The sequence below is a fragment of the Mus caroli genome, unplaced genomic scaffold, assembly GCF_978045245.1.
Source record: "Mus caroli unplaced genomic scaffold, Mus_caroli_1 scaffold_1, whole genome shotgun sequence".
NCBI lineage: Eukaryota > Metazoa > Chordata > Mammalia > Rodentia > Muridae > Mus > Mus caroli.
The window spans coordinates 170,482,281-170,622,252 of record NW_028227256.1 but is presented as its reverse complement, the minus strand read 5'-3'; the positions used below and the strand labels follow the sequence as shown (position 1 = coordinate 170,622,252).

Genomic DNA, 139,972 nt, shown 5'->3' with positions numbered 1-139,972 from the left:
AGGCACAGACAGGGAGACAGACCAAGACAGAGAGAGAGAGAGAGAGACAAAGACAGACAGAGACAGAAAGAGAGAGAGAGAGGCTGAGTGAGAGAGATTGGATAACACACCATTATTGTTTTATATATGGCTACATGGCCATACAGTTTAGATGCAAGACAAAATGGAACCAAGAGGGTTGTGTGCCTTGGGATTCTTGGGATTCCTTTCAATTCCAGGCTGGTTTAGCTTTGCCTAAGAAACAAGGTCTACATGTTTATTTAAATGAGCAGCTCTGTGCCCTTTGTGGCCTCAGTCTCCTCTGCACTATGGGAAGCAACAGCAGCTTGCAGGACCTTGGGCCCTCAGCATGTCTGCCCCTGCCTCTCGCTGCACACAGGGCTTCAGCAGAGAGTCAGTGAAGGAACTCCATCACTTCAGAAAACGGTCCTGGTCTACTTAGTTTCTGGAATCTTTTCCACACATGGAGCAGCACATCAGTAGTGATGGTCACTTTTGTCATCAGGACCAGATTGCTGCCACCCAGTTTGTGAGCTCTGGCCTCATGACATCATGCATATGGATGCTCTATAAAAGTTTATTTGATGCCTTGGTCTGCAGGAGATGAGAACCCTGTAAGTGTTTGGTGAAGGATGAATGTATAAATGAGCCTCCAGTTCCTCTCTCTACCTCAATAAATCTCCATGGTGGCTTTGTTTGCTACACTATACAGCCTTCCTTCACATCTCTAGAAAGGTATCTCATTGCCTCAAAAGCAGAGAGGCCCTAAGATGAACATCCCACCAGCCCAGGCTCCCGCATCTACCATTCCCACCCACCCACCCAACCCCCGTCCCCTGCATGTTCTTCCTTCTCTCCCACTCTGAACACCATAGCCCCCAGGCTCACTGAAGACATTGTCCCTTCTACCTCTTTATAAACTAAAGTCAGGGTGAAGCAGGACAGGCAGAACGTGATTGAGTTGGAAGAGACCCTCTATGCCAGCACCATCTCAGGAGCTACCAGTAAGGAATATCCAATGCACCCATTCGCAAATGGTGACAGTGGATATTTCTAGGAAGTGGCTGAAGCAGTGCTCGCTCTCCCAAGTTCTTCTGCCTCAGGCCCAGTCTTCCCGAACATTCCACAGCTGCCCAAGAAGGCTGAGTAGGGAGGGGCCACTGGAGCCCAGCAGCAAGGCGTCCATCGGCCCGCTGACAGATCTCACGGGTATGTCATTACAACGTATTGAAAAGGAACATTTCAAACCTGGCTAAGTGATCTACTAGCAATCGGCAGAGCAGCAACCCACCTGCTGCTTAGCAAAGGTGCCTGGGGAGCTGAACAGAGCTGGGGCTGTGCAGGCAGGCAGGGCCAGAGGAAGCCGGTACCAGGCAGAGGAAGCCCATCAGACATTTCAGAGGTATAGGCCTGCTAGGACTGAAACTGCTGGAGCTTTAACTCAGGTGACAGCGTTTGCCTCGCATTTGGAAAACCTATAGTTCCATCCCCTCGTGCCCCAGGAACTGGAAACGGTGGGGCATGCCTGTAATCTCAGCAGTTAGGAGGTAGAGACAAAAGGGTTAGAAATTCAAGGTCGGCCGGGCCTGGTGGCGCACACCTTTAATCCCAGCACTGGGGAGGCAGAGGCAGGCGGATTTCTGAGTTCGAGGCCAGCCTGGTCTACAAAGTGAGTTCCAGGACAGCCAGGGCTATACAGAGAAACCCTGTCTCGAAAAACCAAAAAAAAAAGAAGAAGAAGAAGAAGAAGAAGCTCAAGGTCATCTATAATCAGTGAGTCCAAGGCCAGTCTGTAACATACAAGACCCCTTAAACATAATTAATAAATAAATAAATAAATAAATAAATAAATAAATAAATAAAGATCTCCTTCTGGTTAACTGATTTTATTTTTTTTATTCTTATTTATTTATTTATTTATTTGTCTTTTAGAAATCTGTCTAGTAGGAAGAATTCCAATCTACTTTGGTCTGGTCAGGACCTCAGTCCCCAACGGTCTCCTTCAAGTTTGAATGAGCAGTAGTGTTCTGACAGTCTTCTTCAGACCCTGCTGTACATTTCCCCTCTGAACTACACTTAGAGGCTCCCCATTCATTCCCCAGTAAAACGCTGGTCCTTTCCCTTCTCTCTTGGTTCCTCAGGAGCAGCATGAATGCTTTCTCTTCCTCCACAGTCACTCTGACTTAGCCCCTTTCCCAGTCTGCCTTTCCCAGCTCACAACTTCACCCTGGAGGAGAAGTGTGGCCCCATGCTGCCCTTACAGACAGAGCATCTCTAACACAACCTGGCTCGCCCCTCACCCATTTCCACTCAGCCCAAAGGTCTGCACCAAGTGCTCTGGGTTGATGGCTCTGTTGAGGCCAGAGGCTTGGGCACCTATTCGCCCTTCCTTGTAGCCAGTAGTAGAAGTGGGCTAACACAGATAAAGCTACATCTCCAGTCTCAGTATGCATAGACTCCTCCTGACTCCAGCTTCCCAGAAAGCCCTGGGGAGACAGGAGTAGCAACCCTAGCAGCCAGCTGCTCCCTTAATTAAGGAATGCAGGGAGTGGCCCCTTTGAACTCACCTGCTAATTTACTCTAGCACATTCCCCCCTGTGGCTGGGTAATTAATGTGGTGTGAACCAGTGATTAGCAGTTCTAGAGAGAACCTGCCTGCCTCAAGACTTAACCCTTCCCAGCACCTGGGATGAAGCACCTCCTTCACTCTGCCTCCCTCCAGCTGTCATGCAGCAGGAGGGAAATTTTCCCCTTTGGGGAGGTAGAATATTTTCCAAGCCTCTCGCAATCTCCCCCCTTCTCCTTGTTAGCTTCACGTGGGTGGGGGGAAGGGGGCACTGTTAGAGGACCAGTGGGATCAACTGTGTCCTCCAAAGGAATTGAAGATCTGGCCCAGTTTGTCACACTCTTACATTTCACAAGCTCACCCACCAGAAACACCCCATGGCAGCCAGACAGATGCTTCCAGGGCATCACCTCTCAGAAGGTCTGCCTTTGGCAGCACACAGGATGTAACAGTGAAAGAGACCTGCTCTGGACCATCCTGGACCATCTGGATGAGACAGAGAGCAAGGTCCCCGCTCAACATCAAACATGCTTCTGTCATCTCCTCTGCAGCCTTCCTTTTCCTGTCTCTGGCCTCTCCTATCTCTCGCAGACATAGTTAACATTTAAGCCTCACTGTGGACCAGATTCATGGTGTTCACTGTCAGCATGAAGAGGGAGACTCAGTTATTGATCCCATCCCTCAGGTAAGCACCCAGAAGCCAGAAGCTACTGTTCTCATGGCTTCACCGCCAAATTCGGATCCAAGACTTACTCTAGAGATTGCATTCAAAACCACTCCCCCACCTGTTTTGTATTCTAAAGCTCAAACACCCACCCTTCAGCTAAGGTCTCCCCAGCCTTCCACCTAGGCTAGGACAAGCCTTTACCCTCTGGCTCCCAGCATCCTGTGCACACTTCTGCCATTGTTCTTGCTATATTGATTGTTTAATTATTGGGTTACACATCTCATCTCCTCCTCTAAACTTCAGAACTCCTTAAGGGCAAGGGATAAGCCTTTCATCTCTGTGTCCCCAGCACCTGGCACCTAAATAGATGCTCAATAAAAGCTTGATGAATAGATGACAGAACTGACAAGAGAGCCATAGATGTGTCCCCTCCCTTGGCTTTTCTATCCTATAGCCAGAAGCTCCCAAGGTGTGCTGGGACTTCTCCTCAGCAGATTTTTTTTTACTCTTGTCTAGGCATTTCCCTCCTAGCTCAGACCTTTCTATTTCTCTGCCTCTAAGCCCCCTGCCTCCAAGCTGTGCTGCTTCTGGTATTCCTGCAGGCTAACAGCGGCTGCTCACCTGAAACTGTTCTTAATAGAACTGAGATTCCTGGGCCCATCGCTACCCAGGAACCCAGCAAACCCTAGGAACTCAAGTATTTAACAAGGAGAGCCACTGTTCTCAAGAATAGCTCACCCCAGCGTCTGGAGTGCATAATCAGGCTCCAATCTCCCCTCCTGCTTCAAAAGGTGGTTCCCTGACTGTCCCTCTTTGTTCCTGGAGCCCATTAGGTAACTTCCCACCGCTGGCTCTTCACATGCTCTACTCTCTCTCCTTGTGTTCAAGGCCCACCAGAACCTCTGGTCTCCTTTTCCTCTTACTATCTAAATCATGCTCAACAATCCCCGAGCAGATCCACAGACACCTTCTCTGGTGCCTCGTGCACCTTAATTGTCTGCTGCAATGCCAACTGCAGAGAGAGAGAGAAAAAGAGAGAGAGATGCCAATGTGCCAGCAGCCTTCACTTTCCCTGGCATGTCTGTTTCCACAGGCAGGGACTCTCTCCCTAACTCTTCCTGCTCATCAGCTCCCATCCTATATGTCTAATTCCTGATCCGGTGTTACCATGGTGCCCATTTGACTCACAAACTAGATACTCTACAGGACAACACACAATCATCCAAACTCAGGACATTTAGGCATCTTTCTCAAGGGCAGCATCTTAAAATGGGACTTATCTGCTGGGGATAGGGGTACAAGTTGGTAGAACATTCCAGAAGCCTCTCTATTACTGAGGGAAGAGGGGAAAAAAAGAAGTTATAAATAAAAGCACAGAATAAGAGTGAGGAGGGGACAGCCCATGTTCTCTGCCCCTCTATGACCCCTGGGGCCCCAGGAGGGTGCCTACCATTAACCTGTCTTTTAATTCTTCTTCCACAAATACTTCCAATGGGGTGACAAGAAGATCAGCTCTGAGAATGGTCCTCAGCCTTACATAAAAGCAAAAGGGCTAGCCACGTCTGGTAGTTGTCCAATCACTTAACGACTATTTATTAAACAGTAAGTGTGTCCAGCACAGAAACAAATACGAATGTTGCTATTAAACAGCCTAGAGAAACTGTGTGGCTATGACCAGCAACATTCAGAGGAAGAGTAAGAATACATGGGTACAAAGTGTTTCTCACTCTGCTTGTAGGCAAGGAGCCTTGAATGACAGCCTGGTGGGCAAGGTATGCCTGCTAGGAAAGCCAATCCAATGTGTGCAGATGTCAAATGGGGTGGTTCTAAAAAGAGGTAGTCTGGCTGGGATGGCCAAAGAGGAGAGTGGATGTGGGCAGCCAGTCTGTAGAGGCTGAAAAGCCTCCCATGCTAAGCTCAGTATTTTGTCTTTATCCAGAGGGCAGCAGGAGAGTTTCAAAAACTTTTAAGCAGAGGGGAAGTGCATAGATGAAAATTGCAACTCAGAAGGCTCTCTGTGACAATGATGGTGATTAGGCCCATCCATGGGCAGGGCTGGATGCAGAAAGGCCTGGTGACCATGTGTAAGAAGCGCATGGGCCATGTGGGTGTACTTGTCACCATGCTCTGACTGCCATGTGCACAGAAAGGAGGCTGACTTACAAGAACCGGCTCCTGAGAGCCAAGTGAGGCCCAGCTGGGCCTGCAGCCAACTTCCACTTTACCCGGGATGCTTTCGCTTTCAAGACATCTTGTTTTGAGTCAAGATTCCTCCTTCTGAACATGGGGCTTTCCAGCAGGACCACAGCTCCTTCCGTGCACTCATCTGGCCTAGGATGGATATCCTGGTTTGCTGAGGGAGTCTTCCAAGGGAGGACGGCGGCCATGTGGTCCCTCTGGAGTCTTCTTCTGTTTGAAGGTAAGTGGGGCAGATGGACAACCTGTCCTCAGGGAGCTGAAAGCCCCTCCCCAGCTGCCTTCATCCGACTGCTAGGCAGCTTGCCTCTCAAAACCAAGTGAGAATCAAGGAGAGAAGGAGAAGTGAGGCGTGGAGCAAGCTCAAGCGGTGTCTTAGACAAAAGAGGGTAGCGGCACCAGTGGCATCTGTATCCAGGAGACACCACCCGTTCCAGGACCCAGAGCAGCTTGAAATGATGGCAGTTTTGAGAGAAAGTTGGGTGCTAGGGTGATGGGGATCTGGCACTACTGACACATGGGGATTCTCCAGTCCAGGAAAAAGAGAGGAGGGTAAAGCAGAGGAGGGTTCCCTAAGGAGTGTTTCGGCAGCTTATAGGGATGCTGAGGTCACTCTCTGTATCCTGTACAAGAAGAGATGGACATTGAATGAAGAAATGAGGTGACAGCAAGTTAAATGTGGTCCCTGTGGGCATGAGGATGGCTGCTAGCAAGCTGGTGTTGGAGTCTCCAAACACGAGCTGACTCCCTCCATCACTCTGATGGCTGAGTTTCCCTCTTTGATCCACAAATAGCCAACATGACACGGAGTTCATGGATCCCCATACTCAGAGCCAGGATATGGCAGACCCTCAGTCTTAAGGGACATCCAGTGTTGACACTGAATCTGTGTCCTTCAGAATAAAGAAGGCTAGGCCCAGAGAGGTTAAAGATATAGATGAGGACTAGAGTTGTGATCAGCAGAGTGGCCATCTAGAGCAGATCTCTTGATCCCAGCTTCTGGCACTTGGATACATTATGGATCAGCCCTTACGGTGCCCTGCATCCTGAAGCCTCCTTCTGTACCAGGCTCCGGGTCAGTCCTCAGCAAATTCAGTGCAGTGTACTGAGCTCCTGCAGTCTAATATTAAACTGAGGGGAAGGGGAGAACAGCACACATAAAGATAAAGACGCTTGCCCTTGGCCTGAAAGAGTTCATGTCTGAGGGACATCCTGATTCAGAAGCAGGCACTACTAATAGTACAGGGTGCTGATCTCTGCTCACTGTAGGAAAACAGAAAGAATGTAACCTTGCAGTGAGCTAGGGGAGAGGTTAGAGGTGAGGATGATGCTTCCAGAATAAGCACACACGAATAAGGCAGAAAAGGAGTCAAGAGGGCGGCTCAAACTGGATTGTCTTCCTCATAGTTCAAGCTCAAAACAGTCCTTTTTAACGTCAGCGCCTTGCTATCTCACCTCCTGTCTGTCTCTTTCCCTGTTTTAGATCACAAATAATGATAGGCAATGGGTCCCAAAACCAGGGTGCACCCTTTGAGTCCTCCCCCTTCACTCTCAAACCAAATCTAATACTAGAGTTTGCTAACTAGATACAGTATTACTCTTTCTGTCTCCCCATCCCTGGTGGTTCTATTCCTTTAAGTTTCCACCTTTATCTTGCATTGAAAAAAAAAAAAAAAACAGCCTCAGCCTTTCTGCCACCTCCAGTGCGGTGTCCGTCCGTGCCTCCTGCCTTGACCATCTTAGTCGTGCATTTCATCATGCCACTTCCTCACTCAAAACCTACCTGCGACAGCACACACGCTCGCGCATGCGCACACCATCGTTCGAAGGATTAAAAAGCTCAGAAACTAGGGCTCCTTCATGGTACAGTGAGGTCCCAGGAACTTTTGGTGTCCTTCCCTCCTTACTTCTCCTTGGCAGAACCACTTTCATTTCCTCATGCTCCCCCCTCTAAGCCTCCACCCCTCCACCACCACCCCCCCCCCCCCGTGCTGTCCCCTCTGCCTGTAGTGCTTCTCCATCCCCATCCCAGTAGCCACTGTTTGTCTAGTCAATTCCTACTCCTACTTTAGGATGCTTCTTCTCTGAGGCAGCTCCAGGCTGGGTGAGGACCCCTATTAACCTACTGTTGAGACACTTTTTCTCACCAGGATACTTAATTTTTTTTAGAGGCTGGCTTGAGGTCTGGTTTCTCCATGAACAGAGACCAGATTCTCTTCCTGTTTTGTTCCTCCATCCATGGGATACTCTACTACACCCTCAGTGCAACTGCTGTGTGGTGGAGGGTCCTATTTCAATTCTGAGCCACTCAGCCGTTTGGTTTGCCGGGAGTGGGGCAAGACGCCTACATAAGCAAACTGACCAGGGTTTTTGTTCTCACAGCTCTCCTTCCCATTTTGGTTGTCAGTGTACAAGTGCTAAGCAAGGTAGGGGACTCGAAGTTGCTGGTGGCTGAGTGTCCTCCGGGCTTCCAAGTGCGTGAGGCTATCTGGCGATCTCTGTGGCCATCAGAGGAGCTCCTGGCCACATTTTTCCGAGGTTCTTTGGAGACTCTGTACCACTCTCGTTTCCTGGGCCGAGTCCAGCTATATGACAACCTCAGCCTGGAGCTTGGACCTCTGAAACCTGGAGACAGCGGCAATTTCTCTGTGCTGATGGTGGATACAGGGGGTCAAACCTGGACGCAGACCCTGCATCTCAAGGTGTACGGTAAGTGTGCCCAATACTGGTTCCCTGACTCCTCCTGCAAACCTACCGAGCAAGCATCTGGAGCCATGGGAGCTGGGGAGGACAAGGTTCCAGAAAGACCTGGCCTTTGACCATGTTGCTAAGTCAGGGAACAGCTGCTCCCCAGAAGTCACATCTAAAAAAAGCTCCCCACACACTTCCCAGGTGAGCACCTCTCAAAGCAGCTGGCTTCATCAACGCACTGCACCAACCTCACCTGAATCCATCCATTCTCTCATTGGCTCAGCAGGCTGGGAAATGATGCTTAGCCTCCGACCTTCACCTTCCCCCCTCCCCCAGTTGTACAGTGAGCCTTATAATAAGTACCATGCACAGTACCCATAAGGATAAAGCACGGTGGACTATAGAACAGAGTATGGCCTGTCTATTCATTATAAGGTATCATCTTAGCTTGTAAGTGATACTGTTTTGTATTTGCCGCTAAAAAGGAAAAGAATGTGGCAGGTGACATAGTTTTTATTTACAAGTTAAACTCAACTTAAACTATAATTAATTAGGGAATTTTGTAAACTATAATTAATTAGGGAATTTTGTTTTGTTTTGTCTTGATTTCTGTTGTTCTAAAGTTAGTGCTAAAGATTCAAGCCAGGGCCTTGTACACTTAGAAAAATTCTACCCGGGATCTAGAATTCCGACATCTAGAATTCCGAATTTATTTTTCTTAAAAGATCTTTTAGCTGGTATGGTTGACACATGCCTGTAATTCTAGCACTTGGGAGTCTGAGGCAGGAAGATTGCTTCGGGTTCAAAGCCAACCTGAGCTACATTACTTGAGAACTAATAATAGTCACTGTTTTTATTTCTTAGGGTCCGTGGGGTGGGCTGTGCTCCACTAAACCGGCATCCCTTGTGCAGCTGCGTGTAGCTCTGCAGCGGAAGTGGATGAACTGAATAAGGATGGGATGCAGGGTCTCTCCTCCCACTCCTCCTCTCCCTCCCCTTCCTCCTCCCCCTTCTCTCTCCTCTCCCTCCTCTTCTTCCTCCCCCTCCCCTTCCTCTTCCCCCTCTTCTTCCCCCTCCTCTTCTTCCTACCACTCCTTTCCCCTCCTCCCCTCCTTTCCTCCCTTCCCCCTCCTCCACCCCTCCCCCTCCCTCCCACACATTTCCCCTTCCCCTCCTCTCCCTCCCCGTCCTTCTTCATTCATTTCTACTGTCCCAGGCCTTTTAACTCCCATTTATCTCACCTGCCTAATGGCTTGAAACACAAATGTGTGTGGCCCCACACCAGTATTTCAGTAAAAACTCAGACATGTGAAAGGTTACAGAGAGTCCAAATTACAGAACAAAAAGTGGGAATAGCACCTGGAATGGGGAAGCGGGGGTGGGGAGGGGAGCGCTATAAGCAAACTGGGAAGGAGTCTCAAAGCCCCAGAAATGGCTATCATACCTGCCCTTGGGTGAGCCGTTCAGGGTGCTGATACAGTCAGAGGTTGAGCTTCGGGACACATGAAGGCCTGAAGCAAATTGTGCGTCTTAGCAGTCAGAATGCTGGCTCTCAGCACTGTTTAGCCCCCTATCCCAGCCTGGAGCTGCCCCCTATCCCAGTGCCTTTGCACAGTGAGTAACCTCCACAGCCGCGCAGGCCCTGGGGCCTCTCCCCACTCCAGTCTCAGCTGCCGCACATGTGAAACAAGGACATTGAATGTGGTGATGCAGGCAGCATCCACACCACTAAGCCCTAAACTGCCTTGTTCTCAGGATCTGAATTACAGATTTTAAGGAAATTGCTGTTTTATTGCTTCCAAATACATAGCGTGATTAGAACTAATTGCAGGAAGCTGCCAAGCAGCCGTCCTTAGGAGCTCAGCTTTGACAATAGATAAGAATGATTTGAATTAGCGGATCGGTTACCAGAAATGTCGATGGGTGTTTCCACCGCGCCTGATCGTGTTTGGAGGCAGCTTGTCCTCTTAAGTGGTGTAAATATCCCCCCTGTAATCTCTGTTTATACTATTAGTATGCCCAGCAAATCATTTCTTTTTTTTTCATATCACAAATCCCACCAGATTGAGCTGGCGTTAATGAGGTTTTACTCAGCTTGACTTTGGAATGCTGTCAGAGACTCGGCCCTCCTGTTGTCACTATAATGCTCTCCCACTGGCCTCATTGCTAGAGACCCAGGGATTTGCTCATCAATCTATATAGGAGTGAGGATGCCAGGACACTAATTTGTTCAGCAGCGCAGGTATCAAGCACCGATTTGCCAGCATTAGAGAGCCGAGGTATGGCAATAACAAGACAGAGCCCCTCCCCCGAGGCTCCTCATGCACAGCATCTTATGCCCTGATGATTAGGTTCTGTTTTTTATTCATCATCATGTCTGTGTCTGTCTCCTTCACCAAACTGTAAGCTCCCAAAGTGCAGGAATGTGTGCTCTTACCTGAACTAATAAATACTTGTCATCCCTTGTTGAGTGACTGGCACACTGTGAAGGAAGCGCTACCAAAAAAAAAAAAGACAGGAACAGGTCGCCTAGAGAGTTCTGAGTCACACCTGAACTGTCAGGGTAGGTGTCACAGTCAAGGCATAAGACAGTGTGTCCAAGGGGGAGGTGTCTTTTTTATTTATTTATTTATTTATTTATCCACTTTACATCCCGATCTCAGCCTCTCCTCTCCTCCCAGTCCACCACACACACAGCCCTTCCCCATGTCCCCTCCCCTTCTCCTCTGAGAAGGGGGAGCCCCAGCTCCCCTGCTGGGTACCAATCTACTCTGCCACATCAAGTTACTGCAGGACTGGACACAAGCTCTCCCACTGAGGCCAGACGAGGCGGCCCAGTTAAAGGAACAGGATCCACAGGCAGGCAACAGAGTCAAGTACAGTAGGGGCAGGGGTTCTTAAAGGATGCAAAGTTGTCCAGGTGGGCAAGAAGGGAAAGGATAATGCAAGTTGGGGTGGCACACCCCTGCAATAAGTAGAAGCAGGAGGATTCTGAGTGTGAGGACAACCCAGAATACAGATTGAGACCTTTTCTCCAAAAGATGATGCACAGAGCACTTCTGTGCACAGATGAGTCACACAGAGGCATGGAAGGCACGACACAGCACCTCAGGTTTAGGAGAACTGGAAACCAATGGACTAGGCAAGGAAGACCAGCAGAGGGTGTAACTGGGGAGGTTGACTCAGATCACTTCATAAAAGGCTCTGGGTACCAAGCTAAAGAATCAGCAGAATGGAGATGAATGAGATTAAAGAACAAGAGAACCATGCACAGAACAGACTGAGCTGTGAACTCGCCCCAGCAGCCTCGTAACCTACCCCTGTCTGCTGCTCCCCTACAGATGCAGTACCCAAGCCCAAGGTTCAAGTGTTCACTGCTGCAGCAGAGGAGACTCAACCCCTCAATACCTGTCAGGTCTTCCTGTCCTGCTGGGCCCCCAACATCAGTGACATAACCTACAGCTGGCGACGGGAGGGGACAGTGGACTTCAATGGTGAAGTGCGCAGCCATTTCTCAAATGGACAGGTGTTAAGTGTCTCACTGGGACTGGGGGACAAGGATGTGGCCTTTACCTGCATTGCCTCCAACCCTGTCAGCTGGGATATGACCACAGTCACCCCCTGGGAGAGCTGCCATCACGAGGCAGGTATGCCAGTGACCAGTAGGCAGTGTTTGAGGGATCATGGCGCATCAGGCCTGTCTCTGACTCTACCTTCCATGTTGCAGCCTCCGGGAAGGCCTCCTACAAGGACGTGCTACTGGTAGTAGTGCCAATTACACTGTTCCTGATCCTGGCTGGTCTCTTTGGGGCATGGCACCATGGCCTCTGCTCAGGTGGGAGTCTTATAAACTGGGAAAGGGGTTGGGAATGCTGGGAAGGAGCTGGGACTGCTCCCACCAAGATTCACAGGCTTGCCCCTTTGCGTCACCTGTCATACACCTCAGCCCTCTCCTACCAGACTGAACAACTTTAATCTTCCTCTACAATTCTTCAGATGACCTGCTCCCTCATATACTTTCCCCTCAAGCCTGTGCACATTATATTCTCTCTACCTAGAACACACTTTACGTGATTTTACCTCTCCATTCCACCCTCTCTTGCTGAGTTTTCAAGGTGAGTGTGTTCCAGAAAGTCTTCCCTAACTCCCCCGCTACTTCCCTACCTTTAGTCTGAGTAATAGCCTTCCTTTAATCACCTTGGATCACTCCATTCCAAGGACTAGTTACCTGTTCGCTCCTGCTGACTTCTAAGCCTTCCAAAGGCAAAGGGTGGTTCCCTATGGGACACACCCAACCGGTCATTGAGCATCAATGACTCCTGGAACAGCAACAGTCTTAGTGAACAGTTACTGAGGAAAGGTATAGATAAATCCTAATCACTTCTTGCCAACTACTTTTGAGAAAGGAACTCTCAGGAGAAGCCCTACCCAAACCCACCCCTGACCAATGGCTGATAGCACCTATTTCCACAAATGAGTGGTGTGGAAAATCTTGTTAGACTAGGCTCTACACACAGATTAGACCCACATCTGCCCAGATGCCACAAACCTTGTCCCTGAAGGAGCATCTCAGATGACATAGGCTCCGTGGTTGTTTTCATGCTGAGCTTGCTGGTTTCACTGTTATTCACTGGAAGACCAGGGTCTTGTTCTGTGATTAGGCACTGGGGCCAGGAATGACAGGTACTTGTATATTCTTCTCAAGGGACAGGAAAAGTGGGCTGGGGTGGACAGCTGAGAGTGTACCCCAGTTAGGGGTCCTATCTGCTAGGAAGAGGCTTTCCTAGACCTTTAGATCCCCAAAATTTGTGGTAAGAAAGTAGAGGCCTAGAAAGAACAGCTTTTAAACCCCATTTTATTGATATATAAATCATCCTTTGTACAATTCACCTAGTTAAGGCATGCAATTTAATGGCTTTAAGTTAATCCGGAGCTTAACCGCCAACCCACAACCAACTTTAGAAAATTTCTATTGCTTTTCCCACCAAAAGAATACCATAACCACTCAGTCAACATTCCTCCACCTCGGTGCTTCCCCCAGCCCTAGGCAGCCACATATCTACCTTCATTATCTATTCTGGACACTTCACATGAATGGAATCCCACTCTGACGTTCTCTGTGATGGGCTCCTTTTACTTACCCTTACATTTTAAAGGCCCATAAAAGAATGGCTGTGGCCACCTGGGATGATGTAAAACCTCTACACAGAGTGTCCAGAGGCTTGCTCTAGCTCTGCCACATGACTGTCCTTTAACAAGGCACATCATGGCGCTAACTCATGGCATGGATGCAGATGCCGTGCACTCACTAAGAAGAAGGTCCTGTTCTTAACAAACATCTCCTCTTCCATAGTTTTAGGACATAAGAAGGGGTGATTGGGCTCAGGACATTCAGTGTTCAGAGGCCTCAGGCTGGGCGCCAAGTGTGGCAAGACTCTAAACACTGCAGGGCTAACTCTCTGATCTCCTCATCAGGGAAGAGGAAGGATGCTTGCACTGACAGAGTGCTTCCAGAGACAGAGAATGCCCTCGTATAGAGGATGTCATGAGGGACAACATAAACTGGTGCTTGGACCATGATGAGATGCCCTGCTCAGCCACATGATGCTCCACACCTGGACACCTCCGGGATCCTCATAACTGCCACAAGTCAGCCTGCCTCTAGCGGACAGCCAAGAAAACCACCATCCTGGAACGTCACCCTGGCCCAAACTTCCTCCTTCCTCCATCCTGTTCACACATGCCAGATCTTCTCTGGGCAAGGTGAACTAGTAGGATGCTTCCTTCAGAACACAGGAGTTTCTCTAAGATCCACAGAGACATTGATTATCCAAGGCATCCATTCTTCTATCACTGTACATAAGGTCTTGCCCAACAGCCACCAAGGGACTGCCTCCAGGCCAGGACCTTGGCTCAAAGAGAGATGAGATGTTTGAACTAACATGGAAATTGAGCTAACCATTGCCAACTCCAACCCCAGCCCCTGGGGTCTAAGTTCCATGTGTTCAAGATGTTATTATAAAAAAGGCAAAGAACAGGGAAAGATGGAGGACAGGGCTTTCTCTTTCTGGTCTGAAGGACTTTAAGATCATCTGAGTTCAAGGGCTGTCAAAGGTAAATTGAGATTACAGATGATGAGGGGTTGGTAGCTAATGTGCCATGTTGGGATCGAAGCCATTTTTCTGGTAGCACTATATTAATAGACATCTTTGTTGCCATTAATTCTTGTGTCTCCTGCATATCTGGGGTGGTGTTTCAAGCTTTCTCCATACATTCAACATAGTTGTCAGGAAAAAAAAAAAAAAGAGTTTGACCCAGCCAGCAGGAAATTCTTCCACAACTTCAAGAGAAACAGCTAAGTTCAGGGTAAGTCTGTCTTCCTAAAACTGGGAGAATGAAGAGCCATAAAAAGCTACACAAAGGACTAGAGAGATGGCTTAGCAGTTCAGAGCACTGACAGCTCTTCCAGAGGTCCTGAGTTCAACTCCCAGCAACCACATGGTGGCTCACAACCATCTGTAATGGAATCCAATGCCCTCTGCTGATGTGACTGAGGAAAGCTACAGTGTACTCACATACATAAAATAAATAAACCTTTAAAAAAAAGCTACACAGGAGGAAAACTATAGAGGGGAAGAATGCTGAGATATTTTAGAATCTGCTATATTTATTCAGATGCAAGTGGAGATAATCCACCCACATCCAAGGGGAGAAACAAAGTCCCTACCACTCAATTGTAGTATCATCAAAGGTCATTTTGACATATACCATAGAGGATATAGATATGGCCACTTTGGAAGATGTGTCCTGTACTGAATGGTTCTGTCCTGAAAGCATCTAGGCTGTTTACTGCTACATGGGAAAAAAAAAAAAAAAAAAAAAAAAAAAAAAAAAACCTTAATGAGTTGAACTTTTCCTCAGGGAGTAGTAGGTTCATGCTTATTCCCATCCAAATGTAATGGGTTTTATCCTGGGTCCCCATCCAGACCTTTATAATAGAAAGGAGGCATTGAAGAAGCAGGGGTAGTTTTGAATATGTTTCATTGATGGCTTAGTCTCTCCACCCAGGAAGTCAACCCTGCCCTGGTACTTTTCCTCTTCTCCCCAATGCCAAGACAGGTAGTCACTTCACCTGGGACAAATGAAATCCACTGGCTTGTATGTTCACATTACACACCTTCTCTCTACTTACCCAGGATTCTCCTTGCTGGCTTTTCTCAGAGGTCCCTGGCTTTTCATAATTCTTACTCTATCCCATGCTCACTTTTCTTCTATCCCCTTTCCAACATCCTCCTGTGACATGCACATGCCCAGTCCACCCAGCCATTTGTGCTGCCCTTCCCTGCCACCTATAGGCATTTTCTCACCAAATCATGGAAAACCACCATCCTGTGAAAAGGATGGAGTGGTGAGCCATGGTCGTTCTGGGGTGATAAAATGCTTGCTATCATCCACTTCCCCTCCCTCTATCCCCACAGCCTCACCTTGGATCAGAGCACACTACTCCTCTTCATGAGGTGACTCTTGAAGACGGTGGTATTGCAGTGGATTTTACCAGAGCCTCCTGGAACAGGTCCCATGCTATTCAAACAAACACCCCAATGACTCACTTGTCAACTAGCAGACTTATTACCCTTCCTCTGAAAAACACAAAGTACATCTGGGAGACCAGTCTTATTCTAAGAGGCATTGGGAAAGATGCTTTAAAAGTTACACCATCCCAAGTATGAACTGCGGGTGCAGCATCTGCTGGGAACTCCTTAAGGCACTGAGGAGTCAGTTTTGGATGAAGCAAAGCCTTTGCCTACACGGAGTCCATGCTCAATGGCATATAAATAAGCTGATAAGTCCAAGCTAGATGCTGACAGGTTCGGTTTCAAAGATCAGGCAGGCTACCTTTGTGGTACCAGCTTAGAAACCCAGCTACTTGGGAGGCTGAGGTGGGAGGATGGTAATTCAAGGCCTTCTTGGACTACAGAAGTTCAAGGCTAGCCTGGCTGTCTTAGTCAGAAACTTGTCTCAAAAAAGGGGGTTAGGGGAAGAGAGGTGCTGGGGGAAATGGCTCAGTGGTAGTGTTTCCTGGCTCTGGGTTCAGTCTCTGGGGGAAAAAAAAGGAAGGAAGGAAGGAAGGAAGGAAGGAAGGAAGGAAGGAAGGAAGGAAGGAAGGAAGGAAGGAAGGAAGGAAAGAAGGAAAGAAGGAAAGAAGGAAAGAAGGAAAGAAGGAAAGAAGGAAAGAAGGAAAGAAGGAAGGAAAGAAGGAAAGAAGGAAAGAAGGAAAGAAGGAAAGAAGGAAAAAGAAAAGAATGGAAGGAGAGAAGGGATGGAGGAAGGGAGAAGGAAGAAGGAGTGAGTAAAAGGCTAGGGACTGGTGTGTTGGGGAGTACTCATTTGTTGGGGAGGACTCATGCACTGGCACAGAGTGCTCCGCCAGCACAGAGCCAAGCTTGCAGAGCCCTTAAGTGGGAGCACACAGCCAATAGAGACCACATGGCTGTATGCAAACAGGGGAGGATCCAATGGTCTACAGAAGAAGAGCCTCCTCTCCTTGGACTTTGGGTGGCAGAGGGGGCTCTGGCAAGTCAAGGAGTCAGTCTCTCTGGGGGATTTTTCAGTATGCACATGAGCAGGTCGAAGCCTTTCCAGACTGTTCTTTGTTCTCTCTCTTCAGTAATAGCATTTTCCTTTCTAGAAAGGATGAATGCAAGATGGGCTAGGACCAAGAGGTCACGTGACAGAAGGTTAGAATACAGCTGAGCGTTGTGGCTTACGCCTATAATCGTAGCGCTCAAGAGGCTGAAGCAGGAGAACTGCAGTGACTTTAAGACCAGCCTAGGTTACCTAGAGAGTACCAAGCCAACCTGGGCTACAGAGTGTGACCCTGTGGGAATCTGTTTAAAGAGAGCTTCATTTCCTTTATGTATATAAATACTCAGTGCTTTGAAGGGAGCTGGGGCAATTATCAGCGACATCTCCAGCAAGCCTTTCTTCCATATTTATAACATAGTGCCTGCTTGGAACAGGCCCCTCTTGGTTACTTACTGATCTCTCAGGGAGACAACCGTCCCTTTCCAGACTTGACCCTCTGGCTCTCTGTTTCTGTTCTGCATGCAGCCTGATAGAGGAGCCTACAACATTTCAGAATATAACCTCCCCAGGTCTGTGAAAGTTTCAGTGTCTGTCTCTCCTTTGGGCTATGTGTTGGTGATAGTCAATCACCAGGAGTGGCATGCTGAGCATATGAGTGGGTAGTGGGGATATTCTACTGCATGGCTATCTCCCGTTCTAGAATCTATACCTTTAAGGAGACACAATAAATTTCGCGCACCTAGAAGAGAATGGCCAGAATGGTGAGAACCCTTATGACACGAGAAATGACTAAAGAAAACTGGTGGTGTTTTATCTGAAATTTAAAAACAAACAAACAAACAACCACCTCAGATAGACACAGCTATACAAATATTTGAAGGGCTGGAACAGAAGCCCAGAGTGTGTAACCAGGGCTAATGGAGCATGTTACCAAGACACGGATTTTGACCTGTGTGAATAACACGATATCATAGCTGGGAGGCAGCTTGTGGTTCCTCTGTTCAGCTTGTTAAGTAAAAAGCTGAAGCCAAAGAGACATAATTAGTCAATGTGAAGTCCGTATTAGTCTAAATTGATTGTCTAAATCAATTCAGCCCCTCACACTGCACTACATCACCAGGAAAGAACTTTGTAACTGATGACGAAACAGTTATGAAACGAGCTGTCTCAGCAGATGTGAGTAAGGAGAAATTGTCACAGAGCAAGACCAAGCAAGAGTAGAGATTGATCATATTAGGAAGCTGCTGCTCCCAGGAATGACAAATGCATTAGATATATGTATGTGTGTGGTATCTACATATGTGTATGTATATACATAGATAGAGAGAGAGATACATACATACAAACATACATACATACATACATAGACTTCCAGAGCCATGTCAGGCCCAATTAATAGACGCTAACACACTATTCCCACTAATCTAGATGCAATGTTGACATTACCCTTAACAATCACTCCAATCAGTTTTCTGGATGGAAACTATTTGCTATTCTCGCCCCAAACAATCTATAGCATCCTTCCTACAGTGAGAATTCAGGCGAGAATGGATGAGTAAGCAGTGAGATGGAAGGGACAGCAGAAGGGTGGGAGGGGCCAGTGGAAGGGTGGAAGGGGCCAGTGGAAGGGTTCCCCTATGGAGTCGGAAAGCAGCCATGCTTTGTGGAGGAAGATTTATGAGCTTTCCTTCTTCTGCCATTTCTCTCAGCACGTTGCTTGGGGGAAATATCAGCACTGTGGAGGAGAAAGCAATGGAAGTAGTTACACCATTACCAAGAAACACAAACCAGCAATCACACAAACAAGTGAATAATACACACGGTGACTGAAACTGTCGTGTTTCTTAGAATGTCTAAGAATAAAAGAGAAACGCTGGCATTAGTCAAGCTTCTTCTGCTCTATGCAAAAGCAACAACGGCAAAAACATAAAAACAAACCTCTTTGGCAAATATAGAATATATCAAAAATATAGCAAATACAGATTTGATCTTAAAGTTGTGGTTTGCTCAGACATCCCCCCCCCATAAAAAATGTTGACTACACTTGGAATCTCCATGGAATTATTCTGTTATGCGTTCTCTTCCCCAGTTGCTCACTAAAAATTCAAAATCAGCGGTGTTACATCAACTTAGCTGTCACCAAGGACTTTCCTTCTGGGACATCGGAAGAGTGGTTTGTGACATCTTGTCAGAAGTAATAGTTGGTTTAACAAATAAGGGGTTTTTTTTTTTAAGCTTGAACAGGAATCTTTATAACAGGAAATGCATCAGTCTGCTCTTTCAGGAAGCTTTCCTGAACATCTGCTGCACAGCTGTACAGCAAAGACCCATCAGTTACTAAAGCATGTCACAACCCTACCCTCAAAGGGCTTCTGATCTCCTTGTCAACAGCAGTAGCAGTAGGGGATGGAACAGACAGTAAGGCAGAGGTTTTGCCTGGGAATCACTAGCAGGAATGGAAGACTGGATAGTATGGTGATTTCTTGGGCAGGTCTTCCCAAAGCAAGAGGTTCTGTTCAACTGTGTAATATGGAGAAATCACAGGCTGATGGGTGACCTTTGGCTTCCCCTCCAAAAGGCAGAGAGTGGTGCTGGGACCAGAGCCACACTCCCTGGGTGAGGGGGTGATCATATGACCTGGGACTCTTGGACTGGGACGCTTGTCTGTCACACTCTATCTTGTCTTCAAGCCCACCACATAGCTGTTGCACTCCCTTGTTGGGGCTACTCAGGGATCATCATGATCAGGTAAAGTCAATGAAATTCTGCCTAACTGGAGGGAAAGTAAGGAAGACTGCACACACCTGCTGCTCGATGCCTGCACAGGCTGATCTATTCACCATACTGCCAGTAACTGCAGGAGCTAATCACATGAGGTACTTACCACTGTCCTGCCTGTCAAACCCAGGAACACGCCAATCCCCCAATCCTCCCACCCATGATCCACTGATCATCTGGCCCACTCCCTCCCTACACAGAAATAGTGTGGGATCCTCCTGCCTCTTACTGACAGCAGTAACCTTACAGCCTAATAACAGAAACTTCCTAACAGTCCCACCTTCCAATGCATACACACAAAACACACACACACATACAACACACACAAATCACACATACAACATAAACACATCACACACACAAGCACACACACACATATAGACACACACACATAAAACACACATGCAACACAAACATGAAACACATAACACACATACAAATACACACAGAAATGTACACAACATAACACACACACACACCATAGCCTTGGCTTCTTCCTGAGCCTTGAGAACACATCCCACATCTCAGCAACATCTCAGCATGAGAAGGTAAGAGAGAAGGTGGACTGGCCACAGACCTAGCTACTACAGAGGCAAAGATAAGAGACAGGGGCTCACCGATTATTACCTAGGCAGTCAAGAGAAGACCGAGAAAGGCATCATCAGTGTGGGTTAAAATGGTGGCTCGCGTCCACTCGGGGCTTGGGCCATTGGGCGGGGCGGGACACGGGAGTTTTGACTGCGCATATCCCACAGCAACTGGCTGTGAGAAGCCGCGGGACCCCGGTGGGTAGGGAAGCACAGTCTGAGCTCCCCGGGGACTGGCAGAGTCGCCTCGGGGATCCAGGCCTGCATGGAGGCCAAGGACATCAGCTTCTCAGACTCTTGCGCTTCTCAGACTCTTGCACATCCCAGATGCTGCTGGATGCCTGGAAGAGCTGAGAACAGACTGGGAAAGGGGGAAGGAGAGCTCCTGCTGGGTCTCTTAGGGAGGAGAGAGTCCTTGGCTTGCTTATCAGGCTGCTTGGCTTGGTAGAGTTCATGGCTGGGAGCACAGAGAAGCCTTCTGTGAGAGATTAGTGGTCCATTGTTCCCCACAGCAGACCCCTATGAAAAGAGACAGTCCATAGTTTTAAGGCATTTATTGTCATGGGGGAAGTTGATGAGTATAACCGTACCCCACTTTCTCAGGGCGGGCCTGAGGCTAAATACCTTCTGCTGGGAAGAGTGTCTGGGAAGGGGAGTTTAATTGGCTAAGCCCTTCAGATCTGTAGGTGCCTCGTTAAAATGGAGATCTGTCTTGAGGCTACGATCTGTGGTCGTCCTCTACCTATGGAGGGGCTTGGGGTGCTGCCCTTCCGTGGCTGATGGCCACAGACCTATGGAGTGAAGAGCTGTGGCCTCGCGTCAGGAACCTGGTGTCTAGGAGTGTGTCAACACACCTACCGTTTCTTGCAGGCTATAGTCACCTGCTGGGTCACAGGGGTTTTAAACCTAGCTCAACCAGAAACCAGGTTGCCTCTCACAGTCCCACATATCAGTGCACACATCTGCCAGAGAATTCTATATACCAAAAGCCAGAGTTAACACCCAGAGCTTCAGACAAGTCCAGGTAGCAGCTAATTCAGACTTTCAAACCCTGGAGACTGTGTCATAAAAGGACAGTGGATTGAAATGTCTGTTAACTCATTCCCTATCAGTTATCTCTAGGCATGTCCAGAAATAATGTCACTCTCATGTCTTCAAGATGGCTACCACTCTGGCCTGTGCTACTGATGGCCTTCCCTGACTCACCTCCATCAGTGAACAGACAAAGAGACAAAGGGACACTATAGGAAATCCGTTCTCCCTCTGGATCATCATACTCTTTGAATCCAAGATCCAGGAAGGCCCTGCCCAATACAAATTCTGAGACTTCGTTTCTGGGTAAATGGTGGGTAGAGCCACCCATATATGTGTCCCTAAGTTTGAAGTTAGCTTGAGGGTAGCAGAGAACATAGTTCCACGTATGTGTGTACAAGAAACCCCACAATAGAGGATGTAGTTACAGGTAAGAAAATGAAGGGTCCAGTCCCAAGCCCAGAACATAAAGCAAAAGGTTGTTTTTTTTTTCTCTCTCTCTCTTGACTACCATGGTTTAATATGAAACACCAAAATTGCTCAGTCCAAATGTGCCCACCCCTGTCATTTTGAAAGAAAACACATAACAGTTTCAAGTAACAAAAATTTTTAATTAAGAATTTTACACATTCACATAACATGTTTTTATTAAACTCACCCACGTTCCCTACCCTTCAAACTCTCCCACATCCTTCCTGCCAGTTTCCTCCACATTTCATGTTCTGCTCTTGTTTAAAACCCACCAGGTCCACTCAGTGCTGCTCTTGGGGGTTGAGGGGTTAGAGAACCACCTATTGGAGCGTAACTACTCTCTTGGAGGCCACATTCCTGCAGGAACCTGATTCTCCTTCCCAGCCATCAACTGTCAATAGCTTCTCAGCCAGGAACAGGACTTTACCAGCTTTCCTTGATCTGTGCAAGTCCTGGGCATGCAGACACAGCCACTGTGAGCTCATGTGCAATGGTGCTGTCTTGTCCACTATTTGCTGCAGACACCCACTACCTCTGGCTCTTACGATCTCTCTGCTCCCCCTCCATGATGATTTATAGCTACAAAAATTGAGAGTAGGCTTAAATACAGGGATTCCTCCCTTGGCCTTTCTTCCTGCCATAATTCTTAGTCACCCTCCTTAACTAAAGGCAAGCCTGCCGCTTTGTCTAGAGCCCCCAAAGATACACAACAGAAGGATATGAATTTGAAGTTGGCACAACATCTGCAGCCAACTGTGCTGTCTATCTGCAATGTTCGTTCTCCCGGCATGCCTTTAAGGAGTGCCTACTACAAGCAAGAAACACTGGGAAGGCAGCTGCCAAGGAGACAAACCTGCCTCTGCCCCTCGATGCTCAGGAAGAAGTCTGCAAGGCAGAGACAGACACGAATAAGCACAAATGGGTAATTAAAGAGGTACTAAGCTTCCTCAGAAGAGAACAACTGAGAACAGCGAATAAGAAAGAAAGAAAAAAACGAGGGAGCAAAATATAGCTGGCAGGAAGGCAATGTGTAAAATGTCTCTCTGAGGAGGGGGTGTCTGAGCCACAACCAGCAGAAAGAGAAGAATTTGTGAAGCAGAGTCGGTAGGGCCTGCAAACTCAGAAATCAGCAAGTATGGAAAGCTTTCTGGGAAGAGTTTGATGTATGGGAATGTCTAAACTTTAGACTGTAAAGGAAGATCCCTGTGGCCAGTGGGTAATGAGCAAGAGTGGCCTCAGAAGGAGCCAGTTCCAGGAGCCAGGTCAGGCAGGGTCTGGTAAGACACAGGAAGATTCCAACTTTAATTGTAAACATAGAAGGAGGGTGGTGATGAAGAGCTTTAAGGAAGGAAATGACATGATCTGACTCATATTTTTAAAAGACCTGTGTGGAGAATGGAGAGAAGGGAGAGAATGAAGCCCTGAAGAGGAGGTGATCACAGCAACCCTGGGAAAAGTGACGTCAGCCGAGAGTAGAGTCAGAGTGGTGGCGGGAAAAGCGAGGACGTCCAACAACCACCCAGGACCTAAAATAGATAGGGCATTGTGTCCTTGGTTGAAGGGAGGTCAAGGACACCACAGGGGTATCTGCCCTGAGCAGGCATGAGAGGCAGATGGAGGCGTCATTCGTCAAAACTGGTAATACTAAGAGCTGAGCTCACTGTAGGATATAAAGTCAAGAATTCACTCATCCGTAATCATCAGGGGACAGGATCTAACAAAAACAAATATGAGGAAGGATGAAAATATATTGGATTGGATCATATGAAGATTACCACAGATATAAGAAGTACAGATGATTTCATAGAATTCGACCTAGTAATTTAAACGTAAGTCAGCCTAAAGAAGAAAAAATCCCTCCTCTGCTCTGATCCTCCACCCAGCTAGGATCATAAGGATGTGCCTCTAATCGAGTACTCTTTTACATTGCAGATCTGCCCGGTTCCCTAGATGTGAACTTGAGAACTGAGGTTTATAAGATAACAAGAGCATCTCCCAACGAGCTTTAGGCCCAAACTCATCCAGATCCACAGGATTGTTTCTCCGGGGCCAGGTTTTGCCTTTGCATTTTCAGAACAACCAAGAACACTCAGGACCTGAAGTCTTAATCACGGGCGGTACTGGAGCTGCCTCAGGAACTACGAGGGAGGAACCTCAACCTCCTGTGACTCCAAACTACCCACAGAGACTCCTGTAGCATCTGGGGTCCTACATGGGACGTCTGGATGGGATTCCTGAAAGAACCCTCTCCAAGCAATGTCAGGGACACCGTCAGACAAAATCAGACACAGAAAAGGATGCTTCACATACTGCAAAGCTCCTGTTTGGTTACATGCTATGATTGGCCCTCAAAGGTATCACACAGGCCAGGGCACACGCACTACAGCATCCTTTCATGGGAAGGATATCAGGAACTGCTGCCTCCCTCAGGTCAGAAAACTGGGAACAGAGGGTTCAAGATGCCCTTGCAGGACATTTGGGAGCTCACTGCTGACTAGTGCCTGGTGCGTGCCTGCTGATGGCTGACAGCTGGCCAGCAGCTGGCTGTGTACAGCAAGGTTAAACTAGTCAGGTCACTAAGTGCTCTGTCACACTGGGCTGGAGATGTCCCAGACACTTCCAAAGGCTAACAGGCTGTTTAGGGAAGGAAGGGCAGCTATTCAAGAATATCCCCAAGTCTGGATACTATGGTCTATTATGTCCTATTCCTTGCCCCTGTAGCCACTCAGTCATCACTGTCCCTCCCAGTGGACATCTTATCCCCTCACCATATACTACTTCCTGTTGGAGGGACACAGAGACATCCCATTACCAAGTTATCCCCTTACCTCAGAGTGCCAGCACAGCCTAGTACTATTATCAGAGCTAGGTCTCATTCCTGGAACCTGAGTGAGCTGGGTTCTAAACACTAAAGATTTCCTTAGACTGCCCAGTTGAGAAAATCTAGAGAAAATGCAGAGGAAGCCAGAATCCCTGCACCCTGAAGGGATGAGGCTTCCATGGACAATTTACAGTAAAAGGAGTGAAGTCTAGCTTGGAGGATGAATCCCCTAATGGAGTACACAGCAGCTGACACAGACAAATCTTCCTGAGTCCTAGACCTAAGGGCCTTAAGATGACACTAACAGCCATCAGCTGCCCTACGCACACCCTCCGTTCCAAGCAAGGCTCTTATCTGTCTGGAAATCCTGACACACTCACACACTCTATCCCTTAATCCAGGCACTCCTCCCTAACTCCCAACCCAGCATGAAATCCGATCCATCTTGCCTTCCAAGCAAGTGATTCAACCCCGGGCACTCCTACTTGCAGAAGCCTTTCCTCAAGTGATCTCACAGCATCAACTGTCCCAGCTCACACGAAGCTGAATCAACAGCTATAGGCATCATTGAATAATTTTTCCAAATGAGCTTAATAGTCTCCCTCAGGAGGCCGGCTGCTCCTGGAAGCATCAGTCGTCATATCCCACTCCTGTCACATACACTAAGCACTTGGCCCAAAGCATACGTGATCATTAAGAGGTTAATGTAGGGAGCTAGGATCAGATGAACCAGACATGGCGATTGTCACATATTCTCTCTCCAACGGAATGACCCAAGAGTCTCAAGTTAGAAGATTCTACCACTCTGTCTCCTCTTCCAGACAGCACAGTCAGTGGTCTGGGCTCAGAAAACCTTCCAAGTGTACTCAGGAAGTCCTTCCTGTATTCTGGAGAAGCCTGTTTCTTCCTTAACTTCTCACCTCCCCAGGGAATAAGACCAAGGGTCAACTCCTTTTGGTGCAAGCAATCTGAACCATTATCTCTTTCCTTTCCTGGAAATGATATTTATTGAGCATTCTCTATATGCCTGAATACATTCACTTATTTATTTATTATTGTGTGTATATGTGGTTGTGTGCATAATGGGGCTGTACATGTGCCATGGCACATGCATAAAGGTTAGAGGACAACTTTATGGAGTCGGTTCTCTCTCTCCTTCCATCTTTACCTGGGTTACAAGGATTGAACTCAGGTCACCAGGCTTCTGCAGTAAGCGCCTTTACTGGCTGAGCCCAACCCTGGCTGGTTTGGGAGTTTAAGTACATTAGTGAATGAAGTAGATAAGACTCCCTGTCTTGCACTTCCTCCCTGTAGAGCTGATAGAGAGACAATGAGGGGTGAATCAATTAGCAACAATCACCAGTGATTGAAACACTCTGTGACTGCATGCCCCAAAGACTGCCCAGGGTTTGCAAATTAAGACAGAGGTGAACATCAGGGATGATAAACACAGGCAGAAGGCATAGCCTTTTACCAAGGCACCCATGATGGATCTCACTGGAAAGGACACTGTTGAGAGAATTTGAAGATGAGAGGTTGCACTGGGCAATATGAAAGAGCCAAGGGATCACCAGGGAGAAAATCCTAAGGTGATTAAAGATGGCTGGGAGCGGAGAGAGCTAGGGAGTGGGGCTGGAGAGTTGGTCAAGTCAGGGACAGTAGAGCAAAAGTCTGGAACCAGCTAAGATCTTTGACCCTGGAAAGCCGTTTTGAACGCTTGAGCGGAAGAATGACCAGCTATCAGTCTGGCTCCTCTGTAAATACCAAGCTGTGGTCAACAGGAAGGAAGCTGGGTGCTCACCCAGAGTCCCACTAAAAATGTAAGCCAGGTGAGAGATGACAGTGCTCAAGGACCACAAAGCAGTAGGAAAAAATGAGTTACTTCAAGACTCACTCTGAAGGCAAAACCAGGATTTCCTGGCCCAGGGGGAGGTAGATGGTGGCAACAGAAAAGAAAGAAATCAACAGACAGAGTTGCCATCTGCTGGAGGGAACGGTGGCAGGATAGATTTAGGGATGACCATAGGCCCATCTTTGGGACACGCTAATACTGAACGAACTGTCTTAAAGAAGCAGAGAACGAGTGTGGAGTTTAGGAGAGAAGTCTGACCTGGTCGAATGAACCTGTGTGTTGTTGGTACACAGATCTTAGGTGACTAAGTGAAAGATACAAACAGAAAAACTACTGATGTCTTTACCTCCCTTTTCAGATTGTATGCTCCATTCCTGGAAAGACTTCATGATTACTTAAAAGAGGGAATCAGATTTCCCCACAAGCACCAACGTTATAATAGCAGGTTAGACTCGGGACAAGGATCGGTTGCTCAATTTTTTATAGCAGTAATCATAGACATGCTGTTTCGTCAAGTCCTTCACACGCTGTAAATGAGACGCCTTCATGGTACATGAGAATGAGCTTTGACGTCACGGATTCAAGGGCACTGTGACCTAGGTGCTAGACACGACCCCGAACCCTTGCCTTGGAACCCTGGGGCGCTGGCAACAGATTCCCCACTCATACCCTAGTCTGTCTGTTCCCTTCTCTCAGGGAGGGTTAGTTCCACAGGGACCTTGTCTACCCCACCTCTCTGAAACACTCTAGACTATTGTCATTATCAAATCAGGAGAGGAGTAGCTCACACAAACTAGCCATCACTAATTTTTACCCATTAGCTGAGCTCTCAAGGGAATTAATGTTGAGAAAGATGAGACCAGGCCACCACCCTCAGGGGAAGCCTAGGTTGGTGGAGCTGCAGCGTAGAAGGACACTCCCCAAACAGAAAAGGATAATTGAGTAAATCTTCTCCTGGTCTAGCAGCAGGAGAGAGGCTGGGATGAGGGGGCAGGGCTAGTCCAGTTTGCCTCCTGGGAAGGCCAGCTGAGAAAAGGGCCCAAGGGAGACCTGGATGTTTTACAAGCAAGGAAAACTGCCCTGGCCAACGGCCTGGGCAAGTTAGGGACTGGGGCTAGGGGAGGCACAGGAGTCTTTTTGAACATTAGGGTCTAAGACAGCAGGCATCTTGGTAGGAGAAAGGCAGAGACAACCCAGAGAACACTGAGGAGACTGAGCAGAGAAAAAGCAGAGGGAGTGGCCGAGTGGGGACCAGAGAAGCCCAGTTGTTGAACTGGGCTGATTTTCTAGAAGAAAATAAAAAAGCAGCAACAGCTGCTGGTTGCATCCACCCTGTGAGTGTGAAGAAGTTGCAGGAAGAATGGGCCACCCCGGGGAGGCTGTCATGCTCAGAGCTACAGTGGGCACCCCAGAGGGCAGCAGCCAAGTTACATGCCAGGAAGACACGCCCTGGTCCCAAGAGGCACCAGAGTATTCTAGAAGCTGGTCCAGGCCCCTGCCGAGCTTGTGTTTCAGGTGCTTCCTGTAATTATTAGTATCGCTGTTAGTAATAAGGCTTGCTGTCAACATTAGTGCCTGCTCGAGGAAGCAGACCTCATGAACAAGGCCTGGTCCTTCTACTTTGCAACTGGCTGTTTCCAGAATTCCTTGTCCCTTCTCTCCAGGGAGTAAACTGTCTCTAAATTCAATCTCAAAGCAGCCCCTTTGATGCAGCCTTCCCATTAGCTCAGCCTCCATCCTGATCCCTGTATGGTTAGATCCAGCCTTCCAGGCCTGCCCTTATATAGAAGATGAAATTACACATTAGATACAGAGGGGCCAACCGCTTGCTGAGTCCCTACTATGGAGCAGTGTGTGAAGCATACACATTACATCAGATAACCTTCTTCTTGTTCATTTCACAAGGGAAGAACCTGACAATTGGTAACCTACTCAGTAGCTGTGGATCTAGTTCTGTCTGGCTCTAACCTCAGAGGCTCCTTTTGCATATGCCAACATAGAATCCTCACAAACCTTTATTCCAACTGTTCTGTTTCTCTTCTTTTCCTCCTACTCTCCCCTTCCACGCCCACACAGGACCCACTACCAGCATATTCAGCCTTTATGAAAATAAATTCAGCTATTTATGAAATTATTATTTCATATGGAAAACCAGAGAGAGAAAGAACCAGATTTCCCAGGCTCCTACCAAATCAGGGGGCCAAGCCAGGAAGAAGGTTCTAGAAAGCTTAGGAAACAGATCTAAAGTCTTCGTCAGCCATTTGTCTACCTCCAGACAAGACAAAACCTAATCCCATAGCAGTTAGATAGTTTATACCTCTGAAACTTCCCAAACTTCATTTTCCCCAGTAAGTAGGGGGAAAGAGAGAGAGAGACAGAGACAGAGAGATAGACACAGACACAGAGACACAGAGATAGAGACAAACAGAGAGAGATGGAGAGATGTCTAGACCTAGATTTGAGAAAAAGAAATGCAATGGTCAGCCTGCATCGTCACAGTTATTCTTGGAGGAATACACAGGCTATTCATGGGATTCCACCCACCCATGGGCTTGAGAATTGACTCTATGCCCCTCTAAGAGCTGGGAGGGATATCCGAGGGGATGGGTAATGAAGACTCAGAAGTATTCTGCAGAGATGCCTCATCATCAGATGCACTGGAAGGCAAAATTCATGAGAATCTTGTGGATGCCAAATTAAGTTTATTTTTAAAAAAAAGATTTATTTATTATTATTTCTAAGTGTATTGTAGCTATCTTCAGACACACCAGAAGGTGGCATTGGATCTCATTACAGATGGTTGTGAGCCACCATGTGGTTGCTGGGATTTGAACTCACGACCTTCAGAAGAGCAGTCAGTGCTCTTAACCTCTGAGCCATTTCTCCAGCCCCAAATTGAGTTTCTAATGGCTATCACGAGAGTGATGTGTGTTATCAAAGAGATGTTAGTTATCCACATAATTCTTTGGCGACCCAAAGAGCTAGAATTCAGTCCTGGCAAAGTTGGAAAACGGTGCAAAAGACAGAACCAGAACAAGGAATGGAAATAGGTGACTTGGTGCTATTTGTGTCTCTAGACAGACGGATAAATCAGAAGTGTCTTAAGGTTTCCTCTCAGAGGGGGTGTCTGTGCCTAGCCAGTCATTTGCCTAGTACTGCTGTTTGGACTAGGGACCACCATGGCCCCAAGTGTTACGAGCTTGATTCTAGTTTCTGCTATTTGGGGATGGTGGGACCTTTAGAAGGTAAGGCCAGTGGAAGGAAGTTAAGACAATGGGGCATGCCCCGTTTCTCCTCTTGCTTTTTCCTCTTTGCTTTCCAACTCTAAGGAACGAGTATCTTCCTCTAGTGTGATTTCACAAGCTTGTGCTGTCACAAGCATGTGCTGTCTCATCAAAGCAAGGAAGCCAAGCAGCCATGACCTGAAATCTTCAAAACTGTGAGTCAAAAGTCAGCTTTTCCTCTTTCAAAGCTCATTATCTCAGGAACTTTGTCATTGTGAATCAAAGCTGACTAATATAAATTTTGCAAGCCAGCTATCCAACAAGGCCATCCATTGAAAGTAAATCCTAGAAATGTACAAGTAAATGAATTGTATCAAAATAGCGTTACTAAGCACCTAACCTCCACCACTTTGGGGCTATTTTACTATCCATCTTTTTTATTATTTCTTTTTTTTTCCCTACTGCATCTGAATTGTGGGTACAACAGTGTACCAGCTCAAACATTTCTCCCAACCCTAGGCCACTAACACCATGTTGGCAGCTTAGGTATTGAACTGTGGGAATATTTCTATCACAGAAGATAAATACTACAAATCAAAGCGTATGTGACGCCAGCCCAGTCCAGCCCACTCCCAAATCCATTGTTCAACGTATATTACACTATGTGCCTTTTCCCCATACCTCTACCCAAACAGGTTACACACAGAAGAAATGAGGGGGAAAGATCCAGGTGTTCTTGAAAGCAAATCAATGTCTTTGAACAGTAAGTTTCTTTTCCTATACACTTAGAAACTTCCTCACTTCCCAGCTTCGCCCTAACAGGAGTTGTTGCCAGAATCTCACTGAAACCTCTCTTGCTACTTCTTAAATGGGTTTTGCTTGCCAGAGCCTCACAATTTTCCACAGCTCAAGTGAAAGCTAAGTCTCTGTCGGCATGGTTCCCCCACTCCCAGGATGGGGGGATAGGATGTCGCTCACCACAACCTGTAAGTCACTTGGCTGCCTCAGCCCCTCACCACCTTGCAGGAGGCTGGGCTGGCAGTTCCTCAGAGTGTAAACACCTCATCCTCATTTCAGCTTTATCAGTCACCTGCCTTAGGGCAAAAGTGTGCCGGGCACAGGGCCCTGCTGAAGAGCTAACTCTATCTATGAATAAGTCATCTGAAATGCACTCATAAACATGGCCAGGTGATTGACAGCTTCTCTGCTCCTCCCTACTTAACTCTCTTCGCCCTGCATCCTATACAGCCAGTGCCCAGGCCCCAACTTTTAGGTAAGTGGTCTTTGATTCCCTTTGCCCCCACATTCAGTCTCTCTCATCTATCCTGCCAAGCACTGTCAGGACAAAATAGACAACACTGCCAACCACTCCTTGACGAGCCCTGATCCCATCTTAGAAGTTTCCAGGTTATTTTATACCAGGCAGGATACTCTGAGCCTTATGCACACCTACTGTATGTTGTCCTGGGACGGGAGAAGGACGATTAGGGTGAGCAGTTCCTTTTGAGGAGAAGAGAAACAAAGTCTAGGCTCTCAACAAGCAGGTAGCTGGGCCAAACTAAGTGGCCTTGAAGTACTGTGAACTTCTGAAGGTCCCTTAGCCTACTAACCAGACTGGTGTCCTTTGTGAAATGCAACTGTGTGGTCCACCAGAGGCCACTGAGTTGAAATTGGATGCTCTGGGCTCCCCACAAGTAGATCTTGGACCAAGGAATAAAAACTGTGCATGGTCAATAGAAGAAAATACTCTATGAGATCTTTGTAGGTTTTCTTTGTTTTTCTCTTTCTCTACTTTGTGTGTTCTTCTGTCTCCTAATGCTATCTTCTCTGGTTCAGCTCAGCTTCCCCTGGCTCAACGGTCTCCTGTTTTCACTCTGCCTGATCTCTTCTCTGCACCAGTTGCCTTCTCCTCTCTCGCCTTCTCAGTCTTTCTTCTGCACCAACCGTCTTCTCTGACCTGGCTCTCTGACCCTACTCTTCTGCCACCTTGACCCGCCTCCCATCCAACTCATCTTGACAACCAAAGGCTCACGCTTCAGGAGGCAGTGAGCTGCCTGCAGCTCAAGGTACTCTGGCCAGAAGAAGGGCTTGGGATAGCCCTCATCAGGAACGATATAGAGAAAATTCAGCTATCAGAGGAAAGCCTGATGTCCTGGAGTCAACTGTCCTAAAAGTCAACCAAATCTTAAATTATTGCCCTTTTTCCCCTGTCTCGGTTGAGATATAATAATCTCCCTAAAACCCCATTTCTTCTGTATAATGGAAATGGTGCACAGCCTCACAGAACTAAAGAGGTAAGTAAATTCAACTATTTGAAAGCACCTGGCACTTTGTGGGTGTCTAATAAACTTAATCTTCCCATCAAAGAGGGCTGAACTAGATATCCTTGGGTCTTCCTACTCCAGTGTCTGAATGAGTTTAGATCCCTTCCCTGGCTGCTGGAAAGGGAGGCATATACCTGAGAGAGATAAAGAAGTTCAGATTAGGTAGATAGATGGAGAGGAGAGAATGTTGAGACGGCCAGGGAACGTGTGCAGGTCACCTCTAACACCTGACCACTCCCATTTGTTCCCTCTAATGGAATAAAAAGGGAAAGATGGGTTTGGAATTTTAAAGTCCGTTCTGAAGGACCTCAGTTTCCCCATTCATACTGTGAATTGACAGGACTAGATGCCCCTCCCCCACCCCTCCCAGCTGTGGCTTTCCCTATATGAAGGGGAAGCAGAAAATTCGAATAGGAGGTAAGGAAGCACAGATCATCCTGTCAAGGTTCCCCACTCCACACCCAGCCCTACTCGGAACACGGGACAGCCACCTCGAAGTCAGTCTTTAAGTTTCTTTATTGTGCTAACACTGTTGCCTTGGAGCTCAGATCTCACACACAGAGCAATTCAGCCCTGACATCCACCTACCCAGGGCTAGGGGGCCCTCGCCTTGGCTGGGGACATCTGGGTTGTACCTCTGCGGTTCTGGGATACCGACAGCTCTCCTCTCCCTTCCTCTCCCTGGAGCCCAGGGGTGAGGAAGAGCTCTGAACTGTCTTCTTCTGTCTCCCCCACGCCTCTCCTCCCACTACAGGGGAGGAGGGTCTGCCCGGCTTGGCTTCTCAGAGGGAAATTTCCTTACCACCGCTAGGTGGCCAATGAGAGAGCCAGGTCTGCTAGCCCGAACCTGTCCCCAGCTGCGGGCGGAGAGCCCCCGAACCACCTCCCAGCCGGGGCGCAGCCCGGTGCTGTGCGCTCACACTAAGAGGCCGTCCTTGCACGAGCGCTGCTCGACCTGGGCACAGTCGGCGCAGTCGGCCGGCTCCGCGCTCTTGACCTTGATGTAGACGGGGGAGGGACCCGCTTCGCAGGAGGCGGTGCGGGGCACTAGGGCCACGTCCTCGGGGCCGCCGCAGGGCGGAGGCGCGTACTTGCGGCGCAGGGAGCGGCTGACGTTCTGCGTCGGGTACCCCAGGAGGTGGGTGACGCGGCTGCCGCGCCCGCTGGCCTTACACCCGGGCGCCTCGGCGTCCACTCTGGAAAACAACAGGCGGGCGCGTGAGCTGGCTCCTCCACGGCGCGGCGTTGGCACGGCCTGGGCAGAGCTGGGGGCTCTTGGACACTTCTCATCTCCCGCGCCCCCCTCCTCCTGCCCCATCACCTCTCGCTCTCTGGACCTCAACTTACTCTCCCTTATTCACATCCCAGGGCCAGCGACCCTGCAGCGCCCCCATGGCACCATCCCCATCCTTCACACCCTGTTTGTCCTCAAGTGTCCCAGCTCAAGGCGGGCAGCTCCAGTCAGGTTGCCCTTTGTCCCTTTCTAGTGTTTGGCTAGAAGGGAGCCTTAGTGATCCGGGAACTGTGTCCCTCCTTTCCTTGACTAACTCTCACCTGAACTCCGGCAAGCTCTCCTCGCCTCAAGTCCCTCGCTCTCCTTTTCCTCTGTCCCCAAGGCATTGCAATCATTAGCACTGCTATTCTTGTTCTATTTTTATTTCTAGATTGCTTCTAATGTAAGTTATTAGCACTATTGGTGTTAACGCTTCTTAAATAGGCATGTTGAGGTTCTGGCCGGCGCAGTACAAGGGAAAGGTGACAACACACGGTCCCTGCCCTCCAGGAGCTTACAGTCTAGGCCAGACAGACTGGGGGATGCATAGACGACAGGAAGGAAAGGGGAAAGCAAGGAGCAGAGGTGAAGACTGGAGCGGGAAGGGCAAAGAGAGAAAAGCCATGCGGCGAGTGGGCAGGTCGACATGCTGAAGTCCCAGCACTCCATGGCGATGGCGGGCAGGTTTGGAATGGGGTTCCCAGCCGGCCGATGGCAGGCAGGGGTGAAGAGGACAGGGCGCCGGTCCCCCGCCGTGCAGCAGCATGCAGCATGCATCAGGTTTTACCTGATCTCACTAGCCAAGTCGCCGCAGGCCCCTCCGCCGACCCCGCCGCCGACCCCGTAGCCGAAGGCACCTCGGGCACCACCGGCCCCGCCGCCTCCGCAGCAGCAGCAGATGAGCCCCCAGATGCCTACTGCCAGGCAGGCCAGCATGAGCAAAGAGCCCAGCACTGCTCCAACGATCATGCCTACTCGCTGGGAGTCTGTGGAGAGAGAGAAGTGGAGGGAGTCAGGCTTCTGACAGCCTGGCACATGCCAGGACAGATATCTGTGGGATAGAACCCAGGCCCTGGGAGGCTCTGTGAGGAAGCTGGGGGTTCTGGGGAGGGGGGAGAAAAGATTAAATGAATCTGTAGGTGGCTTCCAGCTGCTCTAAAAGGGGGGGGGGAGGGCTTGCCTGACAGCAGTGGAGAGGCAACCAGCTGAAGCTCCAAAATAGAGTTTAGGTATCTGCAATCCAATCCCGGACCCCCCCCCGCCCCACCCCACCCATCCCCAAGCCAGGGAATTCTTAGGGCTGCTGTACCTACCTGAGACTTTCACCTCTACCACACAGACGCTGTAGCCCACATGGTTGGCCACTGTGCACTGATACAGCCCATCGTCGTCAGCGTTGATGCCCTTCAACAGCAGGTCTCCGTTGCTCAGGCCTGAGATGGGAAGAGCATCAGAGGGGTACTGAGACAGAGAAAAGTGATCTCTGAGAACTCCTACCCTGCCTAGCCCCTGTGGGGTGGAGGCGCCATCCTAAAAAAACAAGGAATGTGTATACAAGCACACTCTAAAGCTGACCCATACTCCCCTTGCTGAAACAGAAAAAAAAAAAAAAAAGGAAAAGACCCCTCTCTCAGAAAGAAGACACCATTAATTCCCTGTGACCTCAGAGAAATACATTCTGACTCAGCACCGGTTTGAAAAGTGAAGACAGGGTTAGACCAGAGGAGCTCTGGGGTACCCTCTAGCTTTGTTATTCTTTGATTGTGGTGATTTATTCCAATTCTCTAAGCACTAGGAGCCTCAGACTCCTTATCCTCTCTAATCTTCTCATGCCAGTGATGGCAGTCACCAGTAAGTATTCCCTTTTTCATCTGCCACGGAGGTGTTAAGCTACTTGCCTGAGATTTATTACCAATCAGCATCCTAGCCAGGACTCAAGGCCAGCTCTTCCTTGGACCTTATTCTCCCCAAATGAGCCACACTGCTTTTGACTGACATTCCATTCGCACCTTCTCTCCTTCCCTCAACAGCAGCTGCCTGGATGTGCCCAAATGAGCAGCCTCTCACCGGGGTGCCAGGTCTAACTTGGTACCACTTGGAAGTCCCAATCCGTGACTTTTTTTTCACTCTCCCTCAGCTGGGCCCTCTCACCTTGGTTGATGGTGCTGTGGAATGACTCTTGGTAAGAAAGCTCAGAGTGGAAGCTGTGCTGTGAGTGGTAGGACCCAGCTCGGTAGGGGTGACTGTGCCCACTGATCTTGGCCCACTTGTAGGAGAGGGGCTGAGAGCCTCCGTTGGCAAAGCACTTCAGCACCACATCGTTGCCCTTTGACATGTGGCCTTCCGTCCAACACATGGGCACCGCAGGACGTGCTGTAACAAGGCAGGCAATTATAAGCCCGGGCACAGCCAAAAGCCTGAGCCAGGCTCACAGCAGCCAATCTGCACTTGACTCTGAAGCCTAGAAAAAGGGGAGCCCAGAAGCATCTGGTCATACCTTGGACAGTGACAATGACCTTCCTGGTGGCCATGGTGGTCTTCTTCACTCGGCACTCATAGGTTGCTGTGTCAGATACCTGCAGGTTCATGAGGTTGATGGAGGCGTCGTACTGGCTGGGGTCTGAGGCTGCAAAGCGGACCCTCTGCTGCAGATGGGGGAGGTTGCCATGACCTATCCTCTTGTCTTGATAAGTAAGAAACTGTGAAGCAAAGAGGAAAACAGAGCTGTTGAGACAATCTGAGCCAGCAATTCACTGACCTTCTCTAAGACTCAGTTTTCTCAACTGAAAATGGGCATATGACAGTGTCAGGCACTCTGACCTCTTACGGAATGAGTGAGAGCAGATGGGATTAGATATTCTAGAGAAATGTAAGGTCAGACTGGGAACTTCTAAGGCAGGGCCCACATTCAATCTCCTACCCCCACCTTGATATGGGGTAGAAGGAGGTAAAGAGACTGGCTGGCTTGACTTCCAGTTGGGTGGCTCTTATCCCTGTTGCCTCATTTTCCCTGAGAGATCTTGGAGAAAGTTCAAGGCCTTGGTTTGCCTTCCTTCTCCCTCAGGATGTTGGCTTCCCATCAAGTTGACATCATAGAGTACAGAGAACCCTCAGCCAAGCACTTACAACATTCTCCCTGTGTGAGGGCTCTGAGTTGACTTGCATCCACTCAATGTCCAGACTGTTGGAACCAAAATCCTCAGGATCCAGGAGGTAGGGACAGCCTAGCCTCACATTGTCACCTTCTGCCAGGTACATGACCTCCTGGCCATCCCCGTTGATCCTTACAGCAGACAACAGTGCTGGTAAAGGGTAAAGCAGGTGGAAAGAGAAAACAGAAACAGTGCTTAGTAGTCAGTCTCCACCTGCCAGCTGGCACTCAGTGGGGCTTCCACAGGAATGAGGGTGTGTGTGTGTGTGTCTGTGTGTGTCTGTGTGGGTGTATGTCTGTGTGTCTGTGTGTGTACTGGCATAAGCAATACTTATGTTGTTTATTTGTTTATCCATATGGCAGTCTCTGGGCTTCCTTGTGAACTTGTGTATATATTTTAGACTTGTGTAGATGAGCACTTGAGTGGTATGGTTTACATATACAGAGCTCTTGTGTTGAACTTGTATATTTGCATGTATGAATATACATATATGCATATATATGTGTGTGTATATATGTGTGTGCGTATATATATATATATATATATATATATATATAGAGAGAGAGAGAGAGAGAGAGAGAGAGAGAGACTCAAATGTGCATTATATGTCTATGAGTCTTTGTAGCTGAAAGATGTTCATGTGCATGACCAACCATGTAGGATATCTACCTTCATATTTACATGACAGTGTGTGTGTGTGTGTGTGTGTGTGTGTGTGTGTGTGTGTGTGTAGGTGTGTATGTGTGTGAAACACCCAGAGTCGTTAGATGTTTTATTGGAAGAAACAGGCTATTTAAAAGCCACCTGCATGGGTTGGGTTTAGGCCCTATGTGGGTCAAGTGAAGTGCTCTAGCCAGAAGCAGGAGAGTAGATACAGTGACTCCCGTCTCTTTCCATCCCGAAAAGCAAGAGTATAGCTGTGCATGCTGGGGTGGTGGTGGTGGTGTGTGGACTGTGTGTCCTCCTCCTTGTGCCATTGTGTAGTTCCAGTATAGCTGCTCCCACTTGCTTGCTCCCATTGGGGCCCCTCCTGCCACTGAGTCAGAGCAGGAGCCCAAGGTTTGGAGCCAGGATCAGGAAACTTAGGACTGAACTTCTCTCCCTCCCTCCCCTAGAGCCTCAGGCAAGCTCTGGGCCCAACCGGTTAGACCTAGAGAAGGATAAGGGGGGGAGTGAACCCAGGGCTCCACCCTAGACATTCAGCTCTTTTCTTACCTCCAGTCTCTGAAGCACTCCTTCTACAAAGACCTCACCAAGCTTGTCTATGGATGGCCTTTTTTAGTAAACATCTCTCTGGGGATCCCAGGCCCAAGTCTCAGGGAATCTCTCCCCCCCGCCCTCTCTCTCTCTCTCTCTCTCTCTCTCACACACACACACACACACACACACACACACAGGTATACACCGACCGTCCTGGGCAAAACAAATAGACACAGGCATGTTCTTTCAAGCCCTCAAAATGTGAATATATGCCCATGCAATCTCCTCCTTCTTCTTGCACACAAAAACTATTGGATCTATACACAGACACATATTTACAGACAAAGAGAGTCCACATTAGTCTAGGACACACCCACTGCATGCTCTGGTGGCTTCCTGCGCGTCCATTCAAGACCAGACACATCTGCAGAAGCCCTGAGTTCCAGGTGTAGCCTGCCACTGGAGAAGCTAGCAAAGGCCTTACATGTCCCCCAATATCTTAAACGGCACTGGACCTGCCCCTCTAAGCCAAAGCTAACCCCCCCGTACATTCTACAACCTGAAAAGATTCCAACTTGACCTCGAACAGGCAGCCTAGCTTCTGGAACTCTAACGGGACCTGGAGATGCCTCCTTCAGCCTTAGGCCAAGAGAATACCAGCTCATTCCTAAGATAAGGATCCTGATGCCATCTGCCAGATCCCGGGGCGTTGAGAAGCAAGCCAGGGATGAGCCAGAGTTCTGCTGAGAGCAGAGACTCCACCCTGGGGATGAACCACTGGAAACAGCTGACAGCAGGGAGGATTCCCTTGCCCTGCATCATGGAGGTCAACCAGGCAGAGAGTAAGTATTCAAAGAAAGGGGTTCGGGGTAGAGGGTACGAACTGCAACAGAATGCCTGTACCCTGCACTAGGCTGTATTGCTTCAATTGTCTCAGGCCAAAGAGCCTCACCCCAATTCCTCAGTCACCTTAGATGTTTCCTCAGCTCCTCCCAAGGGTTCCAGCAGTTTTGTACCTCCTCCCACCCCTTTGGCATATCACTCTGGTTGATCTTGCTGTGACACTGGGGAAGGATTTCCAGGGAATGTAAGAGAAAAGGGAGGCTTGTGTAGAGAGAAGAATCGGGGTGAAAGCCGGTGTAGTGAAGAGTGCTGGGTAAGAGGACTTGAGGGGAGAGGAACAGGGGGAAGGCCATCCAAGGAACTAGTGATTGTCCCTTAGGAAATCTCCAGGGCGGGCTGACCACCCTCTGTGCAGAAAGTCACCTCAGCAGGTGTCTGATCTCAGCTAAGAAACCTATTCTGAATTCAAACTGAAAGGAGAAAAGAGAAGACAAGAGCAGCTCAGAGAAAGTTTTGGCACCTGCCTCCACACAGCAAGAATCTGGCCCACATGCCCTCACACATGGAGATGCCTTGGCTCTCCTGGCACAGCCAGGGCTCCTAACGTGGGCACTGCCTGGGGGGCTTTCAGCAGACAAAAAGAGCAGTAGTCACATTGCCAGAAATTCACTCATCACACATATGTGCACACACACACACACACACTCATACATGCATATTGCCACACAGAGAAACAAGATGAAACAGTCCCCCCTTCCCTCTCACCTTCTCCATACCCGTCATCCTACATCTAGATGCCCACCCCAGGAGGGGCTCCATGCTACTTTCTGTAATACTCAATAGAATGTCCCTTGCCGGAACTTGCCCAGTCCCGGGCAGGCCGCCATAGGATCCAAAGCTGAGCCCCGCCTTCCACAAGTGCCCCCAGAGAGGCAAAGGGGCTCTGGGAGCCTACCATCCATCCTTGTCCACATCCTCTCAGCCTCATCCCGGAGGAGGCATCTTGTAGCACGTGGGGCCCAGAACACAGGTCCCAGGCCTGGGTTCTTACTAGCTAGGATAGAGGCCACCCAGAATGTAGAACCCTTTCAAGGCAGACTGCTTTCCTGCCCAATGCTCTAGCTTGGGAGGGCCGGCCCTTCCACTGGGAAAGGCACACAGACTGTCTAAAGGAAACAGATCATTGGCAGGCTCCTCCTCAGCCCCCACCCAGAGCTGATGCTCACCTGACTCCTACCCCACCTGCAATTCCCTCAACTAACTCCATATCTCCAAGCAAGCCCAGGTCTCCAGCTCCCAGCGTGGGAACAGCACAAAGGGCAGCTTGCACACAATATATGAGTTACACAGGCTGCCAATGACCATTCCAAAGCTTCTGCACACAGACACTGCCCCAAGCCTTAAGGTACGGGCTCTCCTGGGGAGAAGCCCCCTCGGCAGTGTCGAAATCAGCATCAGCAAAGTGAAGGTAGATGGTCCCTACCAGTGCCTCTCAATCATCCGTGAGGCTCCTCCGTGAGCCCACGAGCATCCCTGACCTTTGGCATCATGCTGGGTATCCCTGCCCCTGCCCAGCCCCATACCTGGGCTCAGGCACACAAGTAGAAGATGGAGTGCTCCTCGAACTCCCATGTCTCTAGGCTTGGTCTTTCCTCTGCCTGAGCTGGGCTCCAGTGGGCTGGTGGTGGTGGGTGGAAGGGGCAGGTGGAGGGAGGGGGAGCGGAGGGCCCAGACACTGCCCGGGGTGGCAGGAAGGTGCAATGAGTGCCAGGCTGAGGAGCAGCCGGAGTTATTTCTATAGGAGGGAGGGGGCCTGGTCCCCGCCTTGGGGAGGAGCCCAAGTAGCCCTAATTAGCAGGGTGACAGGATGGCCTACCCAGGCATTACCCAGCTCTCACCCAAGCTCTTCCCTGTCCCAAGAGTAGTGCAGGGGGACCAGCGGGACTTGTAATTAGGCACCTGTTAAACCTCCACTTCCTCCTGGCCAAGTCCTCGGGGTGACAACAGTCGCCCCATTTTCCAGCGTCCACGGAGCTCCTCTCGCCACTCATTCGCTGCCTCCTTCCCTGGGGGGAAGTGGGAAAGAGGAAGGAGAAGCCAGATTTCCAGAGGAAGGATGGCCAGCATTTGAAGAGTTAACATAACCAAAGATATCCCCCAGTCTCATGCACCCTTCCATTGCAGAAGACCCAGATTTCCGGGTCCCAGTTCCTTCAAGCATCCTTTGCCCTCCAGGTCAGGTCTAAAAGATAGTGTATCAGAGAAGGGATCCCTCTGCCGGGCTGGGACCTAGAAGGAAAGCCCAGGTAACAGGAGATACAGGAATGTAGCTTTTCTCTGTCCCTTTAAAGGGAGTGAAGCTTCTGGGTTGAAGAGGGAAAGAAGGGGTTTGTGTAAGAACAGGGTCTTCCCACGCTACTGTTTCTCCATCCTTGCTGGCACAAAGGTCATCCCCAAGTTCAAGGATCCCAGAGAGCAGGAAGTGCTATGATGGGTTTCCCTCCCACACAAACCTCTCTCAGTCCACTGAAGCCTGAAGAAGGATCTGGACATGTGGAGGGAGTGGGGGACTGCGCACTGTGAGAGAATGTTTGAGGTAGGCAGGACAGGAGGTCATGTGCGTACATCTCTCACGGGGATGTGGATAGGAGAAGGACTGGGACCCTCTGTGTGCTTTATTCTGGGATTTTTTTTATTCTTGGCATCTCAGCCAGGCCCTGAAGATTTAATGTAGGCCCAGTGTTAATAGGAGTCAGAATCCCCTAAGAACAAAGACCCTCAAAGCCTGGACCATCTACAGGGCATCCAGCCATCACAGTGACTAAGCCAGTGCAGATCTAGGCAGGGTGGGAGGGTCTTAGCCAGCAGAAAGGGGAAGGCCAGCCACTTTGGTTGGTCCATGCATTCAGTTCAATCCTTAACCTTCTCTGGATTCCAGGACTATCCAATAGGACACAAATTATGAGGAGCCTCACTCAACAGCTTGGGCCCTTAAGGGAGCCTTTTCCACTACTGACCTGGGGCTCAGGAAGGGCAGAGGGGGAAGAGTCTATAGGAGAGTTATGGGGCTCAGGAATGCTGCCAAGACCTACCCTCTTAGAAGAATAGGACAAGACAATAAGGAAGCACACGGAGTCCACGCAGCTCTGTGTTCCAAACCCCTTTACCCAAACTGCCAACAATAACAGGCTGCTCCGGGGCCCGCCAGATGCACACAGTGACTATCCTTATTTCCTTATCTATTTTGAGATTTATGGGGTTGTCCTGAGCCTTCGGGAAAACAGGGGTCATTATCCCCGTTCTACAGATAGGGAAACAGAAGCCCGGAAAAACAAAGATTCAGTTCAGAGGCAGCTACTGGCCAACTAGGGATAGCCAGGCATCCTGGCACTCAGTCCCAAGTGGTCCAAAGGAGAGCCTGGCAGCCATATTGCCTACTACTACACATCAGAGGGGAAGCATGGAAGGCCTGTGGTGAGTGGAGGGGGAGACAGACAGGATCAGGAAGAGGGAAAATGAATAGAAAGGGCGGAACCTGTGGTTACACTAAACTGACATGGAGGGATCCATTGGTGCTCTGGATTAGAGCTAATGCATAGTGAAGGCTGCCTCCGGGGTTAAACTTGAGGTTAGCTAAAATTATGAATGAGGCAGAGGTCGGATATGAGTTTGGAATTAGAGTTAAGGTCGGTATTAAGGTTCCAATTGCAGCTAGAAGTGCAGCAGGCACCGACCGCAGCTCCATGTTAAGGCAGGACTTTGTGCTATGGAAAGAAATCTGTTTTCAGTGTCATTCACAGATCCGCGTGTGTGTACAGGTTGAGGTAACTCAAAGGCCGGGTTGAAGTTGATTTAAGATTTGTTACAAATGAATTTGAACTGAGTTTGGGATTTAAGTCAGGAGAGGGTGGTTGGGGTTAAGATAGGAAGTGAAAATACATGATCAAGCAGCTTCAAGGTAACCACAAGTAAGAGATTTTAAGATATAGAAAGATAACAACCCCCACCACACACACACACACACACACACACCCCTGCTAAATCCAGGTTTGGCTCAATGCTGGAAGCACGGGACTGGAGCATAGTGAGGTACCCAGGGTCTGAGGGAGGGATTCAAAAGTGCACGAGCCCATATGAGAGGGGATGAAGCAACTTAATCCCATAACAAATGACAAATGTAACTTCTGAAGTCCTGCTCCACCGCCTGCTCACAGCCTGGGGAAGCTCCCAGATGCCAGAAGCTATGAGTAACCAGGGGATTCTGTCGCCAGACAGAACCAGAAGACGAGGCCCCTCAGAGAGATTTGCTGGGGGAAGGGACCCGATTGTGGAGCCCCAGAGAGGTTGAGGTTGAGGGGCTAGGGAAGAAATTAGAAAAAAAAAAAAACACTTTTGAGGGGATCACAGAGGGTTTCTCAAAGCTGGAAAAGGAGACAGCATTATCTTTGGTCCCCCATGACCTACTGAAGGCTAATTGTCACCTGCTTGCAATTTGGAGCCTATAAAAGAAGCTGTCAGTCTCCCTGCCCTATGCCATGGGGGTGGAGAGGAGGGGAGAGGGTACCAGTCATAGATCCAGCCCAGTGTTCCTACCTTCTAAGACTGGCCTGCAGCCCAGTGGCTCTTTAAGCCTCTGCCTCAGCAAAAGAAGAGGGTCCCACTCCTGAGAGGCATTCTGCTCTAAATCTTCCCTTGCCTTTCCTTCACCATCTGACTCTACCCCCATACACACTCCCACCCCCACTTCCCTTTCATATCCCATAAAGGTCCAGGCTGACACCAGAAAATCTTGGACTTCCGTGCTAGGAGAGGACAATAGCTCTTACTTCTATTTTAGGACAGAAATAAAAAGTTAAACACAAAGACCTAGAAGAGAGTGAACAGAGACTGTGAGGGATGGAAGAGGTATGACAAGCAATCAGAGCCAGCTTCAGAGATGTGCTCTAGCCCAACCCCAGATCCCTGTGGAGGACAGGCAGCCTAACCATCCTCCAAAACCGCCTATCAGCAATCCACACAAACCCCTAGTCCTTCAAGACCCCCAGCTGACTTGGGACTACAATCTGACCCCCTTTAGACCAGCCTCCCTCGTGGCCGGCCCCTCCACTCCCTTTTCCGTGTCCCCATGTAGACCTAGAGCTCTCCTCAGAACACTCGGGGATGAGTTTAACCACCTGAGCAAGTTTCAGAGGGGTTCCAGAGCAGGAGTTAGGAACTACCACAGGGAGACAGGTGGTATGATGTGGGTCTCAAAGCAAGGTGGTGGCGAAGAAGCTGGATTCTGGAAACCAAGGAACCACTGCAGCCGCAGACTCCGCAGCAGGTTTCAGTGAAGGTAATAAGATGTAGTACTACCAGGTGAGGCCAAGGGCAGGGGTTCAGAGATGGTGTTGGTGGATGAAGGATCACTCTTAAGTTCTGACAGGAAGGATCAGAGTCACGTTGGAGAAGAGCAGACCTGTTAGTGCTTAAGTTTGAAGATGTGCAGCGCAGCTGTAGATTGAAACTCAAATCAGAGCCACAAGCAATAGCTTCAAACACAGGTGGCCCACGTATTCTCTGGACCCATCACCCAGCCTCCCGAGCCTCTGCATTTGCACTGGCTCACCTCAGAAAGAGGGGGGACTGTAAGAGGGAGCCTGGGTGTACCCATATCTGTCCCATCACACAGTATCCCATTACTGACCTGGCTCATACAGTCTTGACTTCTAAAAGATCGACCTGGTCTCCAGGGACATGAGGGGGTTGACTGAATGTCATTGACTGAAGTGCCAGGAGGGCAAGCAGGGGTGAGAGGGAATCCCTTGTAAAGAGTGTGTGGAATCCTAATGCCAGAGCTGAGGGAAAACCGAGAAGCCTTCACGCTAAAGGTATCTTCACAGCACGAAGCTCAGCTGCATCTCCATCTCACGGACCTTCATCTGGACTTCATGCTGGAATGTGGGGAAAGAGCAGAGTCTCAGCTCCTCTCCTATAGCATCCCCATGGATGGGAGACAGAGCCAAGGGAAGGGACACTTAGCCCACGATGTGATGAGGCGTGCTGATAATAGTCACAAGGTCCTGCTTGGTGGAGAGGATGTTTAAAGAGAGACTGAAAAGGTTACTGATCATGATGAGCCGAGAGAGAGAGAGAGAGAGAGAGAGAGAGAGAGAGAGAGAGAGAGAGAGAGAACCCCAGAGGTAGCCAGAGCTGTGTGTCTCGGTGCTTGGGAAGTAAGCCAGGGTCCTGCCAGACACAATTCAGAAAAATGAAACCAGGAGTGACAGCTGGTGATTATTTTTGAACAGAGTAGATAAAATCCTTGAGCACTAAACCTCTTGGAACCTTCTACTCGAAACCTACGAGAACTTCACTGGGATCACAGCCAGGTCCTCAGGACTGATTCTGCAACTCAGATTGATTGGCCTGAACCATGCGCCCCCGTGTGTGGAGACAGATTTTGTGATGTATTAATCTCTATCTGTCCAGTGGGACCTTGGCTTTTGGACTTGTAGGAATAAAATTTGCTTTTGCTTCAATCTTTGGACTTTCCCATCACGTATCTTCAAAGAGAAGCTGTGGTCCCCTCAACCCCCAGGGTGGTCCCAGGCCTAGCCTGCTCTAAACAACTGCCCAGAAAGGCTTTGGAAGAAAGCTGGTATGGGGTTCAGAGCTTTTCCCACTAAGCCTGAACAGACAGGTCCTCCCTCTGCCCTCCCTGTTTGTTTCCTGTTGCCTGGATACCTGAATAAAGAACTGGATGAGAGAAGGTGGGGCTTGTCTCAGCTCAGCCAGGCCTGGCTGGAGAGGGAAGTGTTAACTCTCAGGGGAGCCATAAGCCCTGCCCAAGAGTAAGGAGGACGCCTCCCCTCCTTCTCCAGGTTCCTCCTTCCGATTCTTCCCCCGGAAGCCTCTGCAAAGCCCAGTTTCCAGAACCACCAGCACTGTCCCACGTAAGGCTCACCATGCAGAGTGGATGGATACAGAGAGCTTCCTTCCGCCTTAAAGATTGTGCACCTGTTTAGCGTGGCCCCAAGGCTAGGGCTGTGCATGTCACACACACGAAGACACTGGTGGACTGAGCTTTCTGAGCAGGTAGGTAGTGGGCGGCTTGTCTCTCAGGGAGAGCAAGCCAGGTTCTGCAACCATTTGCCTAAAACTTACAAAGAAGACTGGAACTCTGGCACTTCTCCAAGGCCTCCTCCAGCCATACCTTCTCGTGATTTGGTAGTACTCATTCCCATTAGCCCAGACACAGGCAATCTCCGGCAGGCAGCCGTGTAGGGAAAAAAAAATTCACGGACTCTGAGGAGTTTCTCCCAGGCCCTCCCTCCCTAGCCGACCTCCCTTCTTCACCTCCTCTTCCTGGGAGGCTGAGAAAGTCATGGCTTCAGCTGCAGCACTGCCCCAGCACCAAAGTCATCAAAGCCACTGAGACAGTGGCCACCCTTTTCAAGAAGGATATTGGCATGAATGCAGGAGTTTGAGCCTAAAGAGCCGTGGGGACAAGGGCAAGAGCTGTGAGCATTAAAGCAGAGGACAGGGGTTGCACTCTTTAAGGATAGATAAATCGTGATTTCCTGGGACGCATCTCAGTGCATGGAGAGAGATGTGGGTCACCTTTCGATAGGAAGGGACCTGAGGTCTCCACTAAGTAATTAGTTGCCTTGACCCACGGGAGCTTCCAGGCTTCACAAGAATGTAGCAGGAGGGGTGTGGTTGAAAGAACAGAAAGTGAGGAACTCTCTGTCCCTAAGCCTCCAAGCCTGTGTACCCAGACTTCTTGTCTAAGACTTCAGCGTCTTCTTTCTTCCGTCACCTAAACAGCTGCCACCTTTCCTCACCCCCAAAACCCTGCAGAGCTTTGAACTCTGAGAGCCCCTTTCATCCGAGCCTATTCAAAGTGCTTTTACTGAGACCAATTAATGCCCAGCTGTGACCCAAGTCACACGCAGGGGTACTGAAGCTTTCAGGAGCACCAAAGGATATCCCGGCATCCCACTGAGTCAGGGACTACGTGGCTAGGCCACCAGAGTTGGCAGCACCCAGCTGGAGCAGTTGCAAAGGTTCAGAGACTGCCCCATCCCCACCCCCCAAGCCACAGCAGAGCCTGGCAACAGGCAGGTAGGGCATGGAGCCCAGGCAGGAGCTGGGGCATATATGCCTGAGACACAGCTGCTTGCAGATCTGACAGTCTTCTACCCAAGTACCCAACCACTGGATTTCCTAAGGCTGGACCAATCCAGTCTGATGCATTCCAGACGCATAAGACAGGCTGTGAGATCCTTGGGCGCTAATCTGTACCTTTCTATATAAGACAATATAAATGCAGTAAATAAAGAGTCTGAGCCTGGTGTGATAGTGCATGCTTTTAATCTCAGAACTTGGGAGGTAGAGGCAGGTGGATCTCTGTTAGTTAGAAACCATCCTGGTGTATATAGTGAGTTCCAGGATATCCACAGCTACAGAGAGAGGGGCTATCTCAAAAAAAAAAAAATCTGCCATAACTAAGTTACTAATAGTTTGAGCACTCAAAACAACAAAACAAAACAAAACAAAAAACAGAAAAACTTTACATGAACAAAGAAAATACACCAACACCAGGACACCTCCTACTTATCTACTGGTTGCCACCCCCAGCCCCAGCCCCAGCCCCGCCCACTGCCCTCTGCAGCCTCCCAGAAAACCCCAAGGTTGATCTGTGGCTTGGAGGGAAACACAAAACCACTTGTGCCTCTGAGCATGAGGTCAGCAGAAGCTTCCCCAGCAGAAAGAGCTCAGCAAAGGGTCAAGAGTTAACCCTTTAGAGGCAAGGCTGAGGCTGCTCACTCCTGATTGCTGAGTCTGCGGGTACCCGAGAGCCCTCGATATCACACGTTTTTTGTACCCCACCTCACTTCATACACACCCCCTCCACATAGACTGTGTGTTCACCCCACTTCCTACTGACTCAACCACTGTTGCCACAGAAGGACCCACCTATTTCAGCTGGGTGACTGACTTCTCTATGGAACTAGTCCTACTGTCAATCATCATTAAGAGGGCTAGAGAGGGCCTGGAGAGACAGCTTGATATTAGAGTGCTTGCCTGGCATATGTGAGGCTCCCATTCATTCCCCAGTAATTAAAAAAAAAAAAAATCACCACCACAAAGCACCTTAGAAAGAGCGGGTAGGAGGCTTATACGAGGTGATAAATGTGGAACTACCCAAGACCCCCAACAGCCCTCAGAACTGTCCTGCTTAGAGGAGCTGGGCTCTAGGCAATGAGCCAGCTGATTCTGGAGGCTACCAAAGCCTGTGAAAAGTCTCTCGTGAATCCTTAGAGAAGGTATCAGACCCCCTCCTCCACATCATGGGCCAACTTGAAAAAGTTAATGGGACTAGAGGGGCAATCCTCTGTGTTGAGATTCTCTCCCAAACCATCTTTATGTGTGTTCATGTGTATATACATATATATGGTTAGTTTATTTTTTAAGATTCATCTATTTTATGTGTATGGGTATTTTGCCTGCATGCACAGATGTGTGCACCACATGCATGCCTGGTACCATATATCCCCAGGAACTGGAGTTAGACACTGGGGTGAGCTGCCACGTGGGTGCTGGAAATTGAACCTCTAGAGGAGCAACTAGTGCTCTTAACTGCAGAACCATCTCTCACTGTCCCAACTATCTGCACATTCTTAGTTGGCTATAATTCCTTCTCCAGAGCCAGACCTTTAATCCCTGTGCCTAAACCCTTTCCAGTCTGTCTCACTTAGGGGCTGTGGGCTCTGCAAGTCTCCCAGCAGCCACCCTCGTCAATTGCCAGGCTTGTCTTACACCTCTTTCCTCCCTGGCTTGCACAGCAGAGCAGACCCATTCTTTTCAGCTCTGCAGACAGTGGGCATAGAACCAGACAAAAAGTAGGTACCAATGATGGTTCTGACATTCGTGAGAAGGAAGGTCCTCTGAAATAGATGAGGCTTGTTCTGTGGTCCCAGCATCAACCCGACAATTAGCGGTGTCAATGTGCCAGCTAGAGGCAGACTAGAATCCTTGGTTATAGCATCAATGCTTTCTCTCTTATCGTGGGCTGGGTACCATATCTCCCAAGACCTTTAGGAAGGAATGGATACACATCTTTAGATTGGAAGACATTGAGTTAGGGGGTTTTCCCCTCATCCAATGGAACTTCCTGCCTAGTTGTATAAAAGCAATAGTCTAGTTGAGGAAGGTGGAGAGGGTGACTGGGGAAGTCCTGAGGAAGAGGAAACACAGGAAGCAGCTTGTGACTCTCCTTGGGCACTATGAAAAGAGGACTCTTGCCCCAGGCCCTTGTAACCTGGCTTGTAAACACCCAGGACGCACTGAGCCACTGTCCTTTCCTCCTTGGTGCGGACTGCATGGAGACAAGACTAGGCTGAGTCTGAGAGATGGAGCAAGGGTCTGGGGGTGGGGAGATGGGCACCACACTGATGGTTTTAAATGGAAGCCCTTCCTTCCAGGACAGAGAAGTGCCTCCATCATTGAAAGGTGGTGTTGCCTTCTGAAAATGCCAGGGCCATCCTAAAGGGCATGTTTGAGATGTTCTAAAGATGTACGAAAGCTGAGGGAAGCTGGGCGGTGGTGGCACACGCCTTTAAGCCCAGCACTCAGGAGGCAGAGGCAGGCAGATTTCTAAGTTCGAGGCCAGCCTGGTCTACAAAGTGAGTTCCAGGACAGCCAGGGCTACACAGAGAAACCCTGTCTCAAACAAAACAAAACAAAACAAAACAAAACAAAACAAAACAAAACAAAACAAAACAAGAAAGCTGAGGGGAAAATCAGCACAAATGAGAAACTTCCAAAAAGGGGACCAAGTCGACTTCAGTAGACTTGAGAACCCAGATGGCTCGTGGTATAACAAGCGTTCAGTAAGTACCTGATGTGTAAATAGGCATAGACTGGGGCAAAGCAGGAAGATTTTCTAACAGAACTGGATTTGAGGAGGCCCACTCACGGGTTAAAGCGAACCGAGGAGAGCAGAGCCATGAGTGAGGGTCAGCTGTATTGGGGTGAGGAGCTGTGCCCTGGGGGTGCCTCCATGAGAACTGTGCTGCACTGCTGCCTGGAACTGAAAGGGATCTAAGCAGGAAGGGATGCAGTCCAGGGTGTTGAGCCCCGGGCTCACACACTGCCCCCTCCATATATGTGATCTGAGTCATAGTCAGGAGCCCAGGACAAGCCAGTCCCAGCTACTCAGGCTCCTCCCCCTCCAGCTCAGCCCAGTGCACCCCTTTCACCAGCCCTCAACAAAAGCAGAGCTCTAACTCTTGTCTCAGTGGCCCCAAATTCCTATGACATGGATACAGGGTCAGTGGAGAGATAAGAATATATATGATTACAAAAAGGCCAGGAACCCCTGGTCAGAGAAAATGGAGCCCATCGTTTAGGCGCGAAAACCCCACCAGAACACCATCTGGTTCTTACCCATGAGCGACAGCCCTCCCGCATCCAGGTCCACGGTAATTTATCTTGATCTACCTTCAGTGGCCATTGGTATCCCCCAGCCCCACAGCAGTGAAGTGGAGCTGTTGTCCCTTAGAGAATAGAATAGCTTTAATCTGTAACTATGAAACGTCTAGGTTAGCAGCACTTTGGACGCCCCGGGGAGCAAGCTGAATCCGTGCTCTCCCAGAGACCATAGAGATTCCCCTTCAGTTGACAGAAGTGGCTGGCAGGATGTTGGCTTTGCGCTCAACTTCGATGCAGTACTTCTCAGGAAGGCCGGTGGCTCTGCCGGGAGAAACGCCAGGTATATGTAAGTAGGGTACTCACCAAAAGTGTGACAGGAGAAAAAATGCCCTGGGCTTCCAGAACCTGGCGTCCTGTACCCCAAGCCGTTCCTACTGGTTGCCTCTAGCTGGCACATTGGCACCCTGATGTACCACCAAGTACATTCCAGTCAAGTACATACACACTGCCAAGGAGCTACCAGTGGACCAAGGAGTCCCAGTCCAGAAGCTTCTGTCAGAGCCCCCTTCAGAGGGCAAGCCTCGGGCCGAAAACCCTCCCAACCTGACGTTTCCAGCCTGCTACACCTTTGGGAAAGAGGAGGAGAAGAAAGAGAGAAAGGACCCCAGCGCACCTCAGCTCTTCCAGTTTCTGTTTCTTGATGTCCTCGATGCGCTCGCGGCGCTTCTCGGCTTCCTCCTTGAGGCGTCGGCCCTCTTCGAAGGTAGCGAGCCGGTTCTGCACGTGTTTCTGCTGGTTCTCACGCACCTGCCGTCGGAGCTCGTTGGCATGCTGGAGGCACCCCTTGGCCTTCTTCTCCTGCTCCTGTTTCTCCCTCTCAATCTGCTCTCTCTGAGCCCTGGGAGAGGGACAAAAGGAATGTGATTGGCTGGGCTCCTGGGTTGACCCCCCTCAGTGGTCATGCTTCAAGGTCCACAGCTGTCCAACCTCGAGGTCTCAGGCCCCAGACTAAAAGTGTCCACCGCGTGCTCCTCTCCCGGGACAGACCCAAATACATTGTCATATGCCACAGTGTTGACATTCTTACTAATTTCTAATTGTTTTTCATTTTATGTGTGAGTGTTTTGCCTACACGTGTGTCTGTGCACAACTTCTATGCCTGATGCCTTCAGAGACTAAAGGAGGGCATCCGATGCCCTGGGACTGGAGTTACAGACCATTGTGAGCTACCATGTGGGTGACAAGTATTGAACTTGCATCCTCTCAAAAAAAAAAAAAAAAAAAAAAAACAAAACAAAAAACCAGCCAATGGTCTTACTTGCTAGATAGCTCTCCAACCCCTTGGTTTATTTTAAATAAAAATCTCCACATTCAAAACACTCACTGGCCTCTGTAAATTATATAGCTGGGTCCTACAACCAGGATTTCGCCCACCGAGAGCTATTTCTTCTCTTCCTTCTAATGATGCACCTAACTCCTCTCCAGCCTGTTCTAAGTTTCCTTCCTTCCTTCCTTGCCTCCCTTACAATCATAACATCAACAAAACCAAACAAGGGTAAGGAAACATTGTAAGGTTAGCCCTGCTTTGGTTGCTGGAAGAAGGCAAGAACTCAGGCTGACTCTTCTCTTACTGATTCATGGTCTCACATTCCTTCTATGGATGTCTTCCATAACAATGCTTCCTAGTCTACTATCAGGTAGAAAAATCTCTAATGACATCCAGAGACGCTCAAATGAAATATATTTACATCTCAAAGAAATTTGGTCAGAGGCCACCTAACCTAATACTGGATTTCTTCTCAATACAATCAAAACCAAATTGTAAAACTATCTCAGGCGGGGAATTCTTACCTGCTTCTCTCCCACAGGCTTGCTCACACCAAAACAAAGATCACCTCTCCTCCCATTGCCAAAGACCTCAGTCACTTATTCATCTCCTTGGTGTCTTCCAAACTCTACCAACACATGGCGAGCCCTCCCAAGTCGGAGCAGCTCCTCCGGCCAAGCAAACACCTCCCCAAATCCCACAGCCCCATGGAGCCTTTCCCAGTTCATAGGAAGGGAAGCGCTGGTGAGCACACACCTCTCTCTATAGTTACACGTCAAGTGCCCACAGCCCACACGGATCTCAGGCAGGTGTGTTCTCCCTGCTTGTGATCACTGTGTGTAGATTAGCTTCCTATTGTTCATACGCATCAAAGTGAGCGGATAACAGGAAAGGGAAAGCTGGGGCGTTACTAGAGAGCTGCTGGGGTTGGTGGGCAGCTGAAAAATCCAATTGAGGAGGGACTCAGTGAATCTCCATTGTCGGCTTGACTAGGCACTAGGCTCACCTAGAAGATACATCTTTGGACATGTCTAGGGGTAGGGTTTGGCGTGGGGGTTCTACAGAGGTTTAACTGAGGAGGAAAGACTCCTCCTGAATTTGGACAGCACCATCCTGTGAACTGGGATCCTAGACTGGATATTTTTTAATGGAGAAGGGGAGCTGAGTACCAGCGGATTTTTTTTTTTCTGTCTGCTTCTTTTTTTTTTTTTTAAGATTTATTTATTGATTGATTGATTGTACCAGAAGAGGGCATCAGATCTCATTACAGGTGGTTGTGAGCCACCATGTGGTTGCTGGGATTTGAACTTTGGACCTCCGGAAGAGCAGTCGGGTGCTCTTACCCACTGAGCCATCTCACCAGCCCTTCTGTCTGCTTCTTGAATGTGGTGTGGCTGGTCACTTCCGTGCCATGGCTTCCCTGCCAGGATGCACCGTGCCCCTTCAAACCATCTGAAATAAGCCCTTACTCAAAATGCTTTCACTGAGCATTTTTCTCATGGCAGTAAGCAAACAAAGTAAGTGATACACTGGCCATGCCACAAAGGCAAAGCAACATTTGTGGGCTCTGGCTGCGTGCTGGAGTCACCTAAAGCATTTCAGAAGCTGCTTGCCCCCGACTGTTGAATCACAACCCGTTAGGGTGTCACCTAAATGGCAGTATTTTTTTTTTTTCTAAAGGTCTCGATTCCGCCAGTCAGCAGTCTGAAAGTTCAGGATCTCCTGATCAGAAGCAGGACATCCATATGCAGGCTGCACTGGAGGCCGCGCTTTTGAAGTAAGAGAATCTGGATTGCTGGCTGTGGTGGCGGGGACACTCCCCAAGTAAAGACATCTATCGTGGAAGTCACCTGGTGTGGAGACACTAGGTCTGGATGCTAAGCCAGGACAGCAGGACTTCTCCAAAGAGCTGAATGGAGTTTAATAGCTGGCTAGTGTCTATGCTCCAGGCAGACCCAGCAAAGCAGAGTCAAGTGGGTCAGGAGCAAAAGGAGGGCTTGGAATTCATCCCATTAATGTTTATTAGTGCCTGCCAAAAGCGCACAGCTGTCCAAGGGCACAGAGGCACAGGGAGACACCTGGAAGGAAATCTGGAGCCCAATGGCAGGCTCTGTGGGGGGTTGTGGGGGCTCTCTTCATTACCAGGTGTCTGGTGACCGTAGCACAACCTGAGGGGCGGGGGGAAGGGCGGGGGGGGCAGGGAGGTGAGGGGCAAGAAAGGCAGAAGAGCCAAAGGCATCTCAGTCAGTGGGAACAAGCAGGGGCACGATCCTATGAGAACCCAGGAATGATGATCTTGGGGAGAAGGTCTGCTCCGCCTCCTTTGAGGCCCAGGAGCCTGGCCTGGCTTGCTCCTGACTGAGACAGCTCCAATAGTAAGGACCCAAGGCCCAGACACCAAGATGACTGGGTGCTGGTCAAATTTGCTTCATTTGAGCATACTTTCTGTAATTTCAAGTTCTCCAAATGCAAATTTTCTTTGGTTTGGTTCCCCCACCCCTTCCTTTTTAAAATCTTATTTTCTAGAAGTTGAAACAAAGCACAAAGGAAGTGGTCCCCAGTCGGATCAGGCCTGGTGGTGGAGGAGAGAACAGAGAAGGAAGCCTGCTGCTCTGAGGGAGGACCAGAAGAGTAGGCGCTATGAGTCCTTGGCTCTTGCGCGCAGGCTGAAATCATCATTGAACGGAAACAACAAACAGTAAAGAGATGCTAGCTGCCACGCAGCAGAGAGAGAGAGAGAGAGAGACGTAGAAGATGTCCACCCAAGCAGCAATCTCTGGAAGCCTTCGGGTGGATCAGGCACAGGCAGTGTTCACTCACTTCTAATGAGCTTCATGATACCCAGACAGAGTCTTCAACGCATGTTGATCACCAGCTATGAGTCAAATCAATGGCAAAGACTCCCTCAAAGCCTTGCTCTAATGACACAATCCTTAGCGTCTGGATGAATCCTCCATCTCCTCTAGGCTTCTCCTACTCAGTCTCCCTAGTTTGCAGAAAGATGTGGGACCTAAGGGCGGCAGGAGGGACCTTTCTTTACACTGTTACTGATACAGGATAAATAACCCTCGGTTCCTTAAACACTTCCAGATGTTCTTTTCCAATTCTCTAATCAGAAAATTTTCTGGCTCGAATGGCTTTGAAATATCTCAGCCATCCATCTAGTCAGGATGACTGCAGCAACATGATCAAGACGGATGTGCACCTTCCTGGGACCATGGCAGGAATCTCCTCTCCATCCACCACACACCATCCCCTGAGCACACTCCTGTCAGCCTTCAACACGGGAAAGGAAGCCAGGGTTCTCTCAGCATCTCCTACCGAAGGATCCTCTCGAACTCATCTCGGTCACGCTGAACCTGAACGGCCAGCGTGTGTTCCTTGAATGCCACCTGCTCCAGCCGGCTTTTGCGCAGCTTTTCCTCTGTCTCTATCTTCTTCTGCGCATTTTCCTTTTCCTTTCGACGCCACTCTCGATCTGCAACCTCCTGGTTGCGCTTGGCCCGCAAGGCATCCTAAGAAAGCAGGCAGGGGGGTGGGGGGAAACAGGGGAGCTATGAGGATACAAAATAACTGGAGATAGTCACTGACATACAGACTCCATTCTGCCTAAGGAAAGATGAATCCTGGCATAGATTCTTTAGGGTCAGAAGATTTCCCCAAAGGGTATCCTATCCCCCATCCTTATTCTTTCCCGGTTCCTTGAGCACCTCCTCAGACCCCTGGAGTTGCTTTTAACTTTAAAAACTGCTAATGATAGAGATGCCACATTTCCTCTGATGATGTTTCACTAGTCAGGAAAGGTTGGAAAATCCTCTTTATACAGCAGTCAAAAGCTTTCTCTAGAACCTAAGCACATACTTCTGCTCTCTTCCAGCTGCCGTGGACAATGGGAAAGGGCCCACCCTTCCTCCTCAGGTGCTTTTTCCAAAAGACATCCCCCATGATTAAATGGCATTTGTCTGCGGTTATATTTTTGAAGGCTAGACAGCAGGCATCCTCTCTTCTATACCTCCACCCTGCAGGCCACTTTACAGGCTGTCAAGGGATGGCTTCCCCGGGAGTGGGAGGGAGAGAGGAAGTGGATACCTGCTCTGCTTGATAATCCTGCGCCTTCTCCTGCAAGGCCCTCAGGCGGGCGATCTCCTTCTCTTTCTCCCTCCGGATTTTCTCCTGCTCAGCTTCATACTCTGCCTCTCGAGCCTGCCGGGAAGAAAAAGGCTTCAGGATAAAGCACACCATTGCAGCTCTGCACAGAGAAACGCAATCTGTACAGGAACGTCCTTTCCAGCATCTTCCCTTCCACTTCCTTGCTAGATCTAAGATGGGGGTGGGACTTTAGCAATGCACAAACAAAAGGACAACTAGCCTTTGTAGAAGGCAGCCGTGGTTTACAAAAAGCTTTCTCGGGCCTAATCCTAGAGAGCCCAGGCAGCATCTCATCAGACAGAAGCTGTGGATGCCAAAACTGTTTTGAACGCCAGAATCCTCAACCCCAGTGCTCCTACTCCTTCAGTCACACTGAAGATAATTTCAAGTTGCAAGGCCACAGAGCCAAGTAACAACTGCGGTTCCCTGCCTTGCCTTGTAAAATGCAGCAGGTAGACGTTATCTCATTAGTGCCTGGGAAAACTGCCAACTGTGCTTTGGGCAACCCCACGGTGCCCGTAGCAGATACCTCAAGAGTAAACCATCAAAATGCTGTCCCTTTTACCACCTCTGTGCAAGAACAGGAGTGAATAAACCCCACGGCTTCTCAACCACTGTGCCTAGAGCAGTCACATGACCACAGGCACATGTTGGGTGGCATGCCGTGGTCATTCCATGAAGACTCTCCCTTATCCCTCATTATTCTACCTTCCCAGACTGCCAAGAATCCCAGAGAGTTGCCTATTTTGGGGTTAGGCTCCACAGAGTCAAGCTGATTGTTAGCTTGCAGGCAATCCAGCTCTTCTGCCCTCAAGGACCTAGCAATTGCCTACGCTATACCTGCCTAGCTAGGTATAGCGCTGAATTCCTACCTCATCTCCCTCTCTCCCTCCCTCCCCTTGGATACCCCCCCCTTTGTCCTCAGAGCCTCCTTTTTCTCCCTCTCTGCTGCCTCTCTCAATCTCTCAATGCCCTCCCTCATGGCTTGTTTGCTGCCTCTACTCCTCTGGACCTGCCAGGTACCCCCTCATCCTACTATACTTCATAACACTGGTTCCTCTGCCTCATCTTGCCCTGGATAGCAGGAAAGAAAATTCTAGATGCTTCCACAACCACTCTCTGCCTTTAGTCCTGAAGGGGCAGAGCTGAAAGGATCAGCACACTGCCTAAAAATGCATCATAAGAGAAGTAGACGAAGTTAACTGTCATCAGGAGCTCCAAATCTGCAGAAGACACTGGATCCACATGCACAGGAATCATTCCCCTGCCATTTGAGTATTTCTGTGTTTTTAAAATAATTCCATATTCGCTCTAAACTATACTTAAAAGTCTTTTTTTTTCTCTCCTTCATCCTCTACTCCCTACATACCCCAATCAACCTATCACCCATCAGACCCAGAGTGAGTCCACACATTTAGGAGCTTTACCCATCCCAAGCTGCTTGCAGATATTGCTTTTCCCATCTATTTCTTCTTATATGGTCATTCTACAGTGAGGTATCTCAACTACCCAATACAAGCCGTCCTATATAAGAGTTTTTACAAAAAAAAAATTTAAATTTATGGGGAAGCCAACGCTCGGTTTCTAGGCTTCTCAACCCTTGAAGAATTAATATAAGCTTTACTTTCACCAATCACTTAGGTTTTCTTTTACTGCATGTGACCCTAATTCCAGCTTTTAAGTGACTGTATCAATGAAAATAATGACTCACTGGTTTGGGGGGGGGGGTCTCTAAAATCTACACTCTTGCTGAACAATTTATCAGGCTATGATGAAGAGAAAACGAAGCCAGCCCTATGTATTTTAAAATGAAGGCATGGCTGTCTCCTGCTAGAGTCCTACAATTGTTCAAGTCCATTATAGACATGTCACTCCTGGACAGTGGTTCCAGCATTGTACACCAAGTCCCTACCATCTTCTTCTTGGTAAATTCCATCACCATCTGGTCTGCAAGTCTCTCCTGTGCCAGCATCTCTGCTTTCTGTCTCTGATTTTCATCGTTGATACGTTTAATTTCAGCTTGCATCTTCAGTTTTTCCTGATGTCTTCGTTCCAGATCCTGCCAGCAAAAGGAAGAGATCCTCAGAGGAGAAGAAGGCAAGGCATATAGCTACTGACATGCTGGTATAGAGAAAGACAGAGGCAGGAGGAGTACAGTGTGGCCATTACAAGCCCGGATTCAAGCTGTCTTTCAAGATCGGATAATAAGGGGCTAGAGAGATGGCTCAGTGGTTAAGATCACTGACTGCTCTTCCAAAGGTCCTGAGTTCAATTCCCAGCAATCACATGATGGCTCACAACTGTCGGAAACAGGATCAGATGTCTTCTTCTGGTGTGTCTGAAGACAGCAACAGTGTACTTGCATACATTAAGTAAATATATATATATATATATATACATATATATATATATATAATGGACAATCAAATAGCCTCTTTGTATCTTCACCCAACTCAGCTTGGTGATGGCCCTTGACACTTATCTCTCAATGCTTTCTGGAAATGGAGGCTCTTAATTTTTTTTTCTCCCTCTTGCTGCGCTAAAGTCTACCCTTGAGACCTCATGAGCGACTACCCTCTGCATTCAAATTCCTTTTCCTATTGAAACTCAAATTTGAGATCCCATTCCGTAGTGATGATTAAAAACAAAATAATAAGTGTGGCTCACATTGACTGGTTTCCACTCACTGGGCATTAGCAGAGGCTGCTTCCCAAGTTCTGAAAGGTGGGGCCTTGAACAGATGAGAAACTTGTGTATTTACCCTTCGGGTGGTTGTTTTTGTTGGCTCATTTGACTTCCAAGGAACGAAAGGGACTTACCCTGTTTCTTGCCACTGAAGCCCTTCAAAGCAACCAAACCAAGGGGGGAAAGAAAGAAAACCTCCCTCAACTCTTCTCCATCTCGCTAGCCATGTGGAAAAGCTGCCCTGCTGCCTGGGATGTTGGCAAGCAGCTCTATGTCTGCTGAGGTGCTAGGTTCTACCCTAAGCTTGCCTAATACTACTACTTCCTGGAGACTTGGGAGTGTCCTTTGGAAGGACATCCAAAGGACTGTGAGACACCAGTGGAATGGTGTTGACTCACTGCTGGAGCACCGCAGTGAGCCCACCAATTCCCAGCTCCCCACAACCGAGCTGAAGTGTCCAGTCTTGGTCTACCACCTGGTTCCCTGTATATTTCCCTATACCTCAGTTACCCACACTTCTCCCAGAGCCAGTGTCCTAGCTAGGTGTGTCTGTCTATCTTCTAGGTCTCCTTTGCAAGTCTTCCGCAAGTCTACAAGCCTTATTTTCTGCCCCAGACAGGAGTCTTCAACCTAAGTCTTCACATTGGACCTCACATTGTGGGAGCTAGGAAAACCTCTGACCGACCACCTATGGGAATCTTGGAGATCCCCAGTCACTCACTAACACCCGGTGTCCTGGCTGATGACAACTGAATCATCCATATACACAGGAAGGCAGGGGGGTGGGAGGGGGGACAAACAAAAAACAAAAGACTATGAGTTCCATGAGTTAAATGGCATCGGGAGGAAAAGGAATCGGGTACAGGAATGCTATTAGGTAAGAGGAATAATTTCTGGTGTTCTATAGCACAGTGGGACAATTACTGCCAATCATAACCAACTGTGCATTTTAAAATGCTGGTGGAAAAGATTCTGGGTGTTCCCAATACTAAGGACTGTCAGTTCTCTGTGGGGTTGAATATGCTGGTCACCCTGATATGACCATTACACATCCTACATAGAGGACCATCACACTGTAGACCACAAAGGCGCACGATTTGCTAGGTGTCAGGGAAAAATGAAAATATATTGAAGAAACAAATGAGTCCACAAATGAGGGGATGCTTCTAGATCAAATCAGACTAAGGAGACTTAACCAAATATGGCGTGCGAGCCTTGATTAGAAACAGGTTTGGAAAACAGAAGAGTAACTGAGAATGCTTTCCTTTGCCGATTAAAGAAAACCGAATCTAGGTTAACACTGGGTGATGTTACAGGGCGTCTGGAGGAGCTTTTGGTGGAGGCTATGTAAGTGGGCCTTGCTCTTCAGAGATGGGGGGCATGAAGCATTTCGTAGCGGGGTGTCAAAATGGCAAAGGCAAAAGTACTTTAACCAAGTATTACCGGCACAGTTCTAATTCATTCAACTTTTGTGTGTGGGTAGCCTTTTGAAAATGAAATAAAAAGTGGGCAAAGGTGTGAATATGGTCAAAACACAGTGTACAACATTGCCAAAGAACGAATACAGCTCAAATGCCTGCCACAGGGCTAGAGAGATGGCTCAGTGGCCAAAGCGCTTGCCACACAAGTGCGAGGACCGTGAGGCCTGGAGTTCGAATCCCTAGAAATCTTGTAAATGCTGAGTGGGTGTGGTGCTCCACTTATAATTATAACCCGAATCTGCAACCCTATAGGTGGAACAACATTATGAACTAACCAGCACCCCGGAGCTCTTGACTCTAGCTGGATATGTATCAAAAGATGGCCTAGTCGGCCATCACTGGAAAGAGAGGCCCATTGGACACGCAAACTTTATAAGCCCCAGTACAGGGGAATGCCAGAGCCAAAAGAATGGGAATGGGTGGGTAGGGAAGTGGGGGGGGGCGGTATGGGGGACTTTTGGGATAGCATTGGAAATGTAATTGAGGAAAATACGTAATAAAAAATATTAAAAATTAAAAAAATAATAATTATAACCGGAGAAGGCAGAGAAAGAAATTCCCCAGAGCAAACCGGCTAGCAAGACTAGGCTCGACTGAGAGGCCTGCCTTGGTGAATTAAGAGTGACAGAGGTGATCCCTGACACCAGCTTTGGGCTTCCTGAGTGCGTGTGAGCACACACATGTGTCCATCTGCATGCAAACGCATGCATCCCCACAGACCTGTCTCTGTGCATATGCCTTTGCTATGATCTTCTGTGTGTTGCAACATTGCCAGATAAGGCAAATAGAAAGAAGACCGTCTTAGCTTTACGAAGTTCACACATGTGTGTCATCGGGTGTTTTGTTTTATTTTGTTTTGTTTTGTTTTCATTAAATGTCCCTACTACTTTTATCTAAGCTAATAGGGACAAAAGGTTTGGCTTCCCAACACAGTTAATGACAATGGGATATTGTGTACTCTGAATGAGACAACAGCGGGGGAGCAGGAAACTAAAGCACTCCCGCTCATCAATGGAGTGCGTAATTTCCCTCAGTGACCGAGGGACAGACTGTAAAACATCCCTATGTTTACTTGTGCGAAGCGTGCAACCATATATTTCCTTTATGTGTCTGTTCACATTGATATGCCAACCTTGGACCCCAAGTCCCTGGAAGGCAAGGACAATATCTATCCAAATCACAGCTCATCCCCAGCATGATACCATGGCCAAACAAATGTTCCAGACAGCAATTAAGAAGATGATAGTGGCGATGTTGTGAAATGAACGTATGCCCTGCAAGGGAAAAAAGAAAGGAATCGCTCCAAACCCTGAGCCCTGAAACCTTGGAGGGCTTTGCTGCTAGAGGTGGGGAAACGCAGCATGGCCTGGTGGTCTGTTACCTGCAAATCCTCCTCCTGGAGCCGGTCCAGGTAGGCCAGCATCTGCTCCTTCTCCTGTTCACGGTGCTCTGCCTGCAATGATCTCTCCTCTTCGTTCTTCTTTATCTGCTCCACAATGTGCCGTTTTCCCCTGGGAAAACACGACGCCACGGTGGCTCTGAATGAGGAGACCAAGTCTCTACCCTTGACTTCTCCCCAAATGGTCCCCTAGATAGGAGGTTTCAAGGGCATCGGTTGACAAGTGTCCCTTCAGCATGCTTATGTTTCCTGGGTCCTTTCCTTGAGTGTCTCCATTTTGCTGTGTTAGTCCCCAAGTACTCCTGCCTGAGATTCCTCTTATCTGTCTGCCCAGGAGTTACCCTACATCCTAACCCACCTCCTCCCGCCTAGTATAATTTAACAAGCCTCTAGAATCCAGCTTCTTCCTAAGTCTCCTAATGATGTGGGAAGACAGCTTCCTCCCTGGTTCACAGAGGGCTTTGTAGATTTTCAAAGGCTGGGATCTCTAATTCCTTTACTGTTTGTCCTCTATTGTCTTCCAACCTGACTCCCGTGCCTCCTCTGCCTACTGTCTTTTTGTGTAAGAACGTGTAACACTGAAGACTCTCGGCTGCTGATAGACAGGGCTGAACCCTGAGGTCCTCTCCACAAAGCCCTCTTTTCAACAGTAAATCCAGGGATACTGACTGGACAATCAGAGCCACCTGCCAGTGACCCCAGAGTTTGTCAGTAAACTTGGAGGCATCTAAATAAAGCCTTTGGCATGAGTAAAGGCTGGCAGAATGGGAATAGACAAGGCAAAGGCAGCAGCCAGGCAGCAATGTTAAGCTCATATTCAGATGGGGTATTTGAATGCTTCCTGTGACAGGCGAGATTTGGCAGAAGCAGATAGAGTGGCCCGGAGAGCGGGTTTGAGCTCAGTCAACATAAAGATCAGAGCTGCCTAATGAGGCAGGGTGTTGCTTCCTTGGATCTGCTTATAAAGACTTCATAGATGCTGGGGGAAGATGTAGAGTGGATGACAGGAGGCACCAAGAAAGGACACTGAACTGGAGTATACAGAGAAGCGCCTATTACAACCTTGGAAATAAGCCTTGCAGGTTGTATGATTCCCTCTATCATTCTGCCAGGGACGAGAGATATTGGTGCCTCACAACTGCATCTCAGCTCTTCCCTCTTTGCTTAGGCTACGTGGACCTGAAGAGACTCAGAAAGGGCTTATGGGGGAAATGGCAAAAGCCCACCTTTACCTACCGTACTCTCTCCTCCCTCCTTTTCCTTTCCCGATCCTCCTGCCTTTGGAGGGATTCCCGCCGGTCTATTTCCATCATGTGATCCAACCGCCTCTCCTCTTCATCTAATTCCTTTTGTATCTGCTGCTTCTCCAGGATCTGGGCATCCCGGATTGCGTGGCACTTGGCATTCAGAATAATCTAGGAGGTGGGAGGAAAGAATCCTAGCACTAGGTCTGGGGATAAGGTAAAGGAAGGAGGTGTTATGAGTGTGTGGACATTTAAGAAGGAAGACATGAGAGCAGAGTGCACGGGCCGGAGACTTGCTCGGTTGCTCACTGAGCCCAAAGAGACAGCACGTCTCACTCACCCTAGCTCAAGCATTTACTGGTGACTTTCTTTTTCTAATAATTTATTTTTATTTAATGTTCATTGATGTTTTATCTGAATGTATGTCTGTGTGAGGGTGTCAGAAACCCTGGAACTGTGAGTTACAGACAGTTGTAAGCTGTCTTGCTTGGAACTTGAACCCAGGTCCTCTAGAAGAACAGTCAGTGCTCTTAACTGCTGAGCCATCTCTCCAGACCCTTTGCTGGTTTCTTATCAGGCACTACAGTTTATTCAAGGAGGGACAGCGTCAGTCAGGGCATTGTAGAGTTCGTTAGATAATGGAGCGGCCTTTGGAACTATGATGAATGAATTCGGTGTTATCAAGTTCACCTACATAAACACACACATAACCTCCATAAGGTGTTAGAGCTTTGCAATTCCTTCTCCGAGGACCCATGAACAGTGCATTGTGTGTAGAGAAGCTAAGGCATTCCAGCAGAAATTCAACTGGTGCATTTTTTTTTTTAAAATCTAGAAGAACCTAACATGCATAAAAGAAATGAGAAGCCATGGTGCCCTCATTAAGAACCAGAAAGTAAGAGCTTTGGAATAATAAGAGCCGGTACACGTAGAGATTTACCAGAGAGATGAAAATCAGAGATGAAGGACTAGGGAAGTCGACTTTTTTTTTTCCTATTAGTCAACAAGGGAGCGACACATGTGAATGAATTACAGAATAGAATTTCAAATGAGCCCCTGATCCTTCTGCTCCCAGCTAAAGGAAGTACTCTGGGCATTTCAAAAAGAACGCTATTGTCTCCACCACTATCTGGGGCCAGACTTGAACTAACAGGATAGAAATAGGAGTGAGATCCTTATCAGTCATGGTTCTCAAAGCCCCTCCCAATATCTTAGCTTGTTCAGTGCTGCCAAAAATTCTGCTAAGCAGTGCTGTCTTCATCATCTTGCATGTGCACTCAAGGGCCTGCGACTTGCTCTCAACATCCAGGGAAACAGGTCGAGTCTCCTCCTATCCACGCGATCCCCGCCCACACCAGGCCCTCGCCTGTTCCTGGCACAGAGGGAGCAGCAGGGAGCCCTCGGAGGGAAGGAAGAGGCCCCCACCTTGCTCATGTCCTTGAGCTCCTCCTCCTGCTCCATACGGAGCTTGTTGGCTCTCTGCAGGAGGTTCTGGGCCCGTTCCCTGGCCACCTCCTCCAGGTCACTGAGCTTCTTGTTATTGTTCCAAGCCATCTCCTTCTGCTTCATAATCTTCTTGCGAATTGTGACGGCTTCCTAAGGGAGACCAGCCCGGATTGGTGGGGTTTATTCTCCGTAAACTCACCTGCTGCATGTAACCCGGCAAGAATTCTCTTCATTCCCTCACTTATCAGAGCGGAGAGGTCTCACAGCCCGGCTTTGTTCCCATCCTCCCACTGGCCCACGTACTGCACGTACTGTTTATTAAATGCATGTGCACACCTTGTTTTAGCATGCCTTAACTGAGCTTATCCCTCCTGGGATGGAAAGCTGGCCTCCCTACTCCACTTTCCTATTCTGCCACCCGTCCACCAAGGACACAGCTAGGAAGGTGAGTTACCAAGATGGCTTCCTTCTCCTTCTTGAGGGCCTGTTCTCTGGCATTCAGTTCTTCTTTGGTCAGGACTTGGGATGCCCATTTTATCCGCTCAAACTCCTCGGGGCTGATGATCAGAGATTCCCCAGAGGGGTCCTCTGTGGGAACACTGACATAGGAATGACCAGCGTTATGGAGGAGAGCAGGCTCCAAACTCCCTCCCCTCCTCTCCTCCCCATACTATGCTAAGACAGAAGAGTCTGCAAATTCATGGGCCACTTAAATGAAAGGTTTCAGGTGAGAAGCAACCAATGCTGCAGACAAAAGAGACATTTTATGTCTTTCTCCCTAAGTCTGTCTCAAATGCTGCGTTCTCCATATAACTGTCGGTGACCTGTCCTTGTGTTTCTTTAAGTCTACCACCCTGCTCCCAAGAATCTTCCTCTGAGCCCCACCACATTCTGACTCCATCTTACTGGCCACTTCAGGACCAATGGTGCAAGACCTATTTCAGCTTCTTCAGGATTGGACTCTATCTTAACTACATCAGCAGCCTAATCTCTGAGCCGGTACTTGGTACTTAGCACACACAAAGCTGTTGAATCAGACTTTAAAAACAGATTGTTCCTGATGCTGGAATAAGGTATAAGTATAAGGGAATGCTTGGCAGGGTTGAAGTGGATGCTGGTGGGAAATCGAAATATCCCTGTCCATCCAGCCTGGATAGAAGCTTTGAACCCTAAATATTAATTAAAAACTCTGATCGACAGCTCCTGGAGATGTGTCTCTAGAGCTCTCCTGTAGCTACCCAACGCATTCAACAAACCTACAGCTAATTATAATGATTAGAAACAAATGACATACATTAGGGGTGAGGGAGGGAGCAGCTGAGAGGAGAGAATAAAGCCTGCTTCTGGGCGAGGCAGTTTAACAGGTGCATGGCAACAAGACGCAGATGATCTGAGACAGGAAGTGAAATCTCATCTAATAAAAGTTGGGGGATGGGGGGGAGGTTGTCCTAGAAGTAGGTTCACTTATTAGCAAGGTCTTAGACTGCACCAAGTGGTATGGCCCAAAACAATGGAGGCTGTGAAGTGACCAAGAGCAACCTAAATCTAAGAGAGTGGATCTGAAGCATGACCAGCCTGTCTGCAGGGAGGTCAAGAAGTAGGACCCCTCAGGCCACTGCCCACATCTGGCTGTCAGATGCTCAGGCTGGTCAGCCTTGGCTAAACAGAGGCTATCGTCAAGTCCAGCTCCTGCACGGGGATCCAGCTGTGTCTCTTCAGCTTAAGCCCTGAACCAAGGGCTTCAAATTCTGTGAACTGTCATTCAGCAGTGGAGCCAGAGCGGTAGGACAGTCTGAGAGTTCGAAGAACTAAGCCACCAAACACAGCACTGGCTCCTGGCACTTAGCTGAGCTCTGCTTGTGCCCTGCAGGAGGAGCCTGATGGCACTGTTCCAGTAGGGAAGTCAAACTGAGCTAACCCCAAAGGAACCCGAGAGCCCCTATGAATTTCCTCTGATCGCCTCGAGTCCGGGGAGGAGCCAGAGTGCTAATTAGGCATTTGGTCAGTTTCCCTTTGCTTTGGATTCTCCTTGTACCCAAAAGGAAGTGACTCGACGGTCCACTTCTCTTCCCCCAAGCAGTGCTGAGGGCTTAGAAGCATTGATTGCCCCTCTACCCTTTACTTTTAGAGCCTACAGCAAGCTTTGGAATGAAGGGCAGTGGCATGCTAACTACCAAAGGGAGAGGAGGAGGGCCAAGATGGAGGAGAGAAAACGCTGAAACAAGATGGGCATATTGATTTTTTTCTTTTACATGTAGAATGTGTGTGAGAGAGAGAGAGAAAGAGAGAGACAGACAGACACACACACACACAGAGGGGGGGGGACTGTTAGAGGGAAGAAGAGGTTTAAAGTAGGAGACAGGAACTATAGCAGACATTGGAATATGTGTGTCATGGCAGCAGAAAGGGACTATTTGGAGGAGTTAGGGACCGTTGAGAAGAGGAGAGGGAAGTCTCGGAGGAAAGGACAAAGAAGAATAAAGTATATAGATATAATAAAATGTCACAACGAAATCCATTTTTGTGTACGTTAAGCAAAAGAGAATTTAAAAAAAAATCTATACAGGCAAACAAGACAAAAGAAAAGAGGAGAGGGGTGGGTAGGAATGCAGATGGAGTTGGGCTGTCTGGACAGAAGCATCCTGGTGGCCGGGTCACGCTGCACAGTGGCAGCCGTGCCCGGGGACTCACATGAGCTCTCTGACCATGTCTCTAGTGATGAGCTGGATCGTCTCCGGCTTGTGCTCCAAGCCCAGAGCACTGAGAGTTTTCCGGATGGCGTGTTTATCACGGATCACCACGATAGGGCTGTCACTCTTGCCCTGGGATGAAGGCTATCAGGTCAGAAAGAAATCCATAGAAGATAGTCACTCCACTTGCCACTGACCCAATACGGACCTCAAGAGTAGATCCACCCCCATGCAGCTACAGAACACAAGAGCACCTACGGTATTAGGGAAGCATCCTGGTAGTCTTCGTCAAAACATGGCTTGGGTGTGTTCTGCACTGGCCCGACCTTCTGAGAACAATACCTTTTATTCTTGGGCAGGCATTCCTCCCAAGGATGCTGGAGACTGTGCCAAGGGGTGGGGAGGAGAGGGGCTGACAGTGTGTATCTATACCTCTGTTAAACCAATCAGGTTGAAACTTTAAAATTTGGTGTCTAGGTTATCTCTCCATGAACATTTCAGGTCTTGTGAGATTCTTGGACCACTCTGTGACTTTGAAGCAATATAACATGCTATAGATAAATCTACAATATAATATTAGTGATTTTTAATCCTTTCTAATGATTAGTGGTTTGTTTGTTTGTTTGTTTGTTTGTTTGTTTGTTTTAAGCCATATCAAGGGAGTTGGACATAGCTAAGTGGCCTAACAAGAACTGCCTTTAAAATCTAACATCGTTGGGCCAAGCATTGTGGTATGCACCTTTGATCCCAGCAATCAAGAGTCAGGGGAAGGACAGCTAGTCTGAAACCAGCATGGGCCACACAGCAAGACTCTTAGGGAACAAATGATGATTAAGGAGGGCACTCAGTTAGGATTCAGCAATGTGACCACAGATTCTTCTAACCTCAGAAGGGTTAGCAAGAAAATACAGTCTCTAAACACATGAAAATGTAGGCGCCATAAACGCAGTAACAGACACCTGCATGGTGCCCAGGGGGTAGCTTTGACTGGGTCACTTTGTATGCACTGTCCCCTGAGCGCTACTGCCACCTGGTGTTCGTCTCTGCTTCCAGAAGGGCACGACTCAGCAATGCTGCGGGCCACTTCTGCCCCCTACTGCCAACTTCCTGGACTCTCATTTACCCAGAAGGCCAAAGAACTTGGGCCAAGATAGGATTAGTAAACAAGTAGGACCTGGAGCTCTGGGCCATTCCCCACCCTCCTTTTAACTAGAAAATTCCCTGAGGACCGTTCCCCTCACAAAGAGTGCAAGTGTACTTACAGAATTGCACCCTTTTGAGTCTTGCTTTTACCAGTGGGGAAGACACAGAAGAGTGGGAGATCTTCTCCGGAGCCCTCTAGAAAGTCCTCTTCCACTCACAGGGAGAGCAATGAAGAGCAAAGGCCGACATCAGCTCTCTACTCCCCAATCCACCTACCCTCCTGTGCTTCCAGGCGTGGCCCTTCTTCCTCAGTGTTCTCTCTCTCTCTCTCTCTCTCTCTCTCTCTCTCTCTCTCTCTCTCTCTCTCTCTCTCTCTCTCTCTCTCTCTCTCTCCCCTGCCCAGCTCTCCAAGTCTCACTCTTTCCCTCTTCATCAACTGTCACTGGCACCAAAGCTGTTCCAAGGAGCACTGCACCTCCCTCTCCACATTCCATGAACTATCATTGTCCTAGTCTGGGTGGGGCTTGCTCGTCTCCCCAAGCTAAGCAATTGTTTTAGCTGAACCCCTGGAAGTCAAAGAAGGGAGGGAATTTCTAGGGGTGAGGAACCAGGTACCCTGTTTACCTAGAACACACTAGATGTCAGAGCCAGGATCTCTGAATCCCTTCTTTGACATAAAAATCTCAGTGATATGACTAGTACGAACGTCACCCTAAGCAACACTGGTCTAGGCCACTGCTGTGTTAAGGGGCAGCAGCGACCAGGGAGCTGGGGGAATCTACTGACGATGAGTTACCTTGACACCTCCAAAGAGGCTCTCGTCTACCTCAGAGTTCATGGCTTTGGTCCGATAGCGAGTCCTATTCCGTGACCGGTTGGAAGCGGTGGAAGCAGAGCTTGAGGCATCCCCTGGGCTTAGTGGCTGCAGATAGAGACAGAAAGTCCGGTCATCGGTACCCAATGGCATCCAGACCACAGGCAGCAAACATGTCTCTAGCCTATGCCAACAGCTAGAAGGGCGAGCATGCGGCGAAACCTCTTATAGAACAAACGTGTCTACATAGGACCTGAAATGTAGGGTACAGCGTCCCCCGTGGGGAGACCTCTTGGCAAAGCACACTAAGTCTACGAAAGGGCATCTGTGCCGTCTCGAGAGCTGATGAAGTCAAGTCAGTCACAAGGTACAGATGAAAAAGATGGAGAGTGTGGGGTGACGGTGATGAGGAGGAGGGAGGCTCCCTGTTCCTCGTCCCTGCACAGGTACAGTCTCCCACAAGAATGGCTTTAGAGAGGCCAACTGCTCCTCATTTCCCAGGAATGCACATGGTCCTCTTCACCACCAGCCTTCTCAGCCTGAGCTCTGGGACCCTTTCATTAAGCACAAACCACCCAACCCCCTTCCTGTTTCATGAGCCGGCTGGAGTCTAAAGGAAATAAAAGCTGTAGAAACTCATTGGGCCACAGCTCAGCGTGTGGTGGCTGGCAAACGGTAGGTAGTGGATGAACAATAATTACCAGCTACAATCAATCAGACAGCGCTAACCAAAATAGAATACTTTTTGATGTGCCAATCGTTTCCTATGTTACCCTAGCTAATGGTTGTGGGAGATGAGGCTTATTCCCAAAGACAAAAGCTGAAAACATCAGGTATTTGTCTTCTTAGTCAAGCAGGGCATCTAAGCTGAGCCAATAAGATGCCCCTGACTTTACAGCGACTGGGGAACCAGTGATACGAGACACTGAACCTGAACGTGGAAAGCCTTTTTGACCCGATGCAGCAGGAGCAGCCGCATCTGGGGCAGCGCTGATAAGGACGTCACCAGCAAGCAAATCCAGCAGCGTTGAGAAGCCTGTGCCAGATCTCCTCTCAGTTGCGATTTTGGCCTTGGTTACAGCTGAAGGGGCTCCCTCTGTTCCTACTTTCCAAGCCTCGTTTCCCTGCTGGTACAACATCCGTGGGCTCTCCTAAATCCTCTCGGGGTGTTCCATCCCACTTAAATAAGAGTTCTGGTTCGGCGGCTTACAACCAGGAACCCAGCTAAGCACAACCTCCAGTCCCAGCGGTCAGTTCGGCTTCATCTTGGCCCGCCGAGAGTAGATATCTACATCCGGGAAGCAGTTTTCGCGAAGGCTTTTGGATAAGGGTAGCCTTAATCTAAAGCTGATTCATTCATTGCTTTGGAGGAACCCACACCCGGCTCAACCAAGCTCTGTAAGCTGAGATATCTTGGGGGAAATGGTCTAGACATACAAGGTCCCTCCAAGTCTGGGAATCCGCAGCCCCAGGGGGATGATATAAACGGAGAAATGAGCAGAGCAGGTCACTGAATGTTAGTGACTCTTCCAGGTCACCAAACGGTGTTTTTGCCATCTCTCCTTGATCTGCCATTGCCAACAAGACCTCCTCCCAGCACCTGTAGCACCTGTATCAGGTTTTGACACGGAACTGGGCGATTACTCCTCAGCTGACCCCCTACCAAACAATGAGCCCGGCTGTGTGCGCCCTCCTTCCCCACTCACTGCCTGGCTCAGCCAGTGTAGGCTTCCAGAGGGAGTCATCTTCAGCCAGCCCCAAGACAGCAGAGCAGAAAAGCCTGGATTTATGAAGAGGCGGATATGGGAGCCCCGGTGACACCTAAGAACAGTCTCTGAAGGGTTGTTGTGTGGTGCGTGGTGAGCAACTGCTCCCCTTTCCACTTAAAATTAGAGTAAGAGGAAATGAATGGCAAGGACAGTGGGTAGGATTGAGGGTAAGCCCTGGGGATAAAGGGAAACGATAGAAGGCTCTTGAGGGGTGGTGGTGTGTGAGTTCTCCATATAATTAAGGAAGATTTGCAAGCGGGGGGGGGGGGTGCCTGGCACACAGCAGGAACCCGACTTACATCTGATTTAAAAAAAAAAAACCCCAAGGGATGAAATTAAATAAAATGACCCCTTGAGGAGTCTAGAGTAGACTAAGATGAATGCCTCTGGGAAACGCATCTTTCTGACTCCGAGTCACTCCACCGTTCCACGTTTTCCAGGTCACAGATGTGGTCTGAGCCACTGTGGATAGTAATGTATAAGAAAGGGCTCCAGAGTACAAATGGGGAGGGTTGTGATTGTTTTCGCATCTGTTTTCCGGTTTCTGTTCAAGGACTCCCTGCGAGTGGCATTGTGCACCAGACTGTAGGTCCCTCGAGGCGGAGACTGTGTCCTTTCTTTCCTGTGTCCTTGGTACCCAGGTTGGAGGAAGTCAGCACAGGAAATAATCCACTGCCTGAACCTCGAAGTCAGAACAGAGGAAGGAAAGCAAATGACTACAGAAAAGCAGCCACTAGCGGGCCAGATGGGGGAAGCTGAGAGCACTGGCGGCTGGGTAGCTAAGAAAACCTCATTTAAGAACTGCTGACTTTGAAGCCACAAGCCTTACCTCAGGGCTAGAATAACCAGTTTTGCCAAAAGTAACAAGAAGAACTAGGGAGGTCACTGTGTAAACACACTAGAGGGGGGAGGAAAAATGAAGAACCAAGCAGAAATGGAAAGTTGGATCCCTCTGGACCAGAGGCAGTAGCCAAGTGGTCCTCTTAGGAGGTGAAGGGCTGGTTTTATTTCTTGCGTGACCAAATAAATATTCCCATGACACCGAGCAGTGGCTAGCCAGAAGCTGAGTAGTCTGCTTGGAAGGAGACAGCCTTGGAAGGAAAAGCAGCTTTCTCCAGCTACCGACAACTGAGGCTGGAAAGACTGGGGACAGGTAAACAGGCAAGCCCTGCACTAAAATGCTTATCTTAGTAACCCAGCTGCCTCTCCCCACCCCCTTTATATACCATATATACGTCCCGAGCATGAGAATCTCATCCAAACAAGGTTACTCTAATAGAGATTCTGGGGCAGGAAGATTAAGTCAAATGGATATCGATGAGATGGGGGATCTCCATAACATATAAAGTTTTTTTTAAGATGTATTTTTCTTTTTAAAGATTTATTTATTATTATAACTAGTTACACTGTAGCTGTCTTCAGATGCACCAGAAGAGGGCATCAGATCTCATTCTGGGTGGTTGTGAGCCACCATGTGGTTGCTGGGATTTGAACTCAGGACCTTCAGAAGAGCAGTCAGTGCTTTTACCCGCTGAGCCATCTCACCAGCCCCAAGATGTATTTATTTTATTTATATGAATACACTGTAGCTATCTTCAGACACACCAGAAGAGGGCATCAGACCCCATTACAGATGGTTGTGAGCCACCCTGTAGTTGCTGGGATTTGAACTCAGACCTCTGGAAGAGCAGTCAGTACTCTTAACCACTGAGCCGTCTTCTCAGCCCAACATATAAAGTTTGTAAGAAAAGATTTTTTTTTCAATAGGAGAGGGAAGAGGTTGTGAGGGTAGTGGGGAGCACGACACGTCTGAACCTCATTATATAACTGTAGAAAGCGGTCAAAATTTTGAGGAAAATATATTCTAAGAAATATGTAAGTGTAACTTTAATTTTTTTTTAATCTTACTTTTAATTATGGTTCTTAAAATGTTTTAACCTCCTTGTGGGAAAGAAAGGATACAGGGGAAGTGGGCCTGTTTAGAAAAGTTCTTTGGAGCAACTCCCGTCTGTGTTGTCTGGAAATCGGCAGTTCAGTTCACAGGTCAGCAGCAGCAGCTCAATCCACTCACAAACACCTCATGGTCATACCAGCAGTCTAGTTCAGTAAAGTCGGGTTAGTAAAAGTGGTGACATGACCTAGCAGAGACAGCCAAGCCTCAGCCTCTGCTCCAGTCAGCTGGAGGGACCAGGAGGACCGACAGGAGTTCTCAGCTGTGCCTCTCTCAGCAAAGTGAAGATCAGTGAAGACAGGAGACACACAAGCTCTGCACAGTAGCTCTATAAGCAAGCCTAGCTCAGCCTTGGTCACTGTCCCTCGAGTCCTATTTATATCCTCCAAACAGCATGTGTCCTCCACGTGTCTTGCCTCAACTCATGCTTCTGTTTCAGCTGACGACATCATTCTTCCAATCAGTCCAAGTGTGTGGAAGCGGCAGGAAACCGTGAGTCCCAACAAATGCAGCTCAACTATGCAATGTAAGGCAGACCAATACACTGTGTGTTGTTAGCAAAGAATCCTTCATCACCTGTCCTGTCACACGCATGCTTGCTTTAGCAGAGAGCATCCTCTCTCCTGTGTCTGCTTCAGCGAAACGTTCCTTCACAAGTCTGCCTTAGTCTTTCACCTGTGTTCACCTCAGCTAAACGTTCCTTCACGTGTTTGCCCCAGCAAAACACCACCCAACCGACTTTCCAAGGAGCCCTTTAGTTTCCACTTCGTATAAGTATTCCTCTAGAAATGTTGGTATGGAGGGCTGGGTTGGCTGTAAGGTGCTTGCTGCAAGGCTGTGAGAATCTGAGTTTGGCTCCGTGGCACTCACATAAAAGCCGGGGATAGGGTTGGAGAGATGGCTTAGCAGTTAAGAGCGCTGACTGCTCTTTCGGAGGTCCTGAGTTCAAATCCTAACAAACACATGGTGGCTCACAACCATCTGTAATGAGATCTGATGCCCTCTTCTGGTGTGTCTGAAGATAGCTACAGTATACTTACATATAATAATATTTAAATCTTTGGGCCGGAGTGAGAAGAAAAAATAAATAAATAAATAAAAGCCGGGCATAACATCGCACATTTATGTCATCACTGCCCTCTGGTCCCTACATTTCAGGTGAGTGTAACTATCGTAAGATGTTTCTTATATTGAATAGTTTTCTGCAATGAATAGGTAACTATTTTATGACCAAGAAACACAGTATTTATATATATATAACTATTTCTAGTTGAGAACAAAGTATATCTGTATATGGCAGGATCTAGGGGATTTGGCTTAAACTCAAGTAAGACAAGGCAAGCCGGGACTAGACTAGGTCAGTGTGGAGTTTCCCTGACGTAAGTACAACACCTGTCAAGGGAACAAAGACAAAGGCTGCTCATTCTTAGATGTTCCTTCCCACTCAGATCCAGTTCCTCTTTCGCACACAGAGTCAACACAGGCTGACAAAGTCCGGCTTCAGATTCTTGGCCTGGGAGTACTTCCCACTCCACAGACTTGGCTATGGGAAAGGAGGGATTCCCTCACATCAGGCCTCTTGCCTCTCGCTCTGAGGGATCCACCTGGTTGTCCTCTTTCTTTAAATGGACCAGGCTGCCCACCCATGACATATCCCGTTAACATGACACCAGGGTTGAAGATGAGCCTCCAGCCTCTCCCTCCAGAGGATCTATTGATCCTTTCCTTTGGGGGAGTTCTGGAAGCTTGTCTATGAGCCTCCCTGCTGCTGCCACCTCTTATCCCTCCATGCTCTCAAACAAAAAGCTGTGATTAGCACTACACACACATACTCCTGGCTTGCTGGGGATTACTCAAACCCACTGCCCCCTGACATGTCTGTATGCCCATTCCTATCCAAAGGAAAATTCCAGTAAGTTAGGGTCAGTAAGTTTGGCAAACTCTAGTCCTGAGTGGTCTCTGGGTGGGAATCTCTGGGCTTGGGAGCTATGCAGCCCACAAGTCTAGCTAGTCTAGTCAGTTGTAGCATACTGATTCATGAGTGCTAGGGAAAGAGGCACCTTTAACACAGGACAGAAGAACTTACCTCTAACACTTGTCCTTTGGTACCAGGCATAGTGTCAGGTCCTCTCTCTCTCTCTCTCTCTCTCTCTCACACACACACACACACACACACACACACACACATACACACACACTGCTGTGCTGAGGGAAGACAGTTAAGCAAAATGTACAGCCAAAAGGGGCCCCCATCCCTGCACGCCAGGGAGTCCTCAGAAGTTCGGAACCCAGCTTCTTCTGAAACCCACTAAATCTCATAAGAGCAAGACAGACACTGAGCCTAAAGGATGTCTACCAAGACAACCCAGATATCCACCTCAGCCACCCAGGTGGCCAGACATTTCAAGTAAGTTCCAGCAACCACACGCTCCAACAGCTCCAACACCTGTCCGCAGACTCCCCTAACACTTCAGAGCCAACACAGGCTCCTGCGAGGCCCTGCTGGTCTTCACAGTCTATGCCCATGACCATCCGCCGCCATCCAAAGAATATCAGAACTGGAAGACTTACCCCAATCATTCCCCCAGGAATTCCCCACCTCATTCATTCATTCCTTCACTAATGCTTACGACGTGCCCAAATCATTCCCACACAGTGAGAACGGAGGCTCTTCTGAAACATTAGGTGCCTTTCCCATAATCACCCTGCTGGTTAACAGCATAGCAGGTTATGGTCTCCGAACGGGTGCTCTTCTCAACACCACACGCCACAGCCCAAGAGGACTCAGCTCAAGAGGATGGGGGAGAAGGTGCAGCACATCCCCCATTCAACCCTACCAGTCTTTTGAGACTTCCTTTCCAGCCGTCGTCCCGTCCTCATTCCCAGAACTTCCTGTCTTCCCCAGCCTCTTAGAGAAAGCCCCAGCTTTCCCTCTCAGAGCCCCAAACCACTTCAGGACTCAAGAACTACAGCTACCCAGACCCTCACCATCTTTGCGGCCGCTTCAGCTGCAGGCACCTCCACCGGCTCCGCCGGAGCTGACGCGTTACCATAGCAACCAAGAACTAGCACTCAGCGATTTAGACCCGCCCTCGACCCGCCCAATTCCTGGAGCAGTCGCGAGGTAACTTAGAAGCAGGAACCCCTCCCTCAACCTTTTCCCGCCCTAGAGTAGCTGGAACCAGGCTCTTGAAGGTTGAGCCCTTTGGATACGCCCATCATGGCCACTTTGGCTTTAACCCAGTTCAAGCCAGGTTCAGACTTTAAAGGGTCTACTACTTTCCATGGGTCCCGGAGGGCTCAACTATCAGGACCCCAAGAGCTAAGCCGAGGATCCTGGTTTTCCCCTCAAAAACCCTTCCACCCTAGGTTACCATGGTTACCGCTACCGGGTTCCGGGAGGATTCAAACCAAACCTGATGAGAGTTCAGGCTGCTGAGAGGCAAGCAGTATTAAACCAAACACATTCCACAGCAGGAGGGAGTCTGACTAGACCAAAGAACACTTCTAGCCCTGAAGATGCGTATGCGGTCTCAAGCTTAGATCTGAGGGAGTTTACTGAAAATACAAGGAGTCTAAGACAGGAAGTTCAAAACCAACCTGGGCAGCATAGCAATGCATTTCAGTAAATAAATATAAACAAACTCAAAATGTAAGTCCTACCCTAAACAAAGTCAAAATCCATGGCAGGGACTTAGGGGAACCTGGCTTTTAACACGTCTCCTGGGAATAGTTTCAGGATTTAAGATTTTTCCCAGTTTCACCTTGATCCTTTGTACCTTAGTAAGATCTACAGGACAGGACTGAGCAGACCTGGAATCCTGCACACCCCACACCCCACAAAACCTCTTACCAACCAGTGATTGCTTTTCTTTCTCAGATGTTTATTTCCAGACCCCCAAGTCTCCCTCCAAACTTGTCTTAGAGAACCTTACTCCAACCTAAGTGTGGAAAGCTGTTGACAAACCCTAGTAGTAGGTAGTAGAGGAAGGGAGGCAATCGCCTGCCACCACCACACCACCACCACCACCGATTCTACTGCTGCCATCACTGCTGCTTAATCCAAAAAGCTGTGTAGTTCATTCCCTGGATTCCTCAACCCTTATCTCTTTGGGAATCCAATTACTAGCCACACCTCTCTTAGGCAGTTATTAGCCCCCACACCAAACAGCAAAGTAAGGCCAAAAAGAGGGCACTGCAAAACAAAGGATGTGTTCTTTCCTCAACGTGGACTGCCACACCGCAGGAACAGTTAAAGGCAGGGAGAGGAGGGTGACAAGTGAGCCATCAGGAAATCGTTCCCCAGTGTTCTGCCTGAAGGTATCTCCCAGTTAGCAGTGCCTCGCTCCAGGCTGCTGTTTGGTGTGAGCCACTGGGAGGCTCATAGCAAAGCCCTGAGCAATATGTCTGCTTAGTCATGTATTTGTGCCACGTAAGTTGATTTAAAGAAACATTTATTCTGGATTTAGTGATACATGCTGGTGTGGTTTCCATCACTCGCGCATACAGTTATGACTCTTCCAGGCTAGGAAAACTTCCTGAAACACTCCTTAGACCAGGCGACTAAATCAACTCATCGGACATCCAGGCGGCAACCTATCAGCCATATTCTCCATATAGTTGGACTGTGGTACCTGCTGCCTAACGGATCTGGAAATGGAGGGAAAATGCAGTTGGAAATGAACAAAGCCAGAAGCCAGTCTGTGAAAAAGTATTCCCCTAACTGCTGGTGCTGTAAACCTGTACGTGGACGTGGGGAGCTGGTTCATTGGATAAAATACTGTCCACGCAAGCCAGAAGACCAAAGTTCGTAACCCACAAGCCCACATAAATGCCTGATGGGTGTGGCAGATATGACAGTCCCTCCTGTGATTCCCAGAGCAGGTCCCAGAGCAGTCTGGCTTCATAAATTAGCGAAATCAGTGAGCTCTGGGTTCAAGTGAGAGATCTTGCTTCAGTGTGTAAGGTGGAGATCAATTGAAAGAGGAAACCCAGCACCAACCCCAGTCTCCACACGCATGCATGCACATCATGCAATGAGCACATATGTAAGCACACATATATACACATGCATGCACACACATGCAATGAACACATATGTAAGCACACACATATACACATGCATGCACACACATGCAACGAACACATATGTAAGCACACATATATACACACGCATGCACATCATGCAATGAGCACATATGTAAGCACACATATATACACATGTATGCACACACATGCAATGAACACATATGTAAGCACACATATATACACATGCATGCACACACATGCAATGAGCACATATGTAAGCACACATATATACACATGCATGCACACCACACCATGCATACACATACAAAGAATAGAAAACAAGACATTAAGTGAGGATTCCATTTTTAATCAATGCTTAGTAAAAAATGAAGTTCTCTGTGTCCAGAAAAAGACACAACAATTTAGCATACATAGTTATATACACGTCTGAAGTCCAATCAGAGAACAGCTGCCCCCATGGCACCCAAATCAGTTCACCACTCGTATTTCTCCTTTTTCTCTTCTCTTTGAATCACTAAGTCTTCCCGTTTTAAATCTATCTGAGCCCTGTGTATTAGCTTTCCACTGCTGCTATGGACCAAGACTTAGGAGCTTAAATAAACACAAATTTACTAAAGTTTTAAAGTCTGGTGTACTTCACTGAGCTAAAATTACAGCATCAACAAAGATTCAATCCTCCTAGAGTTTCTATTGCTTTGAAGGCTGCCCCTGTTCCTTGGCTCATGACCCCTTCCACTATCCACAAAGCCCATGGACTCCACCCACCCTGAACAGTCTCAATCATCTCCCATCTCAGCCTCCCTAAGTTAATCATCTAAACCCTCTTTTGCCATGTAAGGTTAAGTATTCACAAGTTCTGGGGATGAAGAGGCAGGTATTCGACAAGTACACCAGGGCAGTGGGCTTCATTCTGCAGCTACACTGTGAAGTAAGTATAACAAGAATATGTTAACATTTTCTTTAACTGTTTTTTGAACACTTTTCTTATGTATTATTTTTATGTAGGTGAGTATAAAGACTGAATTAATGTTTGTGCACCATATACCTGCAGTACCTCCAGTGGCCAGAAGGTGGCACTGGATCGCCTGAAACCGGAATTCCAGATGGTTATGATCTGCCATGTGGGTGCTGCAAATAGAACCTGGGTCCTTTGAAAGAGCACCATCGCTCCATACCCTGTAATGTATTTTCAAAGATTTGAAAAATGAAATAAAAATATATTTAAAATGCTGAAACAATTGAATATTCTGCTTTAAACTCCATTTTATTTTATTTATGTATTTTAATTTCCCCTCCCTCATCTCCACCTCCTCACACTTCCAACTCCACATCTTCCTACTCTCTCCCTTTAGAAACCAAAGTGATTTTTTTTTAAGGGAGAGAGAAAATGCAGGATAAACATAAACATTCAGAGAGCCACACCAAATGTAAGTTCATAAAACCACAAGGTTCAGAAAACATCATATACAAGCAAAAGACCAGTAAAGAGAGGGGACAAATGTCCAAGCAAAGCAACATAATACAAAATTACCATAGAGCTCCTTTTGTACTGGGCATCTACCACTGGGCCTGGGACCTGCCCTTCCGTGTGGTCTGGACACCCAGTGAGACTCCATTGGAGAGACTAACTTTTCCTTTGCGAGCAGTTGTCAAGCAGACACAGTTTCTTGGTTAGGGAGAGGGGTTCATGTTCGCTTCCCCCATTTGGCTTGGACCTGTGCAGTGTCTGTATTTACTACCACAGCTTCATGAGTTTGAATGTGTGTCAGCCCTCTTGTGTCTGGAAGACACTGTTTCTTTGGTGTCTACCATCCCCTCTGGCTCTCACAATAATTCACCTCATATTCTGCATAGTCCTCTGCACCCTGAGGGGAGGGAGTTGATGAGGCTATTCCAACTTGGACTGATGTTTTTATTTATTTCTATATTTGTGGTGCATGTGCGCCAGGCAGGGATGGGGTGGGGTAGCGTGATTATTCTGTTTCTACTTTCCATCCCCACGCAAAAGTGCCATGAACAGGGCTGGAGAGATAGATGGCTGAGCGGCTAAGAGCACTGACTGTTCTTCCGGAGGTCGGAGTTCAATTCCCAGCAACCACATGATGACTCACAACCATATGAAATGAGATTTGATGCCCTCTGCAGGTGTGTCTGAAGACAGTGACAGTATACTCACATACATAAAATAGATAAATAAATCTTTAAAAAAATATATAAAAGGAATGCCACGAACTCACATGAACACAGATATGAGCTACCATGTAAATACAGATGTGAGATACCACATAAATGCAGATGTGAGCTACCACATCCAGGAATCAGACTCAGGTCAGGCACAATTTTGCAGCAAACACTTTTGCCCACTGAGCAATCTCCTTAAAGCAAGAATCAAATTCACTGACTCCACCACTGAGCTAAATCCGAGGATGCCAACTTTTTGAAATGCCAATCAGGCAAGTCGAATTTAGAAGATTTCTGATTTGGACACATACAGACATTTTCTTCTTCCGTCTTTAAGTGTATGCCTCCAAGGGCATGAGATGAACTTAAGATGGATAGCTCACGGAGTGGAAAGCGCAAAAGCGAGCCACGAAATCGGTGGGAATTACTCGGAAATTGAGAGGCAAATTAAAACAATTTTAAAATTATACCACAGAGAAAGGTAATTCCGGGAGAGGAGCAGATGAAATTTGAAGGAGTAAGATGACGCTTCTGGTGAGCGGAATGATCCACTTAACAAGGAGAAGGGAATGACACAAAGATCTGGGGAAATGGGAAATTCCTTGTCGATTTAACATGAAGGGTTGACCTTGATAGAGAATGCGTGAAGCTCATATTAGCAAAGCAAGAGCAGGACCAGTGACAAGCTAATTACTGAGTGCCGTCAATTCCAAGAACGTGTAAGATTAATCACCGAGGATGCTCTGAAATCCTACACCTCCTGTAAGAAAGAAATGTAATACAAATTTCCCCAAATTTGACAAGAACAATAAAAACCGATGTGATTTTGCCCACAACAAGCCGTGAAGAGGAGCATTCTACTCTATCAATAATAATAAAAGTGTTGTTCAATCCACATCCCGAGAAGACTGGGTTGTCTTACAGGTTATAAAATCATTATTATTCAAAGAGACTGAGAGGCAGGGGTGGAATAGCCATTCACAAAGCATATGACTCCTCCTGCAGTGGCGGATCTTGGTGACATTTTCCAGAGTGCTTAAAGCTTGTAATTATTCCAGCTTTATTATTACAAGTGTTTGTCTCTGTATTTAATTTTGCATTAATAATTTCATATTGCTTTTCTCAACTGAAGCTTCCAACACTACATAAGCTTCGGGCCTCACACAGCCAGGACCCAGGCACTGAGAAGGAGCTTTCTCAGCAAAATATGGCTCAAAAGCACAGCAATATCCTACCCTTATCTCCTGAGACTTCAGGCAGTTACCTCCAGCTGTCTAACTCTTTCTACCATGGCACCACTCCCAGGAAAGCCCCCAGAATAAGGCCTAGATTGCTACCCAGGGGTCAGAATCCAGGAGAGGCATGAAGGCAAGCCCAGCCTGTTCGTTCTGGTTTGGACTTGACCCTGAAACAGCCTTTTCGTCCCTTGGAACCCTGAAGAGTGCCTGGCCAATCACCCTGCTGGCCCTTGAGCCCCAACACTAGCTGAGGCAGGAGACTCAGGAAGTTTGACTCTGATGAGTAAGCACATTTAGTGGGAGGAGCCTGGGAGAAATGGTCCAGCAGAGCTATTAAAATAAAGTCTGGCTTCTCAGTTAAGCATATCTCCTGTCTAAGAGCAATGAGGGGGGACACTGGCTCTCTGCCACTCCCTGTCCTCCCCTTCCTCCTGCCCCTCTGAAATGCATGGAGGAACCTAGCCTCCCAGCACTAGGAGGAACCTAGCCTCCCAGCACTAGGAAGAACCTAGCCTCCCAGCACTAGGAGGAATGACACTACGTAGCTAAGTGAGGAAGGAAACAGGATGAGGTGGCTGCTCACGGACAGAGAATGAGATGAGACTCTACATTCTTTAGAGGGATTTGTGTTACATGCATAAGGCAACTCCTCATGATCTCTCTGAACTTCTACACTCAGTCCTCAGAGTTCCTGAGGCCAGGAGTCACCTCCATCTCCTAGGTCTTCTACAGCCTCTGCTTCCATTTTAGGGGGTATCCATTTGATCCTCAGCAAAGCTGTCTCTTCTGAGTCTGGTTCCTAGCCAAAAATCCAGTCTTGGAGGGCCAGGAGGAAGCTCTCCCATGCTGTGTTCTCTGGAGGAACAGAACGGAAAAGGACAGCAATGATTTGAAAGTCTCCCAAGGCTTGACCCTGGCCTGGGCCTGGTTTCCTCCTGGGAAAGAAGGATAGGCCCGGTCCCTGGGGGATTGGGACAGGGGTATGAAGATAAGACCGTGCTTGAAAATCAGTTTGCAGTGTTTTCTTCCCCTCAGCCATGCGGGGGTCTTGTCCTTAGTGCAGTGCAAACATCAGGACTCAGGAAAGGACCTTACTCTCTTTTTTTTTTTTTTTTTTTCTAAACTGTCTGAAGCTTGAGGGTTGCGTCGCCCGCCGCCTTTCCTGGAACACTTAAATTCTCCAAACCACCCTAAATTCTTTTCAAATCAAAGTAAGGCTCAAAACATAAATAAATGCTTAAATGCACGAATTACTTCACTTAAACTGCTAGCTGCGTTCCATCTGTCTTCAACCCCCCCCCCCCTTTCTCTTTCCTGTTCTTCATGACTGCCCAAGAGACTGAGCTGCAACGGGGAGAAAGGAGAAGCCCAAAACACAGAAAGTAATCCTGAACCAGGCAGAAAGAGCCGAAGTGCACAGAACTTCGGAAGCAGGGTTGTTGGTGTTGGTGTAGGGACCACTGGGTGTGCTTGGGGCTGGAGACTGTAGGTCTGGAATGGAGCAAACATGCAGGTGATGCTGGGATCCGGCTGTGAGAGAGCTGAGAGGTGAGAGTTAGGGCAGAAAGAGCCCCTGGCTAGTCACAATTCTCCACATCCTCATTTGCCAGGAACCTCCTAAGCCATAGAAAAAGACATTAATGAGCCCGTGCCCCTGCCCACCCTCCTGGACCTCTCAACTTCCCATTCACCACCCTCCTGCCCATCTGATACTTGGGCCAGTGTTCTCTTGGTGTCCTCGACACGCCTGGCACCCGCTTCCCCTCCTACGTGACCAGCACGAAGCCCTGGACTGGGTGGCGGATGCCGAGATAAGGCCAACAAGGGGGAAAAAACGCCAAAGCCAGGAAGTTGCACAGCCTGGTTCCCCTGGCAACCCCACCACAGTCACCAAACAGAGCTAGGGTTGAGGGGGTAGGGACAACTGTTTCTGGCTCAGGCCGGGGCCCTTTCAAGACCTCAGTTTTCTTGTTAGAGAAACGTTTTCCAGTCTTCTGGGACATGTTGCCTAAAGATTGAAGAGTCCGTTTGAGATGCAGTTCAATGCCCAGCCGGGATCCATGTCTACAGATCTAATAAGCCTTCTGGGATCTGCATTCCTCACCCCGTGCTGGAGGATATCATTTTGACAACAGACATGTTTAGCCACTTGGAACTCCTAGTGGTTAGAAGAACATTCCATCCTGTGTTCCTTGAGGTCTAAAGCCAGTCCCATCCCCAAGGGCGCTTGACTTTCAATATCAACTGATTGGTGACCAGAGTCTAGGAATCTGGATTTTAGTTCACACAGAGCCAGTTCAAACTCCTGAGCTCTGAGCTCCTTCTAGTTGCAACACTTTTGGTTCTGAGAACCAGAAGCCAACGGGAGATCTGTATGGAACACATAGCTTTTCTGTTCCCAGAAACCCTAGGACTCCAGGCAAATCACTCCAACTCCTTAAGCTTCAGCCTTTCTGCTCTCTCCAAAGGATATGAAGTACTAAAGCCTTACCAGGAGGTTACAAGCCTCTCTGGATCAATAAATATCCAAGTGTCTTGAAAGCACACCTCTTGGGTATTGTCTTGGTGGTCGTAGTGGCTTCTGTTGCTGGAGGTAAAAAAAAAAAAAATGGGACTATCTGAGAGAGGTCTGAGAAGGTCAGGCTGCTTTGAGCACAGAAACCCACAGAAGCAGGATCCAGGAGCAATGCCTCCGGCTCTCTGTCAGCTCCCATGCAAAGCAGCCAGATCTCCATTGAGAGAGAGGTGGCTGCCGCGGAGATGAACTTCCGGTGCCCCTTGCGGAGCCCGACCTCTCCCTTCCTCCACTGTGGCCCTGGCCTCCACTCACAGGAAAACCACAACTCAAGTCAGCTGCAGGCTGAACCCCTTCTTCAGGGTCAGTCACTTCACAGGGAACCCCACAACTCGGACTCATGCCATCTAGAGTTTAGATTTCAGTCGTTCCGTTAGTTTGGCTGGGCTAGGTTCACTGGTATTCTATGACTTTCAGTCTCCTCTACAAAATGGGAAGAAGCATTTGTATTTTAGGTTAGTGCCCTCTCTTCGTGGGTTTCTCATCCCAGCAGTCACTAACCTGTGAGTTACTTAACAATGTCTTTCTTAATCCTTTCCTCTCTCCTTCATGTTCTACCCTCAACCCTGGTGACTGTCACTTCAGCCTGAGAAACTGCAACAATCCTGACCCAAATTTCAGACCATTTACCTGGTAGCCTCACAGAGCTTTCGCACAAAGCACAGCCTGTAACTCTGTTGTCTGGCTCAGAATTATTCAGTCATCAGATACGGTGGCAAACCCCTGTAATTCCAGCCATAGGCTGAGGCAGGAAGGCTGCCACAAGTTCAAGGCCAACCACATGAGACCCTGCGGGGGAGGGGGGGAGAACCCACTATTTCCCTTTGGGAACTGCCCACGGTACTTATTTCTCTTTGAACCTCCTTTGACGATCTGATCCTCCCCTCCTGAGCATCATCTGGAAAGTCAAAGATCTATAGTCCACTTCTGCATAGCCTCATCTCCCAAGGGCACGTAGCACCACCCCCGGCCTCCCTTTATATGCCTCCAGGTGTATGGAATAATCCAATTTTTAAAATCAGTTTTTCTAGTAGGGATATATGGCTCAGTATATGGTAGAGGCATGGAGATGACGACTGTGATGCTGATGGTGATGATGACGATGGTGATAATGGTGATAATGGTGATAATGGTGATGATGGTGATGATGGTGGGCCATGGCACTCATCCTGGAGATCACCCTAAGACCTAAGCCCTCTTATTATACCACAAGTCACGCTGTTTTATAATTGATTCCTCACTCTTCTTACAGGAAAAGTGGAAGAAAGCAGAGATCATTTGTCTTGTTAATTGCAGATATCACACCCGGACACCCCAAAAGACCCAGCAGGTTCCTCACCTGTTCAAGGGTTACATTTTGAAATAATGAAAGGACAAACCCAAAACACAAGAGCCCCAAGCATAGGGTGAAATAAAATATAATCGCAAATATCACCACCATCTTGCTTCTATCACACACTGAGCCGTACCATATTTCCCTACTAGAAAACCATCTAAAACGTCATATTCGACCAAAGGGGTAATAGAACAGAATGACGGCCCCAGTGTCTGAGGGAATGCCTCTATCATCTCTCCACACACACTTCAGAGTCTAGTCATGTGGCCTCTCCTAGTCATGTGACCTCTTCTAGTCATGTGACCTGTCTGCCTTTGCCTTCTCAACCTTACTCATTGAGCCTCTATGATCGTGTCCACCCTCCAAAAAAAAGACTACCCTCTCTCTACCCACAGACACTTGACCTCTGACCCCACAAAGCCAGTGACTGCTCGATATCCCAAAAGTCTCCCTTGCAGGTTCCCATATTTCCTTGGGCAGATGGGAGAGAGTATCATCCCTGATATAGGTCACCTCTGACCCCTGTGGTATTCCAGAATTCACCAGGCTGTTGAGGAGTTGACAAGTGAAGCCTTCCATAGAGCCCTGCATGTTTTCGTCAAAGGCATGTCTCAATGGCTTCAAGAATCATCATGGCTCGCGTCCGTGTTGTTTCCCTTCAGGGCCACCGAGTCTTTGAGCAAAGAGGTCATATATCAATAAATAAAGTCAACCTGTAGAGTCTGACATAGAACCCCGGGAAGGGCTGAAAAACACACATGGAAAGGGGTGTATCTGAGCATTTCCAGGCAGAACGGCAGACCTATCTTCCTCCATTAGGAAATGAGATTTGTCCTATTTATTGAAGCCATTCCTTCCGACCCTTGAGAGATTCCAGAGGCTAATAACCTTTCGGGGCAAGAGGATCATCTTTCCTTGTCTAACCGAAATTTCTCTAGATGCAACTTCAGGGCATTTTTCTGTATAATCCACCTCCCTGCCCACTGGGACTAAAATCTACTTCTTCGAAAAGAGACAGTTGGTTCCTAATTCATTCGTCCAGCCTTTTCTCCAACAAATTTTATCCCAGGCCGTTTATTGTCTCTCCGCTGGAGTCCTGTTACCCAGCCCTCTCCCGGTTCCACTGTGCCTCGGGCCCTTTGCCAGGTTCTCAAACAGCAATAGGAGAGGAATGACGTCTATTGTTCTCAGTGGACAAACACACGGAGGCCCACGCACACAGAACCTACACCTCTACCCTCCCATTATCCTCCACCCTGGACAGACAGACACTCACGGGCAGTCTCTTCACAGACTCATCTCTCCCACCAGGGGTCCCTGAGCCTAGGTCTGGTCAGTCCTCAAACACCTGGGTAAACACACACACAGGGACCGCACAGAGCGCAGCTTTTTCTCACAGGTAAGCTAAACTGGGCGGAGCTTCTGAGCCCCTCCCCCTCCTCTCTGCTCCTGCCCTTCTCTAATTCTCCCTTCTATTGGCCACCTTAGGCCACGCCTACTTCCTCAACCCCTCCACATCCATCCATCATCACCCCCCCACCCCACCCCCCTACCCCCGCGCCCCCACCCCCACCCCGCGCTTCACAGCGGAGGGCAAAGTAAGTGAACCAAAGTCGACTCTGCCCTCTTCCTCCCGTGCTCCTCCCCCTCCGCCTCCTCCATCTCAAATCACAATTCAGCTTTCCCTTCTCCCAGGGCACACGTTGTACACTACCCTCTGTCTACTTTACGGCTTGGGGTTTTGTTTTGCGAAAATTAACACGAGGAAAGAGCGGGAGACTTGGTCGGGTCCCATCTCAGACCCGATGACAGGCTACGTTGCTGTGGCCCTAGTCTGGCTGGACCCTATCTTACTAGGCCAGGGGATTTGAGAGCAAGTTGGTGGTTCCACAATCATTCGTTCATCCATTCAACAAATATTTATCCAGCACCTGTAGCACCACTCTCCAGGAACAAAACCAATAAAACCCTGTAGATTCTATGGGTGGAGATTGAACATGAATAAGTAAAACATTGCCCCTGGGACAGTCATAAATGGCACCGGGGAAGGAGATGCAGGCTGGGGTGGTGTGTGGTTTGAAGTAGGGTGGTCAGGAAAGGTGATATTTGGACAAAGCTTTGAGGAGATAAAAGAGCGAACGAACCATGGCGAGGTCTCGAAGGAGATTGTTTTAGGTATCTGGAATGCTCCAGTATCAGTTACAAAATACATACAGAGAATGGGACCTGGTCGATGACAAGCAAGGGGGACATTGTACAATGGAGCTGTTTCTCTTGGCATCGGGACCCAACTGAGTTCCAGGGGTTGAAAAGTTAGAAGAGTCAGATCAGGAGTGAAACTGACTTCCGCAGGGGCAAAGAGCTAAAAAGCAAGAGACAGGAAATAACGATGTAAGACCTTAAGATGCCAGGCCCCCAAATGGTTTTGTCTTAGTTTTCTCTATTGCTTCAATGAAGACATCAGGACCAAAAGCAGCTTGGTGAGAAAAGGATTTCTTTGCTTTACACATCCTAAGTCCCAGTCCACGGAGGTGAGTCAAGGTGGGCACTCAGGGTGGGGACCTGGAGGCAGCATCTGAAGCAAAAGCTTCGAGGGGTCTTCTCGGCTTGCTCAGCCTGCTTCCTTACATCACCCAGGACCGTTTGCCTAGGGGTGCCACCGCCCACTGTGGGCTGGGCCCTCCCACATCAATTACCAATCAAGAAAATGCCCTATAGACAGACTTGCCTCCAGGCCAATCTGAGGGAGGTGTTTTCTCAATAGAAATTCTTCTTTCCAGATAACTTCAGTTTGTGTCAAGTTGACAAAAACTAACTAACTATCTAACTAACTAATTAACCAGGACAGAGTTGAACACCTACTGAAATCGATTAAGAAACTTTTCGATCCCTCTCTAAGCTGGGCAGCTGGAGATCACAGCTGGAAGGAAAATGAGCATCTCTTGGACCCCACTGATTGTCTGCCTTTGAAATGTTGCTCTAGAGAGAGGGATCGGGCCAGCGGGAACTTCTTTGATCATTTTCAGCTGTGCAGTGGTGGAGGTCTGTAGCCCCAGTGGACAGCAGCAGTCTCCCAGGTGCACACAAAGCCTATCTTTCTATCCCCTCACTTGCGCTTCCTGGGCCTTTATGAGCATTCACTATGGCAGCCCTTTCCACTCTGGGCTTACACGATCATCCAAGGAGACTTAGGAGAAACCATTCTCTATAATGTTACAGAACGAGGAACATCTCCCATTACATCTCTCCAGTCTCTCCACATCCCGACTTGTGGCTGTAACAGCAAAGGCAGGACTAGAACTTTATCCAGGCCGAGTTGGGGCTCCTTCCTGTGATTCCTAGGTGGCCTTGGCTATGTTTCTTGCCCTTTGTGAGAGCCATTGAATAGAATGTGGGCAATGACAAGGTGTATTGGCCTCCTCGACTTCTCTTAAGAATCTCAGGCAGTCCTGAGGCACATCACACACATCTCAGAAGATGGCAGTGTGTTGACAACAGTTGTAACTGGAAATAGTTAAATCAGGAAAGGATGTTTAAAAAAAAAAATTTCCGTGGATTCAGTGTTTTGTCTGCAATGACATCACTCTCTCACACTGGCAGTCCACAAAGCCTTCCTGAAGGAGAGATAAAGGACTGACAGCTAACCCCCTGGAGATTTATACAGAGGCTGCAGCCTATCTTATCTGTGCCACAGCCCCTGGGAGTGCAGCAAGCAAGAAAATGCTATCTCCTCCATAGCATGGTGCCAGGATTAGACTGAAAGCCATGGGGCAGATGGCTATAAATGACAGCATGGCGCCTGGCACACAGTAGGTGTTTCCAGGAAGAGACTGCCACAGTGAGGCATGGAAGGAGGGGAGACTAGAGGCCTTTGGTTACAAACTGCTGTTATCATCAATCTCAAGCACAGTATTGTCAGAGATAGGGACAATGGAAATCATGGTCCTGAGACTGGCTGGTTGGACTGGGCAGGGGTGGGGCACTAGGTGACCTAGAGTCCCTCAAGTCCTCCATGGGAAGACACAGAGACAGCACAGGAAGTCTTGAGATGACAAAAGACCTACAAGCTGCAAGCATTCATTCATGAGTTGGGCTGAGGACAGTGTCCCCAAGTGGATTATCTTGTCCCAGGCCAAAGTCTGTTCTGCAAGGCTCTCCCTGGAATGCAGCCCACAGGTGCATAGGACCAAGGGGCAAAGCGTCCATCTCCACAGCCACCAACTCATTTTTGCTCATTTTCCAGCTCTTGGTTCCAGCCAGCCACTATGACCCCCCACCCCCACACACACACCTTCAGCAACCCAAGTTGGAACTGCCTGCTTCAACATGGGGGCCATCTTGCCCCATCTCCCTGAAAGATCTCCTGTTAGATGAGACCTGTACTTGTCAGGCCAGGAACAGCAGGCCACCTGCCCAAGTCACTGAGGAGTAAAGTTCTCCTATCTTGCAGACACAGGCCACCCAACCTGTCCTCCCCTAAACCAGATGACAGAGAGAGGATTGTGGGGAAAATAAAGACAGGGCTTAGCCTGGCAACCTCTCATCTGTACCCTCCCTCCCTGCCTGGTATGACTCCCTTACCCCGAAATGGGCGCAGTGGCCCTAGAAACAGCCAGAATCCATGCAAAACAAAATGGGATCTTTTTATTTAAAATCAGCAAACTCGTGTTCGTCAAGCCCCAGAGCATGGTAGGCAGCCGTCCTACCTCTGCTCCACCCCTTAGCCACAGTGAGAGGAATGGAAAGTAAGAAGCCAAAGGGCCTCTGCTAGGGAAAGCTGCCCAGACGTGTGGTAAGTACAGCCCAGCTGTGGCTGGAGTGACAGCCACAGGCCCCTCCCTATAAATTAAGTCCCTGCAGCCACAGCTGTAGGAGAGGCCTCCTTATATAAGGAAGGGTCGGTGCAGCATCAGGCCATGGGGCAGAATCTCTGACTCCTAGCCAAGGGATGGACTGAAAGAAGAGGTCAGGAAAGCAGAAAAGATGCTGTGGGGAGGCGGCTTTGGTCCCAGGGTTTTTGTTGGTCCAGTTTTGATGGTTGTGGGGGAAGGAATGCATTAGTAAGCCCAGAGAGAGAGAGAGAGAGAGAGAGGCAATTATCAGGCCCTGCCAGCGGTGACAAGATAGGTTAGCCCCAACCCTGGCAGAGGGGAGCTTAGCAATCCAGGGGCTCTCAGGGAATGTCTGCTAAAACATATATATACATATATATTAACCATTCGTGGAGGGCAGGGGAAGGAGAGGGTATGATCAGAGGATCTGCCGTGGCATCCCATAGCCGGTCATGCCGGCCTGAGATGCTCCACGGTTGGTGCCCATCTGCAACCCAATCACATTCTTGCCCTCTTGCAACTGGTTGTCCGAGAAGTTCCGAGGGTTCTCCTTGGATTTCCTGGGTAGAAAGGGAGTACTAGTTAGGGGGTGGTCAGGGGCTAGCTATCCAGTTAAATTCTTCCCTGAGGTGTGTAAGCTGACACCCACTCTGCTTCTGAGACTCCTGAGCTGCCTAAAAGCACCTCTTTGTTTCTCCAAAAGGACAGTCATTGCCACCACCACCACCTGGTACCACCACCTTCTGGAATTCTAAAGATGCTTTGCAATGACTGGTTCTATTATCTACATTCAGGAATAGGCAAGAATACTGTACCAGCAAGGCCCTATGGCTTTCCCACAGATACTTACTTAGGAAACCAGTTGGGATCCCCAGAGAAGAGCCCATCGTCCCTGGCTACTGCCAGCCCACCCAGATTCATTAGTGTCCGCTGCACACAAGCCATATTCTTTCCTGGAAGAAAACGGTGATATCATCTCAGCAGAAGTAGGTTACTAGATGCTAGTATTCTATCTGTCGCAACATCTGCAAGCCTGGCATCCAAACTATAATTCATTGTTTCAACCTCAACCTGCAATATGCCCCATCCTTGATCACACACACACACACACACACACACACACGTCCTCAGGAAAACCACCAGCTATCCTTTTTCTTTGGTAAAGATGGCCCAGCCCAACTCCTGCTCTGCCGGGTAACAGCCCTGGCCCCTGGCCCCTGGCCCACCTTCCCAGAGATCCACAGTCTGGAAGATGTCCGTGGTGTTAATGCCATAGCGCTCGGCTGCCTGCAGGAACTGAGAGATCTGCTCCATCTGCTTGAAGGCCATCATAGAGGACTGGATCTTCTTTACTGGGGCCTGCCCCTCAGGATACAGTGAATTAATAAGCTTGCACAGCACCTGGAAGAGGCAGCAGGCAGGCAGAAGTGAGGATGGGACTACTGAAGGTCAGAGAACCAAAGACAGTGAGCCAGAGAGGTGCCTTTCCTGTGGTGAGCGAGCCTCAAGGTGCCTCCTGCCTCTGAACCCAGATAAAGGGCCAGAGTTTAGTCTTTCCTCACTACTTCAGAACCACGGCCTGGCGCTTACCTTCTTACCCTCTTTGCAAACATCACCAGCACCTATCAGCTCCTGCTGCAATAGGCACATCCGCCTTGACCTTTCCTCCATGGAGACAGAAAAGCACGGAAGCTCTATGGGCCCCCAGGAAGACGCTCAGGCTGGCAAGCTTGGGTTTGCATGCTCGCTTTCTCCTCTTCTCTGTGTAAAACGGCCCCTGGTCCCCCAGCATCAGCCCTGCTCACCCTGCTTGCCCTGCTCACCCATCCAGTACTCACCGTGCCGTCCTTGAGCCAGTTCTGGAAGTTCTCGCGCCCAGGCTGGGGCTGGCCCACGTCCTCGCGGCACTGAGTGATGATCCACTGGATGAGGATCTGCTCCAGATCAGCGTCGTACTGCTTCTCAATCTTCTGCTGCACCTCTCGGCTCAGGCCGTATGAAGGTCCCCTGTTGGCCATTCTGAGCAGCTGTGGTGATGGCGAAGAGCTGTGGAAAGGACAGAACTAGGCCCACGGTCAACATTCTACAATCCAGTGCATATGTCCCCTATGAGGACAGGGGGGGAACTCCTGGCCAGGAGCTAGCACAGCAGGGCTCTGAACTCTGGCCAGTAGGAAGCCACACAGATACGACATTTCGGCTGAATGAATGGCCCTGTGTCTAGAATGACGCCTGGGACCCACTGGAATGCAGGATGAGGTAAAGGATTTTAGTTCGGCTCCTCATTTGGAGTGATGAAGCTTGACAGAGGCGAAGTCTAGCCTCCAACCCTCCTCTTTGAAGCCTTAAAAATGATTCAGGAAATGAGAGCACAGAGCACATGGGAAACCTATGCCAAGAGCGGGAGCGAGAAAACTACCCTCCGTCAACCCTTAGGTTGTCAGGGAGCATCTGTGAGCTGTACTAGGGGCTGTAGAAGAGAGTGAAGACTCTGGCTCTACACTATATCTATAGTGTTATCAAGAGGATTCAGGGAGGAGCGCTGGCAGTGGAAACTGTACACAACGAATATTAAGCTGCACAGTTCAGATCATCTTACAGGAATTAATAGAAGCAGAGGGACAAAGGCAGTCTGGGTGGGCTTGCTGGGAAAGGTAGGCAGGGGGAACTTCCTGAGAAAAACCTAGCAGACAAAATGGATTCCTTCCTTTCCCTTCTAGGAATCGTGATCAGCAGACTAACCCCCCACCCTTGCCTACTCTCCCACCGAAGGTAGCCATATAGTGACTCCCAAACCCTGGAGATACATCATCTTACACAGTTGAAAAAGCAGGGTGTGCATGCATTTGCAGATGGCATGATTAGCTGTCTCAGCCAGGTGGGCCCAGTACCGTCACGAGAGTTCTCATTCTCACTCACTAAGTGAAAGGGGAAGGCAGCATGGGAGAAGTGAAGACAGGGTGGGTGTCAAGCAGGGTCACAAAACAAGCAATGGCGAAGAAGCCAGAAAAGAAAAAGAAATGGACCCTCCCCTAGCTCCTCAGTCCCAGTGAGTACGCGCCACTCCCCCACCCTCCACCCCACCCCACCCCACCCCCAGCATCTCCCACTGAGTTTCTAAACTATCAGAGCATCCAGTGTGTGGCTAAGTTCATAGTTTGTTACAGCAGAAAGGGGAAATTAACCCAGAGACTTGGGTGTGATATTCAAGGAAACCTGGGAAGAGAAAGAAGTGTGGCAAAGTGCATAGCTAGGTTCCTTAAGGACCCTGGTTAGGAAGGGCTGCTGGCTTCTGACCACAGGCCTGAGTTTGCAGGCATTTCACTGTGAGCAGCCTGCCCCACCCACTGTTTTACTGACAGGTGCCACACCCAGGAACCCGGAGACCGAGTGCAGGAGTAGCTTCTGCTGCCCAGAGGAGCCAGGAACAGAGGAGGGACATTGTCCTTCATTAGCTAATCCCTGCTACTGTTTAGGGGTCCTGAAATAGAGCCAGCTGTCTCCGACTGCTCACAAAATGGTATCCACAGGACAAGCGCCTCCATTCAGAGAGAGGAAGGGAGCCCACATCTGGCATCAGGCCAGGTCAGTCTTAAGGGATGACGTCATTCTGGCTCCCTCTCTCATGCACCCCAGGTTAAACACTCCCACCACCCACTCAGTGGGTTCTGGTGCTCCGCCAAAGAAGCCAGGCTAATAAGTCCATTGCTAATAATGTCATACGAGTTTGTGCGATGGGTCACTCCCCTCCCCCACCCTCCAACATGGCTGATCCTTTCTACTCTGGGTTTATCCAGCTGCATATTTCCGGCAGGATCCTTCCCCATAAATCAGTTATTTTTAAACTTCATTAGGAGACGTCCCCCAGCCAGACCAGATAAATGTCAGGCTGGGTCCCGACCCACACCACACCGCAGGCCACACACACACTCAGCTTGATGAACGCAGGTAGTTGAGTGGAGTGGCTGAGACCTGGGCAGAAAGGGGAGCCAGCACCCTCACCCTCAATAGACCAGCCACAACTACTCAGCTCTCAGGCTGTGGGGGGCGTGTTGTAATCTCTGACTACAAAGGAATGGCCAGAAAACAGGAAAAGAAAAGGAGGGGGCTAGAGGCCACTATCACACGCAAACCTGCGCAATTTCTAGACCTCTCTTCTGGAAACAGCTTTCCTCTCGCTGCCTGGGGCTGTTTCCAAGGAGCTGGTGTGCCTGGAGCTCAGGCACAGGTAGAGAAAGGGCAAGAGAATGACTAACTAGAGACCAGGGTTGAGAGGAAGAAGAGAGTCCAGAGATGACCCTTTCAGTATCTCCCAGCTCTGGAGACTGGACACAGCTGGCAGGGCTGTTCATTTCCAGCTGCAGTGTCTCCATTCCACTCTGAGGCCATGACCCTAGAACCCCAAAGTGGCAGAGCCACGGGATGGGATTCTCAGACTAGGCTCTCCCAACCAGCCCTGCCTGGACAGCAGCTGTCTCTCTCCCTACCCCTCAGGCAGGCAGGCAGGCAGGCAAGCAGGCAGGCGACTGATGGCTTGTGGCTGCTGCAGCTGGAGAGACCCACCCTGGTTACACCCAGGAGACCCGCCCCAGCCCTCCCTCAGAGAAAGAGAAAATGGCAAGTCTCCTTCTGGGGTGGGCTAAAGAGATGTGTCCAGCTGGAACACAGGTGTGGGAGATGCTTAGAACTGGGTATCCCAAGTAAAGACAACTGGATAGCTTGCCTGGTGGGCTGCCAGTGACGAACTCTACTGCTGATTGTAGCCCTAGGAACCATCCTCAACCAGGCCCACAAGGTTACAACAATAACTGGGAAAGGAGGAGGAGTCATAAAAGGCTTTCCAACCCCGTGCTCCACCCAAACCATGGATGGCAGTTTACCTCACCCCATTCAACGTCAACGCTGAAGGCAGGCAAGGGAGACAAGCTGGAGGGTTGGACTCTAGGGCTCATGACTACGTGTTGGGAAGACAATGGGACTCTCCTCTCCCTGGGCATGTGGAATGTAGGGAACTTTCCAACTTCTGAAACAGAAACGCCACGTGGGTAGGCAAAAGGCCAGTGGGGGGCACTGTGGTTAAGGGGATGCCTTAGGGAAGACCCTCCCCCACCAGGGGCCAGTCCCCTAACCACCTAGAGTCCAGAGCAGAAGAGAAAGCTAAGCTCCACAAACAGGAAGCCACAAGGGCTGCTCAGGAGGAGAGGAGGAGGTGGAGGCCGTTGCCATGGCGTCTGTGTACCAAACATGGGAATGGAGGCAGGGTGGGGGCCCCCCCGGGCCCCCCCCCCGGGGCAGGAACACCCACTCCACACAGACTTGGGTGGAGGCTCTAGGCGAAGGGGCAAAAGCGATCCCAGCAGTTCTCAGGGTATAGCCAGACTGGGGAAGCGGGGAACGGGGAAGGGGCAGCTTTGGAGGACCTGGAGGGCGTATGCAGTTTGTGGGTAGAGAATCAAAGAAGACATACCCTGGGTAGGAAAGAATTTTTTTTTTCTTTTTGTGCTTAAAAAGCCCACACTTGGCAATCTCGAAGGACAAAGCCATGGGGTGAACACTGACTAGGGGCCAATCCCCTGGGGACCAGCATAGACACCAAGGTTATGCAAGGGGATCGCAAGGACAAAGATTATTTGCCGCTTTGGAACGTTAGCACCTTGCTCACCCCTCCCTACCTTGGCCCACAGCCTGAGGTGTACCCTAAGCTGCAGGGAAGAGAAAATGGGAGAAGCTTAGAGATGAGCTATCCCTGACTACTGCTCTAGGGAACAAGGAGACCCGTCCAGCCACTGGTCTCCTACACCGCACCTCCACTTGCCATCACCGCTGCTTCTGCTCCACAGATACCACGTATCCCAGAACGTATAGGAACACAGGTAGGCCTGCAGAGCCCAATAAGGAGGTAATCTACTTCCGGCCCAGCCCCTTCAGCCGTCCCCCCACCCCCACGGCCACACCCTGCCTGGGCCGTTACTGTGGATGAGTCACCCACCGCCCTCCCGCCACTGGGGTGACGCAGGTCTGGGCAGCCCGCCCGCCCGCCCGCGGCCACCACCGGCTTTCCCAGCAGCAGGGGGCACGGGAGGGGGCAGCGGGTCTCAGGCTAGGGTAAGAGAGTTTGGATAGCAGCCAACCCCTACAGACAGGGCACATCCGAGTGCAGTCAGGGCTGCAGCCCGGAGATGTCCGAGGTCAAAGGCACTCCAGAAGAAGGGGGTTTCACAGAAGACCAGGCTACTGTGCAAATAACTCCGGGAGACCAGTGACCCCAGCTGGTGACCCCGAGTACCCGGACAAACGAACTAGCAGGAGGGGGGGACAAAAGGGCGGTCTCGGGGTCACAGAAGGCAGGCAGTACCCACACGTGCTCCTGGACCAGGAAGTGAAAAGGTCGCGCGGTAAATTCATGGACCGGAGCGCGCGCCAGAACCTAGTTCTTGCGGCCACTCAGCAGCCTGCGGACGCCCTCCTTCCTTCTCCCCCCAAAGAGAACTCGACGCTGGAGCGAACGGCTGGGGCTTGGGACCAGACCTCTTGGGTCGGGACGGACGCCCCGTCTGTGCACCCGTAAAGCTTGCCTTGCTTAACTGCTGAACAATGTAGAGAAGGCTTGGGAACCGGACCTGACAGCACGGGGCGGGGCACCCAGTTGGGACCCCAGCGTCTGCCAGTCTTCAACCCCCACGCTCCCAGAAGCAAGTCTCAAGTGTTGGCTTCTTGCTTTCTACAGACCACACACATAATCCTCAACCCTCACCCCGCTGCCTTGGTCCCTCAGTCCTGCTCACCGTCCAAGAGGGCTGGATGAGAACGCACGCACGACAGGGGCTGCAGCGGCGAGTGGAGCTCAAGACCCGGCCGGGCTTGGAGTTTTCTGGGGGGTCCCGCCTCAGACGGGGCGGACCAGAGGCGGGGCAAGGGCCGAGAGGGTTTAAAGGCGCCGCCGCGTGGAATGCTGGAGCGCTTAAGATAGGTGGTCAGTAGGCAGGAATGAGCCGTAAAGGACCTGCTGAGTCCTTGGCGCCGCTGCAAATGGTCTCCGCCCAGGGGATCCTCAATCTCCACTCACCAGCCATAGATTTGTATCCTAGTAGGAAACTTTCTGCGTAGACTAGCTAGCTCAGGATCGCAGGCCTGTTTCTATGAGAAGCCTACTATTACAAAAAGGCCGGCCTTTTGTAAATGCAGGTCCAGGAAGCGTCTTCCTACAGGATAGAGTAAGGAGTAACAGGCTGGGACAGCACCCCCACGTGGTTCTGCTTGCCATTTAACTTCAAGCCCGGGCCAAAAAAAAAAAAAAAGAAAGAACAGTGAGGTCACTCCTTGCCCGGGGGCCTTAAGGGTGTGGTAGGGCTTGGGACCTGGGATTTAGACCCAGTTCTCTCTCTCCCTTCCATCTCCCATTTAATAAATTGACATTTCTTCTTAGATCTTGGAGGGTTGGAGGCCGGGGCTTAGTGGAGGAAGTTGGCAGGCACTTTTCCACCCCTTAGAGTGGAGAGCAATAGTTGAGGGGTGTCCAGAACACCTACTTTTTCAGGTTGCAGTTAGCAGAGTTCCCCACTTAAAACCCACCAGTGTTTTTCTTTCTTCACGTGATGGAGTCCCCCGTTGAGCCTGATATTTAAAAGAACAACAGCCAGTTCCACCCTGACCTTTGACTTCTCTATTCCCCAAAGTCCCACTCAGACCCACAGAATGTCAAGTTTCAGTCCCCTGTGCCTTTAGGGTGTTCCTCTGCCCGTAAGTGGGTTTCCTTCACTGCCACGTCACCTGCTCTGCCTGTTACCTGCTTGTGTGGCTTCTGATCAATTACAAAAGTACCTTTGGCTTTAGTTGCCGTGCCCAGTCTACAAAATAAACTCCGGGCGGTGGACGGCACATGGAAAGAACTCTGAGCAGTCTCCTGTGAGTGTCCCAGGAATCCCCACATGTTTTAAGTATTTACTAAATATTGACTCAAACTGAACTCTTTGTGCCAATGTGATAACCAGCTTACAGCTTTATCACAGAGCGTAGTTGGCCTCAGTGACTAGCGAGAACTCCCCAAGGACAAAGGCATTATCCCAGTGATTTCTCTATTTTCTCATGGCTTCTGGCCTAACAGCCGATCTCTACTGGGCACTCAACAACTTTTTTTTCCTTGAATGACGTGTCCCATTCAGAACCCTCTCTGTACATATCCAGGGACACAAAGAGAGGTGACAGAGAAACGGTTTTCAGACATTTATTATCCACCTGTTTTTAAAAAAAGAAACCTGCACCCACACCATAAACACCACTCGCACGTGTGCACGTGTGCGCGCGCACACACACACACACACACACACACACACACACATCCCTGTTCAGCTCCCAGACTCAATTAAAAAGTCAACACATCCACTCTATACCAAGCTCACTCAAGCCTACCACCAGGCCACCATCAGGGTCTATGACACAGAGAGGTAGGGGCAGTGCCCCAGCTTGGAGCCAAAGTCTTGGTCTCCTTTGCAAATCCACATATGCTAAGCGGGCTCATAGCAGAGTAGCCTGTTCAGGGTAAGAGATGGACTGCTGATAGGCTGGTAGCCGGGCCCTGGTAGCATCCCTGCGTCGGCGGAAAGCTAGGAATTCCTCGCGAAGGGCAGCACAGCGGGCCTCAGGGCCGGCAGCGTGGGTTGGGTTCAGGAGACAGCTCTCCTCTGGAGTCTTGACACCTTCAAGGGGAAGACAGGACTGTGTGAGAAGAGATGCCGTGACTCACTGGCTGAAGAGCTGAGTCCTGAGGCTCCAAAGGGCCTTTGCGTGCAGCACAGGGAGCCTAGGGAACAAGAGACGCTGCAGGGCAGGGAGCCTGAGACTCAGGAATTGCCTGGGAAACAAATAGACCAGCTCAGAGCATGGGAGGGCGGGTGTGGGAGAGCACAGCCAGCTTAGAGGGCCACATACCTAACTCTGGCTCAAGTTCAGGATGGGACCGAGAACTGGCCAAGCCTGGATGCCAGGTCTCTAGCAGCTCCATGTCCCCTGGGAATTCCGAGTCCCATTCATAGTTCTCATCCACAGAGGTGTTCCTCCTGTTGTTATAAAGGACAGGTGGGAAACGTGGGCAGAGGAGTAGCCGGTAACCAGAAAAGTGTGAACCAAACCAAGGGTCCTCTAAAGCAGATTTCACTTCCCGGACCTCAGCAGAACTTCCAAGATAAGGGGTCTTCTGGTCTCAGGGTGGGAGTGAACAATGGAAGGGGAAGAGTATGGGGGTGGGGATAGCGGTGATCTGGAATGACAGGGCAGGGTGGAGGGCCTGGGCAAGAATGAGTGGCTACTGCCTTTACCTTTTGCTGACTGTCACCACATGCTCCCTTCGGGGCCACCTTTCGGGGCCACTGGCCCAGCTGCTTGTGTCTCCTGGAGCTGGACTGAGGTAGCTTCCCCCTGCGGAGGGGGCTGTGGAGGGAGGGCGCAGGAAGGAAGCACTGCCCCTCCCACTGCTCTGGCTGGTGAGGCTACCACGAGGGGCAGCAGAAAGAAGGCCCGGCAAGACCCTCTCCCTCAGAGTCCAATCAGCCAAAGCTGTGTAAGGGGGCTCTGAGGAGACCCCGACCCCCATCAGTGTCCCAGGAAGCACTGCCTTGAGATTTGCAGGAGGTGAGTCAGGTGGTGGAAGGAAAGATGAGGTGGGGCAGGGCTGACTATCCATGAAATCTGGAGGCGGAGCTGGCGTGGGCTCCTCAAGAGGTGGCCAGTCCCCGTCCACATTCATCTCTCGGAAGAAGGGTAGGCTCAGGTACTGGAGCAGGGGTCCTGGACCTGGTAGGGGGCTAGGCACGGCTGCAAGAGGCTGCCCCACAGGGCTGATGTCTGTAATGCAGAGGGGTTGTGGGACCCCACTGGGGCTGCTACTGCTACAGTCAAAGGACTGGGCCAAGCGTTTAGCTGAGGTCCGAGGTTCTGAGCGCTCCAGACATAACTTTTCTTGTGAGGGGGCCACAGTGGGTCCCATCACAAAGCGCCCATCTGGGCCCCTGCAAATGGGCTCTAATGGTAAGGGTCCCCGGCCAAGTGGAGAATCCGGGTGAGGGCTAGGCGGTCGGGCAGGCTCCCCCCAGAGCAGACTCTGGCGTAGGCTGGGAACTGGGGAGCCTTGGAGCTTGAACTTGGTCACGCTGTCAGGGCTGCCTGAGCCAGGAGCAGAGCTGAAGAAGGACAGAAGATTGGGGTCTGGCTTTGTGAGGTTTGTCGCACAACAGGGCAGAGCTAGGGAGAGCAAGCAAGGGCAGGCAGGGCCAGGTGGTGGGCGTGGAAGAGGAACGGTATAGCACTAGTCCTGGGGGTCAACACACGCTTATTCCCACTTCCCTTGAATTTCCAATTTCGTCTGAAGGTAAACATGGGAAGCGGTGGGAAGATAGGAGTTAGCCACAAAAGGTAAAGGGACTTACTGTGAGCCTGACTTCCCACGTGGAGAGAAGATCAGAGGTGGATCTGTAAGGACGGGAGAGCAGCAAGTGATCTGGGTAAAGAGCCTCCCCAGCCCCGGGGAATGTAACCCTCAACCCCATTCCCAACTAACAGGAAAGGAAGGATGCTGCTCCAGGACCATGCAAAAGGGACAGACAGCTGGTGGGTGGCCAACCCTTCAAGTGGCCTAGGAGTACCTCAGGACCCCGGTGATGAGGGTGGAAGGGAAAGTGCAGCCTAGGTAAGGCGAGTGATGGCACCTACCCTGGCGCAGACGTTTTCGGTGGCGTCGGGCAGCCCTGCGCCGATTCATCAGGCAGGCAGCTAGGATGCTCACAAGGACCGCCACGCCCAAGAAGCAGACTCCACCCACAACACCAGCCAATACAGGCTGGGGCAGGAGACCTGGTAGCTGTGTGCGGGAGGGGTACACCTCCAGGCCTGGGCAAAGGGACGGGGCGAGAGGATCAGTGGGCGGAGAATCCTCATAGGACCCCCAGCAACTTTCACCCTCCCCACACTGGGTTCTCACCAGAAGTGGAGATGTTAGCTACGTTGCTGGGGTCACTGACGTAGCTATCAGCAAAGGCCACGAGGCGAAACTCATAGAGAACGTCCTGGGAATTAGAGGTGGAGGGCCATGGAGCAGATCAGGACCAGCACTGCCCACCATAGTCCCTTTTGTGAAGACTGCAGTTGGGAGGTAAGAATGAGGTAGGACAGGAGGTGAAAATGGCCAAGTCAAGATGAGAAGACGGAATTCGGAAAGAAGAGGAGACTGGCCCTTCCCTCGCTATGTTGCCTCCAGCACGCACCTTGATGAGGCCAGGCACAAGCAGCTGGATTTCTGTGCCCGCCACACTTTGGTCCAGGATCTCCCAGCTTTGGGAGCCTTGCCGTCCCTCCAGGATGTAGCCATCCAGTCTCCCAGGGATGAGTTCTGGGGGATCCCAATGCAGAAGTACCCCCCGGGGTGTCCTCACTGCCACCAAACCTCTAGGAGGGGACAGGGGAGGTGGTATCTCTGTTGGAGGAAGCCCAGGGGCAGCCGGTGTGGTCGGAAGCCCTAAATAGAACAGGGAGACAGACAAGTGAGGGATAGGAGGGTTGGGAGTCTCAGAGTCCTGCATCCTGTCCCTCCACCCTGTCATTCCCCAACCCCAAATACCCACATATTCTGCTATAGCATTTCTGTATCCTATTTGAACCCCAAGCTGCTCAGCATCTCTGCCCCATCCCCCAGGCCTTCCCATCCATCCTGCCCTTCCCCACCCATCCCATGCATCCTGCACTTCTTCATCCTTTTCTGGTCCGACAGAGCTGGGGACCTCTTACCTTCTGGTATAGATAGGACAATCTCACTGAAGGGCCCACTGCCCAGCTTATTCTGAGCAAGGACACTGAACTGATACTGCGCGTGAGCCTGCAGCCCTGGCACTAGGAGGTGTGTAGCCCCGATAGGCACAGCCAGAGATACCCAGTCATGGTGGGCTCGGTCAGGACGCTTGGCTCTGGGGGATATAGGAAGATCTCATCAGCAAGGAAGATTGGGATGGTGTGGGGTCCAGAGAGCCAACCTCACCCCTCTGCTCAACCACCACAGTCTCAGAACCTCAGCCCTGAATGTTAAAAATCTATGAAAATGAGCCAGAGAGCTAGCATGTGGCTAGGCATAGAGAGGGATGGGAGAAAGGGCAGAGGGCCAGGTAGGTCCAGGGTGAAGTCAGGAACGGATCACTCACAGTGGGGTATACCAGACACTGAATCTCTGCAGATAGCCACCATCAAAGCCAGGCTCCCAAGAGACATTGGCACCCTTGGGTAAAGGTACCACAGACACATTGGTGACGACATGGGGGCTGGTGCCTGGGTAGGGGGAATGGAGGGAGGGAGGGTGATCAGGACCCTGAGGTAGGGCTAAGGAAGAGTAGTTGGAGATTTTCTTCTCCACCCATTACCTTAGGGGAATCCCATACCCACAAACCCCATCTATACACCCCCCCAAAAAACAATACTCCCATCTTCCTGTAGCTCCCCAGCCCCAGCCCACTCCCGGGCCACTAACCTAGCACGTATACATTGGTAGAAGTGGTCACATGGGCTACAGCATTGCTGGCGCTGCATTCCCATCGTCCCTGGGCCTCCTTGGTCAGGGGTCGAAGGACGAGGCTGTTGTTGCTGTCCACCTGGGCCTGGCCCTGCAGCCCCCGGCCCACCTACAGAACCACTGGTCAGCCCTGAAGACACAGGCAGCCACCCCTCACCAAGGGGGCCACTCATCTCTCCAAGTAACCTGTGCCCCTCCCCATGTTGCCTGTGACAGCCTGAACCTCCTTTCCAAAAACACAGCCAGGGAAAGAGTGGGCACGGACCCAGGTAGAGCTGAGTCAGGACCAGGGAGCCTTACCTTGGCCCAAGAGACAATAGGAGGAGGGTCTCCCCGGGCGGAGCACGGGATGAGTAGCTCCCGCCCTACTTCTTGGAAATATTCTTCCTTGGGCTGGTCTATAAAAGCCGGGGGAGCCTGCAGGCCAGATCTGTATTGGGAGGGGCCTCTTTCACAGCCTCTCTTCCACCTCTAAGCTTTGCTGTCCCCCATTCCCAGGTGCCTGTCATAATGTCTTAGTCTCCTTCTCCATCTCTTAGTTCTGTGTCTTTGCCCCCAGCAGGTAGGACTGCTGGGTAATGGCGGGCTGGAGCAGGACTCTCTGAGATAGCTCTACAGATCATCCTCTCTCTCTCCCCTTTGCTCTATTCCCTGTGGGACTGAGACGAGACAGATATCTCATTTCGTGAATGTGTGCGTGACTGATGTCCTACTGCCCAGTATCATCTCTGTGTATTCTGCTGGCTGTTGCTATGACTACTGCAAGAAACAGACGGTAGGAGCCCCTCCCACAGCTCTCTGCCTCACTCCACCCTGCCGACATGGTTCAGAACACACATTCAGCCACCTGGCCATACCACAGCAGGTTTGCTGTGAGCCTCACCTTGAGCAGCACCCGGGTCACAGGGGAGGGTCCAGCAGTACCAAGACTGTTGTAGGGGGTGCAGGAGTATTCTCCCAAGGCATCCTCATTCCCCAGGGCAATGATGAGGGAACCTTCTGGGCCCAGGGACCAGCCAGGGAACTAGAGGGCAGAGGAAATGACAAATAGAGAAACTTAACAGAGGTAAAGCTGGGGTGGGGAGAGGCAACTCGAGAGAAGAGGAGAGACAGGAAACTCTTTTCAGGAAATCAACCCATCGGCTCTGGGTCTTGGCCTGACCCTCTCTCTGGATTCTGGTCTTCCACTTCTGTCTGTTCCATCAGGGGATGTGAGACTGTGACAACACAGCTCGGTGTCACTCCCAGAGAATAGTGTGAACGGCTTCCCTCAAGTTGAGCCATGTGGATACTCTGACTGTCCCTCTCGGCACTCCATTGCTAAGTTCTGCATCTCCCAATCCACTTCTATAAGAAAGCCTCCCCTTCTCCTAGATGAAGTGTGGCCCCTCACTCTCTGCATCTAACTTGTCTGTCATTCTGGACCGAGCAGGAAAGCTTTGGCTCTGTCTTGCCTTGTTTTCAGGCCCTCTCTGGTTCAGACTGAGTAACCGTTCACCTGGACTCACACTGGCCGCTTCACAGCCTTGGGGCTCTGCTCCTAACAACTCCTAACCACAGTCCTAACACCACAACACCACCGCCAAAATTCACTGCTGATTTTTTTTTTTTGAAACTTTCAATGGCACATTCACCCAATGCTACAACTTTACAGCCCCAGAGACTCTCAGTTGGAAAGACACGATGCCTCAAAGAATTGATAGTCTCCTCAGACAAACAAAAGATCCCAATCAACTCGGAATGAGGTCATGTTAAGCTGGCACGCAGTTCTTCCTCTAGGACACAACCTGTCTTTCCAGCCTTTTCTACACCTCTCAAGTCCTTACAGGTGCCAGCTGCGGCTCCCCCTCACTGCCCGATTCATCACTTCGTCAGCACACTGTACAGTGGCCGGCCTCTGCAAAGGGATTTCTGCATGGAATGACAGCTCACTCTTCAAGACCTACCACCTCACCAAAGGCCCAGGACCTGTTACTGGTCTATCCTCAACCGGACCTAAAAACAAAAGCCTTGTTCCTTCCCTGGCCCGACAGCAGAGTCTCTGTGGCAGCTCTGCCTCAAGGCAACACTCCAAGGATGGACACTTCTTCTGGAGAAATGGATACTTCTTCGCCTCACCTCCACAGTCACTGCCTAACACTGGCATCTGGTAAGAAACATGTTTCCCAACCATAGCGCTGAATTAAACTCAGCCTCCCACTGAGCTGCAGCTGGCCCTCTGACAAAAACAACACCTAGCCAAGACCTTCATCCCCTGTCACAAGCCTGTACCTTGTCCAGCTGCAAGGCCTGTCCGTCTTTGGTCCAGGTGACAAACAGTAGTGGGGGATTAGCACGAACCGGACACCGGATCACCCCCCGCATGCCAGTGGGCAGGGGTGTCTCGGGAGGCATGACTGTCACCTGGGCTGGGTCTGGAAGAATGCAGAGACAAGTTGGAGGACAAGGTCATCAGTCTGTCTCAGTGCAAAGGAGCAGGCTGGGGAAGGAGCATGGGGACTTACAGAGCACAGTGAGATAGGCAGAAGCTGAGGGTGGATGCAGAAAACCATTGCTGGGAACACAGGTATAGTGGCCGGCATCATCAGGCTGAGTGGCTTGTAGCCACAGGCTCCCATCTACCAGGATGCGCACTCGAGACTGTAAGCGGCTGCAATATGGTATGTGTGAAGAGGAACCTAGTCCTTAGACAAGGAGCACTCCCAGAGACTACCCATCAATCCCCTGCCTCCACTACCCAAGAGATAGGTTGTCCTACCTGATATGGAAGACATTGACACCATCCTGGAACCAGCTGTAGGTGAGGTTAGCAGGGTATGCCTCAGCTCGGCAGGCCAAGGAAACATCCTGAGAGGAGTTGACTGTACAGTTGCTGGGGGGCACCACAATGACAGGGGGTCCTGGGAGAAGTACCAAGGTAGAAAGGTGTCCTCAGCCCATTCCGGAATTCCCAGAACCCTCGGGGCCTTTCTACACCTCTTCCTGGTTCTGCCCTTTGTAGTCATGGGCCAAGTTGCTACAGGACCTTAAGGACCCGAATTGGAATGTGTGATAAAAGCCCATCCTGTTCCAGAGGCCACTCGCTTTTCCAAGTCTGCCCTGTTTCACGAGGCATGGCAGGTAAGCCTACCCACCCTGATTTCTTCTGCTGAGAAACTGTATGTGCAGGAGGGTCCAAGGAGGTCAGAAAGGGAGGTGAGACTTCCTGGTGGGCCTTCCTCATGTCAGGGTCTCTGGCTTTAACTGTATTACCCAGGGCTGTACTTCTCAAGTACCAAGGAGAACGATACTGCAGTGGGTCATCAATTAATTGGTTCTTGCCCACAGGCGCTATGAAGATGGATGTCTGCCTTGCGTGCTTCATTTGCCTTTCCTTCCAAAAGGAAGAGCTCAGCACACATGGGCGATATGTCAAAGTCCTGGGAGAGGTTGCTAGGAACCTCTGTTTTTTTGAGATCACAAAACCAGGACTCAGGAGGGTCCCACGATTCATGGGCTAACCCTTAGCACCCCTTCCTTTCCACTGTAATGCACTGCTGGGCACTAAGCTGACCGTTTCTTCATCCTTTCTCTCACCCTACAGGGGTCCCTCAAATATGAGCCTCCTCCCAATCTTCCGTGTACTCACCCCCTCACTCCCCACCACCACCCACCCCCGTAGAGATCATGTCTTCTACTATAGGTGGCCCGGTTCCCCTGCCCTTCCACCAAAGTGCACCTAGCACCAACAGCTGGGTGGCGTGGGTGATGCTGCCCTCGGAGCTGGAGGCTTGACAGGTGTAGTCTCCAGCGCTGCCTCGCTCCACCCGACGGATCCACAGTGTTCCATTCTGCACCTAAGTAAGGAGTCTTTAAGGAAAAGCCCTTCCTGTTTGGTCAGCCTCAGACCCTGAAGTTCCAGAGCTGGCCAGCAGAGGGAGACAGCACCTCAACCTCGGGGAAGCCGATGGAAAACCCCTCCCTCCTCCGACCCATCCCCGGGCTTGGCTTCTGTTCCTCTCCTGCCTTCTTCCCCTTTGGTCCTCCCAATCCAGCTGACCCACTCACTTGCACCTGACCCTGGCCCTTGCCAAGGTCTTGTCCTCGGAATTTCCAAGTCACATAAGGCTGAGGGCTGCCACGGGCCACACAGCGCAAGGTAACCGCCTCCAGCTCCTTCACTTCTAGAACTAAGGGAGGTGTCTCCTGGAACTGAGGGGGCGCTGTGAGGGAAAGAGGCATCAGGGGCTGCCAGAAAGGCTATCATCCCACAAAGCAGAGTTCAAAAGCCACGGAGAACTCCTCTCAGAGCTGGAGGCTCCCGGGGTACACAGGAATACTAGCCCAGGGTCACCTGTCTGCCAGGACCATCCCAACACTGCTACACGCTGAACACAGGCTGCATGCTGAGAGCTAGGGGGGAGAGCTGAGTGCCCAGGGCAGTCTGGGAATCAGAAGGGGCGGGTCTTAGACTCATCACACGCTGCCTCTACCTGATTCTCTGCCTCAGTCTCACCTATGAAATGGGAACGATTACAACTGCCTCCCTTTTAGTGGAGAGGGAGAAACTATGCACGGGTGAGCTGCATCATTCAGGGCCCAATATACCTTAACTATGACCTTGACCAAGGAGTGAAAGTTCCCGACTCAGAGCCTATGGGCTGATTGGATTTTATCTGAAGAACTGAGGGCGTGAGGGAGGGCAGAGGTAAGAAAAAAGCCGTAAATGAGCTAGCATGGTGAGCACATGCCAGGATGGGTAGGGCACAGTACTCGCTCATTCCCTTCACTACCACATTCTCCCCCCTCCCATCACCACCTGCTCCCCAACTTCATACAATTGACTGTCAGGTGCACCCAGGAGCCGTTGGCAAAATCCTGTTCAGGGCTGTGTTGGTCCAGGAAGAGCACACGGCACTCGTACCAACCCTGGTCTTCCACCCGGAGCCCCTCAATCTGGAGAGATGCTCCTGTCTGCAGCCGGACTCGTCCTGTGAGGAGGGAAGTCCTGAATCAAGGGTGCTGAATAAAGGAAGGGGCTCTGTAAAAGCCTTCCAGTCCTGGTCACACTGGCCATTCCCAGAGGTTGAGAATAGGTCTGTCATCCAAGAGTGAGGGCCTCCAGAGCAGCAGAAGGAAATGAGGCCATTGAGGGCAGAATGCTATGTTTAGCTGAGACCCAGACCAGACCAGAAAAACTCAAGGCTTCTTGAGTGGACCAAATGTTGTGCTGAAATACTCTGTATTTCCCGGACTGTTCGAGGAAGGAGCGAAGAACCAGCATTTGGTCTCCTACAAGATTCACCATCCCTGAGGTACTTTTTAAGACCAAGATATAACTTCTCTGGGGATACTTCTGCTTTTAGAGGACTCTGTCCCTGAAATCGCTAGCCGTGTTTGGGGCCCTCCCAGGGACCCATACCTCATCTACCAAAGCCTGTAATCTCCCAGAGCTATTATCAGCGGCCTAAGCGTCTTAGAGTGGCCAGAGTCCAACCCAGGCAGGCAGCAGCGTCAGCAGCCTCCCCAGCCCAGCCCAGCCCAGCCCCTCTACGCCCCAGCTGACTGACCACATGCAGCCCCACAAAGCCACACACCACAGCACAAAAAAGACCTTTCGTTCCCAGCATCCATAGCAGACCACTAGGCTGACTGAGATGTGCTCGCCCAGTCCCTCAGGACCCTCCTCTGAGGGAACCTGGCACCCTGACAGCCTGAAACATCCCTAGCAGTGCAGTCTACGTGAGTAAGGTGTTTGCTTGGCAGCCCCAAAGTACCCAGGCTCAAGTCCAGCTCAGCCACATGCTCCTTTGAGCAAGTTACTCAACCTGTCAATTTCAGTTTCCTCAGTCAAAATAAGAGAGGGAGAAACTGGGATGGGGTGGAAGGCAGGAGATGATGCAGGGGAGGTGTGTAGCACCTGGCACCGCTGGAGGCTTGCATAAAGTCTGTTACACGAATAAGTAAGATGCATCTTCGAAACCAGAAGCCTACACTCAATCTGGGCCCCACCCCTCATCTGATAACGTATCACCTCCGTTTCTTCTTCTACATCAGTGAACTGCACCGACCACCATGCATCAGGCTGCCCGAAGAGGAGCCTGGCTCAACCTGGATTCCTGTCACCGTCTGCCATTTACTGACTTGTTACATCTTGCAGATCCCACCTCCTAAGAATTAGTATTTCCCTCCCTGCCATCTTCCACCTTAGAGCCCCGCAGTGTCTCTCACCAGGGTTATCCAGTGGCTCTGTACCCGCTACACTTAGCTGTTGCCCATCTTCACTTTGCCCTTTGGTGTGAACGAGTGGTATTTTCTAAAATTCACAGGACAGGCAAATATAACTCCCAGATGATGTACCTGTTCAGCACTCGGCCCACCCCAGCCATCCCTGACAGTGACAGTAGAAATCCTCGGTATTACCCACTCCTCCAAGTTGTTTCCACTCTACTTCTAGGGTGGCCAGAAACTCAGCCTGTGTGCTCCTTGAAGCCACGGGAAAGATGAGAGTCATAGATCTAGGGTAGCTACTGAGCTTAGTGGTCAGTGATCGCTCAGTTAGTCCCTGGGGTGTGGCTTCTTTAGAATGGGTGGGCCTACTTATAAGGCTAGGTGTATAATCCCCACCCAGGAGATAAAAATGGCCCACCCAGGTAAATATTTAACAGAATACCCTTCCTCAAACCTGCAGGATTCCTCATTCACCTTACTCTGCCAGACCACGGAGCCGAGCAGAGCCCAGACCACAGCCTCCTCCAGGTCCCACAAGATAGGCACTTTCATCATGGTGATCTCTGAGCTCCAGAGAGAAGACAGAAAGGCTGAGCACTGAAGACGAGCTGTGTAATATTAGACACTGTCACCATATTTAATCCTCCCCAACATCCATCACCGATGAAGGCACTGACGTTAAACTTCTTTCCAAAATCACGCAGCTATTAGGAGATCAAGCCGGGTCCACCAAGGCAGAGCGTTCTCCGCTGAACGCTGCCATTAGAATCCACTGATGTTCAGGGCACTGAGAACAATCTCTGATTCCATTCAGGAAATGTCACCAGCTAACAATCCTCATGTCCGTTAGCCAGAATACTCGGGGCAGCACGTTGTACAAACCAACTTCCCTAGGAGGTCCAGAAAAAGCTGCAGTGTTTCAAAACAAGGTGACCAGAGTGGCAGTCCTGTGACTTCCTGCGTCCTGAACACACCTCCTATAGACCTGCCCTCTACCTACAAGGCCAAACCTAAGGGATATCAGACCTGCCTACATGCAGCGCCTGAAAAGGAAAGAGTCTGATCTCTCGGGCTCTGAAAAGGCAAGAAGCCCACACTAAATGTAACCATGAACACAGACAAGTGTACGTCCGTCCACAACCGAAGTTCAAATCACAACTGTGATTGTGCCCACATACTGCACTATGAAGCCAGGGGCATGAGGAGACCTTCTGGGATGATGTAGCGAGGCAGACAGCGTGGAAGGATCAAAGACAGAAAGGGGAGATTAGTAGAGTCAGCTCGGAACAATCAGAACTGATTCACCAAGCAACAAAGCAACTTAGTGCCGTCAGAAAGCACAAGTCCACCTGCTTTGCTGGGACATCCCTGAAACTCCCAGGAGACACAGTCCAAACGCCAGTCTCACAGATTCAGACACTGCCTGTCCCCAATTCCTTTCACACCACCCAAATGCTATGCTAAATGCTTTAAATATAGTAGCTGATTCAATCTAGCAGTCCTAGATCTCTCTATATTGCCTTTGACCACTTCCTTACTAATTTACATATCCAGGATCCTCTACCCCACAGCTTCTAGAGCCCCCAAAACCAGCTTTGCCTTCAGTGTGGGTCCCAGGGCTACGAATCCCCCATATTCTAGGTCACCGCATTCATGGCGGTCCCAGGCCATCTCCCCTCCACTTGCCCACAGGGTTTATGACAGAACAGCATTGTCCTCGGCAACCTCCACCTCCTGTTGCTTAGCAACTGCAATTGTGAGTCCCCTGCACAAAGGCCAGAGAGGCCCCTTCTGAACTATGAAGCAATAAAGGGTTAATGGGCTTAGAGGCCTCCCTCTGGGGTCTTCACCAAAGCAGGACCCTTGTGGCTGCTCAGGAGCTACAGGCCACTCAGGGGCAGGATTGGGAACAAAGGCTAGAAGTGGGGCGGAAACACAAAGGTTTGCAGGCTAGAGAAGATCCACAGGTAGACAGGGAGTTAGCCATCTCTTAGCTTGTCTGCTCAGAGCCCAGAGCCGACTGATGCTGGGGCAAAGGCAGAGTCCCACGTCTCCCAGGTGGAGTCTGAAGGAAAGCCCTTTCCACCTCTCCTCCACTCCCCCTACCCAACCCCTGCCTTGCCTCAGCCTGGCAATAATTTGAATTTGTCCTTCTTTAGCCCCGCAGCCAAAGCCCCCTGGGCACAGGCAGGCACAGACAGGAAGGCCGGCTGTGCCTGTACCAATTCTCTCTCCTTCTGCTAATTGGGGCCCCCTTTCATCAAGTCCCCAGGGCTTGTGTAGACACACACACTCCCGAGTAGGCTGTTTGCCAATAACTGCCCCCAGTTTGAAAATAAACTCTCTCCTGCGGGCGGGCACCTGCCAGCACCTCCTCCTCTCTCAGCTCAGCCAATCCCAAGATTTCCCTCAGGATTCAAACCAGAGGCAGAAAAGGTACCCCAACAACATCTTCCCAGGTGGCCTTTTCTGGGTTTCAGTTCTGAAAATAAAACACCATCTCTTTCTTGCCCAGCAGCCCAAATCCATCGTTAGGGCCTCCCACAGGCACTCTGAGACGTTATAGTAGTAAGTCGCTCAGATTAAGGCTCCATCCAGTATTAAGAACAAGCTAGGGTGCAGTAGAAGACTCCAGGGAGACCCATACAGTATGCCTCTACTGTAGCCTCTGGAAACAGAGACCCATCCCATCCTATCTATGCCTATACCTTTGGGGAACTGAACTGGAGTCTGCTCCAGTAACCCCTGTCTGTGTCCATGCTCTCTGCAGCTCAGAATCAGTCTATGCTCCTCATACCCAAAGAGCCCACATCCCTACCCACTCTGCTGTCCCTTTAGCCCACTCCCTAAAAGCCTGGAACCTCCAAACTGGCATTCTGGTCGGCAGGGAAGGGGATGACATAGAGTGGCAGATAGTAGATCCAGAGACGAGCATAGGGTTGAGTGGGGCAAACTCTAGAGGATCAAGATGGAGTCTGGAAGGTTGCATGAGATGAGGGTCAAACAACCAGCAAGTTAGGATGGATACTTGAAATACAGCTGTCGCGTCTCCCATGCAACACGCCATCCATAGCTAAAAGAGCAGAGCTCTAATGTGTGCATGCATCGTGTATAAACAAATGAGTCAATCCCTCAATGGATGAGCACGACGATGGGGGGGGGGGGATAGCAGGGCCATGCTTGCTAAGCAGTCAGAGCAGCAGAGCAGGAGATGAGATCGGAGAGGGCACAGAGCAGCCTACTCAGCCCACCTTCTGTTGGCGACACTCCCCCTCCCACCTAAGGACAACTCTTACCCACGTAATCGGGGTCAATTCGGGGAGAGTAGAGGCCGAACTGGATGAAGATGGGAAGCAGGAATCCAAAGCGCAGCCACTCGATGACATGCAGAGGGGGGCGGCCAGCTGGAGGCAGCAAGTCACAGCCCAGCACTGCACTCTCCCCAGCCCGGCCCACCACAGAGACCACCTCAGGCTTCCTTCGACCTATGAGGTGGGTAGCACGAGGGAACAGCAAGGGATCAAAATGAGATGCGGGAGGGGGAAGGCGACATCAACATCTCTCAAGTTTTCTTAAGACTTTGCACGATTGGGGGAAACCCCAACCTCTCTGAGCCAGCCCTAGCCCTCTCCTACACTCAAATTCTCACAGATAACCCCTTGCGGAAGTCATATCCCGGGGTAACACAGAGTTGTTGGTTCCCTGGGGTCTGGCTCACCGTCAGCCCCCTGGCTGATGATCAGGCTGAGGACGGTCAGACGGAGACACCAAATCATAGCCCAGCTGGCCTGCTTGCCCGGCCCCTCCTATCCACAGGAGCCCAGATGGAGGGGCCGGAGGAATGTCCGCTGCCCGGCAATCCCAGAGAGCATCAGTCGAGTTCTGATCCGCCTCAGGCAACCCGTTTCAGCTCTCACTCTTCCAGTTGGTGCCTAGCTCACTCAACACCCGAGGGAGCTGTTCCTGTCTGGAGGGCCACCAGATCTAAATGCAAAATATAAGGCAATGTAACAGAGTTGGTCAGAGGAGGAGCACAGAACAACGCCCTGGTCAAGCAAGGCACAGGGAACTAAAAAGGAGGGTAAGAAAGGGACCCGCACAGAGACCAGAGGGATCTTTTGGGTGGCACTGCTGGAGATCAACTCTAGGGCTTCATTCCCGCCAGACTCTACCACAGCCACGCTCCTAGCTCCCAAACCAGAGATCTGAAAGCCCTGGGATTAAAGCTAGGATGGGAACATCAGAGAGCATGAGGGTGCTGTCTGGTGGAGGCTGCACAGGTTAAGGACATGGATCCTAGGAAAAGCAAGAGAATTCTGGGAATGCCTGGCAAGTGTTACAGTGTCCTTAGCAAAGTGAGCAAAGAGAACTAGGGGTTCCTCACACAAGAGGAAAAGGATTTATCAGGAAAGTCCTGGAGATGAAGACCATCACAGACTAGACCCTCAACCTTTTCCTTCCTCCTGATATCAACAAAGCAACAAATAGCATATTCTCTCCCTCTCCCTCCCTCTCCCTCTTTCTCTCCTGGTCCAACCAGTGAGGATCCTAAAGCTCTTAAGCAGAAACAGATAGCTAGTCTAGAGAAAATCTAAGATAGAATCTAGCCCCTTACCCACACCCCTTTCCTGGCCCCATTCCCCATTCTCTGTGGGGAGCCCTGGAGCCTGTCTCCACTCAGTCCACACTGCTTCTGGCAGTGAGTGAGTCAGGGGCTTGGGAGAGGAGGAGCTTGTCTTCCCCACCTGCTGGAGGCTGGGGGATTGGGAGAGGGAGGTAGCATCCTCCAGGTCTGGACAGATAGATCCGGGGCTGGCAGCTGTAGCCACTTTCTTTATGATGCTGCCAGACACCCTGACTTAGTGCTTCACCCTAATTACTCCCACACACTCCTCCTCTAGTATCCTGGGGGTACCAGGATTTGCCAGGCCCTTCCTTCCCTAACCCTAAAGGCCTGATCTGGAAGAAAACAAACATGCTTTGGAGTCCCCACAACACAAAAAGAACCCTGGAGCGTAGAAGGTAGGCACTCCCAACCAGCACCACCCCCTCAGCGTCTAAGGCAGTCACAAAGGACCAAAGGGCCCTGACCTGGGCCTGGCAAACCCAGGTGGACTCTGCTCTGCGGCCTCCACCCTCTTCCTGGCCTCCCACAATTCAGCAGTGTCTGCAGAATACCCTCCACAGGGCAGTATCATCCCTGCCTCTCTGCATCATGTCCCCGTATGCCTGCCTCCTGGTAATCCCCTTGCCTTCTGCTGCACCCAGCCAGCTCTCCCGGATTTCCCTAGAAAGCCTTCAAATTGTACCATATAGAAGCCATTCTTTTCTGGCTCTACCAAGAATCTTGGTGATTCTACCAAGAATGCCTGGTGACCAAGGCATCCCCAGATTTTACCCCACTTTTCCTGGAACCCTTCCAACTCCTCCTCCCCATCCGTCCTCGGTCCTTTCGGTCTTCCCATCCAGCACTCCTCCTTTCTCCCAAGACTCCCATCCCAGTCATACACTTTTCACAGTGTCTGCAAAATTCCAGCTTCTCACACACTAATCTCCAATTGCAGCAGGTCTTCGCACTCCTGCTTGGCCTCCTCCAGAATTCCCCATTTGCCCTCCCCCCAACCCCCCAACCCCCCAACCCCGCTCTCCCGGGAATCCCCTACCCCCCTATCCTCCCCAGCTCAGCCCACAATACACTTCTGATAGTCTACCACAACAATTCTCTTTTCCCTCGCATTCTCTGGCTCCTGGAACACCTTTCTTTTGGAACCCGCCAAGAACTCCCCCTACATTACCTCTAATACTCTTCCAGATCTCGGGGAACCCCCGCTTACCCATCAGTAATTCCACTTCGCTTCCAGAACTACCCTAGTTCTGCTCCCCCAGGTAATTTCACTTCTCTCTAGAGCTCTCCCGCTTCCCCCTTTTCCCCCATAACTCCACGCTGCTCCCCTTGTCCCCGTCGGCACCCCATTTCTACCCTCCAGGACACCCCCACCCTCACCTGCTCTGCACAGCACAGCTCTGCTCTCGCAGCCACACAATAGGGGGCGGACCCGCCTCCCCGCCTTAGATGCCCCGAGCGCCTCCCGTCGCCCTGGAGACCGCCAATCCCCCTCCCGCGGCGACCAATTGGAGCCAACAGAGGCCGAGCAAGGCGGGCGGGACCCCCGAGCCGCCTGGGAGTTGTAGTTTCGAGAGAGAAGGACGCGGTCGCACGTGGGCTCTGGTCGCCCCCTCGTGGAGCTCTGTACAACTAAGCGGGGAAAGGCTGATCGCCGCTTCCCGCCTCGCGTCAGAGGGACTAATGGGTCAGACAGATCGGTGCACCTAGGACCGCAGGAGCCTACCTACTTTGCAGGCTGCTTGCATGCCCTCCTTCCTTTATAACCTACCTGTGGCCTTCTCCCCTTTCTGAACAAGCGTGCCACAAAGGAGGCATCGAAGGTTGAAATCTGAGCCAGCGGCAGGAGCACTTGGAGGAAAGCACGACTCCCCGCCCCCTCCCTGGGGATCCACCCAAGTCTGGGGCCCATCTGATCACCTCTTCTATCTTTATCCCCACCCCCACCCATTTCCTCTCGCTGGACTGGAAATACCTGTCTGTGTTGGCGAGCTCCCAGCTTTTGCTCAGGCTCCTCCCTTGTGTGTAGCTTGCTGAAGGCTGAGCTCCTAGGTTGGGGCTGCCAGAGCTTCTAGCACCAACAACCTAGAGAAATAAGCCTTGGGGGGGGGGGGCGGGGGGGGGGGAGAAATGACTGACAGGCACCCTGACAGCGTAGATCGAAAGAGAATGGACGGAGTATCTGATGCTTGCAGGGTGCCAGATCCTGGGGTAGGAGCATGGCTTACTTTATCGCTCGTGTAATCTGCGCTGAGACCCCGCGAAGTGGGTGCAGCTCCCTTTATTAGTGAGAAAACAGCGGCCAGACCAGACGGAGGAACTTGCCCAAGATTTCCCAGCTAGGCACATTCAGGACCCGCGTTCAGATCCAGCGGAAGTCACTACTAGAAAACAGATGCTCCCTACGCGCTCCTCAGCACCGGCAGCCACGTCGTCACCCCTTGGACACTGCATCCACAGGCAGAAATAAAGCTGCCCTCAGAAATCTGCTGTAGGGGTGCAGGCTTGCAATTTGCTTTCCCACCAAATTCATGTGAAATTGTCTAGATTTATGCCCCAAGTGAGTTCCTCCAGAAGCCCCCCATGGTAGCAACATAGTACTGTCCTTGCCACAGTCTGACTCCCGTAAAACTCATATTGAAATCATGGTCGGGAGCGAACCCTTAGGGGAGATTTTAAGCACACAGATCCGATCCCAGTGCTGAGGTTGGCCTTCCATCTCTAGTAAGTCCTGAAAGTGGACTATTCTTCTAAGTGTGAGTGCCCGGGTGTTTTGAGCCACAGTAAGAACTTGTACTAGGGGCAAGGAGGCTGGAGCAGAAGCAGGTCTTTCCTACTACCCCTGTCTTAGGTAGTGTTTGCAGTGCTGTGAAGAGGCGCCATGACCACAGCAACTCTTATAAAGGAGAATATTTCATCGGGGCTGCCATACCGTTCGGAGGTTTAGTCCATTATCATCATGGCAAGAACCATGGTGGCAGTTTGCATTCACCTATTCCAAATGGCAAGTAAGAGTGTCTTACAACATACTGCCACGTTACTATCCTGGCTTCCGAGGCTACACTTGCTTCCAGGTTTCAGCCTGTTTTTCCAGGCTGTTTTGGGCTTTCTCTGTCCAAAGATTGGCTCTGAGAAGAAAGGGTTCTGCCAACTGCAGGGAGATCCCTGGACAAGTCACACAGGGACGATTTGTTTCTCTATGTATGCCAACTCCTAAAAGACATGAGACATGGGCTGTCCCTCTCTGTGAAAAAAAAAATGGATACCAAGTGGTTTTCCCAGGCAGACCCTCACCTTGCAGTGGCACCTGCTATGACAGAAGTTGAAGTTATAGACCTTTATTGAAGACAGACTGGTCAGAACCTAAAGGAGACCCAGATGACCAGCCTCGGCCCAAGGACTGTTTTCTAGAGAGACAAGAGTCCTGGCCCTTAGAATATCAGTTTACCGTCTTAGGAGTGCATTGGGGGCTAGTTTTTCAACCTCTACACATAAGTTCCAAGAGATCCCATCTCCTTCACAGAAACCCAGGGAAGATGTTCTTTGTGCACATGGACTTGGCTTCTGAATCTGTCTCCGACTCCTTGAAGAGCCTCCTCTTAGATTGCCCTAGTAGTCCGATCATGTGCCCTGCTTTCCTGAAGGCCAGGTACCCTTGGACTCCATGGTCCCCCGATGCATCTTCCTATACCAGAGACTTCCTGTTCTTACTCTTGGAAGACACTTTGGAGAGCAGCATCCTCCTCAAAGACAGGAAAGACATCCTGCCTCATGGCTCTTTACCTACCCCTCAGGTACCTCTTCCAAGGCTCTGCAGGGATCCCAGCCCATACCAACTTGGTGGAAACATACGAACTTCAAGAAGCTACTACACCTATGTCTTCCTTTCGATTATGTGGTCTTTGTAGAATTGAACTACGGCTCAGTGGATGATGGATAAACACAGTATCCCAGACCAGGGGAAATGACAGAGCGAACCCAAAATCTCCTGAGATCTCACCCAGTTCCCTCCTTGGTGTATCTTATATCAGTCACCTCCATTGATTTATTTATTACTCACCCTGTCCTATGGATTAAGTAGTTTCTCTTAAACCTGCTCCTCCCCTGAACCCTGGCAGCCGCCTAAGTAAAATACATACGATCTGATTTGGGGAAAAGTATGTGATCAGCATGTCAGATCTAGAGCTATGGAAAAAAGCAAGAGCCAACGAGCTCTACATTGACCCAAAATTCTAATCAGAAGGCCCATCAACTCAGACAGGGTCTCTCTGTGTAGCCCCCTGAATATCCTGGAATTCAATTGTAGACCGAACTGGCCTTGAACTCAGAGATCTGCCTGCCTCTGCCTCCTAAATGCTGAGATTAAAGGTGTGCACCACCACACCCAGCTAAACAGTGTCAGCCTTAACTGAAAGTCAAGAATCCAAGATCTTGGCAATGGATCCAGCAAGTTGTCACTTCTACCAGGTCAGCAGCAGGGCTCAGAGTAGCTGGCATCAGGAAGATGACAGAGATCACCAAGCTCAACTATAACCCAGAGAAGGACTGAGCAGGGGACCCTTCCACCTTCTAGTGAGACGGGTTCTATGTAGACTTGGTACACTGGGTAGGAGTTAAATTTGCAGCCAGAATAAAGACAGAGCAGGAAAGCAAAGAGTCTTAGATGTAACACTTATGCAGAGTTCTAAATGAACTGCTATCATTTAGGACTCACAAGTTCAATTAGCTGAGAAAGTCTCTCTGTGTAGTTTAGAGTATATAAGACTTAGGTTGAAAAGAGTACACATGGAGCAACCCATGGCCCCAGCCGCATATATAACATAGGATGGCCTTGTCCAGCATCAGTGGGAAGAGAGGCCCTTGGTCCTATGAAGGCTCAATGCCCCAGTGTAGGGGAATGCCAGGGCAGAGAGACAGGAGTGGGTGGGTGGGTAGGGGAGCACCCACATAGAAGCAGGGAGAAGAGGGATGGGATAGGGGGTTTCCAGAGGGGAAACCAGGAAAGGGGGAAACATTTGAAATGTCAGTAAATCAATCAATTAAAAAAAAAAAAAGACAGGATGCATGCAGCACAAACAAACATTTCACTCTAATAGACTCATTTCCCCACCCAGAGGCAAGCCGGAGAAGGCCATGGGCTTCAGTAAAAATGCCGAGACAGGTAGGAAGGGTGGGAAACAGATTTTTCCTGGACTGCCCAGTGCAAACAGAAGCATCAAGCACAGGTGCCCCATAGGGGTAGGGACTTGACTTTATTTCCAGATGGTGTCTCTCAGGGAATTTTGCCCTTTTAGATGTTGAACTCTGATCCCCAATCCCACCAGTCCCCCAGAGAATTTCCCTAGAGCCTGAAACAAAGCTCAGAAGAGGACCCCAAAAGCCAATCAGACGGGAGTAGGGCCAGACTTCCCCTTCTTCCTCAGTTTGATTCGGTTTCTCTTGAGTTTCCTCACCCTTGGCACCTCATAGCTTTTCTGGGCTCGGAAGAGGCAAAGTCCCACAGTTAGAATTGCCAAGAGTAGGAGAAGGAACAAGCTCTTAAGCAGGAAGCAGAACATTGAAGGCTTCTCCGGATATCCAGGATCTGGGATAGGAAGAAAGGGAAGATGTTCAGTAGAAGAGTGGTGATTTTAGTGGACAGATATCTACCTTGAGCTTCTCAGAAAGGCTCTTGGGTTAATAGCTCACATCTTGTGGCAAATGTTTCTAGAAATACCTGTTCTGTGCACAGACGCTCAAGGACTGAAATCGAGCTATCAGTCTCAAGCCAAGCACAGAAGAGTCCCCTGGAAATCCAGAGCAATTGACAAACTGGAGACACTCCCCGATCCAGTGGCAAGCATCTGCAGGAGAGTATTATGATCTAGAGTCCTGGTATGTTCCTTAAAACATCTAGAGAGATGGCTCAGCAGTTAAGAGCACTGACTGCTCTTCCATAGGTCCTGAGTTCAAATCCCAGCAATCACATAGTGGCTCACAACCATCCGTAATAAGAGCTGATGCCCTCTTCTGGGGTGGCTGAAGACAGCTACAGTGTTCTTACATATAATAAGTAAATCTTAAAAAAAAAAAAAGTTACAGGCATGGTAGAGAGAAAGAGGTAGTGTTCGAAGGCACAGGACTTGCACAGGCTCAGGAATGGTGTCTTGGGCTTTGGTACCTGCACAGAAGGACCCAACAGAGATGCGACGGGAACTGATTTTGCTGACGGGGTTGCTGACCCTGCAAGTATAGGAAGGAGCTTTGTCACCAGGCCTCCAGGATGTACTGAGGACAGAGCCTTCATGGGATGTGTTAGTGCTGTCCTGTGATGGAAGCCAGATGTAGGTCACGTCCATGCCTGCTCTCTCTATGGAGCACATCAGAGATATATTACAGACACCTTCCTCTGAGATGTTAGAGTTCACAGTGATGTGGGGCTTTGACAGCCTCCCTAAAAGAGAAGAAAACAGACCCATTGAACATTCCTGAGTTGGGTCTGTTTTCCTAGTCTCTCAAGCCTTGGGTATTCTTGCTATCTTGAGAGGTATTTATTATTTATTATAATATGATTTATTATTATTTACTCAAGCAATAAATAAGCAAAACCAAATAAAACAACCGCATAAATTGTGGTTGCCGGGTCCTGAGGATCTGCTGAGACAGATACCCAGCCCTGGTACCTTCTGACATCACTCTCTTAGCTTTACACCCTCTTACCTTCAAATCCTCTTCTATCTCACTGATTACACAGTATAGTATCACCCCTCCCCCTCCCAAAGACCTTTACATTGTAACCATCTCTCCAAGACCCAAAGTAGATTCAGTGTGGCAGGTGAAGAAATTTTGTTTCAAGTAGGGAAAAAATGTTTATTAATCCTCAAACCACTCAGGGGGATAAAGGCTTCGAGAGCTGTTTATCTAGAGCAATCTCCTTGGTGAAAAAGAGCCCTTTAATGTTCTATATACCATCTTTATCTTTCTTACTGCTTTGGGCACCTCCATGGAAACAGCCTCAGTGCCCAATGCCTCCTTGTTCCTGTTCATTCTCCCTGTGGCTGAAGCTCAGGCACTGGAAGAGACCACACTACAAGCAGTCTGCCTTCCAGTTTCAGCCTCTTAAGGCTTACCTCAGCTCCGGAGCTTCCATGCCAAGCTCAGGAAAGCCAGAATAAAGGGAGTCTTAAACTCACGGTAGACACGGAGATGGTAAGACTTCGTGACTGGGATGTCTTCAAGTTGACTTGGGCGTTGTAAAGCCCTGAGTCTTCCCAGGTCAGATTGCTAATATGCAGGGAGTAGCTGGACTCAGAGATGCTCACTCTGTCCCGGTAGCGAGGATCCACTGCCATGATAACGGCTGGCTGTCCATTTTTGCCTGGCTTCACAATGGCAATGTTGTTTTGAAAGAGCCAGTCTATGTGCTTAATTTCTTCATTGGATGGTATTTCCAGAGAGAGGCTGATAGACTCTTGAAGGACACCAGCCACTTCCTCAAGATCCTCATCATCTCCAGAAAACCCTTTGGCTGAAAAAGAGATGCATACAGCCTGGCCGATATCTCTTGGTGGCTGCAGTTAGGTAACAGAATAGCTATGACTCATCTGCCTCTGAGCACCTTCTCTAGCTTCATGCACCATCGTAGGGCTCTCTAGCTACCTCTTGTAGTTCTAGATTTCCACTGCACCTGAGTTGATCGGGGATCTGGGAGGGGGTGGGCCCGGGGAGGGGAAGAGATGGTCCCCATTTATCTCTTCACCATTTCCCTTCTTTTTTGTCCTGGAACTGCAACCCCATACATGTCACCCAGATATCCTCTCTCATCCTGCTCAGAGGCCATAACCCACTCCTTGGAGTTCAGAGTAGAAATTCCCCCAACCTAGCCTGAGATTCAGCTACATCACATCTAGGTATGCACTCAGCACAATCCACATTAACGTACAACAGTGATACATGCACACACATGTTTATTGCAGAGCGAGTCACAATCAGCCTTTGGTGCCCATCAACAGAAGGGCTGACACATTCATCCCCAAAGGAAGGGTCTTGCCAGCCTAAGGCCAAGTAGAACAGAGGATATAAAGACAGTCTTATACAGAAGCAGGGAGCCACTCACCTTCCTGAAGCAGCAGCAGGAGTGACCATAGAAGGGCCCCCATATCGGAGCTCTTGCCTGGGAAGAGTGACTTGGTCAGCTGACTAGGCTGTGGAAACACAAGCTGGTAAGGGGTCCATAGAGGCAGAATGACTGGTTGACACTGGCAGGAAGGAGAGAGGGAAATAATTCTCCCTCCAACTTCCTCTTTACACATTAAATTCCTCCCTGGCCCTCATGGAAAGACGCCTCTCCTCCGTCTAACAGTCAGGTGATGTAAGCCACTGTCTCAGATTGCCCATCCCCCAAATCTCACTTCCTAATACAGACTTTGACTTTTCTATCTCCAGCAAGCTGCATGCCCAGATCCCGTAGAAATCACATATGCATGCGCTTCGCGCTACCCAGCTGTCGGCCCTCTGAACACTCTCGCCCACCCCCTCAGTATTTTCTATGCTGCTGTGATCTTTATCTCCCCTGAGAGAGTCTATCTTTTATTTCCTCTGTTATGTTTCACTGTTCCTAGCCCCTGCTAAACGCATCTTCATGGCATTAGAAAAGATGAGCGTGGGAAGTCTTCTATTTAAAGCTATTTGTATTCCCATTTGTGATGCTGTCTTCCATCCACCTTTCTGCTTTGCCTGGTGTCTGCAAACAGTTTTGACCACTCAGTGCTAGTGCCATCTGATTCAGTGGCATGAGTGGTGCAGACTAGTCCCCGGAGTGTCTGAACATCAAGTCTTCACTGGGAACTTCTGGTTGGGCACAGAAGACACCTGCAAACCTCCAGTCTGCCACCTTGGCCAAGGAGCAGTGAACTCAGGAGCAGGTATAGCCCTTCCACACTGACAGATTTTCGTAGTCGCGGCCTTTTCAGCTACACTTGCTTTTCCTTCTCCGTCTCTTCAGGCTCCCTATAGGAGTAGAGATTAGACATGACCTGATGAGAACTATGGGTGCTCCCCAGAGATGGTGCCACATGTGTGCAGAACTTCCCAAGCCAACATCCACCAAGTAGGATTCACTGGGTGAGTACCCTTGTTGCATGAAATGTCAATGTCAATAGTACTGAGGAGAATGTGTGTTACACAGAGCAACGGCAGACAGGTTGACATAAGACACCTTTGTGATGGGCTGGGGGTCAGCTCTGGGATTGGTGACTAGCAAAAGCCATCACTTCCTGAAGTCCTCTTAGTTTGAGTAATGAAAGTCTTTTACAGGAGCAAAAGTCAGCACAGCTAGCTGGCCCCAGGGGTTCCTGGAGGCAATGAAGTTGACATCAGCAGGGTTCCCAATGCCAGGAATGGCTGGAGCTGTCAGCAGCAGCATCTCTCAGCTCCTCCTCAGGTTTTTGTTTGTTTGTTTGTTTTGTTTTAACGTAAATCCTCTCACTTTGTCTTTTGAAGATGTACTGTTCCATCTGGAAGACAAGATTGGTGCCACCTAAGAGGGTTCTTACTGCAAAGAATTTGAGGACATCCTCCTCCACTGGCAGTATATCAAGTGTTCCAGAAACTATGTGAATTTGTTTTTTGTTTTTGTTGTTGTTGTGACATGAATTGAGAGGGACATCACATAAACCCTCTGACTAGACAGCAAGATAAGGCTGATTCTCTCTTAAAATACTGTTTCAGGTCAAGAATAGTGGCACATACCTTTTAATACCAACACTCAGAGCAATCCTCCAGCAATCACATAGTGGCTCACAACCATCCGTAATAAGAGCTGATGCCCTCTTCTGGGGTGGCTGAAGACAGCTACAGAGGTAGGTGGATTCCTCTGAGTTCCAGGCCAGCCAGGGCTACATAGTGAGACACTGTCTCAAAAAGAAAACAACAATAATAATGACAGTAATTTAAAGAAGGGTGTAAATTAGAGTTGTTAATGTCATGGAAAGATTTTAAACCATTCAGATTATCAATGTTGATCAATGATATAGAGAAAATCAGATTTGAGAAGGATTATATAGAATTAAGGTAAGAAAAACTTTCCTCAGAAGAGGAGCCTTTATCCTATGTACACTCTTGGTAGAGAGATGGATGGTTTGCTTTATGTTACATATTTACTTGATACAATGTAGAATCTCTTGGAAAAGGGTCTCAATGAAGGATGGTCTACACTGAGTTAGCTTGTGGGTATGTCTCTGGGGTTGACTGACATATGAGAATCCAGCCCACTGTAGGCAGCACCATTCCCTAGGCAGAGGTCCTGAACTGTATAAGAAATAAGCACAGGCAAAGAAGCAAGCATTCATGTATTCGGTTCCCTCTGCTCTTGACTGCATGTGTGATTGACTAGCCATGTATGTATTCATTTCTTGTTAGTCTGATGTGATCTTCTCAGGCTCCTGATACTGTTTTCCCTGCTTTGATAGACTGAATCCTGGAATCATGAGCTACAAAAAAAATTACAAAAACAAAACAAAACAAAACAAACAAACAAACAAAAACCTGTTTTTTCTCCAAGTTTCTTTCTGTTAGGATATTTTATCACAATAACAGAAATGAAACTAGAAGTAGAACTGAAACTAGTGGAAATGTAAATTAATTTGAGTCACTATGTAAATCAGTATGGTGGTTCTTTAAAAAAAAAAACTAAAAATAGAACTATCATATAATCTAGCTATACCATTCCTGGGCAATATACTCAAAAGAATCTAAGTCAGAAAGAAGCAGTGATCCTGCACATTCAAGTTTACTGCAACTGTATTCACAGTAGCTGTTACGGAGTTAGTCTAAGTGCCCAGCAACAGGTGAATGGATAAAGCAGATATGTTGTGTATACACCATAAATTTTATTCAGCCATAAACAATGAAGTTAAGTCATTGATAGGAATGGAAATGGAATCACAGATAATCATGTCAAACAAAATAAACCATTTTTTTCATATGCAGAGTCTAGATTTTTTTTTTTTTTGAACTCATGATAGTGAAAGGAAGATACATAAGATCAGGAAAGAGAGACTGGGGTGGAGACAAGAAAAGGTACTAAAGAGCAAATTCAAAGTACGTTACACACACATATGAAAGTATTGCAGGAAACCCCATTATTTTGTAGAACATACACTAATTTTAAAAAGTTAAAAAGAAAGGACCTTGAGTTGGAGAGATGGCTCAGTGTTTAAGAGCACACACTGTTCTTTCAGAGAACTCAAATTTGATACCTAGAGCCCACACATCAGGCAGCTTACAACTATCTGTAACACCAGCTTCAGGTGATGCTGGATACCCCTCTGAACTGCACACTCTCACACACACATACTCACATGCACGCACACACACGCACGCACACATATATAGTAAGTGAATTTTTAAAAGAAAGTGGGAAGGAAGGAAGGAAGGAAGGAAGGAAGGAAGGAGGAAGGGAGGGAGGGGAGGGGAGGGGAGGAGAGGGGAGGGAAGGGAAGGGAAGGAAGGAAAGAAGGAAGGAAGGAAAGGAAGGAAGGAAAGAAGGAAGGGAAGGAAGGAAAGAAGGAAGGAAGGAAAGAAGGAAGGAAAGAAGGAAGGGAAGGAAGGAAAGAAGGAAAGAAGGAAAGGAAGGAAGGAAGAAGGAAGGGAGGGAGGGGAGGGGAGGGGAGGAGAGGGGAGGGAAGGGAAGGGAAGGAAGGAAAGAAGGAAGGAAGGAAAGAAGGAAGGGAAGGGAAGGAAGGAAAGAAGGAAGGAAGGAAAGGAAGGAAAGAAGGAAGGGAAGGGAAGGAAGGAAAGAAGGAAGGAAGGAAAGGAAGGAAGGAAGAAGGAAGGAAAGGAAGGAAGGAAGGAAGGAAGGAAGGAAGGAAGGAAGGAAGGAAGGAAGGAAGGAAGGAAGGAAGGAAGGAAGGAAGGAAGGAAGGAAGGAAAGAAGGTGTTCCGGCTAGTTTTGTGTCAACTTGATACAAGCTGGAGTTATCACAGAGAAAGGAGCTTCAGTTGAGAAAATGCCTCCATGATTTCCACCTGTAAGGCATTTTCTCAATTAGTGATCAAGGGGGAAAGGCCCCTTGTGGGTGGTGCCATCTCTGGGCTGGTAGTCTTGGGTTCTATAAGAGAGCAGGCTGAGCAAGCCAGGGGAGGCAAGCCAGTAAAGAACATCCCTCCATGGCCTTTGTATCGGCTCCTGCTTCCTGGCCTGCTTGAGTTCCAGTCCTGACATCCTTTAGTAATTAACAACAATGTGGAAAACGTAAGCTGAATAAACCCTTTCCTCCCCAACTTGCTTCTTGGTCATGATGTCTTGTCCAGGAATAGAAACCCTGACTAAGACAGAAGGAAAGAAGAAAAGAACGAGAAAAGAAAATCTTAGCTTGGCTGTAAGGATGCAATGGGCTATACTAAATAGTTTTCATCCCCTGTATTCAAGCTAAAGCTGGACAGACACTGGTTTGGATGTTCGATAGCATTTACGATACCAGGTAGATCCCCAAACTGGATCTTTACATTTCTACCAATGCTTAATTCAACAATTCCTATGCTGTGCCAAGGAAGCAAGAATGAAACAGGACGGAATGAAAAAGAAAAAGAAAGAGCTTCCAACAAGCAAAGTTGATGTCAGAAGAATGAGGAAAACTCTCAAAGAGAAAAGATACTGATGCTAAATCCTCAAGGGTGAGAAAGGTCTGCTAGGGTAAGAAGAGAAAGTGATGATTCTTGTGCTTCGAATTCTGAGGACTGAGCTTTTGTGACTTGGGTTTTCTATAAATATAGGTCAGGTTTTAACTTAAACATGAAAGTTTTAAAAACTGGTCTCCCCATCTATTTAAGAAGCAATTAGATCCAGCAACTCCATCACTTGATCTGCATCCAAAGGAAGTGAAACCAATATGTTGAAGCTCTCCCTGCGGTCCCCTGTGTAATGGAGCATTAGGCACAATAGCCAAGAGACAGAAACAACCAAGAATCCATCAGTGGATGGATGGATGAAGCAAAGGTGGGACATAGACACGATGGAATACTCTTTGACCTTAATAGAAAGAAACCCATTTGCAGGAACAGAGATGAACCTGGATGTACGGTGCTAAGTAGAACACATCAGTCACAGAAAGTCAAATGCCACAGGATGTAGGGTCTTCAAAAACAGAACCTCTAGAAGTAAAGAGTAGAGTGGTTGTTTCCAGAAGTTGGGTGTCTTAGTCAGGGTTTCTATTCCTGTACAAACATCATGACCAAGAAGTAAGTTGGGGAGGAAAGGGTTTATTTGGCTTACACTTCCATACTGCTGTTCATCACCAAGGAAGTCAGGACTGGAACTCAAGCAGGTCAGGAAGCAGGAGCTGATGCAGAGGCCATGGAGGGACGTTCTTTACTGGCTTGCTTCCCCTGGCTTGTTCAGCCTGCTCTCTTATAGAACCCAAGGCTACCAGCCCAGGGATGGTCCCACCCACAAGGGGCCTTTCCCCCTTGATCACTAATTGAGAAAATGCCTACAGTTGGATCTCATGGAGGCATTTTCTCAACTGAAGATCCTTTTTCTGTGATAACTCCAGCTGTGTCAAGCTGACACAAAATTATCCAGTATATTGGGGGTGGGGTCCGATGGGGAGACAGTGGTCATAGGACACAATGTTTCAGTTGGACAGAAGGAACAATTTCAACAGAGCTACTGTATAGCATGGTGACTACAGTTAATGACAACATAGTGTATTCTCAGAAATTGCCGATAATAGGTTTTCAGTGTTTGGTAGTGCAAAAAGAAAATGATTTGAGGCAGTTAATACACGTGTTAATTACCTTGATTTAGTCATCCCACTATATACACACAAATACATATATTTCTTTTTTAAATTTTATTTGTTTTTATTTTATGTGCATCAGTGTTTTGCCTGCATGTGTAAGAGATCCAGGATTCCCTGGATCTTGAATTGCAGAGAGTTGTGAGCTGCCATGTGGGTGCTGGGAGTTGAACCTGGGTCCTCGGGCAGAGCAGCCGGTGTTCTTAACAGCTGAGCATCTCCTCAGCCTCCATATATACATATTTCAGTGCAATATGCTGTGCATGATAAAAGTATACAAAATTTTACCAGTTTCTGAAAATTAACTGCACAAAATTATAGCTAATATTAAAGCAAGATTAAAAAGTAAACAAGGTCATGTGTACACTGTTTAGGGTTTAAGAATGCAGACATTGGAGGCTTCATGGGACAGAAAGTGTCCAAGAGAGATAATGGAGAAGAAAGCAGGACCAGGTTGAGAGGGTGTGGTACCATGGTGTAGGTGTCTCAGTTGGCTAGCTTAACGGGAGCTCTGGTGCAGTGTTGCCCAGTAGAGGACCCTCTGTTGGGCAGGATTGCCTAAGAGCTAGGTCTTGGGCAAGACTGTCAGGTGCCAGTGCCCACAATGTGCGCAGTTCTTGGCTGGAGCTGCCCTAGAAGTGGTGAACCATGGAGGGATGCAGCTAGAGAAGGCTGTCAGCTCATCCCTGCAAATGAAGACAGTTATCTCTTAAAGGGAGATCAAGAGGCCACCTTTATTGCTGCTACAGTGAGCATGCCGACAGCCAGAGATGTCTGGGCTCACGTTTATTGAGCCTGCCCCCATAAATATAAACAGTCCACTACGTCTTTGGAAAGAGAAAAATACTTGCTACCTCCTTTCCTCACTGAGCGCTTCTAGTCCAGTGTGGAGAGGGTTGCTTCTCAATATGATATTCAAAGAATTGCTGCTTCCGCTCATGGACTGTTCTCTGAGCACAGCTCCCTCGCTCCTTCTCTCTCTCTCTCTCTCTCTCTCTCTCTCTCTCTCTCTCTCTCTCTCTCTCTCTCTCTCTCTCTCTCCCTCCTCCTCCTCCTCCTCCTCCTCCTCCTCCTTTAATCTTGTTCCCATCTGCAGTCTGCCACTGCGCTAGGTGGGAACATTGCCCTTGGTCTCTGGTCTCAGCTCAGAAATGACAAATTCTTATCCCACGTGATAAATTAAACTCCAAATTAACTTACCATGAAATAATCTCTCCCCATTAGCATGGGTACCAAATGGGACGGCGGGGGGGGGGGTGTCTCTGTACCATTCACCCCTCAGCTCGCCACCACCCCTGCCCTTTCCTCTTTGCTGCTCCCAGTAATGTCTCCCACAGCTCATGTTTCCTTTTCCAAAAAGAGTGGGGGTTGGGGGTATGCGTGACAAATTGTTCTTATCTGGCTGAGTGACTTCGTACTCTGAGTCTTGGGAGATAGTTAAAAGGAACTCTTTTCTGTTGAGGACTTTTGCTGGTTAAGGCATCTCTATTCTGGATAGTCCTTAGCAATTCCTTCCTCCAGTCCCAGGCATCTGGAACACACCTCTATGCACAGAGAACACACACATACACGCAAACCCCTTCACATGCCTCTTTTACCGTGGTCTCTGAGTAACCAAGCAAGCCATGTCTCATTGGTCGGCTACTGTAAATATCACTTCCCTGACAGATTCCAGGATCTAGAGCGCAGCTTCAATGCTCTTGGCTCCCTAGATGAGAATCAGATCTTAGTCCATAATCAATTTTAACTTGCCTGAGCCAGTCTTAGGTTGATGTCCCCTCAGACTGTCTTCTGCAGGGCAAACTTCCAAAGTAATGGTTAAATCCAATTTTTTCTCAATTGCCCTCTCTCAGCCTTCTGTCCATGGATAAGGGGTTCTAAGAGCAATGGTGCGGGTTCGTCTTAATTGATCTCCCTCATGCTGCCTTTGACCTTCTGGCATCTGTCACATGGTCAGCTCTGGCTAGCCAAACAGGAAGAGATCCATTCCAACATTTTGTTTATAGCATGTGCTTAAGGCTTTCTGCAGTGTGTCCCTTTGACACTGGGTTTCTATCCTAGACAGTTTTTATGATTAAGTCATCCTCACTACCTTACTGCTGAAGTTTTTCATCCCGGACATGTTTTGTTTTTCTATTGCTCTGATATCACTGCAGCAAAGAGAAGCTAACTCAACCCAAGCATGGGTGCAGCTTAGGAGCAGGGCTTGGGTATACACCAGTCAATGGAGTGATGGAGCATGGGTGGGTGGGTGGGTAGGTAAATGCCTCAGCCTCACTGGCCTTCCATGAGATAATTTGGAGGCACATTCCCTACGATTCTTAAACGTGAGGGAACACTGGTTGTCCACATCAACACTCTCTCTTCCATCTGGGTCTTTAAAAGAAAATAAGACAATGAGAAAGAAATGTCTTCATTCTAATTGTTGTGTATGGCCTAGGGAAGAGGGAGCAATGAAAAGTTGTTCTTTGGATCTAGAAAGTTCTCTTTGGATCTGGAAAGATGAGGAGCCACGTGGCAGAGCCAGTCCTGAACAAACTATTAGCGAGTAAATTCTAAGTAAATCTTCCTCTGAAGGCGGAAAATTTGTTGGCTTACACGCATGCTCCCATTGTGGGTTGGACCTGCGTGCGCCGTCCCATTGTGGGGTGGGCCTGTACATTTCATAAATGTTTTCCCTTGTTTCTCATTCCCTCTTAAATGTCCTTGTTAAAGGGATGATTATCCAATTGAACCATGAAGGTGGCTGGAGCGAAACAAAAAGATGTTCAAATGGTTGAAGTGCACCCGAAGGAGCACCGAAGGATTGTGAAAGAGGAGAAAGGAGCATTCCTTCAGAGGGACCAGAATGTGACATCATCAAAGTGGGGGAGGGGTCAGAGCACACTGAAGCACAGAGAGCGTCTAGAACAGGAGAACCAAGAAAAGCAGATGGAAAAGAGGTTAAGATGAGGCTAAGCGTAGAGAAACAGCTCTGCACGGGACCTGAGGGATGCTCTTAATCCTTAGACACCACATTAGTCACTGTAAAAGGGTTCTCTAGATTCACAAAACTTATGGAATGTCTCTCTATATTAAAATTATTAAAATGACTTACAGCCTGCAGTCTAACTAACCCAACAATAGGCAGCTGTGAATGGGAAGTCCAAGAATCAAATAGTTGCCCAGTTCCATGAGGCTAGTTGTTGCAGCTGGTCTTCTGTATAAGCTGGAATCCTGAAGAAGTAGGATTCCAACAGCTCTGCTGGCAATCAAGTGCAAGCAGGCAAAGAAGAAGAAAACCGTCATTCTCCCATTGTCCTTATGTAGGCCTCCAGCAGAAGGTGTGGCTCAGATTAAAGGTGTGGCCACCGCCCCTGGGATGTGGCCACCGCCCCTGGACCTAACTGTTCTTTACTTGGAACTCTGTCCCTGGCTGGCCTTGAACTCAGAGGTCTGCTTGTCTCTATCTCCTGGGATTAAAGGCATGTACCACCTTGCCTGGGCCTATGCTTTTCATGGCCACTATGCTCCAAGATCCAGATCAAAAGCCTGTGTCATCTAGCCTCAAGATCTGCATCACAGTTGTTTCTGGATGGTAGTTCATTCTAGATATAGTCAAGTTGATAGCTGGGAAGAGCTATCACAGCCACTCTGACACTGAAAAGAATTCAGGAGAAAGCAGCACGGTAAACCAGAGTTGGAGATACCATTAAAGATACTATGATATAGTGGTATAGCCTTAATTGCGAAGATTAAGAGAAAGAGATGGGCTAAAAAAAAAAAAAGACAAAGGACAAGTAAGAATATGGCCATGTGCTTTCTAATGCAGGGAGACAGTAAGCTTATCCACACGAGGGTATGGGCTTCTCCTAGAGACCTTGCTCAGATATGACCGAGAGATTGTGAGTTTACCTTTGGCGAGGAAAAGAAATAAGAGATGAGAAAAGAGGACGCAGAGTCTCTCAGGAAAGCTTTATTAGTGCTGACAAGAGAAAAGTAACTGTGTATACATTCGGAGGAAAGGATGCAGTAAAGGGAGACAACAAAAACTGGGGCAGTGGGGAGATGAGACATGGAATAAGGTTTCTTCCCCACCCACAAGGTTGTAGGCAGATGACATCCAGAGCATGCTGGGAGCTATTAAGACAACTCTTGATCTCTGAATTGGGCCTCTTCCCCCCACCCCCAGAAGAAAAGAGGGTCAAAAGCGGGCCACCAACACACCGAATGTTCCAGCCCTAAGTTATCACCAATGTCCTGACCACACCCTAATACCACCAAGTTCCTGCTGCCAAAAGAAAAAAATTTCTATTGCCCCCCCCCACTGATAAGTACTTCTCCTTTTGCTTGTATTGCCCCACCCCTCCCGCTGATAAGTATCTGTACTTCCCCTTTTGCTTGTGCATTTAAGCCTTGGGCCTTTCTCAATACAGTGGGGTCTTGATGCAATTCAGAACATTTCCATGTCGTTATTCGCACAAGACCCTCATCTCTCTCTACCCCCCATTTGGTTCTTAGAAGAAGGTCCCTCGAGACCCTCGAATAACTGGAACTACTGGATGGGTCAGGAGCACAGTAAATGGGACATGTCTTAGATGATAAGACTGTCCTCCCTTAAAATCAGAAAGAACGGGCAGATGTGTAGAAAGGTTTGCAAGTGTCAGGAAAGGAAGGCATTATCCTCAGCATCAATGGGCAACAGATTGCTCTGGGATAGTGTCTTAGTCAGGGTTTCTATTCCTGCACAAACATCATGACCAAGAAGCAAGTTGGGGAGGAAAGGGTTTATTCGGCTTACACTTCCATGCTGCTGTTCATCACCAAAGGAAGTCAGGACTGGAATTCAGACAGGTCAGGGAGCAGGAGCTGATACAGAGGCCATGGAGGGATGTTCTTTACTGGCTTGCCTCCCCTGGCTTGCTCAGCCTACTCTCTTATAGAACCCAAGACTACCAGCCCAGGAATGGTCCCACCCACAAGGGGCCTTTCCCCCTTGATCACTAATTGAGAAAATGCCTTACAGTTGGATCTCATGGAGGCATTTCCTCAACTGAAGCTCCTTTCTCTGTGATAACTTCAGCTGTGTCAAGTTGACACAAAAATAGCCAGTACAGATAGACAACCGGGAAAGCCATACAACTGAAACTAGACTGCTTGGCTCTTCCACAACAGGATTCTCACGCCTGTGCTCTATGAGTGAAAACCAAAGCACTTAGCGTAGAGTGGCCCATGACGAAGTCTCAATTAATGTGAGCTGGGCTGGTTACTGAAGGCATGGCATGAAGACAAGGGGCCACTCATTTATCAGCAACGGTCTATGACTGTTAAAAAGAAGATGGCAAAAATCTCTAATATGAGGAAGATAAGCCAAAAGCACCCATCAACCTGAAGAGCTTTGATGCTGGGATACAGAGCCCAGATCCTTGCTTCCCATGCCAGCAGCAGCCTGTACAGCAGGCTGACCTTTAAGCATACAGCGATGTCACACCTAAGGCTGTTCCCTAGTACACCTCTGAACAACTAAGTCCTCATCTCATCTGTATCATATATCCCAGAATCCCAAAGTGGTCTCCCCAACTTATCTATGTCCTCTGGTCCTCCTTATGTTAATTGTTCTTATTAATAAAGCACAGGCTTTGTCCCACCTGCTTTAGAGTCACACAGAGAGATGGTTAACACACTGGTGCCATTGGCCCCACTTCCTACCCACTGAATTCGGATGGTGGTGTGGAGGAGGGAGCCAAGGAACAGCCCTGCTCATTCATGATGCAAGATCACCAAGTGATTCTGCCTTAAACTAGGAATCTGCAGCCTGTTCTTCAGTTCTGTGAGCTTGGAGAGGAAGCTCCCTAGCCAAGCGATATCTTTTGTCTCCAGTCACAAAAGGTTTGTTTTCCCCTGGGCAAAGCCATGAAATGACACTGTCTGTTTTCTTCTTGGACTGAGCTCTGGGGAACATGAGAAGGGCTCTACCAGCCTTTAACCTGTTCTCCTGGGCTTTCCACAGACCGGACTCACAGACTGCAGCAGGGTGGCAGGTATCAGTCCTGAGAGCTTCCTCCTGACACTCTTGCTTTTATCTCTTCAGACCCAAGGGCTCAGAGGCATGGCTTGCTGAAAGTAGGTTGTTTCAGAGAACATTTTAAAAAAAAGAGAGAAAGAGAATCTTCTGAGCTCATCCAACATCTTGTCTTCCAAATTAAAAACACAAAATCCACAGGTCTAGGATGTAGAAAAACTTCAAATCCACATAATTTAATGCAAAGTTGGGACCAAAATCAGGGGTGGGGGGTGTTTTTGGGTTAAGTGTTTGTTTTTTGGGGTTTGGTTTTGGTTTTTGGGTTTTGTGTGTGTGTGTGTGTGTGTGTTACTTGCTTTGTTTTATTGGTTTTTCTTTTTGACAAAAGTATTTTGATGAACATACATAGTAATGGCTTCCAACATGGTGTCTTAATGCATCTGAGCTATCTTGCTTTGTGGCATTACCTTCCCACATGACCCTCTCCCCCTGGTTTCCCAACTAACCCCGCCACTTTGCTTTCCAATTACATACATCATTACTCTGTTCCCACCTCACTTAAAATCTCTTCCTCCCCTCTCATGTCACCTCTTCTAGTTTTGTAGCACACACAGGGGGCGGGGGGAGAGAGAGAGAGAGAGAAAATGAGAGAGAGAGAGAGAGAGAGAGAGAGAGAGAGAGAGACTTTTAAATTTATATTGTCCATATAAAAGAAAACAGAATTTTTACCTTCCCGAATCTGGCTTATTTTGCTTAATAATTTCCAACTTTTGTCAATTTTTCTGCAGATTGCATGATTTCAGTTGTACAAAATTCCATCGCGTATACGTACCACACTCTCTTTCTGCGTCCATCTCTTGATGAACTTCTAGGCTAGTCCTGCTTCCTGGTTGGCCATTGTGAATAGTGTGCCAACACACACATGTAGGCAAGTACTTCTGTGATGTGTCGATTCAGTTCCTTTGAATATACACCCAAGAATGCAAGTACAGGAGTCCTACTTTTGGTTTTTTGAGGAATCTCCATACTGATTTCCATTGTCAGCAGGGAGAAAGTGTCCTTTGTTTCCCATACCTTCGCCAGCATCTGTTATTTATTTATTTTTCTTGCTGATTGCCATTCTGATTCAGGTGAGATTTTAGGTCTTCTGGAATCTTGTTGGTGGGGTGTTACTTGATTAAATGTTTTACAGCGCAGTACGGCCAACTCTGGAGATGTTCTTGCACATAGAAAGTACTTAGTAACTGTCATTACTATAGTTGGTGTCAGTATTAATCAGTTTGTAGTCATTTGTTGTCACTGGTTTATATTTGTGACTGGAGGTGTACTCAGTGAGCATTAGGAAACAGAAAAGAATGCCGGCTGGCAGCTTTGCCCATGCTGGGTGCTGGCGTTTTTCTTAGTTAACTCAGTGTGTCAACATCCCAGAATTGATCAGAATCTGTGATCACTCTTCCTTTGATCAGAATGATCAACTCACATGAGATCAGCTACTCATCCTACAAACATTTGTTAACCTTCTGCTAAGTGCAAGGCTCTCTGTTCCCGATGTGGGACACAGGGCTGGCAAGGAAACCGTGGGCCTCTTACGGTCATCATGGTCGAGGTCACAGAAAGGTGAGCAGCACTCAGTAACTATCTATCATCAAGTAATGGGGTACTGAGAGGGAAAATGAAGCAAAATTAAGGAGTAGAGACACAAGGCAAGAAATGCCCTGTGGTTGGTGTTCAGGTCAGGCATGCTAGCTGTGGTTACCCTATCGTGACATTTTCGCCCTATACACAGTCAGCATGGGGGGTTATCAACAGAAGCCTGCTTAGGAGCACAGTGCTGCCAGAGGCAAGGAAATAAGCTTCCTTTTTCTTTGTTGTTGGGTGGAGAATCCCCAAGGCTTTCCCTACTTCTTTAATCCTTCCATTGATTGGAAGAAGCAGAGGGAGCGTCTAAGATCCAGGTTCTCTGAGATCCTAACAGTCTCACAGGGATTGGTCTAGATGGGTTTGCTAGTCAACAACCCAGAGATAGTCTATCATGCTCATCTCTAAAGTGGCTCCTTCTGCTGGACTCTTGAATAGTGCGGTCTGCCTAACAGAGAACCAGACAGAACTCAGCTGGTATGGCCAGGATGTGCCTGCCCTTCTGTGGCTCTCAGGCTTCTATAATTCCATGACCCTTGTTCTTTTTTTTTTTTTTTTTTTTAGATAAGGTATAAACTTTTATTTGATTATTCGCTGTTTACAGATAATTTCTCTGTCTAATCTTGGATGACCCAGTTCTGGACTTCATACTTTGGTCTGTAACCTCATTTGCTCCCTTTCTAGGGGCATTCTCTCCCTTCCCCTTTGTGGAAAGACTGCAGCTCTTCAGTTACCACATACAAAATGCTCTATCCTCCCTGTCAAGTTCCCCATCGAGTTTGTCATTTGCTTCCATGACACTCCATGACCCTGTGTGCTCGGGACTACATCTTTCTTCTGAGAGAGAGAAGAGCCGTGTAGGAGCCTGATCTTGGTTTACTAAGGAGACATGGAGTCTAGACTAACCACGGTGCGACTGTGAGACAGGATCTCAGAGAACCTGGATCTCAAAGGTTCCCCTTGTTTCTTCCAATCGATGGAAATATTTAAGAAGTAGGGAATGAGCAAGGCGGTGGTGGTGCATGCCTTTAATCCCAGCACACAGATTTCTGAGTTTGAGGCTAGCCTGGTCTACAAGGTGAGTGCCAGGACAGCCAGGGCTACACAGAGAAACCCTGTGTCGAAAAACAAAACAAAAAATAGGGAACGTCTTGAGGATTCTCCACCCCCACAAAAAAAGAAAAAAATCCTAAGGGATAAAAGATAAAGTGGCAGATTCAAGGTCATTAGTTACAGGACAAGGTGGAAGGAGAGTTTTAAATGATCTTAAAACAACAAATAACAACAACAAATCACGCAGGCTTCCTTCAGTGGAAATATTACAGGAACCCCAATATGATTTCAGCAGCTCGGTTAAACCCCAGGCAATCCTCAGCCCCAAGGGCCCTATGAACACCCTCTGCTCAGGAGTTGGCAGGCAGGGTTCCCAGACTTCTAAGAGGGTGATGGATTACCTTGTATAAACTCTGCCCAACTCCACTGAGAATCCTTTAAAACTGCGTTTATCACCCCTCTATGACTTAGCCCCACAAGAATGCTATACGCCCTTACAGTAACCATGACCTGCTTGTTGGGAGAAGGAAGGAGGGCCCCCTCTGTGAATCAGTAACCTGGGAAAGCTGGGTGATAAGAATGACGAAACCTAACCCCTATCAAATGGGACTGAGCAGCCTTGCCTACGAAGAGGTTTTGCTGTAAGACCCATAGCTTGTAGGAAAGAGTATGATAAAAGTGGGACTGTTCATTGGAGCTATGGAAAAGATGTGACCAAAATGCTGTTACCGACAAGTGTCGTACTCTCTGGGGGACCGAGGGGTCCCCCACTGGAGAGAAGAGAGTTTCTCCCGGTGTTCCTGTGCTTTCAGTGTGGAATTCATGCTCTCTCACGGGTACCGCTTTGTCACGGTCACCGCTTTGTCCTGTCCACCTCAGGCAGGGACAGAGCACTGGTGGATGCAGCTTAGATACTGACTGTGTTCCTTCCTGCAACTGATTTTCTTACCCTGCTTTCTTCAAACCTCATGTTCCTAACTAGCTAGCATTTTATCTTGTCACATTGTGTAGACTCTGAACAGCCTGTGAGCTTTTAACCAAGTGTCCAGTCAGAGAGAGGGACTACAGTTCTCAAAAAAAAAAAAAAAAAAAAAAAACAAAAACTTCCCTCTCTCTAAAACCAGTTGCCAAGCTTGAGGGATTCCAAAATCTGCCCACTGCTGCAGGAATTTGCTGGGATGACTCCTTGAACACCTTTGAAACGCTTATACTCCTTACTATGATTTAGTATAGGGAGAGGATACAGAGTAAAGAACAAAGTTCTTTTGGAGAAGTAGGTACCTAGGAGTTCAGAGAAGTGTGAACCATGGCATCTCTAGTTAGTTGGGACAGTGTTTGCCCCATACATTATGAACATTACCCAAGCCTTGGAATTTTTACTAAAGCTGATAACATGTGTGTCACATGGCTAACCTTGAGCTCCTACCCGTCCAAAGGTTAGACTGATACCTTTAATCTAGGAAAGGAAATTATATTTGGCTCTTAGCCTCCGTGTTAAATTGCTTTGTTGGATTGTCTGGTAACCAACACCCCTGGATAAATAGACATTCCTATCATGCCTGGCATGGAAGGTTTTAAAATTAAATCCCAGTAGCTCAGGGTAAAAAGCTACAACAATCTTTACAGAAGAATAATTTCTTACTATATTGCATATACAATTCATCACAGATAGCCAGGTGGTGGTGGCACATGCCTTTAATCCCAGCACTAGGAAGGCAGAGGCAGGCAGATTTTTGAGTTTGAGGCTAGCCTGGTCTACAAAGTGAGTTCCAGGACAACCAGGGCTATACAGAGAAACCCTGTCTTGAAAAACAAAACAAAACAAAACAAAAAAATCATCACAGTAAGATAAATCTGGAACAGATACTGACCAAATCAAATGAGTAGAGGTCTGACCAGGCTATGGATCTTCACTGATAACAGGATCAAGTCCCCGGAGAAGAATCAATGGACTTCAGAAGGGCCCTGTGGCCAAAGTCAATGACCACCTTGTAAACTGATTTTACTGCGTATGGAACCCTAGTATGGAGGTAGGAACCAGGATCCCCATTACTCTAAGATGAGGAGGGTTGTCCTTTAGTGCTCTCTGGGACCAAGGAAAGCATAGGTGTTCAGACTGTCTCAGGCATGTCTTATTGTCTCATTTATTTGGACTAGGATGGACCCGGGTGTGGTAGAAGGTGGGACTCCTAGCGGATGTTCAGGACCATTTGAGAAAGACATTGACTTGAGGATGTTGTTGACCTTCAGACTCTAGAGTCTGAGAGCCACTCTAAAGAAACCTTCAGTAGCATCTGCATGAAACAGCTCCATCTCTGACATTCTGAGAATCTTATGGTTCCCAACAAGCACACACACTCGTGCTCACACACACATGCATGTATATACATGCACACACACATATACATATATATATGTATATATATACACACACACAAATACACACATTCACACACACACATATATATACAAATACACACACTTACATACATACATGTATACACAGACACACACACACTTACATATGCACACTCACACTCATACCACATATACTTACACACATACATAAAGCATGCACAAGCACACACACACACACACACACACACGCACACACGCACACACGTCTTCAAGACTGTTGACTCTCTATGGAGCATGGCATATATACTCATATCAGTGGATCACCCAATCAGGAAAAACTAGAATTGTTGTCAGTTCTGGACATTTGTAGGTCCTAAGCTCAACGACACACAAGACTCCTACACCTCTGTGTCTCTCTACTCATGGGCTATGTGCCTATCTCCCTCACCCAGTCTGGCAGATGCTATATTGTAGGCCAAGAAATGCAGGGCTTAACATTGGTGAGATCTCAGGAAATTAGTTCTCTAGGGAAAAAAGAAATCACAACTTCTGTGGTTACATGAAATTGTGACTTCTCTCCCCTTACATGTCTGCCCCTTCACTCTCTCCACATCCCATTGGCTGCTGAGGTTGGAGGATATGCAGTGATCCCAGACCCAAAGCAGAGGTTCTACATGGGAAACAAGATATACCACCAAGGAAAACCTCTTTCAGGAGACGATGCACTCACCCCATGGGGTGGGAGGGAGCAACTATGCCAGGAGGAGCCAGGCAGCTCTCCAAGATCACCCCATCAAGGTAGAACACGGTAGACAGAAGAGCTCTACTGTTTCCTGAACAGGGTGAGCAGCCCCTGACACAGAGTGAGAAGAGGACAAGACTCAGGCTCTGACTGACAGAAAGTGAAGACAGCCTTACTTTTAAGACTGCAGGCTTCCTCCTCCACCCCAAGGGAGGCCTGGCCCCTGATATCTAGACCCCTCCCTTTCTCACTTATCCTATAGTCTGATCTATAGGCAGAGTCCAGTTCCTGAACTCAGACATCCTCAGGGCCCACCTCACATCAGTAATGCTCCGGGTCTCCCTCTTTGATTTCTTGGATACAGAGTTCTGGGTGATGACTACTTTTTGCAAAGCATGTCTATCTCATAGGTGGTGAAAAGTACCCATGAACTGACCTCTAGGGGTTCAGCTTCATCTGATACTTTAGAGTCAGTTGGTTGCCCTTTTGAGGTTCTGGAGATGGGGTGGGGCTCAGCACAGGAGCCTGGAGCAGCTCTGGGGAGACACAAGGTCAGGTCTTAGGAAAAGAGTCTTGAACAACGAAGCCTACAAGATTGAGGACTGAACTTCAGTGTAGCTCATAGACTGCAGGTTTGAAATCCAGAGCCTGTCTTGTCCTTATCCAGGGACTCTAAAACAACTTCTTCAGGGCTTGGCCCCTCTGACATTCCCAGAGTCACATCCAGAAAGCCTTAACGGTTATCCCCTCCCCAGAAGGGAAGGGGAAGTGGTAGGGCTCATCCAGGAACCCCCAAATTAGAAAGCCGGGATGTGGCTTTTTAACCTCCAGTTCCTCCTCAAAGGCTTTCCCAGGTTCAAATTCCATCAGTGGCACACACCAGTCCATATTCCCACTGGGTCCCTTACTCTCTACCTAGACGTGTTGGTTCTCATCCCAAGCAACACCCTGATGTAACAAAGAGGTCTTTCTCTGGGCTCTGAACCCATCACAAGTCAAACCCTATATATACAAGGTATCCTTAAGAGCCAAAATCCACAGCTGGTATTCATACCTAATAACTTTTTTTTGTTTGGTTGGTTTTTTTGGTTTTTTCGAGACAGGATTTCTCTGTATAGCCCTGGCTGTCCTGGAACTCACTTTGTAGACTGGTCTGGCCTCAAACTCAGAAACCCTCCTGCCTCTGCCTCCCAAGTGCTGGGATTAAAGGCGTGCGCCACCACGCCCAGCTCGCATGCCTGATAATCTTGATGAAGAACTGTAGAAATAAGATGCACTGAGAGGTTCCTGTACGTCCCTTTATGAGGAAGAGGAATACAGGTGTACTCGGCCTCCATTCTGGACCATAGGGTATCTTGTATCACTCTTAAAACACAGAAGGTCTGTACAGTTATGAACATACTTCCCATTTTCCAAGCCTGGTTCCTTGATCAGTACTAGCCACTTATCATTTGAGTTTCCAAATGTCTACAGTTTCTCCCACAAGAAGTGACATTCATAACTCACCGGAAGTCTGAGAACTCATGAGTCTGTCATAGTTTCTTGTTTTTGACTGATTCACTGAAAGGCAGAGAAACGGGGTTTATTTATTATTAATTCATTGACTTATTCATCCATCAAACATTTATTAAATACACTCTACAGGCCATACACTGAGGAAATGAGCCGACTCAAGTCTGATAGGCAAGAAAAGAGACAACGTGTAGGTATAAATACATAAAAGTAATTGTTCCATTCTACCTAGAAAGGAGAGTCTGATTGGACAGGTCATCTCGGCCTTACCTTGAAGCATAGACAAGTGTTCAATAAGATGGAGAAATCAGGAATTCCCATTACAAGGTGAAGGCACATAAGGAAAGGGTGAGAGCAGAGGAGAATTCTTGGAATCTGGAAAATGTGTCAAGGCTGAAAAGGCGGGGCTGTGGGGGGGGGGCGGGATGGTATTGGGGAAGGGAGTCTGGAGAGGTGGTGACCAGTGACATTCACACTATGCCGGAACAATGGGAAGAATTAAGGATTTGGAAGAATACA

At 49.1% G+C, this 139,972-nt stretch overlaps 6 protein-coding genes and 3 long non-coding RNA genes across 17 annotated transcripts; 2 read left to right on the top strand and 7 right to left on the bottom strand.

The window, feature by feature from the left end:
• The first annotated feature begins 5,513 nt into the window (after nt 1-5,513).
• Nucleotides 5,514-14,298, top strand: Slamf8 (SLAM family member 8). Of its 2 annotated transcripts, none has more exons than XM_085843073.1 (5): nt 5,514-5,652; nt 7,812-8,138; nt 11,462-11,767; nt 11,848-11,961; nt 13,596-14,298. In XM_085843073.1, exons 1-5 carry the CDS (start codon nt 5,517-5,519, stop codon nt 13,655-13,657), a joined length of 945 nt encoding a protein of 314 aa, XP_085699199.1. In that variant the 5' UTR covers nt 5,514-5,516; the 3' UTR covers nt 13,658-14,298. The 2 variants fall into 2 exon arrangements, with proteins under 2 accessions (XP_085699199.1, XP_021027817.2); XM_021172158.2 differs by having other exon boundaries at nt 5,534-5,652; nt 11,848-11,955.
• An 18,375-nt stretch (nt 14,299-32,673) lies between these two features.
• On the bottom strand, nt 32,674-39,895 carry Vsig8 (V-set and immunoglobulin domain containing 8). Its single transcript, XM_021160894.2, has 7 exons — nt 39,847-39,895; nt 36,195-36,370; nt 35,566-35,767; nt 35,220-35,441; nt 34,382-34,501; nt 33,856-34,054; nt 32,674-32,991 (listed from the first exon to the last, which is right to left on the bottom strand). The coding sequence occupies exons 1-7, from the start codon at nt 39,893-39,895 to the stop codon at nt 32,712-32,714; spliced, it is 1,248 nt and encodes a 415-aa protein (XP_021016553.1). The 3' UTR covers nt 32,674-32,711.
• A 7,019-nt stretch (nt 39,896-46,914) lies between these two features.
• Nucleotides 46,915-74,843, bottom strand: Cfap45 (cilia and flagella associated protein 45). 4 transcript variants are annotated; one of them, XM_021160883.3, is made up of 12 exons: nt 74,768-74,843; nt 68,042-68,167; nt 66,104-66,246; nt 63,867-64,011; nt 63,392-63,562; nt 61,959-62,137; nt 60,705-60,834; nt 57,070-57,216; nt 55,098-55,211; nt 54,330-54,523; nt 50,355-50,579; nt 46,915-50,002 (listed from the first exon to the last, which is right to left on the bottom strand). In XM_021160883.3, exons 1-12 carry the CDS (start codon nt 74,768-74,770, stop codon nt 49,924-49,926), a joined length of 1,656 nt encoding a protein of 551 aa, XP_021016542.1. In that variant the 5' UTR covers nt 74,771-74,843; the 3' UTR covers nt 46,915-49,923. The 4 variants fall into 4 exon arrangements, with proteins under 4 accessions (XP_021016542.1, XP_085699191.1, XP_085699188.1 ...); XM_085843065.1 differs by lacking the exon at nt 74,768-74,843 and adding an exon at nt 69,766-69,783; XM_085843062.1 differs by lacking the exon at nt 74,768-74,843 and adding an exon at nt 68,991-69,127.
• A 2,344-nt stretch (nt 74,844-77,187) lies between these two features.
• On the bottom strand, nt 77,188-81,519 carry LOC147006271 (uncharacterized). Its single transcript, XR_015048453.1, has 3 exons — nt 80,956-81,519; nt 77,874-78,004; nt 77,188-77,749 (listed from the first exon to the last, which is right to left on the bottom strand). It is a non-coding gene; the product is annotated as an uncharacterized LOC147006271 (long non-coding RNA).
• Nucleotides 81,520-81,597: 78 nt separating this feature from the next.
• On the bottom strand, nt 81,598-85,548 carry LOC147006270 (uncharacterized). 2 transcript variants are annotated; one of them, XR_015048451.1, is made up of 6 exons: nt 85,435-85,548; nt 84,672-84,831; nt 83,078-83,245; nt 82,739-82,834; nt 82,206-82,357; nt 81,598-81,864 (listed from the first exon to the last, which is right to left on the bottom strand). It is a non-coding gene; the product is annotated as an uncharacterized LOC147006270 (long non-coding RNA). The 2 variants fall into 2 exon arrangements; XR_015048450.1 differs by having other exon boundaries at nt 81,598-82,357.
• Nucleotides 85,549-88,776: 3,228 nt separating this feature from the next.
• On the bottom strand, nt 88,777-96,118 carry Tagln2 (transgelin 2). 2 transcript variants are annotated; one of them, XM_021159137.3, is made up of 5 exons: nt 95,745-96,118; nt 90,829-91,036; nt 90,217-90,391; nt 89,841-89,943; nt 88,777-89,550 (listed from the first exon to the last, which is right to left on the bottom strand). In XM_021159137.3, exons 2-5 carry the CDS (start codon nt 91,006-91,008, stop codon nt 89,409-89,411), a joined length of 600 nt encoding a protein of 199 aa, XP_021014796.1. In that variant the 5' UTR covers nt 91,009-91,036; nt 95,745-96,118; the 3' UTR covers nt 88,777-89,408. The 2 variants fall into 2 exon arrangements, with proteins under 2 accessions (XP_021014796.1, XP_021014792.1); XM_021159133.3 differs by having other exon boundaries at nt 95,776-96,102.
• Nucleotides 96,119-97,198: 1,080 nt separating this feature from the next.
• Nucleotides 97,199-114,317, bottom strand: Igsf9 (immunoglobulin superfamily member 9). 3 transcript variants are annotated; one of them, XM_021156230.3, is made up of 21 exons: nt 113,752-114,317; nt 111,466-111,731; nt 111,044-111,232; nt 106,355-106,507; nt 105,585-105,739; nt 105,256-105,373; nt 104,296-104,437; nt 104,042-104,187; nt 103,809-103,951; nt 102,421-102,561; nt 101,838-101,954; nt 101,496-101,646; nt 101,173-101,296; nt 100,766-100,941; nt 100,246-100,496; nt 99,963-100,047; nt 99,695-99,871; nt 99,412-99,454; nt 98,305-99,165; nt 97,919-98,046; nt 97,199-97,686 (listed from the first exon to the last, which is right to left on the bottom strand). In XM_021156230.3, exons 2-21 carry the CDS (start codon nt 111,521-111,523, stop codon nt 97,505-97,507), a joined length of 3,540 nt encoding a protein of 1,179 aa, XP_021011889.1. In that variant the 5' UTR covers nt 111,524-111,731; nt 113,752-114,317; the 3' UTR covers nt 97,199-97,504. The 3 variants fall into 3 exon arrangements, with proteins under 3 accessions (XP_021011889.1, XP_021011896.1, XP_021011881.1); XM_021156237.3 differs by having other exon boundaries at nt 114,143-114,317; XM_021156222.3 differs by lacking the exon at nt 113,752-114,317 and adding an exon at nt 113,582-113,674.
• LOC110289865 (uncharacterized) lies at nt 112,672-121,952 on the top strand. The gene is made up of 3 exons (XR_002377376.2): nt 112,672-112,769; nt 121,355-121,473; nt 121,852-121,952. It is a non-coding gene; the product is annotated as an uncharacterized LOC110289865 (long non-coding RNA).
• Slamf9 (SLAM family member 9) lies at nt 117,585-120,667 on the bottom strand. The gene is given in 5 exon segments (XM_021156261.3): nt 117,585-117,955; nt 118,532-118,804; nt 119,544-119,573; nt 119,576-119,878; nt 120,467-120,667. Coding segments are annotated over 5 exon segments (1,002 nt in total). The 5' UTR covers nt 120,663-120,667; the 3' UTR covers nt 117,585-117,755.
• Nucleotides 121,953-139,972: the final 18,020 nt, after the last annotated feature.

Excerpts from the sequence above, each read along its gene's own strand:
- Slamf8 (XM_085843073.1), top strand. The coding sequence starts at position 5,517 with ATGGGGCTTTCCAGCAGGACCACAGCTCCTTCCGTGCACTCATCTGGC. Across the intron at positions 5,653-7,811 it reads GAGTCTTCTTCTGTTTGAAG|CTCTCCTTCCCATTTTGGTT; the intron begins GTAAGTGGGGCA and ends TTGTTCTCACAG. Across the intron at positions 8,139-11,461 it reads CCTGCATCTCAAGGTGTACG|ATGCAGTACCCAAGCCCAAG; the intron begins GTAAGTGTGCCC and ends GCTCCCCTACAG.
- Vsig8 (XM_021160894.2), bottom strand. The coding sequence starts at position 39,895 with ATGGGAGTTCGAGGAGCACTCCATCTTCTACTTGTGTGCCTGAGCCCA. Across the intron at positions 35,768-36,194 it reads CCTCACACAGGGAGAATGTT|TTTCTTACTTATCAAGACAA; the intron begins GTAAGTGCTTGG and ends TTTGCTTCACAG. Across the intron at positions 34,055-34,381 it reads GGTAGAGGTGAAAGTCTCAG|ACTCCCAGCGAGTAGGCATG; the intron begins GTAGGTACAGCA and ends CTCTCTCCACAG.
- Cfap45 (XM_085843062.1), bottom strand. The coding sequence starts at position 69,038 with ATGCGGCTGCTCCTGCTGCATCGGGTCAAAAAGGCTTTCCACGTTCAG. Across the intron at positions 60,835-61,958 it reads AGGAGGGAGGAGAGAGTACG|GGGAAAACGGCACATTGTGG; the intron begins GTAGGTAAAGGT and ends GTGTTTTCCCAG. Across the intron at positions 54,524-55,097 it reads AGGATTATCAAGCAGAGCAG|GATGCCTTGCGGGCCAAGCG; the intron begins GTATCCACTTCC and ends CTGCTTTCTTAG.
- Tagln2 (XM_021159137.3), bottom strand. The coding sequence starts at position 91,008 with ATGGCCAACAGGGGACCTTCATACGGCCTGAGCCGAGAGGTGCAGCAG. Across the intron at positions 89,944-90,216 it reads GACTGTGGATCTCTGGGAAG|GAAAGAATATGGCTTGTGTG; the intron begins GTGGGCCAGGGG and ends GTTTTCTTCCAG. Across the intron at positions 89,551-89,840 it reads GATCCCAACTGGTTTCCTAA|GAAATCCAAGGAGAACCCTC; the intron begins GTAAGTATCTGT and ends CTTTCTACCCAG.
- Igsf9 (XM_021156230.3), bottom strand. The coding sequence starts at position 111,523 with ATGATTTGGTGTCTCCGTCTGACCGTCCTCAGCCTGATCATCAGCCAG. Across the intron at positions 106,508-111,043 it reads AATTGACCCCGATTACGTGG|GACGAGTCCGGCTGCAGACA; the intron begins GTAAGAGTTGTC and ends CCCTCCTCACAG. Across the intron at positions 104,438-105,255 it reads CACCCAGCTGTTGGTGCTAG|GACCCCCTGTCATTGTGGTG; the intron begins GTGCACTTTGGT and ends TACTTCTCCCAG.